Source organism: Pinus tabuliformis, chromosome 7, assembly GCF_031772625.1.
Source record: "Pinus tabuliformis cultivar Carrire ecotype Pingquan chromosome 7, CPIR1, whole genome shotgun sequence".
NCBI lineage: Eukaryota > Viridiplantae > Streptophyta > Pinopsida > Pinales > Pinaceae > Pinus > Pinus tabuliformis.
This window is the reverse complement of record NC_142293.1, coordinates 1,889,052,475-1,889,196,653: the sequence shown is the minus strand read 5'-3', so window position 1 is coordinate 1,889,196,653 and position 144,179 is coordinate 1,889,052,475. Positions and strand designations below refer to the sequence as shown.

The 144,179-nt window shown below is 36.2% G+C and overlaps 1 protein-coding gene across 1 annotated transcript; it reads right to left on the bottom strand.

Moving 5' to 3' along the window:
• Nucleotides 1-49,949: 49,949 nt before the first annotated feature.
• LOC149256015 (endoglucanase 16-like) lies at nucleotides 49,950-53,393 on the bottom strand. The gene is made up of 8 exons (XM_089455186.1): nucleotides 52,974-53,393; nucleotides 52,662-52,874; nucleotides 52,338-52,538; nucleotides 51,935-52,012; nucleotides 51,695-51,844; nucleotides 51,455-51,563; nucleotides 50,445-50,608; nucleotides 49,950-50,297 (listed from the first exon to the last, which is right to left on the bottom strand). Exons 1-8 carry the CDS (start codon nucleotides 53,391-53,393, stop codon nucleotides 49,950-49,952), a joined length of 1,683 nt encoding a protein of 560 aa, XP_089311312.1.
• Between the last annotated feature and the right edge of the window lie 90,786 nt (nucleotides 53,394-144,179).

Genomic DNA, 144,179 nt, shown 5'->3' with positions numbered 1-144,179 from the left:
TAGTTCTGGATTCTTCTGTATAAAGTTGTCATCCATCCATGTGGAATATTCAACTGGTAAGTTCTTCCACTTGATAAGATACTCTGAAATTGATCGATTTTGTAGCTATTGCTTTCTCAGTTCTGTGACAGCTTCATGTTCCAATATGATTTTTCCTTCCTTGTCAAGTTCTAGAAATATGTTTTGAACTAGGATCTTCTGCAACTTTTAAATGAGTTACCACCCTACTTCGTCATTCTTCCACTCATCCCTTTCTTCATTTATCGAATTTGGTTGGATAGTTATACCAACCTATAGCATTTCTACAACCATACATTTAATTTCACTCCTTTGGGCATATGGATATCTGTAAGGCCTGATTTTTGGAGGAGCACTTCCTGGAATCAAATGAATAGCGTGATCATTATCATGAATAGGTGGGAGGCCTTTGGGAGTCTCAAATACCTTGGAATGATTTTGCAAGACTTTTTGGAGATCTCGAGAAATAGATGATTTCGATGTGGGAACCTCTAGCGAACATAATTGTGCAATTAAGCCTCTTTGTTCTTTATTTAGAAGATTTTGTTGAAAAGTGTGCAACAAGAAATGCTTGTTGAGAATACAACAAGATGATGGAGCTTAGTGAAAAGAGTCGCCTTCACTAAGTGGGCCCGCAGGCTATTTTTGGCGCAAGTCTATTTTTAGACATATGGATCATGTCTATGTTTATGGATGATTGATCAAGTTGGGAAAAATAGATGGACTTCTATTTTTGATGAAAGTGTGAGTGATCACAGTGTGAGTGATCAAAGTCTATTTTTAGACTGGCTGTCAAAAATAGAAAAGTCAAATATTATTGTCTCATAATAATATTTGGACTATAAACTTGATCTTATTCTCTTGGAGCACTTCAGAATGAGCTACGGATGTGGTACATGCAGATCCCACAAGGAAATACGTGGTTACCTATGGGATGACTAATATTTGCATGCAGGACTTCAGTTAGAACTCAAGTGAGTTGAGTTTAGTGGACTGGAGGTGAAGTTGATGGAGTTGTGTTCAGTTTAGCTTTGTTAAACTGGTTGTATTTAGTCTAACTGATCAATAGACTAGAGATGAGTTGGGTGAATTAGTTATTAATTGATTCAAAAGTTATTAACTCATAATACAACTAAAGAATACATCAGTTAACTCAGTTGCATGTCAGTGCATATTCAGTTCAACAGGGACAAGTGGTAGAGAATCAGATTGCTATCAGTTGTGACTATAGTTGTGCATCAGATCTTGCACAATCAAGGGATTGAGTATGTCAATGAGTTTGTTCACATATTTGGCCCAAATTTTAGCCTTTTCTCACGTCCACAAAGAGTGAGTGACTATTTTGCAGGTGAAAAACGAGTTTGGGAAGCTATTCTCATCAGTTCTTGAGCAGGTATTGAGCAGTGGAGGCAGGCAAGCAGCGGGGGAGATTTGGAGATCAAATCTAAGCTGTATTGTGTGTAACAGGTGGAGATACTTGTGAGAAGTATTATGCTTTGTATTGTTACATGATTCAGTCAATATAATATATAGATAGTGTGGGGTTTTTAGCGAGATGCTTTCCCCGGGATACATACTGTGTTTATGAGTTTGATTGATGCTTCTATGTGCGCCTGTGAATGTTTCTGCTTCTGTAAATTGATGATCAACGTAGAGGAGATTATGTATTATACATGTTCCGCTTATAATTGTATGATCAAGATAATCTCTGTTGAATATGTGTTAAATTATTCAAAATTTCTACATGGTATCGAAGCTGCTTGATTTGTAGAAGATATTTTTACAGGATATCAAGCGAGGATTGATCATCAGATCTACTATTCAGGAAGTGTTTACATTCTATTTCTTCAGGCAGAGTCTATAATCGGGCCAAGTAGCCTCTAGATTCATCCTTCTTTTGGAAGGTGAGATATCCTGTGAATGCCAAGATAGTCAATCTCTGTACGAGAAATATTTTGTTCTCACGAATTCTAGATCGGAAGCAGTTGAGTTTTGTGCTGGTGGAATTCGAATTTAATTCCAAAGCAAGAGATAAAAATCAGAAACATTTAGTTCGAGAATGGTGACAGTATGCCCCAGTATCTCACAAAGTTCACCCAATGCCGGGATGAGCTGGGAAGTGTGGGGGTGACTGTCGGATGAGGATGGTGATTGTAGCACTCCTTGACCTTCCGAAGAGTTGGCATAGCTACCAGGACTCAGTGAATGGAAGGGAGAAACTGCCAAACTGGGAACGACCATGGTCGGATTTGATGCAGGAGGAGATCAGACGGAGCACCAGAGACAGTTCTTCATCTATGCAGGATGAGGAGAACTGTGCCTTGGCGAGTAAGGCAAAGAAGGGGAAGGAGAAGGTTTCTCTTTTCGAATCTTGTTCTTCCAGTGATGGGAAGAATGTTAACAAAGCGAAGGTGAGATGCTTTCGTTGTCATGAGTTGGGTCATTATGCTACTAATTTCCCAAAGAAGAAGTCCAAGAAGGGATCCGGGGAAGGATCTGAAGGTGAGGCAGCCTCACTTGCTTCACAGTCTGAGTTGGACTTCACACTCTTCGCATGCATGGTTTCATCCATGGTGGGAAGTGGTTGGTTTCTTGACACTGGAGCTTCTTTCCACATGACCGGTGACAAAAGTTTGTTCAATACTTTGGAGGAGAAAGATCTCCAGATACTCATAGGGATGGGTAATGATGAGAAGTATAGTGTCTCAGGTGTAGACACGGTTATTTTTCAGAGGGAGCATGGAGCTCGCCTTACCTTGACCGATGTCAAGTATGTACCAGGACTGAAGAGAAACTTCGTGTCGATCGCGATGTTGGAAGACAGAGGCTATGATGTGGTCTTTAGTAAGGGAAAGGTTTTCCTTAGACACATAATCACTAGACAGGTGAAGCAGATTGGTTCACGGGTCAAGAACCTGTATTCTCTTGAGGTTCAAGATGCATGCAAAGCCTTGAGCAGCAAGGCAACTGATGGAGACTTGGTGGTTGAGAGGGAGCATATATTACCTCTCAACATGCAGAGCCAGAAGAAGTCTCAGACGATTGTGGAGGAGCCACGATTGGTGCAGCAGCTTCAGGAGATTGTGGAGGAGCCACAACAGGGGAAGCTGAGAGGAGATCGAGTAGAGACATCTACTCATCTAGAGACCTCCAGTAGGGGGAAACTTCAAGCCAGGTGGGCTGAGGGATCGCATGCATCCATACCTCCAGGTAGGAGGTGGGGTGATGTGGATTGATCATCCAAAGGAGGAGGGGCAAGATCCTTGAGGTACCCAACCTCTTGGATGAGACCTTGCTACGGGAGCCCCGATGTGTAGTAGCAGGAACTGACTGATTGGGTAGAGACAGATGCGGATGGAGCGGCAGAGAGAGCGACAGTGCAGGGAATCCCAGGATAGCGCATAGCTAGCAGGCTGTAGCAATGCGAGAGGCACAAGTGTTTTTCACAGTGCTAGGTGGCACAGAGAGGTGTGCAATGGTGCGAGATGCATGGAGATGTTGCAGTAGCGCAGATGTCAGAGAGGGAGCACTTGTCAGCAGCAGGTAGAGCTTCAGCATCAGAGGGTGTTTCTTTCCCAACAGGGAGGTCAGTTGGGAGGTGCAGTGCGGATGCAATGCTGGGAGATAGAACCAGCAGCACCACGGATGCAGTCAGAGATCAAAGTGACAGAGGCTAGAGCAGTCAGATACTGAAGAGCACAGAGATGTAGAGTTTCAGTCGACAGAGGCAATAGCAGTCAGAGACTTTGATGACAGAGCAAGTGGACCAGCCAGATGTGTTGCATGGAGAACATTCCAGAGTTACGGGATTGGGTTTGAGAGGAAGCCTTTCTTGTTGAGAGGGAGTGTTGAAAGTGTGCAACAAGAAATGCTTGTTGAGAATACAACAAGATGATGGAGCTTAGTGAAAAGAGTCGCCTTCACTAAGTGGGCCCGCAGGCTATTTTTGGCGCAAGTCTATTTTTAGACTATGTCTATTTTTAGACATATGGATCATGTCTATGTTTATGGATGATTGATCAAGTTGGGAAAAATATATGGACTTCTATTTTTGATGAAAGTGTGAATGATCACAGTGTGAGTGATCAAAGTCTATTTTTAGACTGGCTGTCAAAAATAGAAAAGTCAAATATTATTGTCCCATAATAATATTTGGACTATAAACTTGATCTTATTCTCTTGGAGCACTTCAGAATGAGCTACGGATGTGGTACATGCAGATCCCACAAGGAAATACGTGGTTACCTATGGGATGACTAATATTTGCATGCAGGACTTCAGTTAGAACTCAAGTGAGTTGAGTTTAGTGGACTGGAGGTGCAGTTGATGGAGTTGTGTTCAGTTTAGCTTTGTTAAACTGGTTGTATTTAGTCTAACTGATCAATAGACTAGAGATGAGTTGGGTGAATTAGTTATTAATTAATTCACAAGTTATTAACTCATAATACAACTAAAGAATACATCAGTTAACTCAGTTTCATGTCAGTGCATGTTCAGTTCAACAGGGACAAGTGGTAGAGAATCAGATTGCTATCAGCTGTGACTATAGTTGTGCATCAGATCTTGCACAATCAAGGGATTGAGTATGCCAATGAGTTTTCTCACGTATTTGGCCCACATTTTATCCTTTTCTCACGTCCACAAAGAGTGAGTGACTATTTTGCAGGTGAAAAACGAGTTTGGGAAGCTATTCTCATCAGTTCTTGAGCAGGTATTGAGCAGTGGAGGCAGGCAAGCAGCGGGGGAGATTTGGAGATCAAATTTGAGCTGTATTGTGTGTAACAGGTGGAGATACTTGTGAGAAGTATTATGCTTTGTATTGTTACATGATTCAATCAATATAATATACAGATAGTGTGGGGTTTTTAGGGAGATGCTTTCCCCGGGATACATACTGTGTTTATGAGTTTGATTGATGCTTCTATGTGCGCCTGTGAATGTTTCTGCTTCTGTAAATTGATGATCAACGTAGAGGAGATTATGTATTATACATGTTCCGCTTATAATTGTATGATCAGGATAATCTCTGTTGAATATGTGTTAAATTATTCAAAATTTCTACATATTTTTCATTCCATTAGAACTGATTACTTTTCATGTCTTCCCTGCGATAACCCTTAATTCAACTTCCTTTCCTTCCGAAGAAAATTTCATGAAAAGTTCTTGAAAATTAAAAGATATTGTACCCAATGATTGTATCCATTGGACTCCTAGTACAACTTCAACACCACCCATTAGAATAGAAAGCATTGGGCTATTCAATACATATTCTCCCATGGATAGCTTGATATTATGGCACTTTATAGATAAATTTATGGTTCCTCCACTTGCAACCATCACTTGACACTCTAGTGTTGGATATAGGAAGAAATTCAACTCCTTGGCTATCTTACAATGAATAAAATTTTGTGTACCACCCAAATCAATCAACACTATTTCCTTTTTCTTCTATGTCCTTCTATCTTGATGGTTTGAGGAGTGGTAATTTTGGCCAATAAATTACAAGATATGGTCAGATTCATTTCTTCTTTCTCTAGGATTTGTTCCTAGTGTATATCCTCTTCTTTTAGCGTTTCTTGTTCCTTTTCTTCCTCCTCTTCAAAATCTATGTAAATTAATTTCTTCTCAGCACACTTATGATCTTTAGTGTATTTTCTATCACAACTGTAACAAATACCTTTTTCTCTTTTTTCTTCCAATTGTTGCAGTGAAACCTGTTGTGCTCTACAACAACCCCCCACTGCTTTAAAATTTTTTTACAAAAACTTTAATTAGAAATGGGTCCCCTTTTAATAAACTTAGTAAAATTAGTGATTTAATAAAACCTCTTACATGGCATTAATCATATCACACATAAAAACCCTTATCAAAACGCCCGATGCAATAGAGTTATTAACCAAAACCTTTTTGATAAAATATGAAATATCCTTTCAGAAAGCCATCATAAGAAAATGTCCAATGCTTTAATGCAATCAGAGATTGCATATTGCTAAGTTAAGCCACAATGCATCCTGAACACTATTTTCTAAACCTCTAATCCGATAACGTAATCGTAATCGACAATCGGAGATATCACACTACACATAGTGGAAGCCCTTTCGAACTTCCTGATTGTGATATCATAAAGTAAGGCACATGTTTCAAGAACCTCCAAAAGGTTTTATTGGCAGGCGAAAAACATAAAAGCAGTAATAGACGAAAAGGTAATAAATCAAACAATGCGCTGATTACACCCCTGCCTTATTATATTCTTTTATCGCTATCAGAGCTATTAGTCTGAAACATTAAGCCTGACCCATTGGATCTCCCAATTACGATTCTTGATTTATCGCTGATCGCTAATCGGGAAAATCCAAATACACGTTTTAAAGGATTACCAAGCATATGTCTGATTCGATGGGTAATTATTACTTTTATTTTACTACGATTGGCGATTACGATGGTCATTAATTTTGCAGTTAAGAGTGAATCCTTCGAGGATTTCACCCATGGTGATACTTAATTACATTTGGTTTATCATATGCAAATTACCTTAACTGTTTTCATTCCATATTAACTTTCAGCATAAATATTTCTCTGTTACGTTTTCCATTGTCTGTGAGAACTACACTAAGCTTATGAATCCGGAAAAGATGGGAAAGAAGACGAAGAAAGCCAAGGCCCCTGTCTTAGCTAAAGAGCTAGAGCCAAATAAGAAAGGATTGATATCAGATATGACTTGCCTCGGTTTAGGAAAAGCAAGCTCGCAGAGTATCTATAATTTACTAGAAGCTGAAGAGCCTGAAGAACTCGAAGAAGAAGCTACAACAAATTATACAAGCAAATCAGAGAATACATTGAAATAATTGGCTTGCTAATACCTACACAGAATAGTTGTGCATGCCAAGGTTTTTCCATATAATGACGTGGTTAGATGGATTGTTGAGAGCATTGCAACCACATACAGGACATTTACTACAGTGGAAGGAAAAGTGTTTGGGTCGGTTAGAGCAGAGGATCACAGAAAAATGTATCATTTACCCAAGCCAAAGAAGCAGTATAATAAACCATTCTTAGAAGCTTTTTCCAAAGAAAACGACATTGAATCAGACCCTATCAGGCAATGGAGACACTTCCTGACCAAAGACAAGCACAAGATATCGGGTATGTACTTTGTAGATTCATTAGCCTCTCTTTATTGTTATGCTGGTGCATTGATGTGCAGACTCTTCGGAGTCCATAATTCTGTTAAGTGCCCTATAGATATGGTTCCTTTAATGGAAGCTATAGTTCACGGCTATATCATGGACTGGGCAAACATTCTGTCTGATAAAATGGCCACTGTGATACTTGAATATAGAAGAAAGAGGTCTGTGACTTCTCGGGTGATACCTCCTTTTTACTTTAGTGCCTATTGATCCAGATTTAAACAGGAACGCAATACAGTACAAAGATAACCATAAAGATAGATATGGAGTGGAAATAACACTTCATTTCATTACTGTAAAATATTGAAATATGCTTACAAACAGAAATGGAAATAAACCAGCTAGGGCGATGGTAGCTTATCTCTAAGAAGAGATGTGGTGGCTACATGCCTCTGAACTGTCTTACAATGAGGCTAAGGGGCCTTTTTATTATTGAACAATAAGAGAAATCCCTGAACAACCAAAACCCTAACCCGAGGAGATGTAACACCAAGAGTTTGTGGGCCCCATTGGGGTGAGTTGGACAACCAACTTCCCGGGGTCGCGAATTGGTGATATTATCTCCGTTTGACGTGCATGATAGCCCATTGGAAAGATCTATCCAAGGAATACGACGAAAAAGACGATTTTAGACAAAAAAATCACTAGCGGTAGATTTCCCAAAAAATGTCGTTTAGGGCCTCAAAACAGCTCCGGAAGTTTAGGACCCGAAAAACTACTAAAAATAGTAAAATGTGCTATAATTAAGGAAATTGAAAAACTGAAAGAACCACTGGTGGGGATCCAAGTGGGATTATCAGGTGACCACAAATATCCACCTAGATCACCTATATTATGGACACCATCTATTTTAATTCTAAATACCCCATTCTCAGATGGAAATGGACTCCCCAGGATCCCAATCCCATTGACATCTATCACAAGGAAATATGGAAATCCCATTATAAGAACCACTTGTATAGAATCTATCATGGTTTTATTCTTCCTGCACATTATGTCATGTTCAATAAGCCTGCTCCTAGGTTATCCGAGGAGGAAATGGTCAACTTAATGGCAGTTGGCAGTTGGTTTAGAGAAGAGAAATTCACCTATATAAGGCTTTTCGACAGTCTTACTAATCCTCATGTTCTTCCTCTGTACATCCCCAATAAATTACTGGCCCAGAAATTAGCATATCAGATAATAGTTACAGGGATTTCAAAGACCCTTAGGGATTCCAAGAAACACATGTGGCCTACATTTCCCCTTCGGTGCGGCACATTTACCCTGCATGATTTTAAACATGCAGAGAAAGAGGCCGAGAAAATCAAGTTGTTAAATCTTGCAACTATTCCGAAAAGGTAGTATGACCCTAATAATGTTTCCTATAATGTTAACTCTTAGGCTAAAATTTCCAGATTTGATCATGAAGAGGATAGCTTTGACAACTTGTTTTCTTAAGCATAAATATTTTTCCAGGTCAAAGAAATGGCTAAGACTAAATTGGGAATAGAAGGATTAGAGGAATTCAATAGGCTCATGGCCCAAAGATGGGAAACCCTGCCCCTAGATTTATTAAAAACGACATCTATGGTACAACCTAAAGGCTAAGTTGAGGAGAAAATTACTATGAATTCTCTCAAAATTGAAAAGGTTCCTAAAAAGAAAAAAACACCAGAACAGGAGCAGAAGTAGGTAACGGTTAGTCATCCCCTTGATACACACATTAATGTTGATCCTAAGTTAATCAAGGAATGGGAACAATTTGATTCTATCATCAGTAATCCAAAGAACACCCAATGATTCACTACACTAGAGGTGTCTATAGCACAAAAATCAGTAGTCAACACAGTTCCAATTGTAGGAACAAGTGGCCCACCCAAGCTTCATAAAGACAAAGAGATCATCCCTAAATTCCCACCGATGAGATTGTTTTTCATATAAAGGAAATACCACCATTGGATTTCTTCTACAACCCTAACCATAGGGTTGTAGTCAAAAGACAGAGGAAGAAGAGGAAAATTGATCACTCTCCTCTTTTGACTTAGATGGAAATGATGAATGTGGTATGGAGGGAGGAAATAAATCCCTTTGAATATTTAACCAAACTTTCTCAGTATGACGAAGCATATACAGTCGCAACAATAGATAAGGTTTCAGAGGTTAATCATTTATTGAAGGAAAAAGAACATGCGATTATTCAAATAGATGCACAATCGGTAGAACGACAACAAAAAATAGAGAAGCTTGAACAGGAATTGGAAGAATAGAGATAGCTTAATGAACAATTGAATGAGCAATTAATTAATGAAAAGCAAAGAATTGATGATCATGCCATCCTTAAGTAGCAAGAGTTGTCTCAAGCATTGAGAAAACTACAACTATTAAACAAGCAGGTGAAGAAATCAAAACAAGAGCAGATCGCCCACATGAAAGATCAAATAGAGCGATTTAAAGGATATCCCTAGGTGGATCAATTCAGACCTGAAGCCCTGGAGATGACCAAGGCTTTATCCCAGCAATTGGACCTCCTGTGTCATAATATATCATTGGCCATTCCTTTATGTGATATCTCAACAGCTATGATCGAAAAATCAGTGGATGCAAGGCTTGAGTTAGAGAAGGAAAATGAAAGCTTAACTAATTTTCTATCTTGGCAAGATTCAAATGAAGGAAAAGTTGCCAATTTGCCAAAGATACATGAGTCACATAAAGAAATTCTATTTTCCGAATGGGATTCTCAGTTAATGAAAGCTGAGAGAGCTACATCTAGATGCAGATCAGCAACAAATAATTTGATTTAATTAATCAACAATACTCTGTATTTATCTAGGTTAATAATAGAATGCTCTGAAGGAAAACTCCCAAAGGTAAAATCATTAGAACAACATTGGAAACAAGAGCTAATGCAAAGAGAAAAACTAATCGGAGGAATTCATAGCTTAACATGGGAAACGTTCTGGTTTTTCCTTGTAAAACCACATAGTCAGCAAATGGCTATGAAGTGTCTCATAGATGTGATAAACCACCTGATCCCCAAACTTTCCGATGCCACATTTACAGCTCAGTTACACTCTCGTATGAGTCAGCCACCAGAGGTCCAGCGAATTCTTGCCATTTTTCAACTGTGATCACAAGAAGATAAGCTGATACAGTGAATCCTTTCTACTAACTGCAACACTGCTATTTCAAGATAAATCCCATATTTTTGTGTTTTTGGTTATACCGGCTCATAGTGACTTTCTTTATTAGTTTGTTATTTTTTGTAGTATTTATAGACCCTTTCACGCTTTTAGAAAGGTCCTCAATTTTGTATTAAGACTTAAATCGGAGGTTGCACTATTGTACTTCTGGTATATATTTTTTTATAAAAGACTGGACCAGAATTCTGAGTTTTGATAAAGAAGGCTTTTATGAGATATGAACTGTTGCTTCCTATGAAAATATTCCCAAATTAGAAGGCATAATTTGAATGTGATTCACATTGGAGGAGATTCAAATACATACAGTACTACTATCTATGTTTTCACTTTATTTTTCTATGTGAGTTAGCATTTATCAACTTTGCTATTATTGATGTGTATATGTTTCTACAAAAATTCTTTAACCTGTCACTATTGAATGTTTCCAAATTGTCATCTTTCATATATATATGTCAGTGATATATTACGATTAGTGTGATAATGTTTTAATTATTACTTTGCTCAATTAATTGAACAAAGTAATTATCATATGAATGCATCTTTTTATTTATGAGTAAGTCATCTTCATGTTTACTTGTGAATAGAAATAATCAAGAATCGCATTGAGAAAAGAATACCCGGGATAGTTTAGTTGTCTTTGTATATTTTTGCACTTTAGAATAGAGCACTTATCACTCCCGTTATACATTACAAACCAGTCATCCATCAACTCATATATCACTGGGAAACAGGTCCCATTACATCCAGTCGGAGCCACCAGACCAAACGGAAAGGAGTTGCTTTAAGGTCCGGACTGGGTGGTTTTCCCCGATGTTGATGCAGTGATTTTAGAGGCATCAAAATTTTTGGTGCTAGAAGGAGGGAATGAACTGTGAGTGGCGAGCAAATCCAAATCCATAGCCCATTCTAAAATTAAATATCCCCCCGACTTCTCCCTCGCATTCTCAATCTCCAATTCCTAAGCGAGAAGTTTAGAAAAAAACAACCACGGTTGAACCCCAAAACATCTCAAATAAATCCACTTTTGAACCTCATGAAGTTAAGTCTTTAATTCATAAACTTCAAGGAATTTCAATATCACCATAGAAATCCAAGTTATCTCAAGGCAGCGTGACTTCGCAATACATTTCTTCCCATCCTCTTACCAGATTATAGAGTGAAAATCTTGGTATTGAACCTACAAAATTCCCTCTTCCTAAAAGAAAAAGAGTAAGGAATACACCTGAAGAGTCTAATAGTGAGACTCTTTCATCATCATATTCCATTTCATTTAGTCCATTGAAAAGTCAACCGTCCACTCCTCCACTCCATATTGTTGTTCAACAAGGTACTGGAACTTCAACATCTTCTTCCCAACCACTAGGAACTTCATATGTGCTTTCCTTTGTTAGTAGCTCAAAAATGGCTCAAAGACCATGGAACAATCCAGGGGCAGTCACAATGCCTTCACCCTTGAGTCAATTTCTGGCTCATCCCGAAAAATGGCTTCCAAAGTTTAACCCAGATACGGGCACATTAGTAGAAGAACACATAAACAACTTTATGTTGTCAATAAACTTAAATGGAGTAACTGAAAAAGATGTTGTTGTTAGGCTTCTCTCATATACCTTACAAGGAGCTGCTGGTTCTTGGTATTTTTCATTACCGTCAGGATCCATTACTAGTTGGCATATTTTCCAAGAGCAATCCTTAACTAAATTTGGTGATGATATGTCTACAGCAACATTGATCAATGACCTTTCTAATCTTAAAACTGAACCAAGAGAACCAGTCAAAGATTTCAACTCACGATTTCATAAGCTCTTAAATAAGATTCCTACTGCATCTTAACCTAGTGAAGAGGTTTGAATTTTTGGAACATATCGGCCTTGCCTTCAAACATAGAAATCTTTATTGATAGAGCTGCAAAGCCCACTTTAGCAGAGAATATGAAGGAACAAATCACTGTAGAAAAATGTATCATTGCCTTAGAAAAGAAAACTGATCTTGAAGAATGAAAGTCCAAAAATGTTACTTTTAAATATGATTCAAAGAAGAAAGTGGCTAAAGATCCATATGATATGGAAGGTCTGCAAAAGGTTTTAAAGACTATGTAAAATGAGATGGTAGGAATTAAAAAACAAGTAGCCAAGACCTCCACTAAGAAGCCATTTAGAAACTTCAAAAGACCTGAATCAAAACCACCTAATGCTATATCTAATGCAAAATCAGATACAGAGAACGATGAAGAGGAAGATACAATCTTATTATCTGAGGAAACTAAGGAAGAAGAGGTTGTAGAATGTCATGGTATGTGGGACTTCATCTTGCCCAATTCAGATACTAAAAATGAACAGGAAGCTTTCCCAATAAGTACCAAGAGTAAATGAGCCGCAGAGCCTGTTCAACAAACTCAAAAGAAGAAAAATATGGGTCCTCCTACCAAAGATAAAGTTCCAACAAAGCAATCTGTAGCAGTGCCTACTCAAAATCATCCATCATATTCCAATCCACCTTCATCATCCAAGACATTAGTAGTTGTTGACTCTATGGATTACAACATCATCGAAGACATGAAGAAGACTAGAGAAAATATCTCTATATTTGAGCTTTGAAATCTCAAACATCAACATAAATTGCTACTCAAAGAATTAAATGCAGTACCTTCTTCTCCTCTTCCAAATGTTGTACTATCCAAGGTAGCTAATGGAATGAGTAAGCCACCATCTGATAGAGTAGAAGCTACTGATGTTGTGTTTATCAAAGATAGATCTAATTCGCATATCGCTCCTGACCTATGAAATCTACAATAGAAACTTGCATAATTGCTTGACAGGTTCAAGGGCTTCATCAAATATAATGTCAGCTTCAGTTTGTTCAAAATTCAATATTGAGCCTCAAAAATCTGCAGTGCATATTTTTCAGTCAGACAGAACTAAGTTCCAAGTATTGGGAGAAATCAATTCAATTACCATTAGGTTATCAGCTAATCCAAGAGTAGTTCAGAGAATTGATATATTGATTGCTGACATTCCTGAGTTTTATGGCTTAATTCTAAGTAGGGATTGGTTTGAGAAACTCCATGGTTACATTTCTACTGATTGGTCTCATATGTGGCTTCCCTATAAATGAAAGCCAAATCAGATTAAGATCGATCGGGAGAAGCATATGACTCATACTGTAACAGAATTTGAGCAAGAAAACCAGCCCATAACATTCAATAATAACATTCTTGGCAACTACTCATCTGAATCATTCTTTGGTAATTTTAATGCTCAATCATCACCTTTCCTAGTTAATAGTTTCACATCTCAAGTAAAAATAAATTCTCATATAGATACATCAAGGTATTTTAATATTGCTGAGGAAATTGTAAATAAAACTGTAGATAAGCTTGTATTTTGGTCTTTATATTTTTATGGGTCAAAAACCAATGACGGTGCAGGAGCAGGATGTATTTTAGTTAGTCCTAAGGGAGAAAAAACTATGTTATCATGTAGACTAGAATTTTAGTGTACAAATAATACTATTGAATATGAGGTGTTGATCCAAGGACTTTACAAAGCAATATCTTAAAGTATTCAGTGACTCTGGAATTGCTATTAAGAAAGTAAGAAATATTATAAATTTCCTTTCTGGTCATTTTAAACATTATCAATCCTTGGTTCAAGACCTTATATCTAATTTTCTAGCATTTAACATCTCTCCCATTCCTAGATCTCAGAATGCAGTAGCTGATTTACCAGCCAATGTTGCTTCTAAGCTCCTCCCTTCTGAGGATTACAACCCTGATATATTTTCAGTTGAATTAATTTTTAGACCATCAATGATAGGCAATGTGACTAACTCGAGGGTATTCAATCATGATGACGACATTTTGAACTTCTTAACTTCTGATAAATCCTATGATGACTAGATTATTGATGAGAGTGAGCATGATCTTTAAATGAAGCAAATATCTGAGGAAAATTCCATACCTAAATCAGTACTCAAGCTTGAGGATCAATATGACATCAAGGATAGGTTTAATCAAGTTACTAATTCAAAACTTCAAAGTTTTACTTTGAGATTCAAATTAATAAATCTTGGCATTGAGGCCAAACCGCAAAATATCAATCTAGGATTAGGACTTACTTCAGAAGAAAGACTTGCCTTTATAAGACTTTTGAGTAGATATAAAAATGTTTTCTCTTGGAATTATGATGACTTAAAAACATATGATACTTCTATCATATAGCATACAATTCCAATGATATCTAAAGAGAAACCAGTACAACAAAAATTGAGGAAAATTCATCCGAACCTATAAAGTCAGATTAAAGCAGAGTTAAAAAAATTCTTAAAGGCTAAGATAATTTTTCCTGTTAGACATTGAAAGTGGGTTTCTAACTTAGTGCCTCTCAAGAAGAAGAATGGTGACATTAGAATTTGCATTGATTTCAGAACTCTTAATAAAGCTAGTCAAAAGAATAACTTCCCACTACCAACAATGGACAAAACTCTTCATTCAGTAGCTGGTTCTGAATTAATGTCTTTCTTAGATGGTTTTTCTAGATATAACCAAATATTGGTGCATCCAAATGACAGACTCAAGACTTCTTTCAGAACTAAGTGGGGAACATATGCCTACCAAAAAATGGCTTTCGGTTTGATTAATGCTGGGGCTAAATTCCAGAGAGAAATGGATATAGCATTCAAAGATTTAATTAATAAGTCAATTGTTTTTTATTTGGATGACATTACTATCTTCTCCAAAAAAGAGCAAATCATTTACATGATTTGAAACAATTCTTTGAACGTTGTAAAAGGTATGGGATTTCATTGAATCCCAAGAAATCATTTTTTGCTTTTGACCAAGGTAAACTCTTGGGGTTTATTGTCTCAAAGTATGGTATTTATATCGATCCAGAAAGGATCAAGGAGATTTATGATATTCCACTTCCACATAATAAAAAATCGATGCAATCATTTTTAGGTCAAATAAATTTTGTAAAAAGGTTTGTTCCAGATTTTTCAAAGATTGTTTTACCATTACAGACCATGATCAAGAAAAACTTAGTGTTCAAATGGGGGCATGAAGAAAAGGAAGATTTTGATTCAATCAAACAGGCAATCATAAATTCTCCTACATTAAACACTCCCAATTTTTCCAATCATTTCATTTTATACACTTTGGCATCCAATACTTCCTATGTAGCTGTGTTGACACAAATCAATGATCAAAATATGGAAGCACCCATATCATTTTTTAGTTCAAATCGCCAAGGTGTTGAGCTTAATTATTCTGAAGTAGAAAAACAATCTTTTGTTGTGTTCAAATCTATTAAACACTTTAGGCCTTTCCTCTTAAAAACTCATACAAAAGTAATAGTCCCATTTTCAGCAATGAGACAATTACTAGTCCAAAGGGAGTTAGGAGAAAAGAGGGAAAACTAGGTTATCGAATTACAAGAATATGATTTGGACATTTAACCAGCGAAAATTGTCAAAGGTCAAGGTTTTTGCAGGTTGTTAGCAGGAGCTTCTAACATCCAGGAACATAAAGGTTCAAATAATATTGAGGAAATCAATGAGATAAGCACCATCAATCCCGAATCTCAATATGCAGATTTGATATTTTATTAGAAAAATGGATATGCTCCTTCTAATCTTTCATATAAAAATAAACATGCCATACAACAGAAAGCTAAAAAATTCGAGATTAATGATGATGTGTTGTTTAGAAGGAATTATGATTTGGTTTTGTTAAGATGCCTTGAAAAAACTGAGGCACAAAAGGTCTTGCAGGAACTACGTGATGGTCCACCAGGAGGACATTTTGGAGGTGATACAATAGCTCACAAAATTATACATGCTGGTTCTTTTTGGCCCACATTGTTTAAGGATTCCCATGAATATATGAGAAAATGCAGAATCTGTCAGAATTCCAATCGAAGACAAAGGAAGCAAGCCTTTCCTTTGCAACCAGTCAATATCAAACAACCTTCGGAACAATGGGGACTAGATATCATCGGAGAAATTATTCCACATTCATCCAAATAACACAGATATATCCTTATAGCCATGGATAAATTTACAAAGTGGGTAGAAGCAATTCCTTTGAAGGTACCCAACTCTGAGGCAATTATCAACTTCATAGAGCAGTTCATCATTACCAGGTTTAGCGTACCTAATGCTCTCATTTTTGATAATGTATCTTATTTCTATGGAAATACCGTACTTGAATTTGTGATTAAAAGAAGTTTTAAATTGAAATACTATGGAAAACTACTACCCTCAGAGTAATGGTTTAGCATAATCGACCAATAAAAATCTCATCAAAATCATTAAGAGAACTTTTGATCTGAATCAAAAGAATTGGCACAAGTCTTTATTTTTTGCACTATGGGTAGATCACATACAGCAGAAGGCCTCAATAGGCACTTATCCATTCAATTTATTGTATGGAAAGGAAGCTTTCATACCAACAAACTTAGCACTCCCATCTCTAGCCTTAGTGCAGTTTATTGAAGAAAATCCCTCTTCTTCTATTCAAATGAGATATAATCAAATCCTTAAATTAGAAGAAGAAAGGGAAAAAGCCAGAATTACACATGCAAAGCATCAACAGGTTCTTAAGTGCTCTTTTGATACAACTTCCATTAGCCCAATTTTTTTACAAATTGGTGATCTTGTTTTGAAATGGGACAAAGTTCACGAAGATAAAGGTAGACACACTAAATTTCAGAAAATGTGGTTAGGACCATTTCAAACCATCAAGAAGATAGGCCCATCAATATTCATATTGAAAGATATATCAGGAAAGAGAGATTCTCTTCCTATCAATGGGCTTATCTTGAAGAAATTCTTTACATAAGGAGGTAACCCCTTCAATTTGTGTGAATTTGTTGTTTTGTTTGTTTTGCTAGAAAATAAAGTTGGAAATAGCCTTCTATTGGCCTTTACGGTTTTGAAGGTTGCTTAAAGAAAATAGTGTTAATATTTACTTTTGATAAATGGAAGCCTTAAAGGAAAATAAGGAAGTTATAGGGAATTAGATACAATTAAACTCTGAAAAAACTCTATTATTTTTGTAATATCTTTTCAAGCCTTGAAAATATTGTAAATCACTCCAAGTTGTTAAAGCCCAAATGAGGTTATCTATTAAAAGCAATGGCATATCCAAACTTAGCATCTACAACTCTTACATTGTCATCCATATTCTCTTAAGGAGTAAATCATTCACCCCATCCACAAAAATTGTGATTTTTCAGAGTGTATTTCTAAAATATGTTTGATATAAAAGATAAAAGGTCTCTTTACGAGCCTGCTTACCATGATCATAGGGAACTAATTAAAATTACATTACCAATACTGCATATCAAAACAGGGTAATGGCTTATAATTATAAGACAAGGGATCTCATCACGAGCGAGCTTGTTTAGTTCAATTACAACCAGTGAATGGCATTGTCAATAACTAGCCACCAAACCTGGACAATGGCTTTTTATCTTTTAAAATAAGAAATAAAGAAGATAGAAAATACAATAAATAAAATATATGGAAACATATCTTTTTGGATTTACTCTTAGGAATTATACTCTGAAATGGATGGGACAATGAATGATTGAATGGTTAAAAGGTAACCCTATCGAGACTATAAATGTTTGCTGGTAGCATATGGTCTACCTATGAAAATGAAGTCATTATATAAGCTAAGTTGGAAAAGCCCTCTTGTTTTAACTTTATCAACCAATCAAGGCTTAAATAAGCTTAGAATGTTTTTATTTTTAAGATAGCAAAGGATTGCAAAAACATTTTTCATGATGTTTAGAGTTAGTGATTATCTAATTATACTTAACTTATTTTTCTTCATTCAAAGGTTTCCAAATTAAGAAAGTTAGAATATTGCATTATATTCTCAGAGATAACTGTTTCTTCCAGTGAATCGCCAATTTTTGTGCTGTACAACAACCCCCCACTGCTTTAAAAAATATTTACAAAAACTTTAATTAGAAATGGGTCCCTTTTTAATAAACTTAGTAAAATTAGTGATTTAAATAAAACCACTTGCCTGGCATTAATCATATCACACATAAAAACCCTTATCAAAAGGCCCGATGCAATAGAGTTATTACCCAAAACCTTTTTGATAAAATATGAAATATCCTTTTAGAAAGCCATCCTAAGAAAATCTCCGATGCAATAATGCGATCGGAGATTGCATATCACTAAGTTAAGCCACAATGCATCTTGAACACTCTTTTCTAAACATCTGATCCGATAACGTAATCGCAATCGGTAACCGACGGTATCACATGACACATAGCGGAAGCCCTTTTGAACTTCCTGATTGCGATATCATAAAGTAAGGCACATGTTTCAAGAACCTTCGAAAGGTTTTATTGGCAGGCGAAAAACATCAAAGCAGTAATAGATGAAAAGGTAATAAATCAAACAATGCGCTGATTACACCCCTGCCTTATTATATTCTTTTATCGCGATGAGCTATCAGTCCAAAACATTAAGCCGAACCCATTGAATCTCCCGATTGCGATTCTCGATTTATCACTGATCGCTGATTGGGAAAATCCAAATACACGTTTGAAAGGATTACCAAGCATATGTCTGATGCGATGAGTAATTATTACTTTTATTTTACTACGATTGGTCGTTATGATGTCATTAATTTTGTGGTTAAGGGTGAATCGTTCGAGGATTTCACCCGTGGTGATACTTAATTACATTTGGTTTATCATATGCAAATTACCTTAACTGTTTTCATTCTGTATTAGATTTCAACAGAAATATTTCTTTATTACGTTTTCCATTGTTTGTGCAGAGTTACTCTAATCTTATGAATCCGAAAAAGATGGGAAAGAAAGTGAAGAAAGCCAAGGTCCCTATCTTAGTTAAAGAACAGAGCTGAGTAAGAAAGGATTGATATCAACTACGACTTGCCTCGGTTTAGGAAAAGAAAGTTGGGAGAGTATCTATAATTTACTAGAAGCCAAAGAGCCTGAAGAACTCGAAGAAGAAGGTACAACAGATTCTACAAGCAAATCAGAGAATACATTGAAAGAATTGACTTGCTCATACCTACACAGAACAGTTGCGCGTGCCAAGTTTTTGCCATATAATGACGTGGTCAGATGGATTGTTGAGAGCATTGCAACCACAGAAAAGACCTTTACTACAGTGGAAGGAAAAGTGTTCAGGTCATGTAGAGCAGAGGATCTCAAACAAATGTATCATTTACCCAAGCCATAGAAGTAGTATAATAAAGCATTCTTAGAAGCTTTTTACAAGGAAAACGATAATGAATCAGACCCTATCAGGCAATGGAGACACTTCTCGACCAAACACAAGCACGAGACATCGGGTATGTACTCTGTAGATTCCTTAGCCTCTCCTAATTGTTATGCTAGTGCATTGATGTGCAGACTCTTTGGAGTCCATAATTCTGCTAAGTTCTCTATAGATATGGTTCCTTGAATGAAAGCTACAGTTCACGGCTATATCATGGACTAGACAAACATTCTGTCTGATAAAATGGCCACTAAGATACTTGAATATAGAAGAACGAGTTATGTGACTTCCCGGGTGATACCTCCATTTTACTTCAGTGCCTATATTATGGAAACCATCTATTTTAATTCATAATAACCCATTCTCGAATGGAAATGGACTTCCTAGCATCCCAATTCGATTCACATCTATCACAAGGAACTACGGAAAGCCCATTATAAGAACCACTTGTATAGAATTTGTCATGGTTTTATTCTTCCTACACATGATGCCATGTTCAATAAGCCTGCTCCTAGGTTAATCGAGGAGGCATTGGTCGACTTAACGACAGTTGGTAGTTGGTTTGGAGAAGAGAAATTCACCTATATAAGGCTTTTCAGCTGTCTTACTGATCCTCGTGTTCTTCCTCTGTACATCCCCGATAAATTACTGGCCCAGGAATTAGCATATCAGATAACAGTTGCAGGGATGTCAAAGACACTTAGGGATTCCAAGAAACACATGTGGTCTACATTTCCCCTTCAGAGTGGCGCCTTTACCTTGAATGATTTTAAACATGCAGAGAAAGAGGCTGAGAAAATCAAGTTGTTAAATCTTGCAACTATTCCAAAAAGGCAGTATGACCCTAAAAAGGTTGCCTATAATGTTACCTCTTAGGCTAAAATCGCCAAATTTGATCACGAAGAGGATAACTTTGATGACTTGTTTCCTTCAGCATAAATATTTTTTCAGGTCAAAGAAATGGCTAAGACTAAATTGGGAACACAAGGATTAGAGAAATTCAATAGGCTCAGGGCCCAAAGATTGGAAACCCTACCCCTAAATTTATTAAAAATGACATCTATGGTATGACCTCAAGGCTACGTTGAGGAGAACATTACTATGAATGCTCCTGAAATTGAAAAGGTTCTTGAGAGAAAGAAAACACTAGAACAGGAGCAGAAGTAGGTAACAGTTAGTGAACCCCTTGATATAGACATTAATGTTGACCCTAAGTTAATCAAGGAATGGGAACAATTTGATTCTATCATCAGTAATCCATAGAACACCCAAGGATTCACTACACCAGAGGTTTCTACAGCACAGAAATCAGTAGTCGACACAGTTCCGATTGTAGGAAAAAGCGACCCACCCAAGATTCATAAAGATATAGAGATCATCCCTGAAAATCCCACCGATGAGATTGTTTTCCATATCGAGGAAATTCCACCATTGGATGTCTTCTACATCCCTAAGCATAGGGTTGTAGTCACTCTCCTCTTTTGACTCCTCAGATGGAAATGATGAATGTGGTAAGGAGGGAGGAAATAAATCCCTCTTAAGATTTAACCAAACTTTCTCAGTATGCCAAAGCATATATAGTGGTAGCAAAAGATAAGGTTTCAGAGGTTAATCATTTATTGAAGGAAAAAGAACAGGAAATTATTCATATAGAGGCACAATCGGTAGAACGACAAAAAAAAATAGAGCAACTTGAATAGTAGTTGGCAGAACAGAGACATCTTAATGAACAATTGAATGAGCAATTAATTAATGAAACGCAGAGAATTGATGAACATACCATCCTTAAGCAGCAAGAGTTGTCTCAAGCATTGAGAAAACTACAGCTATTAAACGAGCAAGTGAAGAAATCAAAAGAAGAGCATATCTCACAAATGAAATATCAAATAGAGTGATTTAAAGGATATCCCCAGGTGGATGAATTCAGAACTGAAGCCCTGGAGATGACCAAGGCTTTATTCCAATAGTTGGACCTTCTGTGTCATAATATATCATTAGTTGTTCCTTTCTGTGATATCTCAGCAACTATGATCGAAAAATCAGTGGATGCAAGGCTTGAGTTAGAGAAGGAAGATGAAAGCTTAACTAATTTTCTATCTTGGCAATATTCAAATGAAGGAAAAGTTGTTGATCTGCCAAAGATACAGGAGTCACATAAAGAAATTCTATTTTCCGAATGGGAATCTCAGTTAATGAAAGCTGAGAGAGCTACATCTAGATGCAAATCAACAACAAATAATTTGACTGGATTAATCAACAATAGTCTGTATTTATCTACTCTAATAAAACAATTCTCTCCAGGCAAACTCCCAAAGGTAAAATCATTGGAACAACAGTGGAAACAGGAGCTAATGCAAAGAGAAAAACTGATCGGAGGCATTCACAGCTTAACATGGCAGACGTTTTGGTTTTTCCTTTTAAAACCACATAGTCAACAAATGGTGATGAAGTGTCTCACAGATGCGATCAACCACATGATCCCCGAACTTGTCGATGCCACATTTACAGCTCAGTTACACTCTTGTATGAGTTAGCCACTAGAGGTCCAGCCAATGCTTTCCATTTGTCAACTGTGATCATAAGAATATAAGCCGATATAGTGAATCCTTTCTACAGACTGCAGCACTGCTATTTCAAGATAAATCCCATTTTTTTGTGTTTTTGGTTATACCAACTCATAGTGACTTTCTTTCTTAGTTTGTTATTTTTTGTAGTATTTATAGACCCTTTCATTTTTTTAGAAAGATCCTCAATTTTTTATTAAGACTTAAATCGGAGGTTGCACTATTGTACTTCCAGTATATATTTTTTATAAAAGACTGGACCAAAGTTGTGTGTTTTGATAAAGAAGGCTTTTATGAGATATGCACTTTTTCTTCCTATGAAAGTATTCCCAAATTAGAAGGCATAATTTGAATTTGATTCATATCGGAGGAGATACAAATGCATACGATACTACTATCTATGTTTTCACTTTATTTTTCTATGTGAATTAGCATTTACAACTTTGCTATTATTGATGTGTATATGTTTCTACAACAATTCTTTAACGTGTTACTATTGAATGTTTCTGAATTGTCATGTTATATATATATATGTCAGTGATATATTACGGTCAGTGTGATAATGTTTTAATTATTACTTTGTTCAATTAATTGAACAAAGTGATTATCATATGAATGCATATTTTTATTTATTTGTAAGTCATCTTCATGTTTACTTGTTAATAGAAATAATCAAGAATTGCATTGAGAAAAGAATACCCGGGATAGATTAGTTATCTCTGTATATTTTTTCACTTTAGAATAGAGCACTTATCACTCTCGTTATACATTACAAACCAATCTTCCATCAACTCATATATCACCAGGAAACTGGTCCCATTACATCTAGTCGAAGTCACCACACCAAACGGAAAAAGAGATGCTTTAATGTTCGGACCGAGTGGTTTTCCCTGATGTTGATGTAGTTATTTTAGAGGCATTAGCACAACCTTATAGGTTGTGGAAGGCTAGGGGCAACAACACTTCCATAGTTGTGAGTGGTAGGCTTCCTTGTTGCCATAATTTTTCTTTCCAACCTGAATGCCTTCTCCAATGAATTAGTTTCCCAAAGGTGAACCTCATGTTGGATGTTATCCTTTAAATTCCCTATGAACACATCAATCCTATGTTGCTCTGGAATATATTTTACCCTTATGTTCAATTTTCGGAAGTCCTCAATGTGCTCCATCATTGAACCCTTTTGTTTTAGATTTATCAATTGGACAAAAAAGGTGTTGCCTTTCGTATCCATACAAACTGACTTGGTTCCAAATATAAAGTTGCAATGCATACCTTTTGTGTGTTTTGCACATTATGGAGATTGAAAAATTGCTCCATTTATAGTATCCATGTTCTGGGATCCTTGCCATCAAACTTCCTCATATCGATCTTTGGAACATGGTGGGTCTTCAATCCAACGTTAGAGTCTATGAACTCATGACTAACATTTATTTTGTTCTTATCATGAGTTTCCTTTACTACCTTTTCTGTGTTTGTAAACATTTCTTGTAGCGACTTTGTCAAATCTGTCTTCAACTCGTCTATATTTCCTTCCATCTTAGCTTCCACGGAATTCATCTTAGCTTCCATGTATTTCTCTAAACCATCCATTTTATCTTCCACGTCTTTCTTTAAACCATCCATCTTAGCTTTTGTTACTTTTTGTGAGAGTGAATTTTATTGCACTTGGTCTCGTAATTTTGATATATCATGGTGCATTTCTTCCTCTTTCTTCATTTTGTAAGAGCTTGATAGTGAATATGTTATATTTCTGTAATCGCAGCTCTCTAGGACCTGAAATTAGTTCCTACCATAGTCCTCTGATTCCTCTTCCCAATGCCACCAGTCTGATCAAAATTGGATTCTCCAAGGAAGAGTTATTCCCAATATCCTATGATGATCTGATTATATAATGTTTCAGTAGAGAAAACTTGTACGACGTACCATGTGTCACTACTTTGACCTTAATATATAAACAATATACACAGAAAAATACAGTCCGTCCTCTTTCTGTAACTTCTAACGAAATTTCAATTTTATTCTTAGAGAGAAAGTTATGACGATTTTTCGAGGGTCACCTATTTAGAATGTAATTCAAGATTCTACAAAAACCCTAACTTCCTCACATTATATCTCCGAAAATTTAGCGATAAAAGACCTGAAATTTGGACCCGGGTTTCACCAAGATCTCAGATCAAATGTTTTTTAATTTCAGAGTCTGATCCTTCATAGAAAAAAAATTATAGCAAAAAATTCACAATGACTTGTTTGAGATGATATTATGGAGCTTGCAAAAACCCTTACTTCCTCAGATCATATCTCCAAAAGTATAGCGAGACAAGCTTTGAAATTCGGAGCTGATGTTCATATTGAATTCTTCTCAAATGTGTTTTTTTTAGATTCTGACACTTCTTAGCGGAAAAGTTATAGCGAAAATGCCACGATGACCTGTTTGGAGCTGCGAAACCCTAGAATCCAAAGCTCTAATACCAAATGCTATGAAACCAGCTCCAAAAAAGATAGAAAAGAAATATAAACACCTTAGAATTTAGCATCTTTGAGGGGTCAAACTCCTCTACATTACGCAAATGAACAACTCTTGGATGATACAAATGACAAGACCTCCTTTCTATATATAGGAGTCCAAGGGGTCATAATATAGTCAAAGCCGACATAACAATAATAATATAAGGGCACAACAATAACAATAGTGGGCTTCTATGAGGCACAATAATAACAATATGGGGACTACATGGGTACAACAATATAATAAAGGGGTTTCACTAATAACAATAGGGGTTACACTAGTAGTATAGGGACCTAACCTGTGATAATCTTCATGTTTAATCTTTATGTAATTATTATAACTTAGTTATTACTTAATAAAGAAGATAGATTTTTGTATTTTCTAGTCATTTACTATAATTTATTCATTAATTAATAAATAGGATCACTATTACTAGTTGTTATCTATGAATGTGGATTGACTCGGGTGATTGGCTAGTTTTCCATTTGACTAATGATCTATAAGGGGTTAGGCTTCCATAATAGAAAAGGCTTATGCTCCTACTAGACACAAATAATCACTCATTGCTTTACATTTAGCCACTCATAAGAAATGTTATTACATTGAGAGGCATTCTATCCATAGGCGTTGTACGTGACAAGTTATATGTGAGAGGTTAAATGTAAAGGTTTTCTTAATTCAATTTTTTATGTTGTAATTTTATTTTTATTAATAAAGTTATGAACTATATTTTAGATAAAAGAAAACCATAATATACATATCACATTAAAATATATATAATATATCAAAAATAGTGTTGATGGTGCTGGAAATCTACTAACCAAGGGGTGTCCCCAATGTGAAGTCCCAATTATACCTTACATCATTTGGAATAGGAACCCCATCCAGAGTATCGGTCTAGTTGCAATGTATTCTTATAGATTTTCTTAGGCTCTGGCAGTCAGCAAGAGAGAGGAGTCTAATGGTACTTTCAAAAGGCAATAATATGTCTCGTGATTGTTTGTTCGTATGTGTGTCAAAGTTCTTTCACTGCAGAGAGGAGGACAAGTGAGCCGCTAAGAGAAAGGTAGTAGTGTTATCCTATTAGAGACACACATGAACAAGAAAGATCAGTACAACATCAAGAGGAATAGTCCAAAAAGATGCGATGATGATAATTTAAATTACAATACATTCTCAATATGATAAGTACCAAAATATCTAAAATAGTTTAACTAGTTTAGCACAGATGAAAGAAAACATGAATTACAAACATTCACAGAATAGTTTTATAAATATCAATAATCCATGCATGAAGAATGGGATGGCTCATAACGATTTTTCTATTAAGTAAAAGTTCCAATACACATGTATATAATGAACATCACTAGCTTCAATAGTGGAGTGTTTGATTCAGTGCTTGCTCCTCAAAAGAACTAATCTGTCTCTATAATGCCTTGTGAGAGGAGCCAACACAAAAATTTCCTTGCTCATACAATGAGGGTGTATATATAACCTAGATGTGATGCTTCACCTTCCTTGTGACTCTTTGACTACCCTCATGATTGTTTGACTTCCTATGACTTTTTGACTTTACATGACTCTTCATATTTTGAATGTGTTCTTTGGACTTCCACTTTACAATACAGTTTGAATAGGTAATTATATAATCCACACTAATGATGTGGCATATGACGACTTGTGACTTGACATGACATGGCACTTATGGCATGGACAACATGATGATGTGACAGTGCCAAGTTGTCCTTCTTGCTACTTCTTTAAAAGATGGTACATGTTCTTCTTCTTCCTCCTCCTTGTGACTTGAAGATGAGGAGTCTTCCATTTGATATTGATCTTGATCTTCTGTTATAGTCAAGTTTCCTTCATCTTCTCACCTAATGATCATCTTATTTCTTCAGCTCCATATGTGTATTTTAGCATGTCCTCCTTCTTCATCTCCCGCTTCATCATATTTCCACAACATGATAGAGTACCTGCATCTACAATCCACTCATGATAACATGACATCAGTTTTATAAACCCCTAGTCTAAGATGGTGCATATTGATCCACTAATTGAGCCAAAATTGGGTGATAGGACGGGAAATAGGCTCAGTAACTACATAATTGTGTAACTCAGGAAGTCAGGGATGTAGCTTGAGCCTTTGAGACTACGAAATGTGCAGTTCAGGCTTGACTAAGGAAGAAATTTGTGCAATATGGGAGCTCAGTGTGACAGGTTGAGGGGATGGGTACAAGATCATCCTATTATACAGTTCGTCCAAGTTATTATGAAATTATGCATTTAAAGAGCTCAGGGTTGACGCTTGAGCCTTGAGATGACGTAGTGCGTAGTTCAGGCTGGATTGGGGAGAGAATCTACACAATTTCTGGACTCAGTGAGCTTAGCTATGAGTTTTTCCATAACTTAGGAGAGTTGTGTAGTTCTGTAAGGTATAGGAGCCTGGGCAAATTGCATAATTTCACAACTCAGGAGTTGAAGGGATGAGATTGAGGCTAGAGATAATACAATGCATAGTTAAGGCAAGAGTGGGAAGATGAATCACACAATTTTGGGAGGCAAGGTGGGGCTTGAGAATTAGATTTGTGCAGTCCAACAGTCCTAGGAAGAAGTAATGGAACATTGCCTAGTTTCAAGGGACAAATATTTATCTTGAGGGTTGGAAATGTGCAGTGCAGAGTTGAGGAAGATTGTATGAGGCTAGGTTGCTAGGGAATTTCCGAAAATTGGCTAAGTGCGCGACCAGAATGAATGATGTGAATAGTGATATGACTTGACTGTGATCACACACTTGAAACCCTTGGAGAAAAAACAACATATATCATCCAAAAAACTTTAACAATGTATTTCCCTCAATGAGACAACTTTGTGATGACTTTATGACAAGTGCGACACTAAAGATATACTTTGCGATAACCATGATGACACTTCTGCAAGAGTACTTAAAACTTTGGGAATGATTGCGACTAATATTTACATCATTATATCAAATAATTCACACAAATATTACCCCTTGAGACCACCAGAACAAGTATACATACATTGTGTGATAGCTAACATGAGAAGAAACGACAATTGCTAAAGTGTGAGTGAATCTTACAATATGTGAACGGAAATGAATATAACACATGCCATAGAAAGGATAAGATGAAAAGGACAATAATTAAAGTGAAAGAAACTGAAATCGAAAACCAAAAATAAGAAAATGACAATTGCAAGAATAAATGTGTGTGGAAGTGAGATACAAAAATAATCGAAATGGAAGTACAAACACATCTAGAATGTGAAAAATTATCATTGTCAGTACGCATTGACTGTCGTCATGGATTGGACATTGAACAAACACAGTCTTAGTGGAACTTATTATGCTTTCCCAAGCTTTTGTAAACGAATGTGCTCATGTACTTGTTACAGACTGAGCATGTGTGAGCAAGTGACTTCGACACTTCCAATACAAGAAGGGAGCTCAAAAAGAATCATATGACCAAGAAGTGACTATAGAATGACCAATTGGAAGATCCATAGTAGGATCCAAAATTCGAGCGCACGAAAAATTTTGGAGGGTGTTTTCCGTAGCGACAACACTTGGAAATGAATGGGTAGGACTCCAACTTCTTTTCCTTGGTAAATTCTTTCATGCAGGGTCTAGTTCTTCAAGAAGTATGGATTCATTGTTTAGATTACCATGGCTTCGCACTTACCCGTGCATAAACATAGTCCCCTACATTCATTTAATCGGTTAAACACAAACATAAGACCAATGATCATATAATGTTTCTAATTGGGATAGGGTAATTCGATACATAAGCCTTAGAGTATATTTTCTCATCTTTGGCATTGCTCTGCTACCAACAGGGTTGGACAATACCCTGACGCAGTCACTTCAGGAACACAAACATTGATTGGCTACCAGCACGTTTTAGCCCTCTATTTTTTCTTGCCTTATATAACCTTTTACTCGAAATTCCTCATGCTTTTTTTTAGCTTGAATAGTTATCGTCTCAAGTTTTTACTATTTCCCTTGTTTTAACAGAATTTAAACATGATTAATAATAATTTGTGTGTTTGCAGGTTTAAAACTGAGTTGATCATGTTTTTATACATATGCCAACTGACCTTGCTCATGCATTCACCTTCCTGCACTATCCAATAGATTCCTGTACCAATTGGAATTCCTGCACCATTTTACGATGGCTTCCTACGCTTTGAATAATTCTTGCACCACACATTGTACATCAAAAACTGATACTGTACCAAAATATTTTCCAAAAAATAGATTGTAACTGCAAGTTCTTGGAGTTGCAGAGAATAATGGATTACAATAGTTTTCTCGATCTTCACTTCTGTTGAAGCCCCGAAAATCGGGTCGACAACAAGGGGGATACCCACCCGGTCCAGACCTTGGTTGGCAACTCCTTATCCGTTTGGTATAGCGGGTCCGACTGGGGATAATGGGACCAGTTTCCCAATCTAAGGGTGTGTGTGTGTGTGCAGAGTTGGATGTTGCTGATCTAAGAATACTTATAGCTAATCTAATTCAAAATTTTAAACTAAATCTATGCTATTGTAATCTAATGAAAAAAAAATATCTAATCTATGCTAACTCGGCGTGTATTTCTTCTATTATGCGATCTAAAGAGATTTCAAACAATAACTGGTAATAAATATCATTCAACTATCATAAGAATAGAAATCAATTAAGATGAACTACTTTGCATAAAAAGTTAGGCAAAACAGTTGTGAACAACATATCGCATAATAAGTTATTCATATATCAGAAATAAATAAATGGCTCCACCGTACAAAAGTGCCAAATGGTAACTCACACATTCTTGCAATAACATATAAACAACTAAAACTATATATCACTTTAAGAATATAAGCAGAAATGGTCAAGAGATAAAGGTACCATTTATGACTGATCCTACCCATAAGCTTCAAGCAACAATGATTTATCTCTCCTTGCTCTAACATCTACTAAGAGTATAGAAGTGCAACATAAGTAGCAGATATCAAATGAAAACATTAATAAACCTAGATCCATCCATTCATCAAAGACCCCCTCCGAGGGTGCAAAAGTGCATGTTCTGAGGACACGTTTTTTGACAAATTTTTGGACCCTTCTCCAAATGCATGAGAAGGGTTTAAATACTGCTAACTAATAAACTTAATTACATAAATTTAGGATACGGTTTAAATGACCGCCCTTCTTCTAAAGAGAAACTATTTCTAAAAAGTGAATCTAATTCCTAACTATTTCTGCATTTGCTCCTTAAATGTTGCTAGCATTCAACATTCTCTTGGGAAGAGTCGGTTGGTTGCCTTCTAATTTTGTTTGAGTTATGCAAACAGAATGGCAAGCGCTGGCACCAATTTTTAGTACGCTAGAAGATATTTTTGAGAATTATCTTCTCGTTGGGAAAATTTACTGCGTATATACTTGGCAACAACCCAAATTTCCCTCAAACTGCTTCTGCTTTTGCTATTTCAGTTTCCAGAATTGCGAATGACTAAGCAAGTTAGGGACTTTGATTTCTGAACAATTTTCATACCGATGCGCGATTAGCGCTAGGCGCTAGGTGCTAATCGCATATCGAAAACTGCCTCTGTTCTTTGATCCGGGCTTTTCTGGTGCGTTTTCCTTCTTTAGCGCCTTTTTCCTTTACCGGGTAGAAGTTCCAGGATTTTTTGTAAACATGCTGCTTTTGTGAGCTTTCTGACCCTGAATGTTGAATCACCTATCGACCTCAGCATCTGTTGAGTGATACTCTGGAATCTGTGGTTTTGTTGCATGCGACATCCGTTCATGAAGGCATCTCTTCTCTATTCTCTGAGCATTGATGCTTTCCCCTTTTCCTTAGATGTTTCCTGCTCATTGCTTCATATTGTTTCATGTTTTTCATTCCTGCAGTTCACGCAAAGGAAAAGAGTAATGATAATAAATACTGATACGAAAGCTCTAACCTCTATGAATGTATAAAATCATGACACCCATCGTGAACTGACTCTTTGAAAAACACGAAACTTTCCTTCACTGACACTTTGGCATATGTTCATTAATTTCCTTTAAGGCGTGCGCCTAATTTTGGTTTATAGACAGATTTTTTTGAATGTTGAGCCGAGGAAATTTGCGATGGGTGATAGCAGCATCGCGTCATCGCATTACCTAGATGTGTCATCGCAAATTTATTCAGATTGGATTATCGCAGATCGCGTTTATCGCAGATCGCAGATATCGCAAGATTGTGTTTATCGCAGATCGAGTGAGTCATTAAATCATTGTGTGCTGCTTATGCGATATTGTGATATGCGACGTCGCACATCGGTCGTCGGATATTTCTTAAGATTTTCATTTAAGAACGCTTCTTAATGTGTGTGATGCGATGAATTTCGCGTCGCTTCTTCGCAGTTTTTATTATGCTCATAAGGGGGTGTTTTATCTTCTCCACGCGATGCGACATAATTTCAAGGAGTAGAATACAAAAAGTTTTATAAAATGTTTTTTGAATTTTTTATTAAGGGTCCCCATTTGCTTAGTGTTATTGCTAATACTAAACAAAGAGGGGGGTTGTTGGTGGCCACAACAATGGCGATTCACTTGGAAGAACCAGTTATCTCTGCTTTTCTATTGAATTTTTCTAAACTTTCAAACCAGAAAAATTTTCATAAATCTAAGCTTTGTTATGGACAGATAGAGTAGATTATGCCTTATCCTATCAATGATATTTTATTTCAACCTCTTTCTATTCTAATTGTTTGCTTCCTCAAGCTTGTTCTTGTACTTATATCAGCCACTACTTTTTTTTTTTAAAGATAAAATAAAGTCTTCTTTGTGTGCTGGCTTTAAAATATCCTCATTTGTCGTAGGTAGAGCCTCTGCTGCCAGCAGGTGTCCATTGCCTCGACATGGTTACCTGTTACCCAACAATGATCCTTTATCCTGCTTAAGGCTATCTACAACCTTCGAAGAAAAATCCACAATGACACTTTTTCCTTTTTTATTCTCAAAGAACAATGTCTTGGTTTGGTAGCCAAAATTATGACACATTCATTCACTTGATTTATACTTTTGTTGAACAAGCTGGCTCGTGATGAGACCCCTTGTCTTTTGATTGCAACAATCTTGAGTCGTTGCCCTGTTTTGGTGGACAGTATTGGCAAAGTCAGCAAGTTATAATATCTGTGATCATGATAAGCCGGCTCATGATGAGACCTCTTATTCTTTGAGATATAGTGTTTCTCGGATTGTTCCTCTGAATGCTGCGATTTTCTTTAGCGGGGAGGAAGTCATTGTTTTTCCTTAAGAAAGCTCTGAACGACAATAATAGAGTTTGAAAACAGCAGTCTTACAGAGAAGCCTTATTTTGCTATTGATACCTTTCATTGTGCTGATATAAAACAATTCCTTCGCTAAAGGTTGCTTTCATCAAATTTTGAAGTTGAAACTAGTATCATCTCTAGGCTAAAGTTTTTAACTGTATCTGTCAATAATAAAAATCAGATTTTCAAAAATTTTTGCTACTTATACAAGCGAAAGCTCAAAATCTGAAAGAGAATTGGTGTCTTTTCCGCGAATACCTGTAGTAATCACTCACAACTGGTTTTATTATGAAAAAGAAAAGAAAAACTATTCTACAAAAATAGAAGAATAATCTTCTATGGAAAATATATTTTAAGGATTTTTCCATTAACAGGCAAAGAATCCCTTCTACCTGCTAAATCCTGCAACACAAACGTTGATGGACCTATGACTTCAACAATCTGAAAAGGACCAAGCCACATCTTTTGAAATTTCGTATGTTTGCCCTTTTCTTCATGAGCCTTATCCCATTTCAAAACTAAATCTCCCATCTAAAAACTTTTTCTAGTCATTATGCTTGAATCGAAAGAGGATTTTATTAGTGCTTGGTGATGAGCATGGGTTTTCTTAGCTTGTTCTCGTTGTTCTTCTAATTTAATTATTTCCATTTGTCTTAGTTGTATGGAGCAAGTAGATACTTCATCGATGTATTGTACTAAAAACAAAGAGGGGATGACTAAGTGAGTTGGAAGAACCACTTCTTTCCCATAAACTAAATTAAAGGGAGGAGTGTCGATTGAAGCTTTTTTCGTTATTCTATCTGCCCATAAAGCATTTACCAAAGCTTTGTGCCAATTCTTTTGGTTCTGGTCAACTCTTCTTTTAATAATCCTGATTAGGTTTTTATTTGTTGACTCAGCTAACCCATTACCTTGCGGATAGTAGTTGGCCGAATATTTCAGTTTGAACCCTCTTTTAAGTGAAAACTTAGTCATTGCATTTCCAGAAAAGTATGATGCATTATCAAACATTAAAGCCGTTGGAAATCCAAACCTAGTGATTATAAATTGATCTATGAATTCAATAATATTTTCAGAATTAGCTGTCTTGAGAGGAATTGCTTCTACCCATTTAGTAAAATAATCTGTTGCCGTGAGGATGTATCTATGCTGCTTAGAAGAGTGAGGAACGATCTCACCTATTATGTCCAAGCCCCATTGACTGAATGGTTGCTCGATGTTTACAGGCTATAGTGGTAGGGACGGCTACTTTTGTCTTCCAGCAGTTGTTTGGCAGACTTGACATTTCCTTACATAACAATGTGAGTCTTTGAACAGTGTAGGCCGGTAATATCCTGTACGCAAAATCTTATGTGCAGTAGCATCTCCAGCATAGTGCCCGCCTGCTGGTCCGTCGTGGAGTTCCTGCAAAACTTTTTCAGCTTCAGTTTTCTCAAGACATCTAGGAAGAACAGAATCATAATTCTTTCTAAAAAGATCATTTATGAGCTGATATTGTTTAGCTTTCAATCTCAGAGCTCTTTTCTTAGTGTGATATAGGTGTGATGGAGCATATCCGTTCTTAAGGTAATAAATGATGTCAGCATATAATGATTCTGCATCGTTTAGGCTTACCTCATACAGTTGTACCTGTTCAGATGAATTTTCAGAAATCTGCGATGCTCCGGCCAACATTTTGCAGAAGGCTTGACCTCTTACAATGTTTGCTGGCTTGATCTCAAGGTTGTATTCCTCTAAAGCAGTGATCCAATTTGCTCTTTTCTCACCCACATCCTTCTGTACTAGAAGATTTCTTACCGCTGGAAATGGTACTATGACCTTAGTATGGGTTTTAAGTAAGAAAGGTCTGAAATATTTGACCGCTTTGAAAACATCATATGCCTGTTTCTCCACGTCTGAATAGTTGAGTTCAGCACCTTGTAAGATCGAGCTAAAAAATGCGATTGGAGCTTCCGCTTTTTCTTGATTTTCTTGAGTTAGAATCACAGCGTATGATTTCTCTGAGGAAAATGTGTATAAGATAAAATATTTTGAAAAATTCAAGGTTGCTAAAGATGGAGCATTAATGATAGCTTGTTTGATCAGGTTGAATGCTTCATGTTCATCTTGATCCCATTTGAAATTTGAATTCTTTTTAATCATGGTTTGTAAAGGAGACACAATTCGTGAAAAATCTGGGACAAATCTCTTTACAAAATTGATTTGACCAAGGAAAGATTGCATGGATTTTATATTATGAGGTAGGGATATTTCAGAAATTTCTTTGATTCTGTTAGGCTCAATGTGAATACTAGATTTTGACACTATGAATCCTATAAGTTTCCCTTCAATTAGTGCGAAAAAAGATTTCTTTGGGTTAAGTGAAATCCCATACCTTAAACATCGTTGAAAGATCTGTTTGAAGTCTCTGAGATGGTCGCTTCGTTTCTTGGAGTACACTGTTATGTCATCCAAATAAATTACTGCGGATTTATTGACTAAACCCTTGAATGCGATGTCCATGGCTCTCTGAAATGTAGCACCGGCATTGATCGAACCAAATGGCATCTTTTGATATACATATGTGCCCCATTTAGTTCTGAATGTGGTTTTCAACTGATCATCGGGATGTACCAGGACTTGATTATATCCTGAAAATCCATCCAAGAAAGACATGAGTTCTGAACCTTCTACTGCCTGTAATATCTGCTCCATAGGTGGGAGAGGAAAATTGTCTTTTAGACAGGCTTTGTTGAGATTCCGAAAATCGATGCAGATTCTAATATCTCTGTTTTTCTTTCTAACGGGTACCATATTCGAGACCCACTTGGAATGTCTGACGGGGAAAATTATTCCGGCTTTTAGCAACTTATTTAGCTGGGTTTTTATCTAATTTTCTAAATTGGGGTGGATCTTTCTCAGTTTCTGTTGGACAGGTTTTTCGTTGTCAATCATAGGAATAGTGTGCTGAATGATAGAAGTGTCGTACGTCTTCAACTCATCGTAATTCCGTGCAAAGACATTTTTATATTGTCTCAAAAGATGAATATACGTTATTTTTTCTTCAGGGGCTAAGCCAATGCTTAGATTAATGTTTTGTGGTTTATCGTTGGTTCCTAGGTATACTAATTCGTAGTTCAGAGTTGAATTGTAGAGCTTTGAATTGGTAGACCTTTTAAACCGATTTTTTAAATTGTGTAGGTCTTCTAACTTAACCACCGATTTAGGTATAACATTATCAATGCCATTTTGTTGTATTAGTCAATCGTGATGGTCTTCGTCAATTATCTGGTTGGAGTAGGATCCTTCGGAAGTGAGGAAATTTACAATATCAGGATCGTCGTTGAATACTCTCCAATTTGTAATGTTGTCGGGGATGGATGGTCTAAAGATTAATTCTATTGAGAATCTATCTGGACAAAATTCTTCGGAGGGAATAAGCCTAGAGGCTACGTTAGCCAAAAGGCCTGCGCTTGCGTTTTGGAGTCTCGGGATTGAAGAAATATTGAATGCTATGAAATGCTCAGTCAGATCCTGCACCAAAGATTGATAGTGTTTTAAATGACTTGATAGGCAATGAATAGTGTTACGTACCTGTTTGACAACAATCTCAGAGTCTCTGAAGACTTGAAGATACTTGACGTTCAACCCGATTGCTTTGTATAAGCCTTGGACCAAGGCCTCATATTGTGCTGTATTGTTTGTGTAATCGAATTCGAGTCTGCATGTAAGCATGGTATTATTTTCTTCTGGACTAATAAGAACGCATCCTGCTCGTGCTCCTTCGTTAGATTTAGAGGCATCAAAATATAATTTCCAAAACAAAGATGTATTTACAGGTTTATCTACAAAATTAACACACTTTGAATTATCAGTTTGGGAAAAAATTTCGACTTGGGACAAAACTGAATTTTCTAAGTAAGGTGACGTATGAGCATTGAAATTACCGAGAAAAGAATCTACCGAGTAATTGCCTATGATACTATTGTTATATGCTACTGCTTCATTTTCTCCCTCCAATTTCGTTGCTATGTACTTCTGGTGTAACTCTCATTCAACCTTCATTTGATTCGGTTTACCATTATAGGGTAACCACATGTGTGACCAGTCGGTTGAAAAGTATCCATGGAGTTTTTCGGACCAATCCCTGCTAAGAATCAAGCCATAGAATTCTGGGATATCAGCCACTAGAATGTCAATAACCTGACATACCTTTGGGTTGGATGACAATCTTATGGTTACTTGATTAAGTTCACCAATCACTTCGACTTGAGATCGATCAAGCTGAACTATGCGCACTGCGGATTTTTGTGGTTGAACATTTAACTTGGCACATATTGATCTGGGTAAAATATTCGTTGAAGCACCAGAATCTACCAAACAATTGTGCACATTTTTATTGAAAATTTCATAAGTGAGAAGGAAAGGGGGAGTGTGAGACCTTGATCTTCATCCAATCAAGGCGATGTCATTAGGATCAATCTTATTAATCGTGTTGGTTGGAGGTTTTCCCATGTTGTGGGAAGCTACAGCTGTAGGCAAAGATGTAATAGGCACGACATGTAATTCTTTCATCATTATCTTCTAGTGATGTTTCAATTTGCTCCATTCGTAAAGGGTAATATTAGCCCTAGTCTTTTTCATGTCGTTAATAATGGTGTATTCCATTTCATCCGACACTATTAGTGTTTTTGATGGAGTTTTTTGATCTGATTGGACCGGGCTAGGTTGAGTCGCTTTAGTGGTCATTTTTTTGTTGCGACTTTATCTTTTGTTGTAGAGCTTGTGCTCTTTTTCTTAGGGGTATTTCGGGGAGGATCAAGTTGATTTTTGCTTCGTGTGCTAACCAAAAATGCTTCTTGATCCTCTTCTTGTGGGAGGATGAAATCCCACATTCTTTGTAATTCCACAACTTCTTCGTCATCAGTCTGCCCTTCAGTGGTATTCTCTTCTTCTTCCTCTTCTTCGGATTCAACATTTGAAATAGCGTTGGGTGGTTTCACATCCATCAAAGGACCTCTTTTAAAAGCTCTGTAGGGCTTTTTCGAAGAAGTTTCTGCTACTTGTTTTTTTATGTCAATCATCTCATTGGACATGGTTTTTAATACTTTTTGCAATCCTTCCAAATCGAAAGGGTCTTTCATTTGTTTCTTCTTGGAGTCTTCCTTGAAGGTGACTTTTTTAGACTTACGTTCCTCTATCACAGATCTCTTTTCCAGGGCTATTACGTGTTTCTCTACTGCTATCGCCTATGTCAAGTTTTCAACTAAGGTTGCTTTATTTGCCCTATCCATGAAGATTGCTAAGTTTCATGGTAAGGCCGTAATATACCATTCACATCGTACTTCTTCATTGGTTTGGGAAGCAGTGGGAATTTTGTTGAGGATATTATTGAACCATAAATTGAAATCTTTGATGGGTTCTCTAGCCTCGACTTTAAGATTGGATAGGTCATTGATTAACGTTGCCATTGATCTGTCATCACCAAACTTGGTAAGGAATTGACTTTGGAAAATGTCCCAACTTGTGATAGACCCGAAGGGTAATGAAAAGTAGCATGACTTGGCTATTACTTGCATTGTATAGGAAAAAAGCCGAACAACAGCATCTTCGTTAGTAACTCCGTTGAGATTGACAGAAAGCATGAAATTGTTTATGTGTTCTTCAGCTAGCATGCCTGCTTCTTGGGTAGCCATTTCTCAGGATGGGCCGGTATTTGACTCAAGGGTGAAGGCATTAAAACTGCCCCAGGATTATTCCATGGAGACTGGGCCATCGTTGAGTTGGTAGTGAATGAAAGTGCAGAAGATGATCCATGTGGCTGGGAGGATGAGTACACTATGATCGTAGGTGATTGTAGAGGGGTTGTGGGAGTTCCAGTAAGTGGATAGATGATGGTTTGGGATGAAGATATGGGTGGCTGACTTCGTGGTGAGGGAGTTCAAATGGACGACGTAGATGAAAGAGTCTCACTGTCAGACTCTTGTGGTGTTTTCCTCACTCTTTTCTTGGTGGGGAGAGGCAATTCAGTTGGCTAGATGCCAAATTTTTCACTCCTTAATCTGGTCAGGGGATGATCAGGATTGTACTGGGAAGTAACGCTGCTTTGAGATTTATCATACCTCTGAGTAGTAATGGAAAATCCCTGGAGTTTGTGAATCAGAGTTTGAACTTCAGGGGGTTCAATGGTAGATTGGTGTGAAATATTAGGGTGCGTAGCAGCGGTTAATACTTGAGCGACTTCTGACTCTGGATTTAAACATACTAGGGAAGTCGGGGGAGTTGATGAGGGTGATTTACTCTTAGAATGGTATTTAGATTTTGATTTAGGTGCCATTCATAGTTCGGGCCCTCCTTCTAGCGCCAGATATGTTGAAGCCCCGAAAATCGGGTCGACAACAAGGGGGAGACCCACCCGGTCCGGACCTTGGTTGGCAGCTCCTTATCCGTTTGGTATAGCGGGTCCGACTGGGGATAATGGGACCAGTTTCCCAATCTAAGGGTGTGTGTGTGCGCAGAGTTGGATGTTGCTGATCTAAGAATACTTAAAGCTAATCTGATTCAAACTTTTAAACTAAATCTATGCTATTGTAATCTAATGAAAAACAACACATATAATCTATGCTAACCCGGGGTGTATTTCATCTATTATGCGATCTAAAGGGATTTCAAACAATAACTGGTAATAAAGATCATTCAACTATCATAAGAATAGAAATCAATTAAGATGAACTACTTTGCATAAAAATTTAGGCAAAACAGTTGTGAACAGCATATCGCATAATAAGTTATTCATATATCAGACATAAATAAATGGCTCCACCCTACAAAAGTGCCAAATGGTAACTCACACATTCATGCAATAACATATAAACACTAAAACTGTATATCACTTTAAGAATATAAGCAGAAATGGTCAAGAGATAAAAGTACCATTTATGACTGATCCTACTCATAAGCTTCAAGCAACAATGATTTATCTCTCCTTGCTCTAACATCTACTAAGAGTAAAGAAGTGCAACATCAGTAGCAGATATCAAATCCAAACATTAAGAAACATTGATCCATCGATTCATCAAAGACACCCTCCGAGGGTGCAAAAGTGCATGTTCTGAGGACAAGTTTTTTGAAAAATTTCTGGACCCTTCTCCAAATGCATGAGAAGGGTTTAAATATTGCTAACTAATTAACTTAATTACATAAATTTAGGATACTGTTTAAACGACCACCCTTCTTCTAAAGAAAAACTATTTCTAAAAACTGAGTCTAATTCCTAACCATCAGTTGACCAAGAAGTGACTACGAAACAACCGATCACGAGATCCATAGTAGGCTCTAATATTCGAGTGTACACAAAATTTTGTAGGGTGTTTGTCGCAACGACAACAATTATTTATGAATTAAGAACCATTTTACCCTATAAATTAAAATAATGATTCTATAACTATATTTAATTTTAATTAATAATCACATAACAATTTAATAATTACAATATAGAAAAATTCTTAACCATGAATAGTGAGCCCATTTACCATGGATATTATTAGCTTCTAGATAGGCTTAATTAGAATACCATGACTTGTCAATACCGCATGCCCAGAACCCATAACTCATTTCAAAAGAAAAATATTTTTAAAATCTTTTATTTTAATTTAATTTTATAACATATTTTAAGTTAAAACTTAATATTAACTCTAAACTTATAATATAACAAGATTGTTAACCATTGATATTCACCCTCATTTTACCATGGATATGTTACCATGGCTTATTAATGCCGCTTTCCCGAAAGCCATAATTGTTTTGAGAATTGAAGTATTTAATAAATAATTTATATTATAACAGTTTTTTTAGATTAAATCTAAAAGAAAACAGGTATGGAGGAGATGTTGTTGTGGTGTAAATGTTTGTAAGCATTTACATGCGGGCTCAATTGAAAAATAATAAAAAAATTAAAAGTAATTTTGTTGGACAAATGTCCTATAAAATTAAATTGAAAAATTAAATAAAATAAAATTATTAGTTATGATAATTATGAATAAATGTTTTGACTTGTCAAATTATATAAAACTAAAATATAGAATTCATAATTAATAATTATATTTATAATTATAATTATAATTAATAATAAAACCATCAACTTTGGATCAACCATTAACTTTGTATCTACCAAACATTGAGTGGGATAAAATCCCTCTAGATATAGACCTCTTTTAGAGTAAAAATAGATTTGACCTCTCTCGGCACTAGGTAGATCCGCAGTTAACATGGATCTTGTCTTAATCCAATGTTATATCTTACTCCAAATACCATATATAAAAAGAGATATTGTCATCTTAACCCTTTCATTTTTTCATTTTTCCAAGTAATTAAGTGAATAAAATTTTGGTTAAATGGATTATTTGTTTCTTTCTAATATTAGAGGAATTAGTAATTGGGATTAGGTGGTACTAGAATAACATGAATAGATTTAGACAATTATCATTCTGATTTTTTGGCCTGATCGCCCCCTTACAATGTTTGTTGGGAGATTTGAACCTAACTTAACATGGACTTGCCAAAGAAACTACTTTTAGAGAATTAACTTACATTACTATGCCAAGGGTACTTTTAAGACATTTTTTAATTTCCCTTAAAAAGTCACTTTTTATTTTAGTTATTTTACATTAAAATTTAATATCAATTGAATTGTCTTAAATATAGAATTTAAGAGAAAAACAGTTTGAGACAAAAATATTTGAAGACAAAACTTCATATTTAAGACAAAAATAGTTTAACACATTTATATTTAAGACAAAAAGAAAAATATTTTAAGACAAAACTTTAAATTTAAGACAAAAAGACAAAAATAATTTAAGACGAAACATTATATTTAAGACAAAAACAATTTGAGACAAAAATATTTTAAGACAAAAGTTTATATTTAAGACAAAAACTTTTGAAGACAAAACTTTATATTTAAGACAATGACCACTTAAAATGAAACTCATTTAAGACAATTAACAATTAAGACAAAAACATATCAATTTAAAAAAATACAACTGCAAAATTGACTCTGACAATGCACCCTAAGTCTAGCTTGGCTACTACTCTCTTATATACTAAAATTGTTTTTCACTTACCACTCATGTTACATAACCTTTATTAACTATTAATTCATATTAATAAACTTCATAGTTTTTTATCCTGCCATATAATAGGTTGTATATAATAATAATAATAATAAAGAATTGCAATCACCGAAACATGTGCGAAAAGGGAAAGATTCAAAAGTTTTATCATGCCAAACAAAAACATTGATTTAATTAATTGTAATCACCAAAACATTTGCCAAAAGGGAAAAGATTCAAAAGTTTTATCATGCGAAACAAAAACATTCAAAATGAAGTTGATTTTACACCAAAGAACCATGCCAAAACTTAAAAAAAAAAAAAAACAAAACACTTTTAAATGTCAAATCATTTCAAATGTTCTGTTTGAAAGGTTTAAGCATCGTTTCTCAGCATAGGTTTAACGATGACCAACACTCGATCAACGTTTTGAAATTCGTTTAATTTTTATTATGTAATATGACATATGAATTTCATTATTTGTAATGCAACGAAACAAGATTTTTTTTTTGCTCTCGTTTTGTGCTTATTTTTAGAAATATTTTAATGCATGTTTCATTACTTCAAGTTTGTTTTGTTTATAGTTGCAGGTCTTCAATAGAGGAAGGCGTTCAGGGCCTATACGATCTATTTGATCAACGACCAGAACGACATCAACAACGACATATTTGTGCAGCAACAACATCAAAATCATCCGATGAGTTAGGGAAGCAGCGTTCACGCTATTAAATATGCAAACCAAAATACACATCATACCGGCGGAATATGATCAAAGGAATCAAGGATGCGAGAAAATATGAATGCAGCAACCGTCCCATTCGATCAGAAATAGTTCGGTGCTGAGAGGATTCAGGAAATAAACCAGAGGGCTGTCTTAGGCAGAGAAGGTGTGTAGCAGGCTAAGCATGCTGCATTGGGAAACGTTTGGCACTGAGCCTGGAGAAAGGAAGAACGCAAGTGGCCAGAATGCTGTCAGCGTTGTTGAGAAAGCTGCAATGGCCAGGACGCTGTACAGAGGTCGAATTTTCCTGGAGAACATAGCGCTCAGGGGGGTAGCAGAGCGTTTGGATGCAACACTCAGATGTTGTTGGAACAGACGTTGAGTGGGCAACACTAAGGAGAAGTGTGCGCAGTTTGGGTATGATAATATTATATCATATATTATATTATAGATTTTGTACTGATGTCATTCTATATAATATCTTTGGTATTGCATAGAAATGAAATTGCTCTTTGTTCATAATATTTTTCTTACTGAGATAATGGTAGATTTAAGTCTACAAGTGTCTTATGGTCTTACTCTTTTTCTCCTTTATACACAATATATTTTGTTCTTGAAACACATGTATAAGGTCCTTGTAAATTTGTTAAATTGAGTTAATTGGTTAACATATTTTCATTAATTTGCAAGGTTGGTTGGATTTGAGTTAAAAATGAATTAAATAGGATTGATTTGTTAAGATTGATAATTATTTATTTGTCTTTACAAATTATTCTTAGTGTTGCTTTTGTATCGAGTGGATAAGATTTTTCTCTCTGCTTGTATAAAGTTTATAATTAACTCATTATACAATTGATCAGAGGTATGCAAGTAAGGCCATCTTGATAGTTTGCTATGAGGGTTATTTCTTTACGTTTGTGCCAAAGACTTTCATGGATCTACAATTTTCTTTGGGATTTGTGAATGAACCCCCCATTCTAAAGATCAAATTTAGTCCTTTCTCCTCCAATTAAAACTTTTTTATCTCTTGATTAAGGATGATGTTATCTTGTGCTTAGTCAAGATAGGTTTCCTTTAATGTTCGTTTGCATAGTTGCATTTTTTGAAGACTCCTTGCGAAGGATCAAACCCCATAGCTACATGACTGAGCCCTAGTTTCAGTCACGTTTAAGAGGTCATATTTTATAAAGTTATATCATACGGATGATTCTCTAATATTCAATTCGTTAATCATAAACATCATCACTCTTAGAAACAAACTAAAGATCATTCGTGTGCATATTGTGCATATTTGTTTAGGTAGATTAGACTCGGTTAGCATAGGCTAGTTCTAAGACACAGGTAACTAGAAACCCATTCAAACCAATCAGGATTTCCATTACAATAGAAAAGAGTCTAATTAGGAATCTGACTATGAAATTTTCTCACGTATTGAGCCAAGACATTTCTAGACATCAACAGGACTAAAAATATATCAAAATTTTTGCAAGCATTTAACTCATTATACTTGAGTGTGTGACACACCATATGAATAAGAAACATCCACTATAGCATCAGTGGCAAAAGTTGGAACTAATGTACCTATCATATATGTATAATCTCCTCCATAAAATTATTTGCCTATTGGATTTGGCTAGGACATAACAAGTTTTTCTGCAACCAATACACCTCCATGTGCCCTCTCCTGGTTGAACCATTTTAAAAATCTAATGGTCCAACCCCTCATGCAACATCACCTATAGGTGGCTCCCAACATGATGATGCTACCAAGGTGCCATGGTACACTAGGTTGTGAATCAATGTGGCTATTATTGTTTGGGTTTCAATAATGTTATCCACTATTGGATGATACTCGGTAGGGGTGTTAAGCCTTCTTCTAGGTGCGTGACCACCTAGTGCCAAGTTGCGCCTACCTTTTTGTCTAACTTTGTAGGAAAATAATGCACCCTTTGGAATTATCCCATGTCAAAGTAGTTGACATGGAGTCGTAGCCTGAACTCCATCCATAATTTCCTCAAGAAATTTAGAGGTACCATCCTATTATCACAATGAGGTTTATCAAATACCATGAACCACCTATGCATCGAATGGTGTTGAAATGGTTCATAGGTGCATTAGTCCTTACAAATGTATTTTTTTGTTAACTAGTAAAGGTTGGTAGTTTCTTGGGTTAATAACCACTAAAGAAAAATCTTTTTTAATAATGTTGAAGTCTCTAATTTGGTGTTTAATTAGACCAATTGTATAGTATCCATACATTATATCCCTCTAATGAGAAATATTATATAACAACCCTTGGTCAGTGGAAATGGATGATACAATTGAATTTAATGAACTTTCAAGTGACAATTGTGAAGGCTCTATAGTGTTTATAAATATTGTATAAGCACCCTTAAAGTATCCAAAGATGCACTAATTTCATTATTAGGATTTCTTTGTTCTTGGTTGGGGTCTAGATTTTCTAAGTTTTGGTTTGGTGATAGCGGGATTGGGTTCTCACTAGGTTCAATGATAACTAGATTTCCTGCAATTTAATAGGGTGCTTGTGTTTGATTAAAGTATCATCTAGATTTTTTTCTCAATTTTAAACCAAATTTTAAAACAAATAGAAATACAAAAATTCCATTAGAATTCTTACATTGATTCCAAAGGATATATTATTCGTTGAATTTCTTTCACTCAATATCAGCTAAAAACGCATTGTGTGGTCCTAAAATAGTAAAAATTGGGCCCGCAAGTGCATAAAAATCCATCGGATAAAGAGCACATGTGTGTTCCTAAGAATGCATACATGCTTTTGAGCTATGTCGACTAGGTGACCTAGTTATTGTCCTAGTTCGAAATTCAAGGCTCACCGAGGTTGGATTTCTAGGAACACGTGCACACTCATAGGAACACACACATTCATGCAAGCGGGTTTTCTGGTCGTCTTATTTCCACTTTTGGGGCCATAATTAGCATGTGATTTCATAGAAGTGTGTGAGTGTAGGAAGTAATTAATTTTACGTGTTGATGTACAGTTAGACATGAGTGGCATGCTAATCAAAGGGAATTATTTGAGCTATGCTCAATATGTTGTCTTGAATTTGTGTAGGGATACTTTGATACCTTTTTCAAACAACAAGGGGCATGATTCTATACTTGTTGGGTGAGCATGGGAAAAAAGTGAAGAGGAAATTCATTGAGGGCCTATGAAGTAGTGAATGGATTTCCTCGTATACTATACAATCCAATTGAGAGGCATTTGGATACCACTAAGGAGTTCTCTATCTCTCGTATGTTGACGAGAGAGTTTCTTTCACCTAAGAAATTTTGAGAGTGATTAAGAGTTCCCTGGATGATATCATGGTTTGGCTACAGAGTGGCCAATTGTAGATATAGTTATGTGCAACTGATCTTATGTTTGGGTAGAAAAAGACTAATTCCCAAGTTCGTTCATAGTTTATAATTTAAATAAGTATCTCTTTTTCTTTCATCTAATGTATGTACTTGGTTTTTAATGGTTGTAATGGGTTAAGGTGGAAAATATCTCTCTTGAATAGAATATCATAACTCTATCTCTCATTATCATCAATTATAGTTCATATTGAAGTTGTATCTCATGGATTGGGAAGTTTACACTATTGAAATAACTAACCAGTTTGGTCATCTATTAGCATTAACTTATTAGCTAACTGACCTTGCACTTAATCCATTCATAATCAAATTATAAATAATTCATACTATGACAAATTGTTGTGTATGTTTTCTCCTTAGCATTGAGCTTTTGCAACTTTGGTGCATTTTGAGTTGATAGCTCTATTGAAGAGTAAGTCTATGGTTATAGCACGAAAGGACAGTTAGACTGGCTTAGTTGATCAGTCTTCACAAAAAACTACGTTAATCTTAACATGTTTACTTATGGATTCAATTATGCTTAATTTCTAAATCTTTCTTTTTAAGTATTGGACTCTATTCTAGTTCCCTGGAGTAATTCTAGTCTAATTGAATTTGTCGGCATACAACTTCAATGACTTGTTACTTTACTTGACCTGATGGTTGATTGGCTCTACTACCTAGTCGAATTGTTCGAGAGTTGAATGAGATTGATATTCATGAAGGTGACATGGTCTTTCATTAGATTTATGTTGCAAGAAATTGTGGGAAATCTTGTGAGTCTTGCATGATGAAGCCCTAATGTCTATTGGTTTGTAGGTGCACTAATAACATTTCTTTGGTAATTGGTAATGATTCTTGACAAGTGTGACATAGTCGAGTGTATTTCCATAGTTGACCCATCTCAAGGGTTGATTAACTTGACCACCTCATCAATTTGATTTAGTATTCAATTAACTTCTCTTTTATTTAGTCAACTTGACTTAAAGATGACCAACTCAACTAAATTGATTTTTGATTGACCAATTCAATTTCTTGTTTAATTTTTATTCATAAAAATTTGACATATTTAATAATTAACCCACCTCTAGGGTCTTTCAGCTGGTTTATTCAACCTATTTTGATAGTTTTATGACACACTATATTAGTCTATCTTGATAGTTTTATGACACACTATATTGGTGGACTGATTGGCTTCTTGATAGTTTTATGACACACTATATTAGTCTATCTTTATAATTTCGCGCCACACTATATTGGTTGACTAATTGGCTTAGTCACTCACTGGCTAGCTCTATAAAAAACATGGAACTTTTTTTGTCTTCTATTGTATTTCTTTCTTATTCTATTGTATTTCTTTCTTATTGACTATTAAAGATGTTCGGATGATTAATACAATATATACCAAACATTCTTTAATAATTTATCCATATATATATTGGATGAGCTCACCTATCACAATGCATATACTCTTTATTTTGTATTAGGACAGAGCAAACTGATTACAAGTTGGTGTAGTCGACTACTCAAATGACCTTTCTAATTGGGTTAATGAACATATTGAAATGGGGGCATTTACTTGTTTAGATTGATTTTTTTAAGACAGAGAGGTATGAAAGCGACTAAAACCAAAATGTTATTAATGTACTAGTGCTTTTAATGGTGGATAAAAAAGATAATTTTGTTACATACCAAACCACTATAACTTATTTGTTCATATAATTTTGTTTTTAAATTAATTTTAATAGATTTAATTAAAAATATATATATTTTTTATTTATTTAGAATAAAATGAAAATGTTACAATATTCTATAAAAATTAAATCTCAATTATACAAAAGATTTTTGGACGCAAACCAACCAGTGTGGTTCATTGTCAAGTTGAAGAAACAGATCTAGCTTAGCAAGTTAAATAGAGAGAGCAAAGCCTCCAATGGCTAAAAATACTAACATCTACTTTTGACTAGGTACCGGGATCAAAAACCCTATTTAATAAAAATGTTATCCTAGGGGGACCAGTCCTTTAAATAAAAATAATATTTTGATAAAAAAATATTAATAAATAATTAAAATATTAAAAAATAATTAAACATTTAAGTTCAATTAGTACCTACAAATAATTCATGATAATAGTTAGTTAAAGATAAATAATTAGAAATTATATCTAAGACGGGGACCATTCCTCTAAATAAAAATAATCTTATGATAATAGTTAGATAAAAGTATTAACAAATAATTAAAATTTTTATTTAAAATATTAAAAAATAATTAAACAATTATGTTCAATAACTAAAAATAATTCATGATAATAGTTAGTTAGAGATAAGTAATTAAAAATTATATCGAAGGGAAATTTTTATTTTTTTCCATAGAAGGACCAATCCCTTAGAATAAAATAAATAAAATAATTATGTGATAATAATAAAAAAAAAAATTATTTAATAAAAATTATATAATAATAGTTAGTAATAATACATGATAATAGTTAGTTAAACATAAATAATGAAAATTATATTTAATTATTAAATGTAATTAAAATTATATTTAAATTTATATTATATTAAAATATAATTAAAATTAAATTATATTAAAATTATATTTTAAAATTATATTATATTAAAATTATATTATATTAAAATTATATTTTAAAATTATATTATATTAAAATTATATTACTCTAGGGGGACCAACCCCTTAAAATAAAATGATTTAATGATAATATTTAATTAAAAATTAAAATTTTTATAAGTTAAATTAGTAATTAAAAATACATCATGATAATAGTTAGTTACAAATAAATAATTAAAAATAAGAAGGAATTAAAAACAGGACCATTCTTATATGAATAAATGAATATAAAAGATAGAGATGAAAAAATTAAAATGAGTTATCCTACAAAATAAATAAATAAATAAAAAATAAAAAATATACAGAAATAAAAAAATAAAAATAAAAAATAAAAAATAAAAATAAGAATAAATAAATCAAAATAATAATTGAAATAATAATAATAATAATAATAAATACTTCAGTAAAAAAGGAAAAGACTATTTATTTTTTATTTTTTTTATATATTTTTTATTTTTTATTTTTTTATATATTTTTTATATCTGGTAATTGGTAATGATTCTTGACAAGTGTGACATAGTCGAAATGATTCTTGACAAGTGTGACATAGTCGAGTGTATTTCCATAGTCGAGTGTATTTCCATAGTTGACCAGATTGATTAACTTGATCATCTCATCAATTTGATTTAGTATTCGATTAACTTCTTTTTTATTTAGTCAACTTGACTTAAAGATGACCAACTCAACTAAATTGATTTGTGATTGACCAATTCAATTTCTTGTTTAATTTTTATTCATAAAAATTTGACATATTTAATAATTAACCCACCTCTAGGATCTTTCAGCTGGTTTATTCAACCTATCTGGATAGTTTAATGAGACACTATATTAGGCTATCTTGATAGTTTTATGACACACTATATTGGTCGACTGATTGGCTTAGTCATTCTTGATAGTTTTATGACACACTATATTAGTGTATCTTTATAGTTTCACGCCACACTATATTAGTTGACTAATTGGCTTAGTCACTCACTGGCTAGCTCTATAGGAAACATGGAATTTTTTTTTGTCTTTTATTGTATTTCTTCTTTCTTATTGTATTGTATTTCTTTGTTATTGACTATCAAAAATGTTCGGATGATTAATACAATATATACCAAACATTCTTTAATAATTTCTCCATATATATATTGCATGAGCTCACCTATCACATTGCATATACTTTTTATTTTGTATTAGGACAAAGCAAACTGATTCCAAGTTGGTGTAGTCGACTACTCAAATGACCTTTCTAATTGGGTTACTGAACATATTGATATTGGGGCATTTACTTGTTTAGATTGAATTTTTTTTAAGACAGAGAGGTATGAAAGTGACTAAAACCAGGAAAAAATGTTATTACATGTACTAGTGCTTTTAATGGTGGAGAGAAAGGATAATTTTATTACATATGGAACAACTATAACTTATTTGTTCATATAATTTTGTTTTTAAATTAATTTTAATATATTTAATTAAAAATATATATATTTTTAATTTATTTAAAATAAAATGAAAATTTTATAATATTCTATAAAAATTAAATTTCAATTATTATTTTTTAATTAATAATAATTAAATTAAAATTTTAAAAATCTTACTTCAAACTAAACACACTTTTCAACATCTACGTTAAATAAATCTGTTTTTCAATTCTGTTACAAATGAACAGTATCCACCAATGTCCCGAATAAATCTGTACATATTCTTGATCAATCAAAATGATAACCAGTACCATTTATAACCTTCAACACTCTGTGTGTCCAACGTGACCCTTTATGCGGTGGAAGTATGTCAGCAAGCTTTTCTCCTAAATATTAGAAAACTGCTGCTTCTTTTAGCATAATAGTATCAAAAGTAAAGTTGGCAACGTTTCAGGTGGGGTTCTGGTAAGTTGGCACAATTGTTTTTGTGTCTATGTACATGTGAATATGAAGAGCGAGGAGAGGGGGAGATTGTCCCCTCACAATAAAAAACATCGATTGTCCCTATTCTTGTGTTCGGCTTGCAACAACAGTGGATTATATGATCTGGAGAGCAAATGGAGCAGAAAACAAAGGCGACGCCGAACTAAACGAGATATCATCCAAGCGAATGCATCGAGAAATCAGGATGTAATGGCCCGCAGTTTGGCTAGAACTCCTACGAGAGGAGTGTTAATATATGTTGCAGGTTCAAGTTTGGTGGAATCGGACCTGTAATCTTCAAAACGGTCATGTCGATCTGGTCCGCCAACAACTGCCCCTACTAACAGATTTGGATTGGGTGCATTTCTGCTGTACCACTGCATGAAACCCGCCACGCACATCGATGGTGAGCCAGTACTCGTGCTTTTTGTTGAGAAGTACTGCATATCAATGGACGCGCCTCTGTGATGAGCCTGGTTTGGATATTTGTTGCCAAATCCTACCATGTATGATATACCCAGCGGATTCTTACCCAGCAAATAATCCACCTGCAAAGCCGATTAATAGTCAATATATAATATTGGTGTTAGAATTTCTTTCAATATAACCACAGTACCATGGCGATTAACTGCAGTAGAAAAAATTAGGAACCTCAGCACTTGTGACAATATAAGCGTACATGCATTGAGACATACTTGCTGTTTAGCGAATGACATAAGATCGCTTGCTTTAAAGTGATAACCTCCACATGCCAGAGATTGCCCGTTAGCTGACAGTAAATCGCTATATATCGCAAGCAAGAACGCGGCGCTGGTAACATATTGGGTATTTGCGCCATCTCTAAGGTACAGCAAACCACCTGCACATTGGACAATTTCAATGTCAACCAACACATATAATAAAGTATAAATTTTCGGGCACATTGGGTTTTTGTAAGAATATATAAATTAAGGGTTAAATCTAGATTTTTGTGGTTTAATATGAGTTTTCACAACAGATATGGATTCAATATTATATTGTATTGAGTTCACAATTTAAATTTATCAGTCCAAAAACTTATAAAGATAAACTATTAATTTTCAAGCTTATTTTAATTTTTATTAAATACGCAATCATTAATTTATGAGAATTATTTGGGAAAGATCCGGTTTTAAATTTGGCCATTGTTATTGTAAGCCCTACCCAACAAGTTATCTCTTAACAGAGAGTGGAGACTCTTGGTAAATGGGATGTGTGGTTGAGCCTATTCATGGAACAACATGTTTCTTATAGAAATTAAAACCTAGTGAAAGAAAATTGATATTGATACTACTAATATAACATATAATAATATTATACTTAATCATGTTAAACTGTATGTTTTTAGAACATGAATTTGGTTAAATCTTTATTCAAATGTTTGCACTCATTCCTGAATGTAATTCTATTGCAAATGTTCGAATCTTTTGAAAAATGAAGAACATAAATACAATCAAATATTTGACTTTGGACTTGGCTCATATCTTTCAGATTATACCACACTATTCGAAAATGACCATCTTACATTAGGTTTTTAGACTTCGAATGTGATTTTACAAATAATTCGAAAAGTGCGATAAAATTAATGTAGAGCAGGTTTATTTATTTCGATTTCATAGGTGGATCCCTTTTAAAATTCAATACACACAAAGAAAACAAGCTGCACGATGATGGGTATAGAACTCACCTGGAGTCCTAAAAACGGAAGAGTATGGAGTGCCTGGAAGTACTGAACAGACAAAGCTTTCTGCCTGACTTTTGTAGCCCGAAAATTGATAATCGCCCTCGAAATATAACTGCACCCAAAATGCAATCATCATTTGCGATGAGAGTCCAAATTAGGATTTGTATGAACTTTTACACTAAATATTCGATGAGTTTAAATGATCAATATATACAATGCCTAAGATATGTAATATTGGCTTACATTGGAGAGCAGTACTTGAATTCCAGCATATTTGAGATCCCAACTGAACTCATTCACATATACATTCTCTGTGTTACTGTGTATGTAATTCGAATATATTGGTGATTTTGTAGCCAGGTAAAGCCAGGATGCCGCCCAAAGAAGCTCGTCCTGTTAAAGAAAAATAAACTAAGCTCGTCATGAAACATTATATCAAAATTCCAACCCATATAAAAAACACACACTGTTTTGGATGCTTGCCTTATAGCCCGAGTAGGAGCAATAGAAAGGACACTCGCCCTTGTAGGTACCTTTGTTGGCATCAGCAAATGCAAAAAGCTACAACACAAGACGAATAATTCAAACTCCTGAATACATATATGAATCGACAAAGACTTCAATGATACTGTTACCCAGGGATGGAATTTGATGACGGCCATGGGTTGATTTGCTTGTCAAATATAGGGGTGATTTGCTAGTCAAATATAAGTAAGGAATTTATAAAACTTTTAAGTTCGTTTGCTGAAACTGTAAATACTGATGTTAAATTTAAGGGGTGTGTTTGTTTTCAAATTCCATTCCTGCTGTTACTATCACTCCACTGCAAAAAGCTATTACCATCACTCCACTGCAAAAGGCTATTTACCAAGGCTTCAGTACATACCAATTGAGCTCTCGCAAGGAGTCGGCGTGAATAACGATTATCAACTCCTCTAAAGACAATGGAGGAGGCAGCCAGGGCTGCAGCAGTCTCTGCTGCAATTTCTGTTCCTGGATTCTGCCCATCAATCTTGAAAACAGTTCTAGGAGTGTCCATCACTTCTGGTCTCTCCCAGCAATGATGATCTGCCACTGGATCTCCCACCTGATAACAATACAAACATGCTCATTTTCTAATATCAACCATAATTGAATTGAATCTGCTCCTGTTTTCACAATTGCTAGTTCCATGTTCATTTTTGGTCACTTCTGGTTAGATAATAAATACCTGAACCCATAATTGATTTGGAGTAGCGCTGGCCTTGAGGAAATAGTTTGTACCCCATTTAATGGCGCCCCGCACATGTACAATCTCCCCTGCCGCTTTCAGTTCTTTTTCGTAGTGCAGCGCTCCCCAAGCGAGAACAGTTATAGTGAAGGCCATGGGAAATCCATACTTCACATTGTCCCCAGCATCGTAGTAACCACCAACTAAATCAACCTATAAAACAATATTGGTATTAATACATTATGTATTCAATCGTAAGGACATTAACATGCCTAGTCTAATTGGAAACTATGAATGAATATACTTAATTACATTCTGTAACCGTCCATCGGCGAGACCAGAATTTCCCCTCCATGTTATACGTTGATTTCTTGGGAGTATTCCAGAGCGCTGAGCTTCTAGAAACATAAGAGACTTGGATAGAGCATCGCTGTAATTAAAATCACCACGCACGTAGCTCCAATCAATAAGTGCAACCAGCCACAAAATCAATACCATCGATGGCTTCATCATACTTTGATTTACAAAATACACTACAGTTGACTGCAACAATGAATTTTTCGATCCAACCTCGGCCAGAAATGTGGTGTTTTGAGAATGGAATGTATAGTAAACATAAATACTTGTATGCCTGCGTAAGATGAACGGTGAGCGTGGCTGCGGATCGTTGCTTCGGAATTGTGGAGGTCGACGGGACTTGTTTTGTGGGAGAAGAAAGCCGCCCGGTTGCATTGATACGCAACTCCATTCTTTATTGTGATTCTGGTAACTTTCGGAGACTCTTTTGGACTAGATAGGGCGGATCCTTCCGCCGAACACATCTTCAAGACCTAATAATACGTCGCCAAGGGAATCCCGTAAATAAATTAAAGTTCAACATAATCTTTGGAAGTCAAAAAGCTTGCTTACATTACAAAATAGTTCACAATATTCCCTAGTACGGTATTTCGAAGGCTGGGGTCAAGGTTTTTTATAATAACCAGTAACGTCTATCATTTCGCCACATCGTGCCATACGGCAATAAAATACCGGCTTTTTAGGGCCAATACCTAACCTCAAGCACCAGCGCCGATGGCATGCTGTGTAAAATTCACTTAATAAATGTTGCTATATACGTGCTACATAAGTTTATTAAAATATTGATTTTTTTCTTATTAAATTGAATATTTTAAATGGTTTTAGTTTTATATCGTTTTAAATTGAATTATAAAATATAAAAATATTAAATATTATAATAATAATAATTGTTATTATAATTTTTTTATTCGAGGTAAATAAAAGTCAAGCATAATTTATTTAAATAATGGCATAATATTTCATCAAAAATAAATGTAATTTAAAATTTATTAAATTCTGGTTATATTAAATAAAATAGTAAATTTAGTAAACTTTGGTCAATATAGTAAATCTAGGTCAACCCTGTAAGCCTAAATCAATCTAGTAAGTCTAGTAAACCTAGGTCAATCTAGAGAACTTAGGTAACTTAGTAAATCTAGGTCAACCTAGTAAATGTTTTTTTTTTTTTTCAAATTGAGCTTTTGTTTGTTGTTCATCACATTTTGATGTCATTTGATATTTGTCACTTTGTAATTTTCTTTGTTGATTGTCACATTTTGATGTCATCACATTGTAACACGGTTTGTTGTTCATCACATTATGATGTTGTTTGTTCTTCATCACATAATCATCTCATTTCTTGTTCATCAAATTGTGACATTGTTTCTTGTTCGTCACATTGCAACATTATTTGTTGTTTGTCCCATTAGGAAAATATTAAAGTTAATGCTCATGGAAACTATGATTCACCATGCCACCCATGTTGACCATGTTAACCATAGTCAACCATTGTTAAGTGTAGGTGTGTAGTTAATATGTTATCAATGTATTAATGTGAAAATTAATATATTTTTAATGTCTTATCAATGTGTTAACGTGTTATTCATGTGTGGATAAACATCTTAATGTATTATTGATGTGTTAATGTGTATGCTAATCAATGATTAAAGTTTATGATTATTGATTTTCTCATATATGGTTTTGCATTTATAATTTAGTTTTTTCTTTTTTTCTAGATTGAAAATTGTTTTCCTTCTTTAATAATATTTATCCATAACCTTTTGAAAATATATATTTACATAAAAAATGATTTATTATCTTCAACATCTTCCTAATATTTAGATAACTCTAATAATCCTAAAATGTTTTTGTTAATAAAACTCTCATTACTTTAATAAAATTTTCAAATAAATTAATAAATTTAAACATTATTAATTTGTATTCATTATAATATTCATTAAAGTTAAAAAGATTTTTAATTCTTCATCACCTTCTAACATTGTACCCTTTAAAATTAAGTTTAATGCAATATTAAGTTATAAAATTGTTAATCATTATTAAAGTATGTTATACCATTAGAGTAGGTTATTAAAGTTATTAAATTAGTGTTTCCATATAAAATTAAATGAGTGGTAAACTATGATCGGTTTCAATACACTTGCTTCATGATAGGTATTTGTTTTTATAGTGGAAATCCCTATATCATAACTTAGTTGTCAAGCCTATAGTGGGGAAAACCATCACTAATTGTTATCCACAAAGGTAGGTTGACTCATAACCTATTTTAATTCCTTTTTTATTTGACAACAACAACACTTGTTTTAGTGCCACAATTTTTCATAACTATTTGACCCCTCCCAAACCCATCCCTAAACTGAATAGAATAATTACCTTCAAATAATGGTATCCCTCCCTCTCCATATATGGTAAGATTGCCTTGCGATGCGTGATAAAAATGACAATGTTTGTATTAAAATAAAACCCACTGGTCAGCTCTACGAAAGGGAGTCTGAACCAGGAGAGTTTGGCTCTACAGAACGCTCTACATTGTTCGTCAACATTACACATTAAATCGAATACATGTTTTTAGGGAAGTTAGAACAACATCCTAAGAAATAGAAACTAATTCCTATCCTGAGGCTACGTGAACCAACTCTACCTATTCTAGGATATTCTCCATTATCTTCAACGCTCCCCCTTAATGGAGAATGGGTTCACATATATGCGTAACATCTCCCTAAACATTTGAAATTTTACTTTTCCAAGGGGTCTGCAACATTATCACATGTATTACAATATTCCAGATGAATTTCTTTAGATTTCACTTTCTCCCCAACAAAATGGAATTGAGTATCAATATGTTTAGTGTTTTTGTGAAACACCATATTGTTGTCCAGCTTGATTGAACTTTGATTGTCGCATCTGGTTGTTGTTGCAACTGTCTGTTCTTCCCCAACATCTTGGAGAAGTCTCTGCAACCAAACCGCCTTGCACGTTGCTGCATGCATGGCTTGATACTCTGCTTCTGCTGAGGACAAGGAGACTATGTTCTGCTTCTTGCTGCTCCAAGTGATCACCCCGGATCCAACACTGAATGCATAACCTGTTATAGATCTGTGATCATCTACATTTCATGCCCAATTTGAATCTGCAAATCTTACCAATCTAACATCAGAAGAGTCATTATAAATAAGTCCATAATCTACAGTACCTTGTAGATACCTAAAAACATTCTTCGCTGCATTCCAATGGCTTTCAAGTGTCTTAGACATAAATTGGCTCAAGACGCTAACTTCATAAGCTAAATAAGTTCTAGTGGTGGTTAGGTAGATCAGACTCCCAACTGGCAGTCTGTAAAATGGTGCATCTGCCACTTTTGAGCCATCCTCACACTGCAATTTGATGTTCTGCTGCAATGGTAACAGTGTCTGCTTACACTGATCCATTCTAAACTTTTCTAAGAGGCCTTTGACATACTTTTCTTGAGACAAAAACGTTTGACCTAAATCTCTCCAGATCTCGGGTCCTAAACAGTATCTGAGTTCACCGAGATGCTTCGTCTCAAACATCTGTGACATCTGTTGCCTGATTTCATCAATTAGATATATAGCATTACCTGTAATTATCAAATCATCTACATATAATGAAATCAGCACTACGCACCATTGTTCATCCTTCATGGTGTAAATATTAGGGTCATTGTTACTTCCATTGTATCCAGCTTGTAGAAAAAATGAATCAATTTTCTCATACCACGACCTGGGAGCTTGTTTTAGTCCATAGAGTGCTTTCTTCAACCTACAGACTAAATGTTCTTTTCCCTTCTGGGAAAACCCTTCCGGTTGCTCTAAATAAACCTCTTCTTTTAGTTCTCCATTCAGAAATGTAGACTTTACATCTAATTGGTGCATCATCCAATGTTTCTTGGTAGCTAAACCAATTAACATTCTGATGGTATTCAATTTAGCTACAGGGGCGAAGGTTTCTTCATAATCTATCCCTTATTTTTGTGTGTACCCCTTTGCAACCAACCTAGCTTTCAATTTTTCTATAGTTCCATCAGCATTAATTTTGAGTTTATATAACCATTTTCAACCTACGACCTGTTTTCCTCTAGGTAGTTCTACCAATTCCCAAGTGTTGTTTCTGATTATTGAATCATATTCCTATTCCATGGCTATTTTCCATTCATTATTTTCATTTTCTTCTTTATAACTAGACGGTTCAACCACATTCATCATACTAGTTATAAAATCATTTTCCCTATATCTTGCAGGCATTTGAGCTTTCCTAACTAATCTCCTGAGTGGTGGGGTGGTGGTTTCAAACCTTATTTCTTCCTGCTGCTACTACTATTGTTGTTGTTTTTGTTCATCCTCTGCCTTTGTTTGTTGTTGACCCTAATTGTTCTCTGCTTCTTCTTCTTCAAAGTACGGAATCTCCCATCTGTAATAAAGCTCATCAGTTTCTTCATTATCATGCTCATGGAATTTAACATCTCTACTAACAAAGATCTTGTGAGTAGAGGGATTAAATAATCTATATGCTTTATATGACGAACAATACCCTATAAAAGTACATCTTATGGCTTTTAAGTCTAATTTATTTCTATCTTCCTTTGGTATGTGGGCAAATGCTTTACATCCAAATATTCTTAAGTGTTTTACTACAGGCTTATATCCATATAAAGCTTCAAAATGAGTTTTAAACTCAAGACTTCTTGTAGGACTTCTATTTTTTAAATAAACCACAATATTCACTGCTTCAACCCAAAAACCATTTGAAAGATTCTTACCTTTAAGCATACTTCTAGCACATTCCACCAGAGTTTTGTTCTTCCTTTCTGTTACTCCATTCTGCTGTGGAGTATGGGGTATTGTAAACTACTGCAAAATTCCATGATCTTCACAATATCTGATGAGTTCATCTTTCCTGTATTCTCCCCCTTGATCAGAGCGGAAAACTTTTATCTGTTTCCCTATTTGTCTTTGAATCATATTTTTAAACTAATTAAAGTATTCGAATGTATTACTCTTCTTACTTAAAAAATACACCCAAGAAAACTTTGTACAATCATCAATAAATAGTAGGAAATACAATGCACCTCCTAATGATTTTGTCTGAATGGGACCACAAAGGTCTGTGTGCACTAACTCCAGTATATCCCTCTGTTTCTTTTCTACTCTAACATGGAATTCTTCTCTATGCATTTTTCCTAAAGTACAAGCATCGCAATCATTATGTACTTGCTTTAGCATAGGAAGATCTCTTACCATTTCTTTCCTCTGTAGTAACAAGAAATCATTGTAATTGATGTGGCCGAATCTCTGGTACCAAAGCTCTTCTATAGTCAGGCTCATTGTTGTCAATGCTCGAACTGGTGCAGGTCTCACATCCAACTTGTACAGTCCTCCTGTTCGGATTCCTGTAGCAATTGTCTTCATTCCATCTAGCAGATCCTTAATGTAACAGTTAGATTTTAAAAATTCAACTTTAAAATCTTGATCTGTAATCATTGATACAGAAATCAAGTTCTTTGTTATGCTAGGCACATACATTACATTATAAATTTCTTTAATATTACCGTCAGGTAGAATGACAGAAACTTTCCCACATCCTTTGATTTGATGACTTCTGTCATCACATAGGTAAATCTATGCACCTTCGTTGATCTCTTTAAAATCCTCCAGCCAGTGCTTGTTCTCTTTCATGTGTGTTGACACTCTTGAATCTACATACCAGATGTCTGCATCAACATTTTCATCATGATCTTCCATGAACAACCTCAAATTCTGCACCTGATCACCATTCACGAGATGACCTGCATGTCTCTTTAGCTTTTGTTGTTCTTCATGATACTTCTTTTTCCTACACTCCCTCGCAATATGACCCAATTTTCCGCAATAAAAACATTTAGTTTCAAAGTAGTTTTTATTCAGATGGATACCTCAGGTCAGATTTGGCCGTTTATGTGAACTTGCTCCATTTTGCTATTGTGGACCTCCTTTCCCTTTGTAGAAGTTTTTCCTCACCACCAATGCAACATCGACACTCTAGGGCTTTAGAGTTGATCTGCTCTCTTCTTCTTGCATTAGTATACCTGTCAGCTCTTCAAAATGCAGGATCTTTTTTCTGGCATTGATCCCAATCATGAACATCTGATAATCATTAGTGACACCATTCATTGTAATGGTCACAAGATCTGTATTGTCCATTGTATGACCAATATCTGATAATTTGGTTTTCAGATCCTTGATCCTTGCTACGAATGAAGCAATCATTTCATTCTCCTCCATTTTCATGGACATCATCTTACTATTGAGGAACAAAAGACGATTTGAATTTATGATCTCGTACAATTCCTTCAGAATTCCCCAGATCTCGTTAGCTGACTTACCTTCTCTGATGTGCGGTATAATGCAGTCTTTCACTGACATCTTTAACATTGTCCTTGCTCTGCTTTCTCATTTCTCCCAATCTGGGACCGATGTTGATCCAGCCGCGGGCCTCGGCTCATCCCCATTCACAATCGTCCAAGCACTCTGCGCTTCTAGTAGAGTCTGCATCTTAAACTTCCAATTTTCATAATTGGAACCATCGATCTTGTTATGCTCGTTCATGCATGCTTCAAATATGTTATTATTCATCTTTGGCGATTTAGAAAAAAAAAACCGACAGGTAAAAGATGTTAAATTTACCCTAGATCCGTGAGAGAGACAGATCGTTGTTGTTTGATCTCGCAACACACGTGCAGGTCACTGTGGCTTTCTTCTCAGCCTCTAGACAACCTTCTGTTGTCAGCTACAACCTTGTTCTTAGCTTCCCCACTCAGCTTCTCTGACAGCTACAGCCTTGTTCTTGGCTCCCTCATGCAGTTTCTTTGATTTACACGATCGTCGCAGATATACGCCCAATTTCAGAGATTGTTGCAAATATCCATCAGTTTTCTAAGACGTCATCGCAGATATACACCCAATATCTGAGATTGTCATAGTTTTACATCAATTTTCTGAGACCATCAGAGTTGTACACTGAAAAACTGCAACGATCGAAAAATAAAAATTTCGAGAAGTGTAATAGTGCTATCGTCGCAACTATCCACTCAAAACCTGTGACGATTTCGGTTCAAAGAACCACCCACCAGCCAGCATACAAGTTCCTTCGCCCTGACGCTCTGATACCATGATAAAAATTACAATGTTTGTATTAAAATAAAACCCACTGGTCAGCTCTACGAAAGAGAGTCCGAACCAGGAGAGTCTGGCTCTGCAGAACACTCTAAATTGTTCATTAACATTACACATTAAATAGAATACATGGTTTTACGGAAGTTAGAACAACATCCTAAGAAAGAGAAACTAATTCCTATCCTGAGGCTACGTGAACCAACTCTACCTATTCTAGGATATTCTCCATTATCTTCAACAATGCCCAATAAAAAAAAGTCCCTAAGAAAATATCTTATCAATTCATTATATATTTACTACCCTCATAGAGTTTTATTCTTTATCATGTGGATAATGACTCAATATGTTGAGCCCATTAATTGTACACTTTGTGAGAGAAATACATTTTTCTTCCAAAATGGAAAGGTTCATAGCCAACCCTCTTCCACATGTCATTATCAATGGAAGAACCAAGTAAAGGCCTTTATATATGGATTCCCTACCCAATTCCTCAAACCTACTTCAACAAAATTCCCTAACTAAACATGTTTTCGTCTTATTCAAACCTCCATTTAAAACCACCAATATTTTAAATAACCATAATCTAATGATTATTTATCTTCTCATTAAATTTGCAAATATCACATCTGCTACACCTTCCTAATTCCTCTTTTGTAATGTCTTATATTGATATTTTATTTATCAATAAACACAAATTAAACAACTTTATTATAAAAATACATTTTAACTTTTTAAAGATAATATCACCTCCCTGTCAAAAAAAATCTTCTTTTCTCTGTATTGAAAATAAGGTAGAAAAAAAACTAACTAATTCTAAAACAATTTGAAATCTAAATTTATTCAATTTTATAAATATAACCATAAATATTCTTAAATAAAATAAAATTAATACTAATTTAATTTAATGGCCCTAGAAACAAATTTTGCGGTGTTTCTTGAAAAGAACACAATGGAATTCGAGAAAATGGGAACGAAGCTCTGGAGAATGGCGGGTGAACAACGCAGCTAGGGTTTCGGCGTTCTGGCGTCGGTTACAGCTCTGGAGCACTACAAAATCAAACTTGCAGCACTGTATCGAAAAGGCCACAGGTTGTCAAAGCAGATGGGGGCAGAGGGGTCCAGTGGGACCCCTTCGTTTAAACAGGTCCTACTGCAAAACCAACAGCAGAATACGACAGAGGGCGTCAGAATAGAAGGGCTGCACAGCGCAAGCCAGAACAGTAGGAAAAAGGAGATAAAGAAACCCATGTCCTCGGATAGGACAGTTATCAGAACAGAAGACAAAGATTCTGAGAGGCAGAATCATGAAGGCACTCACGACAAAACCAATGTTATCTCTCAGCCCTCAGAAAACGAGGATGAGGGTAGGAAAAACGACAAAATCCCGTCGGAGAAGGGAGAGGCTTCCAGCGCGATCCCCAATAGAAACCCGGGGAAGGGAAATGCCTGTAAGCCAAAGAAAAAGGATAGCCTACGAGTGACTATCACTGACCCCGATATCCAGGCCTATAGGGAGCATATGGCTGAACACGCCATCATTTGCAAATTTATGGGAATATGGCCCTTCGAGAGAACCCTATGTCAATGGATCAAACAGCAGTGGAAGCCAAAAGGAGATGTGCAGTTACATCTGGGAGCCAAAGGGTTTTTCACAGTAGTCTTTACCAGCCTAGAAGATAAAGACAGGGTGTTCGAAGGTGGCCCATATTTCTTAGCCGCAGCTGGGTTATATATGAGACCATGGAAGCCGAACTTTGTACCAGAAAGGGAATCCTTCACTCAAGTCCCAGTATGGATCAAACTCTTCTCTCTCCCCATTGATTACTAGGGTTTATCCGCCCTAAAGAAAATAGGAGATAAGTTGGGAAATTTCGTCAAAGCTTCAGAAGCTACCATGCAGAAAAGGTACACTACCTATGCCAGAATTTGTGTAGAGATGGATGTATCCGGTGCACTTCATGAAGGGTTGTGGCTGGAATACAGAGATGAGGAATATTTCCAAGCTTTAGACTATGAACAAATTCCTTTTAAATGCCGGAAATGCCATGTGCATGGTCATCTGGTAAGGGATTGTCCATTGAACAGAAAAGAGGCAGAAGAGGACAAGACTCAGAGCAACAAAGACAGGAATAACTTCACAAAACCAAGGAATAGACAGAGAGCCAATAGACGAAGGAACACCAAAGGAAATACAGGCAGAAATTACCTCAGTAACCCCTTTGAGATCTTAGATCCAGATACTGACTCGGAGGCGAAAAAGAATATACCTAATGGGGAGGCAGAGCAAACAGAACCGGAAAAATTCACAGGAGAAGGCAGGGGGGATGAGGCTTTTGATGGCGAAATCCATATGCAGGACAGAACTGTGGAAACGGACGAAGAAACAGAAATGCTAACTAGCGAGGCAGGAAGTGAAGATCTAGATTTCGAAGACACCTTAGCGAAGGAAGGTTTAGACCTCACGCAGCTCGTAGAAAGATGGAGAGCCAAAGGGATTGAAGCAGCTCCGGAGGAAGAAATAAGAAAGGTCAGGGACCTCTTCATAGCGCAGCAGAAGGCAGTTTATGAGAAACAGAAGAACAAGTTAGGTATTATCAAAGGAAATATTCCACACCACAAAATAGTACTTGGGGGAACCTCTGGTTCTAGGCACAAACGCCGAAGAGGCCGCAAGACTGCCCAGGAACACTTGCAGGAGGTAGGAGAGATGCTAATCAACGCAGGTCAGATAAGGCAGCTAAGTGAGTACCCTTCCTTTCCTAAAATTGTTTAATAATGAAGATAGTATCTTGGAATACAAGAGGTATTAACAGCGTAGCCAAACAGAGGCTGCTGAAAAGGCAAATGGAGAAGAACCATCCGAATTTATTATTCCTACAAGAAACTAAGTGCAACAAAACCCTCATAGAAAAGCTTCGAGTCAAGTTAGGAAGGCATTTTGAAGCGCTGGAAACAGAAAGCAAAGGACGGGAAGGAGGTATAGCTACCTTCTGGGATTCGAGAAGATATCAGATCCTTTCGGCTGAAGCAAGCAAAAACTACCTCGCGTTGGAACTGCAACCCACAGGTATTTCTACTTCCTTCCTCTGTATAAATGTCTACAGTCCTCAACGGCTAGATGACAAGATAAACTTCCTAGCTTCCTTAAATAATTTATTAGAAAGGAACGCTGGGGCCAACTTCATTTTAGGGGGTGATTTCAACATGATTACCTCCCTCATGGAGAAAAAAGGAGGACTAAGGAGACTCAACAGGGATGGGGAAGTTTTCATAAGTTTTATTGACAATACCAGATTAATCGATGTTCATCCAAAGCAGGGTCAGTTCACCTGGAACAATCGAAGGGGGGGAGGCTAATCTCTTCCATATTGGACCGCTTTCTAATCTCGGAGAGCTTCATTCTAGAAGGCAAAACAGTTGAATCGAATATCCTCCCTAGTGGAGGATCGGACCACTGGCCGATATCTTTAGCTGTTGAACTTCAGGGCACTCTAAGAAATAAACCTTTTAGGTTTGAGAAGTTTTGGATTGAGCACCCCAATTTCCTCACAATGGTAGAAAAATGGTGGTCAGAACCTTTAGAGGAAACTGGCTCCAAAATGTTCCGTCTGCAAACAAAATTAAAACACATCAAATTGAAATTAAAGGATTGGAACAGAACAGTCTTTGGCAATATATTTCAGGAAAAAGCGATCATTGAACAAAAGCTGGAGCAAATTCACAAGGACGGGGCGGTAGGCACTAGAACTGAGGAAACCTGTGAAATTGAAAAAGAGCTGACCCAACAGTGGCACAATAGATGTAAGCAAGAAGAATCACTATGGAAGCAGAAATCAAGAATTCAATGGTTGAAGGAAGGGGAGCAAAATACCAAATTTTTCCACAGACCAGCCATGGACTATAGCAATGCTAACAAAATCCTGGAATTGAAAAACAACGAGGGGGAACTCATCAAGAATCACAGCGAGATTTCTGCCTCCTTGGTAGATCACTTCAGCCTCATAGCGCAGGAACCAAGAATCGACAGAGAAGCTGCAATCGAAGAATTAACTACGGTCATACCTAAGTTAATCACGGATGAACAAAACTGGACCCTCAGAAGAAGAATCACAATGGAAGAGGTTGAGGAAGCTGTCAGAAGCATGCCTAATGACAAAGCCCCCGGACCGGATGGGTTCACTATCAATTTCTATAAGGCCTGCTGGAACATAGTCAAACAAGATATTTGGGAGATTGTGGAAGATTCAAGACGTTCCAAAACGATTCTCAAATCTCTAAACTCAACCTTCATCGCTTTGGTTCCCAAGGTAGAGGAAGCCAACACTCCCGACAAGTTTAGACCCATTGCCCTCTGTAATGTCATTTATAAGATCATATCAAAAGTCATAGCTAACAGGCTGAAGGCTATCCTCCCTGGCATTATCTCCCAAGAACAGTCTGGCTATGTGGAAGGAAGACAAATTCTTGACAACATCTTGCTGGCCCAGGAGATGATCCATTCGCTCCATTTGCAAAAACAGCAGGAATGCTCATGCAATTAGATCTATCCAAAGCCTATGACAAGGTCAGTTGGTCCTACCTGGAAGCGGTGTTAAAAGCTTTTGGTTTTAGTCAGCAGTGGATCAAATGGGTGGTGGCCCTTATCAAATCTCCTAGATACTCCATCCTCGTTAATGGCGCCCCCTCAGCGCCCTTCAGCCCTTCTCGCGGCATCCGACAGGGGGACCCATTATCCCCTTTCCTGTTTGTTATTCTTATGGAGGGCCTAGGTAGACTAATTGCAAAGAAAAAAGAAGAGGGACTACTAAAAGGACTGCAACCGATCTGCTCTAGCCGCGGCACTACGCATCAACAGTTCGTAGATGACACCATGTTGCACGGTATCCCCACAGTAAAAGAGGCAATGGTTTTTAAAGACATTCTTAATCTTTTTAGCAAGGCTTCAGGGATGGAAATAAATTTCTCCAAATCTACTATTTTCTTCTTCAATACGCATCGTGCAGTCCAATCTCATCTTTCTAGGCTGTTGGGGTTTAAAATTGGTTCTCTTCCTTCCAGGTATTTGGGAGCCCCCCTGACTCTCAAACCGTGGAAAAAGAACCTTTGGGAGAAAGTCCTTGACAATATGGAAAGAAAATGCAAACATTGGACTAATAGGGCTCTGAATTTTGCAGGTAGGTTAATTCTTACCAAAGCGGTCCTGCAGGCTATCCCTCAGTATATGCTCTCAATCTTACCAGCTCCCAAAGGAATTCTAGATCGCATGAGAAGCATCCAGCGCTCATTCCTATGGAGTGGAAACAGTGAGAAGCAAAAGTGGTCGCTGGTGGCATGGCAGAAATTATGCAGGCCTAAGAATAGGGGAGGTCTGAACTTGGTCGATCCCTCTGTGGTCAATAGGATTTGCGGGGCTAAAATCTGGTGGCGGTGGATTTCAGATACCAACTTACCATGGGCTACGTTGTGGAAGGAAAAATACAGACCGAATAGTTCCAATCTAGATTTAATAAGGATGCAGGACATGCCCACTGGCTCTCCTATATGGAATCATGCCCAAGCAAACAGATCCATTGTTCAGGACCACAGCTTCTGGGAGATAAGGAATGGATCCCAGGCGTTTTTCTGGGAGGACGCTTGGCAACAGTCTCCGAAATTGGACACCCCTCAATTCCGAACTGTGAAACTTAATTCCCAAATCCAGGGCAATTTCAGAGTTAATCAATATTGGAACTCCACCGGCGAGGACCCGGATTGGCGGGAATGGACAACCTTCAACTCGAACCATAGCGAAGATATCCAGGACACCTATCAAACTTTAAATCAAACTCTCCTCAAACGGAAGATCCGAATAACTGCTGAAAATGATAAGCTCAGATGGGGACCAAAAGGCAATGGGGAATTTTCACTGAAAGAAGCAAGAGACATCATTGAGCGGGAAGGGCAGCCTGACATCATACCCTGGACTGCTAAAGTTTGGGACAACCTTCTATGGCCGAAAATTAGAACTTTTCTTTGGCTTCTAATGCAGAGGAAAACCCTAACTTGGGAAAACCTGTTGAAAAAAGGATTTACAGGACCCTCTAGATGCCCTATGTGTCTGAAGGAAGAGGAAACCATAAATCATCTATTCAACTCCTGTGAATGGGCTTCCCAGCTCTGGCAATGGATGGAAGATATTCTGGAAACGTCTGATAGGAAAAGGGACTCGATTCTGGAAACCATTAGCAATTGGCGAAGGAACTTCTCTAGGATTCATAGGGTGGAAAGCATCTGGAAATGCTTCTCGGGCTTCATAACTTGGACAACTTGGAAAGAGAGAAATCGAAGGATCTTCATGGAGGAAGCCAGAAGCATTGACTGTGCGAAAGAATCCATAATAAGTAACATCAAACAGCTAATACAGGTTAAGGGCAAAATAGAAACAAATGAAAAACCAACTGCTCAGGACCTGCGCATTCTAAAAAGGTTTCAACTGGAAGCCTCCAGCAATCCACCTTTGGGGGTAAACAGAGCTCAACCTTCTACACAGATTCAACGATGGCTTCGTCCACCAGAAGGCAGCCTAAAATTAAACTTCGACGGAGCTTCTAGGGGCAACCCAGGCACTGCCGGCATCGGAGGAGCCATTCGGAACCAAGAAGGAGACATCATCCACATCTACTGCAGGGCGTTAGGTGTTTGCACGAACAATGAAGCAGAGTTCGCCGCACTCGAGCAAGGACTGAAGATTCATAAGTAACATGAGACGAGGAAATATCATTGTGGAGGGTGACTCTGCTTTAGCCATCTCGGTGGCTAGACGACTGCAAGCAGGTACTAAAGCCAACAAGGCCACCAAGCATTGGAGGCTTGCTAAGGCAACGGAAAGTATAGAGGAAATGATAGCCGATTTGAGAGGCATTGTTTTTCAATCGGTGAGAAGAAAGGCTAATGGGCTGGCGGATTTCCTGGCAAACCACGGGGCTGACAATCCGAATACAATCACAAACAGCTGTTGGCCAGAAATTACATGCCCAATTCTCAAGGTTACATGTGCTCGGCTAGCAGCAAACGATTCAAATCAATCTTAGCCGATAATGGCTTAGAAATCCAGCACCGGAAGGAGGATAACAGCGGGGAAGAGTACACCTGCGATAGAGTTAAAGTTATGATTGATCGCACAGGGAGAGCGGTTAATTGGCGGCGGCAGACCTGCCAACCCAGCGATCACTACAGATCATGCCACAAGTTTCAAAGCACCGAGAGAATTAATACCAGATCACCTGGAAGAAAACCGTATCAAAAGGAATCAGTAACATTTATGCTCGCGGTGATTCAATCAGGGAGGCTCAAGGTACACAACATGGGGAATCGAAAGGAGGGCAAACAGGGTCTGTCCGACTCCATCAGTTTCCATAACGATCGATCAGAGGTACATTACACTTGGAAAATTGATCAATGGTTCACACGCCACCACATTCATTTTAATTCAACTGGCATCAGCCTCGCGTGTGTGAACCTTAATCGATTAGATGGTATCAATACTCTCATCTTCAGCAAAATCCAGACCGATTTCAGAAGGATCAACACCCGCAAAGGCTATAAAGCTAAGCGTCTTCACTCTGTTCTCATTACTGTGTCTCTTCATAGTGCAGACTTACCTTCAGGGAGCGAGAGGACTTCTGGTTGGAGGAATTACAGCGAGGTTAGGATGGAAGCCAGCGGTTGCCGGAGTGATGCAGCAAATCAGGATCTGTTGGAGGCGAGGCAAGGATATGAAACCCGGGCTGCCGCGACGAACAAGCGCAAGGTTGAGGAGCTGGAAGCGAAGGTGAAGCAAGCGCAGGATGGGCGCACAGTTGAGGAGATTGCCGCAGAGGTTGATTGGTTAAGGGACCCTGGCACACCGTCGAAAAGGGCCACGCAATTCGTGAGGACGAAGGCCGAAAGTTGGCATACCAAAATGCTAATTGCCAAAGCCCTGGAAACTATGGAAAAGGAGAAGCAGAACATAGTTACTGAAGTGATTCTTACAGATGAGCAGATGGGAAGATAATAAACTATAACAATACTCTGGAGGAGCGGATTAACAGAGTTCATGAGGCAGTTCAAGTTGTCAACAGGAAGCTCACCCTCCTCATCCAGATTCTGAGAGACACGGTCAATGCAGCTCCCGGAACCTCGCAACCTGCCAAAACAGGGGCAGAGGAAAATGAAACTATTGAAGCAATGAAAGCCAGGATGGACACCCACATGCGGCAGATGGGACTGGATACCATCAGCCAGATGGGAAAATATATCTAGCTTCATTCCCGGTGTGGCTCTCTTCGGCTTTATATATGTCTCTGTTACAGTTTGTCTATGTCTCTGTTTCAGTTTGTCTATGTGTTTGTCATACTTTGTTCTGTCTTAGTTGTGTCGGCTGATAGGAAGAAGTTAAGGTCAAGCTGCCCTGCGAGGTATGTTGTTTACAGTCATGTTTTGATGAAAACTCTGAACAGAGGTCTAGGCATGGTTCACTGTAATTTCCTGCTCTCGATCCGCCATCGCGGATTTTTTGTACTATATTCTGTTATATAATATAATCTCCTGACTTACAAAAAAAAAATTAATAGCCCTACATAGAAAGAATATAATCCCAAAAATTAATAAGACAACACAACAATATAAACTTCCACGTTCAAAAAGACTCATGACTCGACAAATTTAGACATGAACTCTTTAGTATCTGCCCATGTGACCTTTACAAAATATATCCAAAATAAAATAACATTTCGGCATTACCATATTGCTCCAAACTTAACCCACCTTTCCATGTCACCCCACGGACAACATTTGTTCTTTTCCAGTGACGGATTATATCCATTCATGCACTCCAAGGCCACGTTTAAATAAAATTGAAAACAAATACCTTTACTCCACGCAAATACCTTATGCTCATATCCTTGGAATCACATTTCATTTCTGTGGTATCTTTTTTATCGATATCTTCTGGTCTCCCCCTAAGCGATAACAGCCATTGTAACATCATCGTAGATCCATTAATCACCTATAAATTCCCAAAGTTAAGATTATCTATAATACATTAACAACACAATAATATAATACATTAACACCACAATAAAATTAGATACCAAGAATTAATTTATTCGTACTCTGTAAACGTCCATCAGTGATACCAGAATTTGCCCTCCATGCATCCGTTGATTTTTTTGGAGTATCCCAGAGCTTCTAGAAACAGAAGAGACTTAGACTTGGGTAGAGCATTGCTGTAATCAAATTCACCATGAACACGTAGCTCCAATCCGTAAGTACAACCTCCATAAAAACAACACCATTAATGACCTCAACATACTTGATTTTCGAAAATTATTGCAAATGAATGATATGTATGGATTGCAGATTTCGGATTACCATAAGGAAACTTGCGACCAAACTTTTGGCCAAAAATTTAGTGGTTCGCGAGGGATGAAAGGTATAATACTTGTATGCCTGCGTAAGATGAACGGTGAGCACGGCTGCCCATAAATAATAGAGGTTGACTGCAGTTGTTTTGTGGATAAGAAAAGCGCTCTAAGCAACCGCATTCTTTATTCGGATTTTGATAATCTGTGGAGGAGACTCTTTGGACTACACAGGGCGGACACTTCGATCTGAGTATAAGTAATCAGTATGCAATATAGTTTTTTAGTTGTATTATAAAATATATTAATAATATAAGTTAAGTGATTTTAATGGTTAAAAGTATGTGTTTTTTTTGAGAAGTTACAAATTTAAATCAAGAAGGATAAAGAATGTATGTTTTTATAGATTTAATAGTCAAATAGCTACCCTGAGGTGGGTCCTTTGTCTCACAAACAAAAAAGCCTTATACACTAATTTGGTGTCCCCTTATCCCATAAACAAAAAGTTTTCATACACCAATTTGGTGCCTAACTTGGCAGTGACTTTAAAATTAGATATCTCTTGTCCCAAAAACAAAAATATCTCATACACCAATTTAGTGTCTAACTTAAAAATAACTTTACTTTATTTAATTGTATCTTTACTCTATTTCATTGTGTATAAAAATTAAAGTGTGCCTTTACTCTTTTTCATTGTGTATAAAAATTAAGTTGTGTCTTTACTCTTTTTCATTGTGTATTTACTCTATTTCATTGAGTATAAAGATTTTGCGGTGTTTTACAGGCTTTAGGTTATTTCTTTGAATTTTAAAAGGGTTTGCCAACACAGTTTATTTCTGACAACATTATGACGAACTTTGAAAATCTTCGGTTTCAAATTTTTAATTATTTTTTTTATAAAATTTAGAAATTTTGACAACAGTCTCATAATCCATAACGGTTTGGTAATATTTTATGATTAACCCAAATCCAGATTAAATATTGTTCAACCAGAGCGAGAACTTTTGTGATGTAATTTATTTATATAAAATACGCGTAACTCCACGGGATTCCATTGGTAACGATAGCTATCGTGATCGACTAAGGCCAATGTGGTCAATGGTATAATTTGTACTGTTTAGTCTAATTAGTCTAAAGGTGGAAGAGTTGTCTGGAAAGTTATGAAAATTTTGGTTATATTTAATGAAAATTCGCCGAATTTTTTTGTAAACCCAAGTTATAGTTGTTAAACTTCAAAATTTTACGTGTCTATGACGTTTAAACGTTGAGGCAATTTCTCCACCTCATTAAAGTCCTAATTTTTGCTCCACGGGATTCCACTGGTAACCATAGCTATCCTTGTCCAATAAGGCCAGGGGGGCTAATGGTATATTTTGTGATAACCGAGGGTATAAATTTGTGGTTACTCTTGTATTAGTATTATTGTACGACAAGTTGGTTAAAAAATTTTGCTCATCATTTTAATAGTTTGTATTATATGTATTATTTTTATAAACATAATAGTGAATTAGTAAGTAGGTAATATTTAACATAATATCAATAATTGAAAAAGTTCATATTTTATATATACCAATTTGAAATGTGTGAGATATTAATTATAAATTTTATAATATTATATAAATTGATTTTGGATTTATACTTCTTGATATTAGATTTATAGTTTTTGATTTTATATGTGATGTAATGAGCAGAGCAAGTACAAAGGATAAGTTGATGATGGCTATGCCAGAGCTAGTGTGGCTGTAAACAGTTTTAAGAGGCAATTGTGTGTGGGCAACGGGGCGGTGTTGTAGTCTTCGTCGTGGATGCCGTCACAAGGTTAGTTAGGGAAGGGTGGTAGGGAAGCTAGGAGCGCTGGACGACTGATGTGAGGTATCAATACTTGGAGGCAGGCAACGACGAGAGAATGTTGACCGTTGGAGAGGTGTGGGATGCACGACGACAGTCGAGACCGAGAGTGAGAGTTGTCAGGAATGACTGTTAGGAAGCTAACTGAATGAGTGCAATCATAGAAGACTAGGACATTCTTGATACAACAAATGAGAAGGAGAGGTTGCACTATATGTTATAACTAAACTAACTACTATATGCAACATTTATTTACTTATTTAATATCTTATTCTACTTGAGAAAAAAAAATTCCTTTCCTCAAGTATATGAGTATTTTTAATGTAACCATGTGTATAACAAGTATACAAATGTATTCATACTTATGTTTAGAATTAAATCTTCAATGCATACCTAAGTATGAATAACCAATTGTTTTAATGATGATGCAAGATGTAAGAAAGAATGAAGGAGTGGTGTGGCCTTATAGTTTCTTGAAACCAACTTTCAATAAAATCAAAATGCTCTTAGTTTATCTCTTTATTTCTCTCATTTGGCATATCTTCCTTTAGCATGCCATGCAATTCTTCTAGCATTAGGTGATTATCCTCTTTCATGCTTAGAGGATCTCTCGATAGGCATGTAAAAAATTATTGAATCTGAGGTTCTAATGCTTGCTCTCCATCAGATGCAGTCCATGATTCTTTAGTTTCTTCAAGAAGTTTGCAAGTGTAAAGATCTTCATGTGGATGTGATTCATGGAATTGTTGTTCTTCTACTGTTTATGGGAAGGCAAATAATTTTTGGGCAACTCTCAAGATTTGTTGTTCTTCAGAAGAAGAGATCCTGAATGCTTCTAGGATTTGAGAGAGTTCTTCTAAACTCTTGATCATCCTTGAATATTGCTTTGTTAGTCACTAATCCATGTCATGCACAAGGATTAGTGTATGGAATTCTTATTAAAAATCCTAAAGAAATAAGAAGGAAACAAACATAAAACAAAGGAAAGCAAACAAATAATGTACTCAAAGTGCCACCGTGCTACTAGAATCATGTTGTCACCAAGTTATCTGTTCACACGAGTTAGGCTTCTCTTCTTTTCAGGCATCAATCTAAAGTAAAACACACTTGAAAAGAAATAAAATGAAACTTTGGATCCTAAACATATGAAAAAGAAACTAGAAAATCAATTAGAGACAACCAAACTTTGAAGCGACCCTCAACCAAAGAGGATATGTGGCTCTTCACTCACGTCTTACAATGTTCTCCACCCTCTAGTTTCCCTCCAACCAAGTTCACACAAAAAACTAGTGAAAACAATTATCATCTAATCCCTTTAGCATCTGGTTGGCAATGACGCGAAAAATGTTGGTGGAATTATACGTATTTTAATTCCAACATTTAATTATCAATTCGGGCCCGTAAAACTGAGATATCTAAGCACAAGAAATGCATGAATAGAGTATATTCTAGCATATGCTAACAATTAACACTAGAAAAAACTAATCACTCAAGATTATCACTTGTCACTAGATTATGGGACTCTAATGCTTATCCGATTTTGATACCACAATCTGTCATTAACAATATTCATGTGGTTGTATATATGTAGCTTATTATATCTTGAGCCTTTAGTGGTTTTAATCCTACAGTGATGAAAACCCATTTAACACACTGCAAAAAAGTACATTGCATAAAAGTAAATACCAACAACTATAAGCAAACACAAACAAATCTAATACTAATACTATGAGAAATACAAATGTAATGAAAATTGAAAGAAATATCAAATAAAATATGAAATCAAATGGAATTCACTTTTTAAACCTAAAGGGAAATACTAAATACTAAATTGAGAGCATGAAAGTAAATACATCTAAGTTTTATCTAACATAAATTCATTACAAAATAAAAATAATTTGTTAGATGTAAAGCTAATCTACAAAACACATGAAGCATAGAAAAACATATCCACACTAAGGGGCCCTTCCCAGGAAGTTAGTGCCGAAGAAAATCTCAGATCAAGCTAAGAATATGTACCAAAATTCAACAACGATCAATTCTTTATTCACATCGAAAATATATGTTAGAAATCATCTCTCTAAATCTCTTCAAATATTAATCATTGACCTCCACTTTTACAATACTGAACAAAATTTTCTATTGATCTATGCTATTTGGAACAATATTTATACATAAAATTCATTGGGGAAAGATAATATCCAATCCCCTTAACTCAAAAAACAAATGCAATTTTATACAAATTGGTGTTAAGGAACTAACCATATCTTCTCAACCATGATGTATTTTGTAAATATGTTTCTATGTGGTCTAATTTGTTATCTTATTGACAAAAATGTCTCTTGGAATTTACTAATTCACTTCCATGGCCTCGGAAATCGTGCCCAAAGATGACTGTTTGAATCTTTTTCCAATTTGGGTTTTACATAATTTTATACAAAACTACTTCGAAGAACCAACTATAACTTTTAAAACGTAATGAATTTTTAGAAATGGTTTCATATCAAAGTAAATTGCTATGTTCTATAAAACCCCTTTTTTTAGATTCTTGTGATTCTCCACCATTTTCAAGGAAAGCAAGAAAAACTTTGTGGTTCCAAAACTGTCACCTATTTTTGGTTGTAACTTAAATCATGTGCTAGGATCCCATGTGTGAGCTAAATATATTACAAGGTTTGTACCAGTATATTATCTCTAGGGGGCACTTAATTTACCATGTTATAGAACACAAAAACATATTTTATAATTTTGAATTATTTTCGTTCCATTTGTACAAGTGCAAAATTAAGTACTAGACTCTTGCACTGATACAACGATATAAATTTTCATAGTTAAACATGCTCCTTAGCCACATAACCACATTAGTAAACCTTTGTTCATTATATCATTATTATACAACCTTTTAACTATTAAATCTATAAAAATATAGATATTCTATCACTACATACTCTGAGCCTTTAATACCCCTACTCCAATGCATGATTTTTTTAATAGTTTCCAGTGGTGTTTCTGGTAACTTTCAGAGACTCATTTGGGCTACATAGGGCAGATACTTCCATCGAACACATCTTCATAGCCAAGGGAAACCCGTAAATAAATTAAATTTCAACATAATCTTTGGAACTCAAAAGCTTTGCTTACATTACAAAATAGTTCACAATATTCCCTAGTACGGTATTTCGAAGGATGAAATCAAGGCTTTATATAAATTTTAATCAATTATATATATAGTTATAATCTTGAGGCTGCAACGCACACCAATAACCAATAACATCATGTCATACGGCCAGGCTTTAAAATTGACACCCGTATATCCATTTTTGGCGAATCCTATTTCCAACCTCATTGAAACATAAATGCAGTCTGACATGCAGGGAGTATAGCAGTTTCTTTGCATTTATATTTCCTTCAAAATTGACTTTGACGTTTTAGCAGCAAAAAAACTGTTATTTCCCTTGCATGTTAGAAGCATTTATGTTTCAATGGGGTTGGAAATAGGATTTGCCCCCATTTTTCCTTATTTTAGCCGTAAAATACAGTTCGTTTTAAAATAAACACGTCACAATGAACTTGAAGATAATTTTGAAAAATGTCAAAATGACGGGCGTATAAAAAAATCAGAAGTTTCAAATCTTTATACATATTTTATATATTTATTTATACCAAGCTGGCACTAGGATATGTCGAGTCCAATGTGGTATTTTTTAAAATAAATTTTATCCAAATGCTTTCATGGGCACCACGGTCCATGTGAATGGTTGGTTCACAGTTATTGACTTTGTACGTCGTCTACACATTCACTCCCACGCTAGAGTACTTTTCTCTGTTCTTCCTTGGGTTTGACATCCCATTGAGTTTTATGCGACTTCTTTTTACCATTGTACCACAAAAACAATGTTATCTTCGAGGTTTTACAAGTTTATAATGTCTTTAGAATCATAGTTACCAAATTCAAATTCGAATACGAATTCGAATACGAATTCGAATTCGATTTGATATGGAAAAAATTAGATTACCAAAAATACAATACTAAAAAAATTCGGAAGTAAAGATCTTTCAAGATTAAATTATTTTTAAATTAAAAAAAAAAAATCTATATTCTAATATATATTTCATAAAAAAACATATTCTCAAATCTTAAATTTTAATATAACCTTTAAAAATAAATAAAAAAACAACATTATTAATTAATAACTAAAACAACATAATTCACTCCTTGTAGATTTAGCGTTTCCAATAAAACACACTTTCAAAGAGTTGTTTACAGTGTAGATTTTGTTAGTCCAGATATGCATTCTACTCAATTCAAAACAGACAGGAAGGGAGAAACACACCTCAACAGATAGGAAGGGAGAAACACACCCCAACTTTAATTCATTGTTTCGATTTTGTTACTCCTGGGGAATAGGGGAAGTATAAAATTCAAATAGAAAAAATTAGAGACTATATTTTATAAATATTTATAAATAAGAATTTATTTGTCTTTCTTATAAGAATTTATTATTTTTAACACTTATAAATTTACTATTTTTTACTTTACTATACTTTTTAATATAGAAATTTCATATATATATCTATATATATATATATATTTTATTAGCAAAAATCTTTACCGAGAAAATGTAATTTTTTTTAATATAAAAATCTATGTTTTAAATAAAATAGAAATTTCTATTTTTAAATCTTAAATTTTATATTAACAATTTTTTACTAATTAAATAATATAGAAATTTCTATTTTTAAATATTAAATTTTATACTACTAATTTTTTTATTAAATTCTATCATAATTGTAATATTAGTAACATATGGTTTTACTTAATTTCCTGATTATAATATTCTTAATATACCATTTACCATTTATCATAATTGTAGTATTCTTAACATACTATTTTACTAAATTCCATAATATTCCTAACATACCATTTACCATTTATTATAATTTTTTTAATATAAAATTTTTTATTTACCAAATTCCATTCATCATCGTGGTAATAAATTAATCAGTTTAACCAAACATTTAAGGTTAACAAAACAGTACCAAATTCCAATTTCAAAATTTGCTATCGAATCGAATCGTACTGCCGTATTTCCGAATTTTTTTGACCAGTACGGCCGAACTTGGTAGCTATGCTTAGAATAAGGAGATCTAGTGCCATAGATCTGGTTTTCTTTCATCAATCCACATAGAGATCTGGGTTCATCCAGATAGATTGAAGATGAGGGCTCACAATGAAGTGCTTCAGAGGAATTTCAGAGGAATAGAGCTCTTACGCCTCTGCTAGTTTCAGTTTTTTTGTGGGTTTTTTGTTTGTTTACTATGGATCTTTCTTCGGGCCCAGATTGCAGAGGGCTTCAGGGGGCATGAAAATGGAATTGGTGATGCAGCAATGGGGAGATATTCGAGGAAGCTTCGATCCAATGGAGAAAATGAGGATGAGGAACAATTACAAACTATAACAAAACAGACACACCAGCAAAAGTGAGACAAAGCTCACACCAATTTCATCACTTCATTTGCTCAATTACATCACATTTATACATGAACCTCTCAACTAATTCTGGCAACCAATTCCTAACTAATTCATAACTAATTATGTTCAACCAATTCATAACTAATTCTATTTCTACATTATTCTCACATCCTCCCTTAATGGAGAAATGGATTCTCTACAATACCTAACTGACTTCTAAAAACTTCAAATTTGATTTTACCAAGGGGCTTAGTAAATATATCAGCCACATTATCCTTGGTGTTACAAAATATCAACCCAATTTCTTTGGACTCAATTTTCTCACGTACAAAGTGGTACTGTAACTCAACGTGTTTTGTTCTAGCATGGCAAACTCGATTATGTGCTAATTTGATAGCACTCTGATTATCACAATTGATACATGATGCACCACTTTGCGCTTCTTCAAGATCAGCAAGAACTCTCCGCAACCAAATAGCTTCATAGGTGGCATTGGTTAAAACTTTGTACTCTGATTCTGTTGATGATAAAGAAACAGTTGGCTGTTTCTTACTGCTCCAAGATACGACCCCTGATCCAATATGGAATGCATAGCCAGAGGTAGATCGTTTGTCATCTGGATTTCCTGCCCAATCTGAATCAGAAAAACCTGTCAGTACAACATCAGATACATCAGTATACATAATACCAAGATTCACTGTTCCCTTTAAGTATCGGAGAACTTTCTTTGCAGCATTCCAGTGATTTCCTGAAGGCTTAGCCATGAATTGACTAAGGATACTGACTGAGTATGCAATGTCTGGCCTGGTAGTAGTGAGATAGTTCAAACTTCCCACTAACTGACGATATAATGTTTCATCTGCCTCTTTCGAACCATCTTCTTTGTACAACTTTGCATTCTGTTCTAAGGGAGTTGACATAGCTTTACAATCTATCATATTGAACCTTTTAAGAATCTCCTTTGTATATTTGCTTTGAGTGATCAATGTTTTACCAGTTTCTCTCCATACCTTAATGCCTAAACAGTAATGCATTTCACCCAAATCTTTCATTTCAAAAACCTGTGACAACTGAACTTTAATTTCTTCAATTAACTTGTGAGCATTGCCTGTTATAATGAGATCATCCACATATAAAGATATTAAAGCAACATGTCCTTTTTCATCTTTCTTAACATACAAGTTAGGATCATTTTTTCTTTTCACAAACCCATTCTGAAGAAAGAAAGTATCAATCTTTACATACAATGATCTTGGTGCCTGTTTCAAACCATACAATGCCTTTCTTAACCTGCAAACTAGATGCTCCTGTCCCTGTTTGAGAAACCCTTCAGGTTGAACCAAATAAACTTCTTCCTGTAAATCACCATTTAGAAAAGCAGATTTGACATCCATTTGATGTATATTCCAATTATGTTTTGTGGCTAAGGCAATCAGTAATCTAATTGTATTCAACTTAGCTACTGGTGCAAAAGTGTCTTCATAATCAATGCCCTCCTGTTGAGCATATCCTTTTGCTACTAATATTGCCTTAAATTTATCAATTGTACCATCTGCTTTAAATTTTGTTTTATACAACCATTTGCTTTCAATTGGAACTTTATTTTCAGGAAGTTCCACTAATTCCCATGTTTGATTTTTCATAATAGAAGCATACTCATCATTCATAGCATTAATCCATGGTTCATGTTGTTTAGCCTGCTCATAATCAATTGGTTCTTCAACATTCATTATATTAGACATTAAGGCATAGTCTTTATACCTTTCAGGAAGCCGAGTCTGTCGGGACGACCTTCTTGGTGTGGGTGTTCCATCCATGATTCGTTGGCTTTGAGGTGTATCACCTCCTTGTGATGACTCACTGCTGCTAGATGTGCTCGTACTGCTGCTATCATCCTGATCCTGTACCTGTTCCTGTTCCTGTTCCTGCTTAACCAAAGTATCAAGCTTAATATGTGCATCATTAGAAATATGCCATGTATCATTCTTTGTATTACTTTTATCAGTTTGCTCATGAAACAATACATCACGACTTGCAAATAGTTTATGGGAACTTGGATCAAACAATTTATAGGCTTTCTGATCCGTACAATATCCAATGAAAATACACTTGATGGACTTGGCATCAAGTTTTCTTCTGTTAGCTTCAGGAATATGAGCAAAAGCAGTACATCCAAAGACTTTGAAATGACTCACATCAGGTTTATATCCATAAAGAACCTCAAAAGGAGTTTGAAAAACTAATTTCTTAGTGGGACATCGATTCTTCAGATAAACAGCAGTGTTAATGGCTTCTGCCCAGAAACCATTAGAGATGTTCTTACCTTGCAGCATACTACGAGCAGATTCCACCAAGGTTCTATTCCATCGCTCAGAAACTCCATTTTGCTGAGGGGTATGTGGCACTGTGAAATGTTGTTGAATTCCATTAGATTTACAATAGGTGTTAAATGCCTTTGATTTATATTCACCCCCTTGATCAGATCTGAGTATTTTAATGCACTTTCCTGTTTGTTTTTCAACCATATTTCGAAACTCTTTAAAATACTCAAATATATCACTTTTCCTTCTAACGAAATAAACCCAGGTATATCTAGATCTATCATCAATAAAAATAACAAAGTATGAAGCACCACCAAGAGACCTAGTTTGCATAGGTCCTCATACATCAGTGTGAATTAATTCAAGTATATCATACTTTCGTTTCTCAGTATGAACAGGAAACTCTTCTCTATGCTGCTTACCAAGTGCACAAGCTTCACATGGTAAATGTTCACACTTCATAACAGGAAGACCTTCAACCATTGATTTCCTTTGTAACAACGATAAATCATTGTAATTTAGGTGCCCATACCCGTGATGCCATAATTCTGCTGTCGATGTCTCTTGGGATGTCAACGCAACATGGCGCTTGACTGTCACATCAAATCTGTATAATCCTCCAACCCTGGTACCTGTAGAAACAACCTTGTAGTGGTCCTGAACATCTTTCACTATACACCCCAATTTACCAAATTCTACTTTTAAATGATTATCAGTAATAGCGGAAACAGATAGCAAATTATTTTTAAGAGCAGGTACATACATCACATTATGAATCTGTCGCATTTGTCCATTAGGTAAGTACACATTTATTATGCCATAGCCTTGAACTTTAAGTGACCTATCATCTCCTAGGTAAATGTGTGTACCATCAGATTTCTCATAATATTTATCATACCATTCTTTATTACAAGTCATGTGTGCCGATGCACCAGAATCTATAAACCAAGTATTCTCATCATCAGTTTCAGCAGACAATGCAGCATCAGAAAGAAATAACTTAAGATTTTTAAATCCTTCATTCACTGAGGTGTCTTTGTTTATGTAGTTTCCATTATGCCTGTTATGTCTTTGATTTGATTCATTATTCTTTCTCCTATAGCAATCTTTTGCCAAATGTCCAGGTTTTCCACAATAATGACATACAATGTTCCTTTTAACATAAGAATCAGGAGGTGCCTTACCTTTCTGCTTTGCTTGAAAATGGCCTCTGTTTCTGTCCCATGGTCTCCCTCGGAATGGTTTTTGGCCTCTGGCAGTCAAAGCCAAATCAAAACCATTTGACTCCAGTTCAAATGTTTTCATGCGCTCTTCTTCTTGAAGAAGAATTCCAGCCAATGCTTCAAATGTAGGAGGTGTCGGTCTAGCGGAGAGAGCTGAAATAAAGATTTTATAGTCTGGGACTAACCCCTTTAAAGTAACAGTTACCAAGTCTGTACTAGAAACCTTTTCACCAATATCACCAAGTTTATCACTAAAGTCTTTAATTCGGGAAAGAAAGTTACTAATGCTTTCATTGGCATCCATTTTGATAGATAGCAACTTTGTTTTTAAAAATAAAATACGATTTGCATTAGTAGTCTCATACAAACTTTTGAGAGTGTCCCATGTCGCCTTCGAAGTTTCACAGTCCCGAATGTGAGGAATAATATTGTCCTTCACTGACATGCGTAGCAGCACCCTTGCTTTCATTTCACGCTTCTCCCAATCTTGAGTATTTGTAGGAGGTTGAGGCTTGGTCTCGTCACCTTTGACAATCAGCCAGAGATTGTATGCCTCCAATACCGTTGTGATCTTAAATTTCCAATTGACATAATTTTCGCCATCAAGTCTTGAAGACTCATTTAAATATGAATCTGCAAGGGGATTAGCCATCTCTGAACTCTGCTATCTTTTTTTTAAAAACACTGAACAACCTCTGCTATCAATCAATTACAAGATTCGGCAACAAACTAAACCAAAACAACACAAGTATATGATCAATACTCGACTTAATCTTAAATCATAACTTTGGGAATTATACGTCAATTTAATAAAATCCTTCAAATCTTTATCGAATACAATGACTTGAATTTCAAAAAAAATAGATGACGTCTAACGGTGGCTCTCGGCGAAGAACATAGCCCAGGTGGAAAGACCCCTTCAGTGCATATTGGCAATTCTATGACCGTTGGTTGTGGGTCGATTGCTTCCTTCTCTCGATCCCGACAAACAGTGGTGCCTCTTTTTGCAGAAAAGTCTATGGCTCGCCTCAAAATGGTAGAGATTATTTCAAACAGTCACCACACCCTCAATTAATAGCAGTTGTGTAAACAGGCCAGCAAGGGCATTTGAATTGCAGTTATGTAAACAGTAAGGAGGAGAGTAGGGACGATACCCGGATTTTCTTGCTCAGAATAAAAAAACGATACCCGTCCTGCTGCACCGGATTCAGGGCAACGCTATCCACAGGTCAGCGTATTCTTCAATCTTCTTGCTGCAACGCCGCTGGAAACTTCGAGCCGGATTTGCTGCACCGTATGCTGTCCACAGCGTATCCTTCAAGCAGACTTCGACCACATCGTCCACAGGTCAACGTCCAGCAGCCTCACACGCTGGGTTTACTGCGCACACTCTAATGGCAGAGTCTTACTGCCCACGAAGAGGAGAGAGGCACAGACAAAAGAGCACAGAGCTCTTATACCAAATTACAAACTATAACAAAATAGACACACCAGCAAAAGTGAGACAAAGCTCACACCAATTTCATCACTTCATTTGCTCAATTACATCACATTTATACATGAACCTCTCAACTAATTCTGGCAACCAATTCCTAACTAATTCATAACTAATTCTGTTCAACCAATTCATAACTAATTCTATTTCTACATTATTCTCACAGGAACAGAACAAGGGATTTTCAATAACAAATGATGATGTGAATGATGGCAATGCGTAGGATGAGATCAGACTCGTCATTGCAGATTCTTTTGTAGGAGAAATCAATGAATTGATACCCAAATCATTTCCGGTAAGAATTTCAAGTGCATAGGATAATACCCAAAACCTATACTCTGATAATTTCCAATGTATGGCATATATTGCATTTCATATGAATAATTTGATATATGTGGTATTATAGATTGTTCTAAGGATTTGACCTGTCTTGGTCCTCTGTTTCTTTATTTTGATCTGCATAGATTGATAGATTTCTATTACATCACTGTTTGCAAGGCTCTTTCTACATAGCCCTTACTTCATGTTTTGCTGGACGATTACATTTTTGTTATGGCTTTTTGAAGTGCTCACACAGCAATGGCTTTTTTTCTTCAATTTTTTCATTAGCACCAAAAGTTTATGCCCAGGTTTCCTGTGGACTGGTTGTTTAATATAATCAAGCTCGTGAATTTTGGTGATATAAGGTAATATATGTACATTCTCTTTTGGTGATATAAGGTAATATATGTACATTCTCTTCCATTATCAATAGAACGTGTTTTTCTGTTTAAAAAAAAACTGGGGTTTTACAGTAAACAACCTATTTTAGATAGTTTTATGGAAATTTATTTATCGGTGGTCACTAGTAGGTGTAGGGGCTATTACAACAATATCGAGTATTCAGTATGAGATCCAAATGCATAATAAGTATTCAATGCATTTCTTAGCATGAGATCCAAATGATTTCCAGACCACAATAGTATCTAATAGGCACTGGGTGGGATTATAGTAGTATCCACTAGGTGGATGGGATCACAATAGTATCCAGTATGCATCACCAGAGTGTGTAGTTTTACTTCACAAGCTCTGGGTTTTCTCTGTAGTTTTCTTGCTCATCAGTTTAGTGGTTCTCTCCTTGATATCTGGCATTGGGATGTTTTTTTTATATCTTATTGCAATTTTTTTTGTATGTTTTTGGTGGTATTATGAGCAAAAAAGACTTTGGCTAATGTAATCTTGTTTGTTTTGATTGACTATCAAAATAAGTGGTTTTTTCTTATTGAAAAATAAATCGAAAAACTAAACATTGGAAACTTAATTTTGGCAATAACAGGTTTCTTTTTGCCTTAATCTTTTCAAAAATCAATTGCATTCACTTCACTATTTGCAGGCCACTTTTGCTTCATATAAGACCAATTATGAATCTAATTTGCAAAAAATAGATGAAACTGGTAAAATTAAATTTTAAAAGTCATATGAAAGGCAATTAAAAAATGAAACCGTGATTAAAAAATAATTGTGATGGGTAGGGGTACCAGTCAAATTTAACCCCTGCATACGGCAATAAAACACTGGCATTTTAGGGTTGATACCTAACCTCAAGCACCAGGGTCGATGGCATGTTGTGTAAAAATCATTTAATAAATGTTGCTAAATATTTGCTGCAGGTTATTTTGTTTTTCATTTTGGTAAAAAGTTTCGGTTATTTTTTATTTTGCTAAATTTTTTAGTTTTAATTAGTTTTGAAATTGATTTTACGAAGTTTATTTAAGTTTTGATTTTTTTACTATTAAATTGAATATTTTAAATTTTAAAATTGTTTTAATTTTATATAATTTTAAATTAGATTATCAGACATAAAAGTATCAAATATAATAATAATAATTGTTATTACTTAAATCATTATATAATAATGGTTATTATTTAAATAATTACACTAAAAAATAATAAAAATAAATGTAATAGGAAATTGATTAAATTTTTGTTATATTAAATAAAATAAGTTTCAGTTATATTATATTATAATTATTTAATTATTATTATATAATGTTTTGATTATTAAATTTGTGAATGTACATGTTCTAACTTTTTTGTTTTGAATCTGTGAGCGTTTATAAGGAAACAATGTGCTCTTAACTATTACGCCCACTAAAGCTGTATAATATATATATATATATATATATATATATATATATATATATAAATTAATAATTCAATTTAGTTTATAGCTTAATTTTATGTTTAAATCTAATATCACAAATATATATTTAGAATTTTACATAAATTTTTCATGTTATATTAGTTTAAATTTATATTAAAATATGTTATATATATTAATATTTGAAATGATTTTTTTTTTTGGGCATCTAAAGGAGGTATTAAGCACCAGTGCTACATATTAGACTTGTTAAAAACTAGCATCTTAATGATTTTATTTGACATGTTATTATAAATATAATTAAGTGTTTATCATGGGTCTAAATATATACAATAGTTTATTTGTCTTGAACTTTTGGATTTTAAGAATAGATTTCCAGTTAACTTTGCTTAAAATTTGGTGGGGAATGGTATAGTTTTTATATAAAAGAAATTAATGTGAATTTATTTATATATATATTAAAAAGTACAATTTAAATTGTGAAAAATTGTACTATTCAAAAGAACAAAACAACAATTAAATTATGTATAGATATATGTAACATTTATTCAAAGAACAATAATACTTAATCAATAATATAAACTAGCACAACCACTTTAATAAAGTGGTTTAAATAGACCAATATGCATTATATTCTATTTCTTAGTATTGCCAATTCCCTCATGAAAGGTGGAAAATGATGCTTATTTACATATTTCAACTACTTAATAATGCGGTTGTGTTGGTTGACTACACACATGCAAGAGGAGGATTTGTAGGCTATGGTTGACTATCATTGACTATGGATAAATATGTTCAAGTTATGGTTGAGGCAGGTTTGTTGTGGTCAAAACATAGTTGACTATGGATGACCATGGTTGTCCACATTAAACTATAGTTAGACTATGATATAATATGATTGCCTATGGTTTACAATGGTTGTTTATCTTTGATCATGGTTGTTCATGGTTAACCATAATTAACTATGTTGATTATGATGGTTGATTATGTTTGACCTAGTAAATATAGTAAACTTAATAAACTTAGGTCAACATAGTAAGTCTATGTCAACCTAGTAAAACCTAGGTTAACCTAGTTTCTATGGTTGTCCATGGTTGACTAGTTGACTACCTAGTAAATCTAGGCCAACCTAATAAACCTAGGTCATCCTCGTAAATAGAGGTAAACCTACCTCAAGCTAGTAAAACTAGGTCAACTTAGTAAACCTATGTTAACATAGTAAAGTTAGGTCAACCTAGTAAATCTAGAAAACTTAGGTCAATCTAAATAAGGTTCCATTTTTTACTTTGCAAGCCTAGTAAACTTAGGTAAAAGTAATAAACCTAAAAAACCTAAGATAACCTAACAAACCTATGTCAACCTAGTCAACATAGTAAACTTAATAAACCTAGGTTAGCCTAATAAACCTAAACTAACCTAGTAGACTTAGTAAACATAGATCAAACTAGTAGACCTAGTAAACCTAGCTCAACCTAATAAACTTAAGTCAGTCTAATAAATCTAGTAAACCTAGGTTAACTTAGTAAACCTTGGTCAAGCTAGTAAATCGATGTCAACCTTGTAAGCCTAAGTCAATCTAGTAAGTCCAGTAAAACTACGTTAACCTAGTAAAAGTTTATTGTTTTTGAAATTAAGGCTTTGTTTGTCGTTCATCACATTGTGATTCCATTTGATATTTGTCACTTTGCAATTTTCTTTGTTGTTTGTCACATTTTGATGTCACCACATTGTAACATAGTTTGTTGTTCATCACATTATGATGTTATTTGTTCTTCATCACATAATCATCTCATTTCTTGTTCATCACATTGCAACATTATTTGTTGTTTGTGACGTTAGGAAAATATTAAAGTTAATGTTCATGGAAACTATGATTCACCATGGCACCCATGTTCATGTTGACCATATCCAACCATAGTCTAGTGTAGGTGACATATGTTAAAGTATAGTTAATATATTATCAATGTGAAAGTTAATATATTTTTAGTGTCTTATCAATGTGTTAACATGTTATTCATGTGTGGATAAATGTATTAATGTGTAGATTAATCTATTATTAATGTTTATGATTATTAATTTTCCCACATTTTAAGATTTTTTAATAAAACCATATATGGTTATGCATTTAGATTTTAGATTTTGCTTTTCTTCTAAATTGAAAATTATTTTCCTTCTTTAATAATATTTATCCATGACCTTTTCAGGATCATTATATATTTATTATCTTTAACATGTTCCTAATATTTAGATAACTTCAACTACCCTAAAGTGTTTTTGTTTCACAAAATATTAAGCAACACAAAATTTAACATTGCCCTAATAAAAGTCTCATTACTTTAATAAATTTTTCAAATAAATTAATGAATTTAACTATTATTAATTTATATTCATTATAATATTGGTTAAAGTTAAAAATAGTTTTAATCCTTCATCACCTTGTAACATTGTTCTTTAAAATTAAGTTTAATGTAATATTAAATTATATAATTGTTAATAATTATTAAAGTAAGTTATATTATGGAAGTCCCCGGATGCGGGTGGCAGGACAGCAGCAAGGGGCATGCCACATGCCATGCATGGGCTGCCCCGTGTAAACGATACGGCCCCCATATGAAGCCGTCAGCCGTGTAAACGATCCCTCTGCTGCGTTTAATGAAGTTAATGGTGATGGTGAGGGCGGTAGGTTTATGGGGTTGCACAGGGCACTTAATGCACGCCTGTATCGAGAGCCTGAGGCAGAGCATAACCACAGCAATGAAGGGTGCAGAGAATGTCTGTCGAGTGATTGTGAGGAAAGCAAGAATTGCAGAGAGCCGAGGCGATGGCAGCTCCATTCCCTTCAGCGTCGGGTGTCTGGTGATTGCTATCGCAGCCATAGCCTCTCTGGTGGCTGGTCTTGTAGCCGGAAGCACTTGGCTCAGCTGCAGGGTGAGAACCGGAATCGGTCCACCGAGCCACCAAGGAGCGGGTTTCAGAGGGGAAATTGGGCATCAGAGAACGAGTTGGGAGGTTACTGGTTCAGTCTTCGATTCCGCGCCCACCTGCACTCAAACAAGAGCAGAGTCAGGTTCTCCATGGCCAGACTCCGTCAGAGACAGCCGAGCAGAAGAGGTCCAGCTAGAGGCTCTTCCTCGCGAGCTCCAGCAGTGGATGAGCATCACCACTGCTGTTGCTGCTACTGCCATCGAAGAGCCAAAGCCACTCCACTTCCAATTAGCCAGTTTTTGGAGGTTGGATGTGCTGAGGAGAACAAATCAGAACTTCCTTCCTTTGGCTCAACGATTTTCACACTGCCAAGGACGGAGAGCTACCCAGGGCTTAGTGCCCATATCTCAATTATGTTCTCCAGAACTCTGGAAGGAAATGGGGAATCTGCCCCTCAAGACCTGCAGCAGAAGCAAGCAGAAGGCAAAGGTAAAGAACTCGCCCAAGGATCACCGGAGGCAGGGGAACACAGCTCCGCTTTGGAGCCACCAGCGTCTGAGGCTGGTCAGCATGGGTCGTTTCCTCCGGTGGGACCAGCCCCTCAGGGGATTTCAGACGAGACATGGCGCAAAATGTGGGATACACCAGAGGGAGAAGGCTGGGCGTACATCGTGGAGGATCCCAGCCTTGCTGAAGAAGCTGACGCCTTCTTCGCGTCCCTTCCCTCTTCCTCAACTCAGCGAAAAAATCAAAAATGACACGGGTAATTCTCTCTTGCGCTTTCGTTTTGATGGCTGGACGTGGTGGCTTACCTATTCGCCTGTTGGTTTTTGCTTTGGACACGGGTCGGGTCTCAAGTTCAATTCCCAATTTTAATTTTGTCGGGTTGCTCAGTCATATACCTCTGGCAATTCGCCCCTGCGTGGGCAGTTATGTTTTGGGATCGATGAAGGGTAAAACTGGTTTGGCTTATGAAGTCTGGTGCTGCCCCTGCGTGGGAGCGTTATATCAGGCCTTGGTCAGTTTAATTTTGTGAAGGCTTTCCCGGTTTGGGAATCATCAGTTTTTTGTTTTTTGGTTCCCAGAGAGCTATCATAAGCCCTGGAAGACTTGCCTCACAGTTTGTAATTTTGGTTTGTACAGTTAATATATGAATTAGATAGTCTTTACGTAGAAAAAAAAAAAAGTTATATTATGGAAGTTATTAAATTTGTGTTTCCATATAAGTTAAATGAGTGGTAAATTATGATAGGTTTTGAAAACACTTCTATAATAGTTTTTTTATTTTGTTTTTTAGGAGAAAAACCTATATCATAATTCAATTGTCAAATTTATAGTGGGGACAATTATCATTGGATGTTATCCACAAATGTAGGTTGACTTATCATTGTTATTGAATAAAAACCATGCCACTTGTAATGAGCCACTAGTGGTTCGCAATGGGGTAAGCTTTCACTCCTACCAAATGCTTTAGCAACTTCCGTCATTAACTTTTTTACTTAGGTTTGAGGAAAATAAACTTTTATCCACCTAGAAGTAATTTTAGGACATACTCCAACAATGACCTCATGATATGTATTACATTATCAAAATTTTAAAAATCATAAAAATTATCTAAATTTATCTCTATTTAAGAAAAATGTTACTATTATTAATTATAAAAGAATAATATATGAGTTAAAGATATATACATTTAAAAAAACATGTAACAATATTTCTAAGGATGGAGATTCACTCCCATTTTACTATGGAGATTTTTAACTTATAAATAGCATTTGTTATAGTATGGCTTACTAATACCACTTGTCCAAAAAAACTATAAATCATGTACATATGAAACATGTTCATATCACAATTTTTTAATTAATTAATTTAATTAAAAAACATAAAGTAAATAACTATTTTTGAGATAAATTTAATCCTTAATTCATCATTACTACTAAAAATGTTTTAAAATATCTAGTAAAAGTTAAATGTATACCATCTAATTAAATTAAAATTTTGAAAATCTCATTTTTTTTGTAAGGTGATATTTTATTCATATGGTAAAAAAGATGTACATCCAATAGAGAAAAAATCATGTGGTCTCACCCCGATCATGTTTGTTGACCAATGTTTGTAGCAAGTGACAAAAATACAAGAAAGAGGCTAAGGAATATGTCCATAAATGAAAGGGTCAAAGACACCAAAAGAGAGACAATACATTAAAAAACAACAAATATCATACTAGTCATCCAACGCAATGGAAGTTGGATTATCAATGGCAATTCTTGGAGGTGGCAGAGAAAGGATGATGCATTGCATGTGCCCTTCGATGTGCACCAGCCAAGTCTCTAGCTTTTCCACTTTTTTTGCAAGGTGGTTTTGGCCTCGCCAGACCACCACCACTCGCTCTTTGACCTAGCACTGAATGCAGTGCATCCTGCCCAAGGTGGGCTCCAAATAAACATGCTCCTCCCTTTGAACTCGTTTAGCTGACTCCACCCGATATGTAGAGATTGACTTAGTTCCCAACAATTCTAGAAACAAGAATGTTGAATTACCTACGAGATGGGAGCTACATGCTGAACCCTGACTAGCCGTTCCACCTCGCCACACACCACCACTTCGATGAGGTTGCTGAGACCTCTGGCCTCCGTAGGAAGCCTTCTTTTTTCCACCACGATTGTCACTTATTTCAATCCTTGATAGCTGGGAGCGACCAATAGTTTTGCCACCTCTGCGCGTCCTGGCTCCCACAATTTCCAACTATTCTGAAGTAGCCAACCTCGCGTGGTCCCCATGACCCGCAGATCCCGGTTTGGTAGGGGAGGAGGAGCGCCCATGACGCGAAGAAGGTCACATTTTGAACAGTCTTGGAGAGCTAGATCCCCCAAAAATATTTAGAATTTGACCCACTCAAACTTGCCCAGACCTCCGTACCCAAAGACCAGATCTCCCTTTACCCACAATTCTCCACAGATGACCACACGCTACAAACTGGATATCACCTCGTCATCAATTGAGCACCTTGACAAGAACACATGCTACTTGAGAAGGATAATGCAGGAGAAACTCACCCCAATTCGATGCTCCCCAAGAAGCCTTGCGTAGCCCACACCAAAATCCAAACGCCGAACACTATAGAAAGGTGGCTCCTCTATCTCCACTGCACAGAGAGAAACACCCACGAAACCACCAGGCGCGCCAATTTTCAGACCAAGCATTAGAAATGAAGAATCCCTTGATATCCACGACCACCCCCAATAACACCACCTCCAGAGATCATATGATGTATATTTTCTACTCCAACAGACGAGCTACTCTCACCTTCAAAAATCTATCGAAGAAAGAAATACCGTGTTCCCCCAATTACTAGTAGTCGCACTATGGAATTTCAATAAAACTCGGGGTTCCTTGATTGAATAAGCCTCCTTGAGGGAGAACATGATTTGTAGGTGATGTCCCTATCACAATTTGTCTGTTCTCCCATTTTTTAGAATAGGGTGTTGACGAAGAATCGTAAGAAGCACATCACAGCCCAAAGGGGGATTTTGATATGGCCAATTCTTGAAGGATTCCCATTCCCTCCATTTTTTCCTTTGGGGTGTTTCAAGCCAAAAATCTTGAACACGGTCCATGCCCAGCTAGGAGGTGAATGTCTAGAGCTCTACAAAATTCGAACCTTGATCTAATCTGGGATGTTGCATCGATAGTTTGTTCCAAAATTTTGTTTGGCGACCATTCCTAATTTCCCATAATCTATTTTCCTGAATGAGGACATGTTAAGCCTTGGCTCAATTCCATATCGAGGAATCGTTTGGTAAATTCTGATGGAACTGGAGAGGTTTTTGTCAACCCTCAACCCTATATTTGGTAGCCCAAATTTGTTTCCATAACTCTTGCCAACCTCGAAGCTAGTGCCACCACACCATTGCAATGAGGGCTTGGAATAATAGCTATGTGTCTTTCATGCCTATATCACGTTGGAATTTTGGTTTACAGAACTTATTCTAGGCCACTAGGGTCTATTTGCATCCAATTTGCGACCTAATCGAAAGGAATTTTTGGAATTTTTTCTTCATCTCTTTATAAATTCTTCTGGGGTTCATAAGTGATGAGAATTGATATATGGGGATAGCCTGAAGAGTCGCTTTTAAGAGAACTAGTCATCCTGTTGAGTTTAGTGCCATGAAGGTACAACTTGAGAGTTGCCTGTCAATACAGGTAACACCTCCTTCCAATAGGAGATCTTAAGCGAGTTGGGCACCAGGGGAACCCCAAGATAGGTGCTAAGAAGTGACCTAATTCTAAAACCAAGGGTTCTAGCCATATGACTTTTCACTCTTGGGTGAGTATTGGAAAATAAAATGTTTTATTTATCACCATTGATCTCGGTACCAGAAGCCTCTTGAAAAATCTCCAAAATAAATCTGAATTTCTTTGCCTCCTTTAAAGTGGCTTTACCAAATAGCATGTTATCATCAAAAAATTGTTGGTGGGTTACAGGAGGAGCTTCTTGAAGGATTTTGATGCCCATAAGGTCTTAAGAGCCAACTACCACCTTGATAAGTTTACCCAGTCCTTTAGCAATGATAATAAATAGGAAAGAGAAAATGGGGTATCCCTGTCTAAGCCCTCTGGATCCACAAAAGGATTGAGAGGGCACCCCGTTCATAGGAATTGAGAAGAATGGAGTCAAAATCAAATATTTTACCCACCTGATCCATGCAGGGGAGAAGCTAAAAGAAACAAGTATTGACAATAAAAAATCCCAATTCAACCGTTCATAATCTTTAAAAAGGTCTAATTTGATCAGCATACCTTGGGTTCAAGATGATGATAAGGAGTGCACCACTTCATGAGCATCCAGTATCCTATCCATTATCTATCGTAATTCTATGAAACCCGTTTGTTCTAGTTCAATGATTACCTAAAGCACATGTTTGAGTCATCGAACTAAGATTCCTTAGATAATCTTGTAGACTATATTGCAGAGAGCTATTGGATGGAACCCGATAGGGTCCAGAGCCATGCCATTCTTAGCGATGAGCACTAGAAATGTTGCATTCAAGCTCGACCACAACCATTGGGATTGGTGGGAGTACCCAACGAGATCAAGAATCTCAGCTCCTAGAAATTTCAAGCCCACCTTGAAAATTTTTGAAGTGAAACAATCCAGGCTTGGCGATTTTCTGGCGGTAGAGCCCTCACCACCTCCTCCACTTCTACTATGAATATTTCACTCATAAGGGCCTCATTTTGATCCTCCATTATTAATGTATGGATATGTTGCTATATTTTTGAGATTGCTTCACTTCTATTCACGTCTGGTTCGGTGAACAAAGACAGGAAATGAAAAATCAACACCTTTGAAATTTTCTCATGTTAACCCAGCTAATGGCCATAAAAATCATTGATAAAGAAGATACAATTAAATTAGCAATGCTTCAACATGCTACTATGGAATAATTTTGTGTTCCGCTCAACCTCCACCAGCCATTGGACCTGCAATTTCTATTTCCATAAAATTTCTTCCTATTTCCTCCTCTACTCTAGGTCTATTAAGATCTTTCCCTACCGGGCAATGAGAGCTTTGGTTGGTTCATCCAAGATAATCTACTACCGAAGAGATCTCATGGCTTCCTCAAGACGTTGCTTCTCCCAGTGAATATTACCAAAATCAGATCTGTTCCATTCTTTGATTTTTCCTTTTAATTCCTTGAGATTAAGTTGGAAGGTTTCCATTGGGTTGCACCCCCTCACCTTGAGTGATTGCCACCATTCTTCCATTTTGTCAAGGAGATCCATTTTTTCAAGCTAGAAGGATTCAATATGGAATGACCAGTTTCAAGGAGCCATTCGTAGGTCAATCTCAAGGAAGATCGAACAATGATCCCATCCCATGCACGGGACAATCTCTACCTCGAAATACAAATCATGTTAGAAGATATTATTGAAGAGGAGAAAGTGGTCCACTTTTGAGGCAATTTAATACTTACCTCCCTGCTTATTGTTCCAGGTGAAAGCCTCATTCTTGAAGTCAAGATCTTCAGTTCCCAGATCCTGAATAGTTTCCTAAAAATCTAAAGATATGAGATCCAATTGTCAGATGCCTCCTTTTTTCTCGCTTTGATCCATAATGAGGTTGAAGTCCCCAGCCACAATCTGATTGGTTTCCCAAAAAATATCCTTAATGTACTGCAAAGTGAGGAGAAAACTTGCTTTCATCTCAGGCAAAGTGGGGCTGTAAACTCCTATGAGGTAGACCTTCTCCAAAGATCTGATACACTCAAATTTGCCTAAGAGAGAGTGAGGTTTGGCCCTCCATTGACTGAAGGTGATCGATCTACGGTCCCAGAGGATTCCCGATCACCCCACACTACCTCTTTCGTCCAAAGCCATACATTTCGTCAATGGCCAATTCCTGCTAGTAATGTGTTTAAGTCTTTCATGTGTCACTTTATTTTCCTGCACGACAACTATGTCCGACTTCTCTATCTGAAGTCTTTTCTTCAGGTAACTTTCCCTTGGATTTGAGGCGTGACATATTTCATGATAGCAGCTTCATTGAGGGGGGGGAGGGAGAGATCGTTGGTAATACTCTGTTAGGACATTGGTTTTCTCTAAGTAGAGAAAAATTTCACATGCTTCTCAAATCACTTCATGGGTTGGTCTTCTTCCCCTCTTCGTGGAGCCCAAGCTAAGATCTTTCTGTTAGTTGGGGGTGTCCTCTTCGCAAGGAACTAAACCAGTTAATGATGGGATTCCGCATAGGCTTGTCGTTTCTCACTATCTTCAAAAATTTGGTGGAACTGGTCTAGCTGATCTTGAGGAATATCTGTTGATCCATGCTTTGCCCAGCTTCGGAGATAGCCTACCATGACCCTCTCGTGAGAGCCGCGTTAATCTGACTTCACATCTTGTTCTAACACTTGGCATACTTGGGAGAGAAATTAAAGGACTTATTTACTCTTCCAGGGTCTTATGTTTGCTTGATTGTTTACTCTTCACATTCTCCAGCCCTTGCTCTACTTCCATCATTTCTTGAGCTTGAGGGTCAAACTATGATGATGTTGGAATTTCCGGCTCAAACACTTAAGCTAAGATGGCGAAACGATTCCCTTGAGGAATATTTGGGTCCATTTGAGAACTACGAGGGGGTTGCTGTGAGGCCTCTTTGTTGGAATTTAATTCCAACTGCGACAATGAACAACTGGATTTGCAGTAAATACTCCAGCCTGTTCGATGCCTTAAAGTCAAACCTGATATTTTTGCACATTAATATGCATTAAAGTTTCAATTGAATTCCCCCGCAAACAGCAGACTTTTTTTTGATAGAAGCATCACAGCCTTGCTGCATTAAATACAAAGATAGGCATTAGAAGATATTTTGTAATATTTTATTGTTTTAATCAGATATGTTTTAGCATATAAATATCACACAGCAGTTCTGTTTTAAGGTTAGCAACAACAGCTGAAGAATCACACAGAGCAGAGAAGAGCACGCAGCAACGTGAGGAAGAAGAATAATTTCAGAACAGTGAAATGCACAGCAGCGCACAACAGGAGTAGATGCAATAGCACAACACACAGCAGAAAGGGAAAATGCACAGCAATGCAGAAATTTGAATGTAATTCGTTTTTGATGTTTATCTGTGTGGAATAGAAGTGTTCCTTAATGAATTTCTGAAGTAGATGTTCAACAATAGAAGTTGTGAAATTCCCTCAGTATGAGGAAGACAAATCTGTAATAGTTAGTTTTATTTTAATAAACGCAAGTTAATTTTTCCTCTTGTTGTTACACTGTAACTCAAAAAATACTTGACGTAAAAAATTTACGTTGCTGCAACACCACGAATAGCGTTGCTGCAACACAAGTTATAGCAACTGAAAAAAACAATGTGTTGCTGAAACACCGTTTCCAACAAGCGATTTTCTGTTTTTCTGTGCAAAATAGAGTGCAAAAATAGAGCAATTTTTGTCTGTCTGTTATGGAATTTATCAAAAAATTCCAACATGGTATCATAGCTGGTCTAGGCACTCAGTGAGTCAAAAACAGAGATTGTTTTTCACTGTAGGAGCTGTAAGAAGCTTGTTGAGTAGATTTTTCCAGCAGAGAAAAGTTTTTTCTTGTTTTCATTTTACAGTCAGTATCTCTTCTTTACCAAGACAGGTTAATATCGCAGATGCTGGAACAGGTTTGACAAATCCCCAACTGCCACAGTTTAATGGGAAAAATTATAGCTATTGGTCCATAACAATGAAAGCATTGTTTGCTTCTCAAGGAATATGGGAGCTGGTTGAAACTGGCTATGCTGAACCTGTAGATGCAACAGCATTGGCTGCTTTGACAGTAGCAGAAAGAGACCAGTTGAAGGGCGACAGAAGGAAGGATGCCAAAGCCCTCTTTTTCCTCTTCTAATCAGTACATGAAAGTGTTTTTCCGCAGATTGCTGCAGCAACAAAATCTAAGGAGGCATGGGATATTCTCCAAACTGCCTATCAAGGCATGGAGAAGGTGAAGACTGCAAAGTTGCAGATGTTGAGAAGAGAATATGAAAATATCAGCATGAAGGATTCTGATACAATAGATTCATTCTTCACTCAGGTTATTGGCTTGATAACCCAGATAAGATCTCATGGTGAGATTCTTGAAGGTAGAAGGATTGTAGAGAAAATCTTGAGATGTTTACCCTCAAGGTTTGAATCTATTGTGGTAGCAATAGAAGAAACAAAAGATCTCTCACAGTTCATGGTAGATGAGTTGAGTGCTTCTCTGTTGTCTCATGAACACACATTGAGTAGAGGAATAGATTCCTCATTTGAGCAAGCATTCAAGACTCAGATGTCTTTTGGCCAAAGAAGAGGTCGAGGCAGAGCAAATAACAGAGGTCGTGGAAGAAGCCAAAACAGAGGCAAAAATTACCCTGCTAGCACAAGCGGAAGGAGCTGCAATCAGAACCAAGCTGAAGGTTCAAGCAAACAGCAAGCTCATGGACAAAGGTATGACAAATCCCAAGTCCAATGTCATTATTGTAAAAAATTTGGGCACTACGCCAATGAATGCAAGAAAAAACAAAATGACATGAATAATAGGTAGAATGCTAATTTTTCAAATGAAGAAGATAAGAACCCAAAGAACGTGTTGTTAACATGTAACATAGCACAAGACAAACAAGAAGATTTTTGGTTCTTAGACTCAGGTTGTAGTAATCACATGACTGGAAATATTGCAATGTTTTCCAATTTGGATGAAAATGTGAAATCTGAGGTAACAACAGGGACTGATGATAAGATAACTGTCAAGGGTAAGGGCAGAGTCAGTATTCGAGCAAAAAATGGAGAACAGATGATTGTGCCAGAGGTATACTATGTACCTGGTCTGAAATGTAATATTTTGAGCATTGGACAACTCATAAACAAAGTTTACAACGTGTTCTTCAAAGGTGATTTGTGTACTATCAGAGACATACCTCCAAGTAAGAAGATCATTGCACAGGTGCAGATGACCAGCAATAGAATGTTTCCTCTCAAACTCAGGGCAGATTTGAAGGAAGGCAGAACTATTGCGGCTGTAACACAAGAAGTCTTTCTGGAACAAGTGAAATATGTGAATTGGTTGTGGCATTTGAGATTTGGACATCTCAATTTCGGAGGCCTGAATTTGTTGCACATAAAGGGCATGATAAAGGGATTTCCCTTGATTGAGAAACCAAACAGCCTTTGTGAAGGCTGCATCTTGGGCAAGCAACACAAAGAAAGCTTTCGAGTAGGAAAGAGTATAAGGGCAAAAGCACCCTTGGAAATTGTTCACTCTGATGTATGTGGACCGATGAAAATACCATCATTTGCTGGAAATAAATATGTTTTAACCTTCATTGATGATTACACCAGAAAGACATGGGTGTATATGCTGAAACAGAAGAGTGAAGTGTTTGAGAAATTCCGCCACTTCAAAACTCTTGTTGAAAAGCAGTGTGGGCATTATATCAAAGTGCTCAGAACAGATAGAGGAGGAGAGTACATCTCCCAAGACTTTCTGCGTTTTTGCAGAGAGAATGGTATACAAAAGTAGTTTACTGCAAGGTATACACCTCAGCAAAACGGTGTTGCTGAAAGAAAGAATAGGACCATTCTTGACATGGTCAGAAGTATGCTGAAGGCAAAACACTTGCCGCATGAGTATTGGGTAGAAGTTGTTACTTGCATAGTTTACATCTTGAATAGATGCCCAACTAAAGTTGTCATGAACATAATACCAGAAGAGGCATGGAGTGGTCAAAAGCAAATTGTCACTCACATGAGAGTATTCGGTTGTGTGGCATATGCACATGCATCGGATCAGCTAAGGAAAAAGCTTGATAGTAAGGGGGATAAGTGTGTCATTGTTGGCTATTGTGATGAGTCAAAAGCATACAAACTCTATAATCCATCCACCAAGAAGTTAATAGTAAGTAGAGATGTGCAGTTCATTGAAGATGAAGCTTGGGATGGAAGCTTGGAAAAAACAGTGAATGTAAAGACAATAGTGTCTCATGAAGAAGAAGAGGAAGGGACAGCAGTAAATAATCCTTCCTTGGTGGCTCCTCCTACACCACAGCAAGTACAAAAAACCACACCACAAGCTGGAATCCGAACAGCCTTGAGAAGTCAAGGAAGAACAGTTGATGTTACACCACAAACAGCTATTGCTGAAACACCACAGGGATCAGATATACCCTCAAGTTCGGATGGAACTCTAAGCACACCAAGAAGACCAAGATTCAGAAATCTGAATGAGATTTATGAACAAGGAGAGGTAAGTAACAATACCGGTCTGAATTCATTATTCGCTTTGTATTGTCATATTGATGACCCAATCCATTTTGAAGATGCTGTAAATGAAGATAAATGGATTGAAGCAATGAATGAAGAAATTGGTTCAATTGAGAAGAGTAAAACATGGGAGTTAGTGGACCTCCCTGAAGGCAAGGATGCCATTGGAGTTAAGTGGGTTTATAAGACCAAAAGCAATGTTGAAGGCAAGATTGACAGGCACAAAGCAAGACTTGTTGTGAAAGGCTACAAGCAGCAGCAATGCAAAGATTATGATGAAACCTTTGCACCAGTAGCAAGGATGGAAACAGTGAGAACAGTGTTGTCTATTGCAGCACAACACAAATGGAAGATTTATTAGATGGATGTTAAACCTGCATTCCTGAATGGAGTGTTAAAAGAAGATGTTTATGTTGATCAACCTCCGCGCTATGAAGTTGAAGCCCAAGAGCATAAAGTTTGTAAACTAAAGAAGGCTCTTTATGGGCTAAAGCAAGCTCCAAGAGCATGGTACATCAGAATTGATGCTTATCTGATTGAGAATGGGTTTGATAAGTGTGGTGGTGAACCCACACTCTACATAAAATAGAATGACGGTAAGATTATTATTGTTGTTTTATATGTAGATGATCTGATTTTTACTAGCAATGATGATTCTCTCATTGCTGATTTTAAAGCAGTCATGAAGAGTGAACTTGAAATGACTGACTTGGGCTTCTTAAGATATTTTCTTGGAATTGAAGTAGACCAAAGTGAAAATGGTGTTTTCATTTCTAAAGATAAATATGTAGAAGCTGTGTTGAAGAGATTTAACATGCAGAACAGCAAGGCTGTTGTGACTCCAATAATAGTGAGGCTGAAATTGACCAAAGAAGACATCAGCAAATATTTTGATCCAAAACTATAGAAGAGCATAGTTGGCAGCCTTATGTACTTGACTGCAACTAGGCCGGACATTATGCACACTGTGAGTTTAATTTCCAGATTTATGGAAAGACCGAAAGAGACTCATTGGCAGGCAACCAAGAGGATTCTAAGGTATGTGAATGGAACGAAGGGGTTTGGTATTTTATACTCTTCTTCTGAAAGTTTCATGTTGATAGGTTACACTGACAGTGATTGGGCTGGAAGTGTTGATGATAGGAAAAGCACATCGGGATATGTGTTTCATATGGGATCGGGAGCCATCTCATGGGCTTCCAAGAAGCAACCAGTTGTGGCTTTGTCAACAATAGAGGTAGAGTATGTGGCAGCAGCAGCAGCAACATGCCAAGCAATGTGGCTGAGAAGAGTTCTCAGAGATTTGTGTCATGAACAAGAAAATGGCACAACCATTTACTGTGACAATAGCTCAGCAATAGCATTGTCTAAAGACTCTATTTTTCATAAAAGAACAAAGTACATAGACACCAAATTTCACTTCATACGTGAATTGGTTAACAATTGTGAGATTGTTTTGTAGCACTGCAAAACAGAGGATCAGCTTGCTGACATCTTGACAAAACCATTAGCAAAGAAAGGTTTTGATCATTTCAGGAAATGTCTAGGTATGCAGTAGTTGAAATTAAGGGGGAGTGTTGGAATTTAATTCCAACTGCAACAATGAACAGCTGGATTTGCAGTAAATACTCCAGCGTGTTCGATGCCTTAAAGTCAAGCCCGATATTTTTGCACATTAATATGCATTAATGTTTCAATTGAATTCCCCTGCAGACAGCCGACTTTTTTTTGATAGAAGCATCACCGCCTTGCTGCATTAAATACAGAAATAGGCATTAGAAGATATTTTGTAATATTTTATTGTTTTAATGAGATATGTTTTAGCATATAAATATCACACAATAGTTCTATTTTAAGGTTAGCAACAACAGCTGAAGAATCACACAGAGCAGAGAAGAGCACGCAACAACGTGAGGAAGAAGAATAATTTCAGAACAGTGAAATGCACAACAGCGCATAGCAGGAGTAGATGCAACAGCGCAACAGACAGCAGAAAGGGAAAATGCATAGCAGTGCAGAAATTTGAATGTAATTCGTTTTTGATGTTTATCTGTGTGGAATAGAAGCGTTCCTTAATGAATTTCTGAAGTAGATGTTCAGCAATAGAAGTTGTGAAATTCCCTTAGTATGAGGAAGACAAATGTGTAACAATTAGTTTTATTTTAATAAACGCAAGTTAATTTTTCATGTTTCTATTACACCATAACTCAAAAAATACTTGACGTCAAAAATTTACGTTGTTGCAACACCACGAACAGTGTTGCTGCAACACAAGTTATAGCGACTGAAAAAAAAAACTGTGTTGCTGAAACACCGTTTCGAGCAAGCGATTTTCTGTTTTTCTGTGCAAAACAGAGTGCAAAAATAGAGCATTTTTTGTCTATTTGTTATGGAATTTATCAGAAAATTCCAACACTCTTGGGAGGGATTTTCTAATCAGCTTGAAGTTGCATGCATGGCACTTGCTTGGGCTTGAGGAGGGGGATTTTTACTTGAAGGAGGACGTTGTCACTAAACTTCTTGGAAGCCATCCGCAGCAGGATTTGTTGAAGGGGTCAGGGCCTATTGAGGGCAACAAAAGAGATGGCCATATTCATGGCATAGTATGTACTTAAATGACACATGCTCATAGCCCAGCTGTTCAAATCAGGTCTTGTCGTGGTATTCTATTTCCACCAAATCTGGAAGAGTTTGGGAAATGTTAATATACACACAGATTCGAGGATATGAAGAAAATATGTGCATCGTGTCATCTCTGAAACCTGGACAAAGTTTCCTCCAATGAGTTCTAGTATGTCCAGCTCCCAAAAATCCTCGAGGAGGGAGAACAGACAGAGCCAAATCGGGGAAGCTAGGAATTGCTCCTTGTCACGGTTATTCCAAGGTTCCCTCTGCCTCATAAATAAGCCAGAACTGTTGACGAAATAAGGGCCATTATCCAGGATCCTCTTCTGATCTTCCAGATATTCAAAATTTATTGTGAAGAAACCCTTGGCCCATAGGCGAAGATCAAAGGGAGCTTTTGGTTGCTACTTGAGTTGGATCCATCGCAAGATATCGACTTCCCTAGGCTAGATACCCATGAATTTGCAAATAATTGCATGATCTTGCATAAACTAGAGGGATTTTTCAAGACGATTGTTCGGGATCACCACCTTGGAGTTCTTGGTTGCCTTTTGGAAGCATCGACCCTTCATGCACGCCTTCCATTGAGCACCAGGTGCTGACGACTCAGATTGTTTTCTTCTCAGTGGACCAGAACTGGTCGAGGGAGCACCACGTGGATGAGATGCGCTGGTGAGAACTGAATTGAAGGAGGGGCCAATCCTCCTCCCTCAGGAGGCTCCATCTAGAGCCTGCTCTTCCTGGAACTCACGTAAGGGGACGACGACAGAAGTGGGAGCAAGAAAAAGGTTGACGTTGTAGGGATTAGGGTTCCACAACAAACCCTAGTTGTCTTAGAAGCAAACTTCTAGAATGAACTGCAAAGCTCTAAAATTCAACCCAAAACTTTCAAAATCTCATTTTAAGATAAATACACTTATCAATTATTATTATTATTATTATAAATACACCACAATTAAAAAAAAATCAATAAATAGTTTTCTACTCTCCGGCCAAAAAACTAAATTAGATGATGTCTTGCTTCTTCCCCTACTTGACTTTCACATTTAAGTAATTATTGGTTAATTTTCCTTTCCTTTATCTCTAGCGTATCTTTTGATTTCCACCCATCATTATAATTATAAGTGCACAATAGTACTAGAGAAAGTGCGTTAAACAAATCAGGGTTTTCTGGTTTTTCGGTGGGGTCAGATAGGAGCGAGGACCAAATCAACTGGCAGTGCTTGTCGCAAAGGAAACCATGTTTAACATTTGGATTTCTGTGACTAATATACCCAATTTCCTCTCCTCTCAAAGTTATTTTGAAAATGAGTTGCAATATTACCGTGGGAAAAGCCGTAGTTGCGATATTACCGTGGCAAAAGCCGTAGTATAACAGACTGCTGAATATTTTAGTAGTATTTTGATAAATTTTAGTAAAATTTTTGTAAATTTTAATTAAAATTGTTAAATTTTAAAATATTAGATATTTCAAAAAAAATTGATAATATTAATCTATTTCTATCCTGAAACATAATTTCATGATTTAAATACTATTTTGAAAGGTTTTTACACCATTTTGAAAGCTTTTTACACCGATTCCAACCACCTTCCACCTTTTGACCATCCTCAACTTGGGTGAACTTGTCCAGTGGAAAAGCGAAAAGGCGTAAAACTGAAGAGCTTTATCTTCCAATGCAAGCTACATTCTGGATATTTGACATATACTGTTCCAATATACTTTACAACTCTGCCTTAGTTTAGAACTATACTATACAACTCTGCCTTAGTTGATTGAACCATGCGTAAGCGTAAGATTCACACATGGCTAGAAAAGGGCTAAAGAAAGGTTCGGCGGAGGCCCTTGTCCCGCACATCGAATTTCATTGCATTTTTTAACAGGTTTGAGAATTTCAATTTTATTATTTCAAGATGGATTTAATTATAAGTTTGGGAATTTTATGTTTTTGTGATGGTTTGTATTTTTTAATTAAATTGATTAATTAAAAAATATCATATAAATAAATGTTATATGAAATAAATTATTTTTTTTGGATATGTAGTATTGATAAGGTATTATAATATACTTTATTTATAAATTTATTTTAAAAGTAGTTATTTCATTTATGTTATTTTAATTAAATTAGTTAATTAGAAAATGACATATGAACATGTGTTGTGGTTTTTTTGAGTGTGGTATTATTAAACTATATTATTGGCGCATGGTATTATAACAAATTCCATTTATAGGGTAAAAATCTCCAAAGTAAAATAGAAATGAAATTATATCATAATCACTTTTTAGAGTTTTTTCTAATATTTAGAATGTGAATGACAATATAAAATTACCTATTTAATAAATTGACCACTCCATGAATGAAAGCATGCATATGACTATATAAATTATGCACGGTTACCCATGGTATTACTCCAAATCAAGTTAAAAAGAAAAAATGTTAGAAATTCATAAAATAATTTTGATAGGATAGATATGATAATTAATGAGTTTATTGTCGGCCAAGTCAAGTTAAAAGAATGAAATGTTAGAAGGTCATATAATAATTTTGATAGGATAGATATGATAATGAATGAGTTTACTGTTGGCACTGTTTGGGTGCAAGGTTTTAGTAGTAATCTATGTTTTAGTTCACAACATTTGATGTATATATTTTAGCCAATACTAATGAATTTACTTGGAATTGGTTTTTCTAGTTTAAAAGAAGAAGGATTAAAATGGGAAAAAAAAATCATTTTTCATTAATTTTTTCATTTTGAAATTTAAGAAAAAAAATTCACTTACATCATTTCTCTTTGGTCTAGGGCGGTATATGAGGAGTTGGAAACAATGTTGTAGTGTCCATTGCATCTAATCACGCTGAATTATTGTAGTGTTAGAGTATGAGTGACTCTCAAATTGGTAGTGGAAAATATTTTATAAATTTTACATTATAATAGGGTTAGAGCCTCATTGATTTTGGTGTTAAATTGTTATTATTTAATAAAACAATTTTTTACTTTTTATTATTTCAATTTTAAAAATAGATTATTTAGTGCAAGGAAATAAAATAATATACCATAAATATTTATAGGGCTTTGAATAGTTGGTGACTGGGTTATTATCAATGTTAAGGTTATTATTTCAAAATTTGTGATATAATCCCAGCAACCAAATCAACAAAAAAAAAAAAATCACACCAACTTCATTACATCTAGTATACTAACAAAAAAAAATCCATGACTCAAAGAATGATATCCTTTTCATGCTAGAGATATGACTTTAATATCTAAAAATAGAATATCACAAAAATCCATGACTCAAAGAATGATATCCTTTTCATGCTAGAGATATGACTTTAATATCTAGAAATAGAATATCACAATTGCTTTGTAGTAAGTGTTAGTAAGTAAGAAACAACCTCAAATAGAAGCATTTGTTTTCCACACCATAAATTCATGAAAAGGGGAGTGATAATATTTAGAAATGTCCCCATTCTTATATTCTGTTATAATATGAGTACCACACTACATTAGAACTCTAGCTTTCGATAAATCATTAGCATCCATATTCCTCTCCTTATACATAAAATGACAAAGCTAGATATTTCAAAGATAGTCTTGAATTAATGACCTTGTCTAAGAGGAAATTTAGAATCACAATGTGGCATCTTTGTTCATCTTTCACTCATGTGGGGGTAATGCAAAAATCACTAAATAAATTGATAACCTATTTTAATTGTTTTTTTTTATTTTACAACAACAACACGTGTTTTAGTGTCACAAATTTTCATATTTATTTGACTCTTCCCCAACCCATTCTTAAAGTGAATAAAATGATTAGCTTCGAATAAAATATACTTCCCTCTCCATATAAAACAAGATTCCATTGTAATGCCCCATCAAAAAAATCTCTAAGAAAAAATCTTATCAGTTCGTTTTATATTCACTACCTCATTGAATTTTATTCAGTACCCTTTCATAAGTGGTTCTCTTCATTATCACCTCCTAGTTAATTAATTAGCCGTAGTCTTTAACGCGACTTTTTGAAAACCTTTCCGGCGATTTTTTCCGGTGAAAATCCGGCAGTAATTTATTGAAATCCAAGTTTGATAACTAGTTTCTGCACAATGAAAGCGTCCCAGGGGTTTTTCAGGGTGCTGAATCCGAATATGCAGTTAAAAAACCATTTTAACTGCAACAAATCATGATTTCATCTCAATTTCTTCTGCCGGATTCCGTCACCGGAATCTCAAAAAGTCGCATTATAGACAACTCCAAATTATTACCTACTAGTTGATTACTTATTATTTATATTATTGTTTAATTTTTATTATAATAAATTATATTCATAACAGAAATTTTCGAATTTTATCAAACCGTTGTCATAATTTCTTTGGAATAAATTGTGTCAACATGTTTAAAAGATTTAAAACGTTCAAACTTTATCCGACTGATTAGAGTGGCCTCCATATTAAGACAAATACTCTCCTCCAAAGTTCAATGTGAGCAAAAGAGAAGATTTTTCGCGTGCTTACAGAAACCCTCCTAAACTTCAAAGAAATAGCCCAGGGCCTGTAAAACCGCGACCCTTATACAAAGAAATAGAGTAAAGCCTGTGAAATACCCCAATCCTCGGTAATATTGTTGATATGTTTTGTAATGCAAGCCACGCTTTTTCACTTGAAAGATTGTATTGCACACTAATTTAAATATGGATTCCCGGGCAGCTGTATAGTGGGATCGAAGCGTCCGCCCGATGTAGTCCAAAGAGTCTTCTCCTAACATCATCACAATCAGAATAAAGAATGCGGCTGCCTACCAATGCAATCCCAGTGGCTTTCTTGGCCACAAAACAACTGCAGTCAACCTCAATTATTTATCAACAGCCATGCTCACCGTTCATCTTACGCAGACATACAAGTCTTTATTCTCACTATACACATTCATATCATTCATTTGCAATAGTTTTACAAAATCAAGTATGGAGAAGCCATTAATGATGTTGTTTTTGGGGAGGTTGAATTTATGGATTGGATCTTTTGTCAATGAAGAAAATCAAAAAAGCGTCGAGGGAAAGAATATGAATTTTTTTATTTTTTAAAAATAGAAATAAAAAAATATTATATTTTACAAAAAAAAATTATATACATTCTGATCGCTAACTTTTGAGATAATCTATTTAACAGAAAATTTAGTCTAAAAAGTTTATTATAAGCTTCACAGAAGAAAGAAAAAAAAAAAAAATTTCTGAAAAAGACAACCTATCTCATAAAAATTTATCCCATAAAAATTTTAAACCTTCTAAATGATCTTAATAACTTCAGATTTATAGGTGATTAATGGATCTACGATCATATTACTACGAGTGTTATCGTTTAGGGGGAGACGAGAACACATGGATAAAAAGATAAGTACCGAGAGTTGTAGTCATAGGAGGACAACGTGTCAACCCACAGAAATGTGATTGCAAGGATATGAGGATAAGTTATTTGCATGGCGTAAAGGTATTTATTTTCAGTTTTATTTAAACGTGGCCTTGGAGTGCATGAATGGATATAATCCGTCATTGAAAATAACAATGTTGTCGTTGGGGTGACAGGAAAGGTCGCTTGTGTTTGGAGCAATATGGTAATGCCAAAATGTTATTTTATTTGTAAAGTTCACATGGGCAAATACTAAAGAGGTCGGCTCAAAAGATGTCGAGCTTCATGAGGATGAAGCAGTTGTAATGGTATTGGTGTGTTTTTAAACGTGGAAGTATATCTTGCTATGCTGTCTTATTAGTTCTTGGATTATATTTTTTTCCATGTAAAATTTAAATTAGTATTTATTTTATTTTATGTAAAAATATTTATTGTTATATTTATATAATGGTATACATCTACATTTCAAATTGATTTAGAATGAGTTTAGTTTTTTTATTTCTCTTTAAGATTTATAAATCTACACTTACATATATTTTTAAGAGTGGAAAGGAAGAATAAAATATTTAAATTTACACTTACATATATTTTTAAGAGTGGAAAGGAGGAATAAAATATTGAAGGTGGTTCTAAGTGGAGGTTCTAATAGGATCAAATAATGTCTAGTAAGGGAATTTTGTTGAAGTAGATATGAGGAGTTGGGTAGGGAATCCATAAACTAATAGGATCAAATAATGTCTAGTAAGGGAATTTTGTTGAAGTAGATATGAGGAGTTGGGTAGGGAATCCATAAACGAAGGGCTTTAGTTGGTTCTTCCATTAATAATGACATGCGTGAGATGGTTGGCTAGGAATTTTTTAATTTTGGAAGAAAAATGCATTCATCTCACAAAATGTGCAATTAATGGGTTTAACATATTGAATCATTGTCTACATGAAAAAGAATAAAACTCAATGAGGGTGGTGAATGTCGGACAAATAGATAAGATATTTTATTAGGTATTTTTTTGATTGGGCATCATAAAGGAATTACGTTGTATATGGAGAGGGAGGGATGTTATTATTTGAAGGTGTTCTATTTACTTTAGGGATGGGTTTGGTATGGGTCAAATAATTATGAAAATTTTGGCACTAAAAAATCATTGTTGATAAAAAGAGAATTAAAATTTTTTATAGACTTATTTGGTGATTCCTAGGTTGTCCTCAAAAGAGTGAAAAATGTGCAAATATGTCACATTGTGATTCTAAATTCCGTCTTGGAAAAGGTCAATAGTTCGAGACTATCTTTCAACCATCTTGCTCTGTAATCTTTTGTACCAGGAGACGAATATGGATGCTAATTATTTATCCAATGCTAGAGTTCTAATGCAGTGTGGTACTTATATTATAAAAAAATATAATAATGGGGACATTTCTAGAAAATCACTCTCCTTTTCATGAAGTAATGGTGGGGAAAATAAATGCTCTTATCTGAGGACATATATTATTTCTAATCAACACTTACTACATAGAATTTTTAGTATTCTATTTATAGATATTAAATTCATATCTCTAGGATGGAAATGATATCAATCTTTCAATGGGTAAGTGGATTCTTTTCTTAGTGTACTAGATCTAGTGAAGTTGATGTGATTTTTTTTTTATTGGTTACGTAGCTGGGACTATCTTAATTTTAACTAATGACCTAACATTAATAGTACACCCAATCACCATCTATTCAAATCCCCATAAACATCTATGTTATATTATTTTATTTCCTTGGACTAAGTGATTTCATTTTAAAATTGGAATTTTAAAAAACAATTTTTTCGTGATCATTTTGTTAGGTAATGAGACTTTGATACTAAAATAAATCATAATCTAACAATGTTGTAATCGAAGCTTTATAAAATTCTTACCATCTACCAATTTTATAGGTACTCAAACTCTAACCGTCGACCCGTGCAAGGTCATGTGACTTAATTCCCTAACATATGTGATGTTTTTCTTTTTGGAATTTTCCAAATGAAGAAATTAATTGAAAGAGAAAAGAGTTTCCATTTTAGTATAATTTTATACTATAGCCAATTCAGTCCTAAACTAGACAAACCAACTCGAAATAGATTCATTAGTATTGGCTAAAACATATACATCAAATACTATGTATAAAAACATGGGTTACTATTAAAATCTTGTGTCGATAAATTGCCAACAATAAAGCCATTAATTATCATATCAAAATGGTTCTATGGATTTCTCAAGATTAACCTTCTAACATTTCCTCCCTTTAACTTACTTGGAATAATACCATGGGTAGCCATGCATAACCAATATAGTCGAATGTACTCTTACATGCAATTAAAATTTTCAATTCCATTATAATTTTTTATTTATTTAGTGCTACTCTTATCCTCTCCTAATATTATGTTTTTAAAGTGCCTTTGCAAAATTGTGCAATAGATCAATTTGTAATAGATCTATTAGTCCGGTCCAAATTACAATTTACAATGGAATCATCAATCCATTAAATAGGTTATCTTTTATCTTACATTAAATACATATCACATTTCACTTTATTAATCACATTGCCAATATTAAAAAAGAAAAAAAATTATAAAACTGAACTAAATTATAACTTCTTTATTATTATCATTATTATTATAAAAGGAATTAATATATGTGTTAGACATATATACATTTAAAACAACATGCAACAAAATTATTAACCTAGGAAATTCTCTCCCACTTTACCATGTAGATGCTTAAAATGTAAATGGAGTTTGTTACAATACCATTGATACAAAATGGATCCAATTTTTCCTCAAGATGAAAATCTTCAAATTCAATTAAAAGTGGGATCAAATCGAAGTGCTCGACCAGATGATTCCAATGGTGTGAATGGCGCAAAAATTCAAGTTCAGATGACGAAGTTAAGGCCAATCAAAGTTTCAAGGCAAACTAGGGAAAAAAGAGAAAAAGTCAAAGTCAAACAGACAAGTCAACGGTCAGGAGTCAACCCAGGATGATGTCAACATGACACATGTCATCCTATGAATGCACCATATGTCCAGGATAATGTCAGTGGAGGTTGATGACATGTCATAATTTGATTGGTTGAAACATGTTAGGATATTCCGACACATAGGAAATAGTTAAGTACAACTTGGTCTAGTGTAGAGTTAGGTATAGAGTTAGGTAAAGTTTCTTTCTTTACCGCTGTACATTTTGTAACTTACAATCTGACGATCACGATATGTAGTGATCCGACGGTTCATTCTCTCCTCGGTATTACCGACACTTGACCGTGGCTTGACACCCGATTGGTCCATGAATTCTATTTAAAGTGCATGGAGGGTCATTTGTAGGTTAATTCGTGCATGAGAGAAGCTTATGTAAATTTTCATTCTTTGATTAATAAATTTCCTGAAGTGGCCGCGTTGGCTCAGGCCGTGGACTGTTTCCCTCTTTGAGGGTTTTAACCACGTCAAAAATACTGGTGTATTGATCTGTGATCTCGTTGTGAGCGGTGTCATTTTGGTGTTCTTTCTGAGGAACTTACCCTGTAAATTCCTACATGGTATCAGAGCTATTTGAGGGCCGCGTCCGTTGGTGATCCAAATCTGAAGCCCGTAGAACTGCATCCGACTGTCGTTTCCTAGATCTGCTATTTTTTATTGCTTTCGGGCCCAGAGGACTGCTCTGTTGTGTTCGGAGCATCTGTTCCAGTGAGGAACCCATTTCATTTCATGCGAAAAGGTTTCCGGTAGCCCTAGCAGCATCATTTTTAAGATCTGGAGGTATACAGTGTTTATTTGCAGTTTACTGTTATTTTCCCTCTCTTTATTTTGGTTTCGGTTTATTTAGCCTTTTTATTACCAGATATGTACCTTTCATTTCTGCGTATGCTCTTTGCCCTGCGACCCTATGCGATCTAAGCAAATCAGAAACAGAAAGGAAGGATTTTTCTCATGTGTATGCTCTTTTCCCTGCGCCTTAGGGTGATCTCGGAAAATCAGAAACATTGAGGAAAATATTTAGTTTCCGTCCAAAGCTAACTTTGAGCCGAAAGGTTCATTTTTGAAAATATTTAGTTTTTCGGCTAATGCTAACTTCTAGCCATAAGGTTCGTTTTCTTTGCATGTCCGTGTTGGGTTTTATGTTTTTGTTTTGTAGGGAAAAAGAGCTTTCTCAAAGAAAGCACGCAACCCAAAGCCCCCCCCCCTCTCTCTCTCTCTCTCAAATTTTTTGTATAGTTCAATTGGTTCAAAGCTATTTTAAGAGAGTAGAGGTCTTGGGTTCAAGTCTCCATTTTGTGGGGGCGGACTTTTTCATTTCCGCACATTCCCGTAGTTCGTCGATAACTTCAACAACGTTTTTTCAAAAAGCCATAACTTCTTCATCCGGAAGCCTTTTTCAGAGCTGTTTTTTTTAAAACAGCCTAATTTTTCGAGATCTATCCATTGGAACACTTACTTTCAGCATCTTCAGCTTCAGTTTCTGTTGAAATGGAAATTCAATACCAAGTTACCCTTCACAGCACCAACTACTTCCAATGGTTGTCCTACATTGAGGATTTACTTAGAAGTAAAGGTCTCTACAGAATAGCCAAAGGCAAAGAGAAGAAACCGAAGGATGAAGATAAGGTTGCTAAATGGGAAAATAGACAAGATCAAGCACGTGGTTTGATAGGGTTGTCTATTTCTCCTGATCTTAGATTCCATATTGCAGAACTTGATACTCCTAATGAAGCATTGGAACAAATCACTAAAGTTTTTGGGATTAAAAATGAAATTAGAGCCCATCAACTTGAAAATGAGTTTCTTACATTGGACCCTAATAATTTTTCTTGCATTGAAGATTTCTTGTCCAAGTTCAAGACCCTTAGATATCTCTTGGAAAGTGTTAAGGTTAAGAAAGAAGATAGTAACCTTATTTATTCCATCCTTACTAAGTTGGGACCAACCTACTCTGTATTTGTTTCCACCTTCCATTCTACAAGAGAAGCCTTCATTTCTCAAGGAAAAGACTACAAGCCCCCTTCCTTTGACTCTTTTTGTGATTCTTTAATAAGAGAACAAGAAAAACTCTTACACCTTGGTCTTCTTAATCTTGGAAACTCTTCCAAGAAAGCGTTAGCCGCCCAGCAGCAACCAAATTCAAAGAATCCTAAGAATTCATATCCTAAAAAGAATGGTCCTAAACCAAACAAGGGTCCTAAGCAATTTCATCCCCAAAATGAAAAATCATTTCAACAAAATGATAAGACAAATAAAAACAAAGGGAAGAAGACTGATAGACATTGCAATTTTTTTAATCGAGATGGCCACTTAGAATCAAAATGCTTTAAAAAGATGGAAGCATTGGAAGCAGCAATGAAGAAGCATAACATCCATTTGGGGCAATCTTCAACTTCAACTTCATCTTCAGGAATGGCACTTTCTGCATGTGGTTGTCAAGCATCTCGGTCTGGCTATGCATTAAATGTATCTTCTTCTTCTCATTCTCATGAGTGGCTCATTGATTCTGGAGCTTCTTATCACATGGCCAAAAACAAAGCCATGTTTTCTTCTTTAAATGATTGTAACACCAAAAATAGATATGTTGGTGATGATAGATCTATTAATGTTGTAGGGACTGGAACTGTTCATCTAGACAATGGTCAGTTTAATGATGTATTATGTGTTCCAACCTTATCCTGCAACCTTCTATCTGTATATCAGATAACTCATTCAGCTGAAGATAAAATCGTTGAATTTTCACCTCATGATGTTGTAATCAAGGACTTAAAAGATCCTAAAGAGATTTTGGCTACTGGAATTGTTGATGATTCTACAAGGTTGTATAAGTTTCACAACTTTGGGTCATCAAATCTTCCCTCAGTATTTGTTGCTCATAACGATGAAGTGAGCAAACTTTGGCATGAGTGATTTGGTCACTTAAACTATCGCTCCCTTCAGCATCTATGTAAAGAAAATATGGTGACAGGTCTTCCTATGGTATCTTGCAGAGATGGTGTTTGTTCCGGATGTGTACTCGGAAAAAATCATCGGGACAGTTTTGAAAAATGTGCCTCTTGGCACGCCTCAGCCCCTTTACAGCTTGTGCATAGTGATTTATGTTGTCCACTTCCAGTTGTGTCATTCTCTGGTTGCAAGTATTTCTTAACTTTCATTGATGATTTCTCCAGACGCACTTGGGTATACTTCTTAAAACTCAAGAGTGAAGTATTTAACACTATTTTGGCCTCAAGGCCTTTGTTGAAAAATAATCTAGACATCAAATTCTTATGTTAAGATCTGATAATGGCAAAGAATATGTTAAAAATACATTCATCAACTATTGCACTCAGAATGGAATTCAAATGCAACACACTGTTCCATATACTCCACAACAAAATGGTGTAGCTGAAAGGAAGAATCGCACCTTAAAGAAAATGGCTAATTTTATGCTACAATCTAAAGGACTTGGTCTTAGTTTTTGGGCAGAAGCAATTAACTGTGCAAATTACATAATAAATCACACTCCTACTAAGGCTTTAAAGAATATAACTCCAGAAGAAGCATGGAGCTCAATCAAGCCAGATGTAAGTCACTTTCGTGTTTTTGGAAGTGAAGCGTGGGCCCATATTCCAGATGAAAAGCATAAAGCTTTGGAACCTATGAGTGAAAAATGTACTTTTTTTGGATATTGAAGATGTCAAAGGCTATAGGCTTATTCCATTTAAGTCCAAAAATGTTATCATTAGAAGATATGTACAATTTGATGAAAATATATTGGCCTGCGAGCCTAGTCCGGCGGATGTGTCAACTCTCCCTATCTCTTCTACCTTTGAAAAAATTTCTTCTTCAGATGATGAAAGTGAGGATGAAAATCCTCCCCCACCATCTCAGGATCCTCCTTCAGCTCCTGAGCTTCCAAAATGGGTTCGTGCTACTCGAGATGCAGCAGGTGATCTTGCCGGTGATCCTACAGATCAGCAACGCACACGTTCTCATTTCGAGAGAGCCTCTTCTTACTGGCTCAAGCTCCAGTAAATTATGATCCTGAAACCTTTGCAGAAGCTTCAGGACATCCAGATTGGGAGGCAGCTATGAATGAAGAATATCATTCATTATTGGCAAATGATATATGGGATCTTGTTCCTCTACCAAAGGGACGAAAACTTGTTAGATGCAAATGGGTTTACAGAACCAAGTATGGACCAGATGGGAAAGTTGATAAACATAAAGCTCGTCTTGTTGCTAAAGGTTTTTCACAGGTTGAAGGCATTGACTACACTGAAACCTTCTCCCCTGTTGCCAAAATGAACTCTATCTGCCTTGTTCTTTCCCTTGCTGCCTCTTTCAAATGGGAAGTCCATGAGATGGATGTTAAATCTGCCTTCTTGCATGGAGACTTGCATGAAGAAGTCTATATGGAACAACCCATTGGATTCATACAAACAGAATCCAGCCTTGTATGTCGACTTAAGAAATCCCTTTATGGTCTCAAGCAAGCTCCTCGGGCTTGGTATGCCAAAATGGATAGCTTTCTTTTAGAATCTGGCTTTTCTAGGTGTCATTCTGACAATACTGTCTACACCAAGAGAGTGGGCAACTCTCTTATCATCCTTGTTCTTTATGTTGATGATCTTATCCTTACTGGTAGTGATCCCAACCTTATAAACCATGTGAATTCTAGCCTTAAAAGGAAATTTGAAATGACAGACTTAGGACACTTGCACTATTTTCTCGGTTTTCAAGTCTTGCAATCCAAGGAGGGTATTTCCCTTTCCCAGTCCAAGTATGCTTGTGATATTCTACGTCATTTTCACATGGAAGACTGTAAGCCAATCCCTTCTCCCTTTCAGTCTAGAGTCAAACTTTCAGTCACTTGTAATTCTCCTGAAGTTGATGCTACCTTATACCATCAACTTGTAGGAAAACTTTTGTATCTAACCCATACTCGTCCCGACCTTTCCTTTGATGTTGGCCTTGTTGCTCGGTTCATGCAAAAACCCCGTGAAATTCATTGGAAAGCAGCTAGAAGAATACTTCGTTATGTTCGAGCTACAGTTCAGTTTGGGATTCATTACAGTGCCAAAGCATCTCCTCTATTGGTTGGTTTCAGTGATTCCAATTGGGCTAGTGACCCTGATGATCAGAAGTCTACTACCGGTTATGTGTTCACTCTTGGTTCAGGACCTATTACATGGGCTTGCAAGAAACAGGGTGCCATTTCTATTTCATCAAAGAAGCAGAGTATCGTGGTGCCGTAGAAGCTAGTAAGGAAGCCTTGTGGCTTCATCAGATCCTGTCAGAGTTTGGCTTTCAGCAGCAGCATCCGACTACACTTTGGTGTGATAATCAAAGTGCCATTCAGCTATGCAAAGATCCAGTCCAACATCAGTGCAACAAACACATTGAACTGCACATGCACTTCATAAGAAAGCTCATTCACGACCATGTTCTTGAAGTGCAATATTGTTCAACAGATGATCAAGTTGCAGACATCTTCACAAAGGCTCTCACAGAGGCGAAGTTCACTAAACTTCGATTTATGGTTGGAGTTCAGGAAGTTGTCACTAAGGGGGGATAGGCTCTAGTGCCTCCTTCCTTCTCCTATTGTGTCATATTTGTAAATCCTTCAATCCTATCCCAAGTTGTTCTTAAGGGGGGATGATAGGATATTCTGACACATAGGAAATAGTTAAGTACAACTTGGTCTAGTGTAGAGTTAGGTATAGAGTTACGTAAAGTGTGTTTCTTTACCATTGTACATTTTGTAACTTACAATCCGACGGTCACGATATGTAGTGATCTGACGGTTCATTCTCTCCTCGGTATTACCGACAATTGATCCGTGGCTTGACACCCGATTGGTCCATGAATTCTATTTAAAGCGCATGGAGGGTCATTTGTAGGGTAATCCGTGCATGAGAGAAGCTTATGTAAATTTTCATTCTTTGATTAATAAATTGCCTGAAGTGGCCGCGTTGGCTCAAGCCGTGGACTGTTTCCCTCTTTTAGGGTTTTAACCACGTCAAAAATATTGGTGTATTGATATGTGATCTGGTTGTGAGTGGTGTCCTTTTCGTGTTCTTTCTGAGGAACTTACCCTGTAAATTCCTACAAAACAGGCCAATCCGGTGCTGACACGTGGAAACCCGGATTTGAACAATATTGGCATGTAAATGCCAAGATTTTGGGGGCTAGGGAGGATCAAACCCCTGACGTCTTGGAAGCCTAATATTTCACCGAACTCCACTCACCAGATGAGCTACTATGTCACTTGTTAACGGAAAGGTTGGAGTTATATTTATGCTTTTCGATATGAAGCCATCGGAAAAGGGTTGGATGGTCGGGGTCAACCCCACGACCACTGGTCCCTTAACACTTAACTCCATATCAAACCGCCAGAATTAGAAACAAAGTCATGCACATGGTTACATATAAACCATACACGATATACGTAATATATCCATACGATATATCAACCATATCCAACATTTAAACTTACGATATATACCATATCACATGCGATATAACAATAAATCCAAACCATGTAAAATTCCAGAAGAGTCGGGCGGGGGTTTCGACCCGCCGACTTTCCACTTACATATACCACTCCTTAACACCATTATGCTAGCCAACATACCAAGCGATGGAACTTGGTATTCCATCCGCCCATTATTTCTATATTGTTTTGCAAGTGTCAAACTAGACCAAAACCACGAGCACACATTCCAAGGTAGGTTTTGGTTGGAGAGGTGGTTTTTCTTTCACAGAGGAGGTTTTGTGCAGCAGAAAGGCAGTTTTGCTACAGGCGGAGGTGATTTTCAACTTTCCAGGGGGTCTAGAAGTCACAATGGCCAAATATGGTCGCATTTATACTTGTTTGACTCGAAATTTCAAGCTGGACATGGTGGTGATGTCCATATTCTGATTTGAAACTCTATTTTCGAGCTCATACCTATAACAACATTTTGAAGGAAAAATAAAGAGGTCAACACTGGAAGCGAAAGGACCAAGAGATGTAGCGAGAAAGTCTTGTGAACTCCTTTATTAAATTTAGTTGTGTTGATGTGTTTAAATTTGTTTTCAAATTGTTCATGTGTTTATTTTATTTACAATATTTTCGATCCGTTTCACTAAGTAACATAATCAAATTCACACATAGTCTATAATACGTTTTTCATTAACGGATCAAGTAGTATCATAACAACAAGGTTTTTAAGGTTTGACAAGTTTGTGTGAAGATTTGGATGCTTACTAGGTTGGGGCTGAAATGAGGCGAAGGAGAGATTGTTGAGGCAAATCCAAAAATTGGAAGGGCCTTTTCACAAAGAAGAATGGTGGAAAAAAACCCACTTGGGTCAAAATCGCAATTCTTGGATAGTTTCATGATGATACGTGCCATGGTGGAAGAGAAGTATAATGAGTTTAAAAAGGGTAAAGGTGAAGGCACTTCATCACCTAACCCAAACAAAGGAGCAGAGGAACCTTTTCCTTTTACTCCTCCGGATAAAGAAGATAAGGAAAGAGAGAAAATCCTCCTCCATCTCCTCCCTCATCACCATCATTGTCATCATCATCATCTTCTTCTCATAAAACTAGCTTTTCTAAGAAGAAGAAAAATAAGTCCTCTTTGATCAAATTAGATGTAAAATTTGATTTGCCAATTTATGATGGAGAACATCATGTTGAAAAGCTTGATAATTTGATAAGTCAAATTGATGTATGTTGCAAGTTGTAGACATTTGATTCAGTAAGGAATGAGATCTAGCTTGCTAGCCTTCGACGTGGAAGAACCACACTTGTATGGTGGGAAGGAAAGACACAAGTAGATCTCCAAAATCATGGTAAAATAATTTCAACTTGGAATGAATTTTTTAATGCTATTAAAAAGAAATTTTATCCATTGGCTTATATGCAACAAAAAATGATGAGTTGGCAAACACTACGTCAATTAAAAGGTCAAAGTGTTCAAATTTATGCTCAGGAATTCTGTAAGAGAGGTTTAACACTAGGCATTTCATTGGACTCACCAGAGATTGTTGAAATACATAGGTGGTCTTCATAGTTATTTCAGGCATACATACTTATGTTTAATCCAACTAGCTTAGATGATGTATATGTTCAAGCAACTCATCTAGAAGCTAGAGGTAAAAATGTAACCCCAGATGTTGGGAAGTCATCCAAACCTATTGAAAGCAAGAATAAATGCAAGAAGAAACTCGTGTGCAAAGAAAAGGAAACAAACATTGTGAAGAAAGATAAACCTTCATGTACTCATTGTAAGAAGGAAGGACACGATGCCACACACTACTGGTCATTGCATCTAGAATTGAAGCCTAAGAAATTTGGAGGTAAAGTGCAAAAGAATGTTACTGCTATTCAAAAGGACTTGGGACAGGATTCAAGTGACGAGACAACGGTTACAGCTACAGGTATGAAAGGCTACCATCTCTCGAGAATGAAAAAATAAGGAAGAAGGTACAAGAGTTTCTCGATCAAGGGTTTGCTCAACCAAGCAATTCACCATGTGGATCACCTATTGTGTTAATGTGAAAGATAGTTCACAGAGAATGTGCATTGATTTTAGAGCATTATATAAAATCACAATAAAGAATCATTATCCTCTTCCTCATATTGATGATTTGTTATAGCAGTTAAAAGATGTAGTTTACTTCTCTAAATTGGACTTGCGAAGCGACTACCATCCATCAGAGTTACATAACAGGATGTGTCGAAGACTGCTTTCAAAACAAAGTAAGGATTATGTGAATGGATGGTTATGCCTTTTGGCTTAATTAACCCTCTTGCTAAATTCATGCGAGTCATGAATGATTTATTTAGACCATTCATTGATGATTTTTTTATAGTCTATTTAGATGATATTCTTGTTTTCAATAGAACATGGGATGAACATGTTAAGCATGTAAAACAGATTTTATATGCTTTGAAAAAAGAAAATCTCTATGTGAAACTGTCAAAATGTGAATTTCGTAGAACATCTTTGAATTATTTGGGTTATATTGTAGGGGGTGGTGAATTTAAGATAGATCCCTCTAAGGTCGAAGTCATTGTAAATTGGCCTAAGCCCAATACTGTTACAGAAATTACAAGTTGCTTAGGGGCAGTGCAATAATGGAGAAGGTTTATTGCTAACTTTTCGTTGATTGTAGCTCCTTTACATGCTTTGACATGTGTGAAACAGGTGTTTTAGTGGGGAGGCAATCAGTAGAAATCCTTCGACACATCGAAAGAAAGGATCATTATAGTGCCAGTACTAGCACTGGCAGATCTTCAACATCCATTTGAGATTGAGACATATGCAAGTGAATATTCCATGGGGGTAGTGTTGAAGCAACATGGAAAGCCTGTATGATTTCATTTTGAGACATTCACATCAGTAGTAGTTAACTCTCCTACATATTACAAGGAATTATATGCATTAGTTCAGAGTGTTAAAAAGTGGAAACATTACATAATCGATAAAGAAATGATCATACACAGACATCATCGACCACTTCAATATTTACACTCACAAAATAAATTTCAACAATCATGACATTGTAGGTGGATGGGTTTTCTACAAAAATTTCATCTTGTTATCATATATAAGAAGGGAATACATAATAAGGTTGTAGACATGTTATTAAGACCAATTATAAATGCATCCACAATACTTAAGCATAATTTAGTAACTCATGAAAGGTACATTAAATAATATGCTCAAGACATATATTTTAAGGATGTATATGCAACTTCAAGTCATGGAAAGAAAGTAGAAGAATTAGATTATTACATAAAGGAAAAAATCTTATATCATTTGGAAAAGTTATGCATTCCACAAACTGATAGAGTTTATATAATTCGAGAAGCACATACTTCTCTCATATCAGGTCATTTTGGTGTAAGTAAATAGTTGCACACTTACAAATATTCTGCTACTGGCCACGAATGAATGAGACAATTTCTAGATATATTAAAGGATGTAATATGTGTGCTACAAGCAAGCCAAGTAATACAAAATTAGGCTCGTATACTCCATTGCCAATTCCTTCTCGTCCTTGGGAAGGTGTCTCCATGGATTTTGTTGGGGGATTGCCAAAGTCTAGAAAGGGTCATGATTATCTATATGTAGTTGTGGATAGGTTTGCTAAAATGTGTATTTTGACACCATGTAATAAACAGGTCACAACTAAACAAACTAAAAATTTGTTCTTTCAAAATGTATGGGTTCATTTTTTGTTACCCACTTCTATTGTATCCGATCGCGATTCTCGATTTGTCAGGAAATTTTGGTCAAGTCAATGGGAGTTAATGGACACAAAGTTGAAGAAGAGCATGACATTTCATCCACAAATAGATGGTCAAACAAAAATGGTCAATAGGACAACGATATAGTTTCTTCGACGATATTGCAGCAAGCATCCCAAACTTTTGGATGAACATTTTTGTTATGTGCAACATGCTTACAAAAATGCAAAACATTCTTCTACTCAGAGATCTCCTTTTGAGACTTGTTTTGGTTTTACACCAAAGTCTCCCTTGGATTTTTTCTTTTGTAAAGACATAGTAGTTGATGGAAACTTGATGTGGACAAAGTGACCAAGTTCATTGAACGAATCCAGGAAATTCACCAGGTAGTACAAGAACAGCTCGAAAGAAGCCAAGTAAAGTATAAGGTGTGACATGACAAGCATCGAGTCGAGCATAGTTTTCAAGTTGGTGATCAAGTCTGGTTGTACATCATGAAAGAAAGACAAAAAGGGTAAGGTAAAAAGTTAAAAGCAATTAGATATGGTCCTTTTAAAATACTTGATAAAATTGGTGAAAATTCTTTCTGCCTAGATCTACCAGCTTACATGCAAATCTATTTCGGCGTAAATGTTGAAAAATTGAGATTGTATGAACCTTCATTGATTTAATATCTTGAAGAGAAAGGTGAGCTACCTTCCATCAAAGATATTTTTCCCAAGTGTCTCAATGAGCTACAGGAGGACACAACTCTTCAAAGGAGGATAAGGACTTTGCGACGGGGAAATGTTGAGTATCTTCGAGTTGCACCCAAAGGTACAAATCCAATTAAAGCATGATGGATAGAGATTGGAAAAGTGAGGGAACTTTATCCTCACTTACTTGATAGCTAAAACCAGCTTTTGGTGGTCCAAAAGTTTCTAGTGGGGAGGAGTGATCGAAAATGGATCCAGTTTTGCCTCCGGATTCCAACGATGAGAAGATTCCAACGATGTGAATGACATCAAAATCCAAGTTTGGATGAAGAAGTTAAGGCCAGTCAAAGTTTAAAGGCAAACTAGCGAAAAAAGAGGAAAAGTCAAAGTTAAACAATTAAAGTCAATGGTCAACGGTCAACCCAAGGTGATGTTAGCGAGACACATGTCATCCTAGGAATGTGCCATATGTTTATGATGATGTTAACAGACGTTGATGATATCTCATAATATGATTGGTTGAAACGGGCTAATCTGGTGTTCACACGTGGTAGCCTGGATTTGCCCGATATTGGCATGCAAATCCAAAAATTTTGGGGGTCAGGGAGGATCGAACCCTTGACCTCCCAGAAGGATAATATTTCATTGTGTTTAAGGTGGTCGTTAGGATTAATATTCCCGACACTGCCCCTTAATCATAACTGTTGTGATTGAAAATTCACAAATAATCACCAAGACAAACAAAACTTCCACGTGCCAATGGCTTTGTGAAAATATCAAGAAATTGTTCCTGTGACCTGCAGTGCTACAACACAATTTAATCATTGTTAATAAAATGTCTAATAAAATGATATTTAACATCAATGTCCTTGGTCCTCTTGTGAATGACATAATTCTTTGACAATGCAATTATGGAAGTGTTGTCACAGAAAATAGTTGTCGTTCCCTCTTGGCCATGGTGAATATCCCTCAACATCCTTATCATCCAAACTACCTGATGCCCTGCTCTTGTTACGATGACATATTCAGCTTTTGCTATTGACAATGATACTATTAGCTTCTTCTTGGAGGCCCATGAAATAGCTCCAAAACCCAAATGAAAAACATATCCCGACATGCTCTTTCTGTCATCGAGCCATCCTACCCAATCATTATAAGTGTAACCAACCAGCCTAAAATCATCTGTTGTAGTGTGCAAAATTCCATATTGTTTTGTCCCATTGACATACCTTAGAATCCTTTTTGTTGCTTTCCAATGTGTTTCCTTGGATGTCTCCATGAAGCTCAACACCAGACTCACTACATACATCATATCCGGCCTAGTGGCTGTCAAATACATCAAGCTGCCTATCATACTTTCGTATAATGTCGGATTGACATTGCTGCTGCAATCTTCTTTGCTCAACTTCAACCCCATAATAGTTGGAGTTGGTGTAGGCTTGTTGTTATGCATCTTAAACCTCTCCAAAATGTCTGCCACATACTTTGCTTAAGAAATAAAAATTCCATTTTCTGTTTGCTTCACTTATATGCTGAAAAAAGACCTTAACAATTCTAAGTCAGTCATTCCAAATTCACTCTCCATGACCTCTTTGAAATCGACGATGAGGAAATCATAACTGCCCGTAAGAATCAAATCATCTACATATAAGACGACAATAAGAATCTTACCATCGCTCTCTTTGATGTAGAGGGTAGGTTCTCCGTCACATTTGTTGAAACCATTGTCCAACAAATAGACATCTATCCTATTGTACCATGCACGCGGTGCTTGCTTCAGCCCATAAAGAGCTTTCCTCAAACAATACACTTTGTCTTCTTAGCCTTCTACCTCATAACCAGGTGGTTACGCAACATACACTTCCTCTTTCATCACTCCATTCAAGAATGATTATTTACACTTTCCATTTCTGTTGCGCAACAAGCACCAAAAGTGTACGCACTCTCTCCATCCTCTTGACTAGCGAAAACATCTCTGCATAATCTCTTCCATGCTGCTACTTGTATCCTTTGACAACTAGCTTCACTTTATTCCTTTCAATCTTGTCGTCGACATTTCTCTAGGTCTTATAGACCCACTTCAATCCAATGACATGTTTTCCTTTCAGAAGGTTCACTAACTCCCAACCCATTTTTCTTCTTTGATTGCATCTTCAAAATGGATTGGGTCATCTACATGACAAAATAATGCAAACAAGGAATTGAGACCAGCGCTACTATCAACTTCATTCTGCTCATAAAAATTCATTTAAATTTCTGAATTTGGTCTTCTTGTGCTTGTTGAAGATAGGCTTGACATGTCACTTGACGTTGCTCATTGCGACGTTCTTGGAGAAGCACTCGCTTGACTGGGCAATGTTGTCCTATTATTTGATGATGGTGTTGCTTGTTGTGTGATTTGTTGTGCTTAAATAGGAGTAAAGGGAGTCACTGTTGAGGAATTACTTGTTGTTGTCAATTCCTCTTTGTCCTCATGTGGTATACATTCTTTCACATTAACTATATTCCCCAAACTTCATCCCATGCTTCCTCTTCTATGAATTGCACATCTTTGTTGATTATGACCTTCTTGGTTAATGGATTGTAGAGTTTGTATGCCTTGGATTCATCATTGTATCCAAAAAATATACATTTCTCCCCCTTGTTGTTTGACTTCTTTCTCAACTCATCTAGGATATGTTCATACGCCACACATCCAAAGACTCTCATGTGAGTGACATTATTCTTTCCTCCACTCCATGCCTCTTCAAGAACTATGTTCTAGACGCTTTTGGTTGGACATCTATTCAAGATATGTGTTGCACAAGAAATAACTTTAGCCCAATAATCATTTGGAAAATGCTTTTCCTTCAACATACTCCTTGCCACTTCCATACTTGTCCTATTATCCCTTTCTATGAAACCATTTTGATAACTTTTATATCTTGTTGTAAATTGCTTGGGAATTTCATGCTCCCTGCAAAATCGAAGGAAGTCATTTGAGATGTATTCACCAGCTCTGTCAATCCTGATGACTTTGATCTAGTGTATGCTTTTATTTTCAACAAGAGCCTTGTATTGGCAAAAGTGCTCAAACACTTCACTTTTATGTTTTAGGAGATAGACCCATGTCTTCCTTGTGTAGTCATCTATGAAAGTCAATAGATAGTGGCTTCCACCAATTGATGGTGTTTGCATTGGTCCAAGTAAATCTGAATGGACAATCTCCAAAGGTGTCTTTGCCCCTACTAACTTTCCTACTGCAAATGTCTCTCTATGTTGCTTGCCCAAGATACATCCTTCAAATAGGATGTTTCGTTTTTCTATGAGTGGAAATCCATCCACCATTCCTTTTCTATGCAACAAATTTAAATGTCCAAATTTGAGATGTCCAAATCTCAAATTCCATAACCAATTTTCATCTCTGAACTCTCCTTGAAATTTCACTTGTGTGACAACTACATCTTTTCTTCCATCGTCTTGTGAGTTCATTTATAGTTGTTCTTGTGCACCTTCTTCTTTCAAATCTGATCTTATCTTTAGGGGAAACATTCTATTGTTTGTCATCTGAAACTTTGCAATCAATTGTGTGCTTGGAGGCCTATCCAAATTGTGCACACATCTTTTTTGAAGAAGACAATGTAGCCCTTTTGCATGAGTTGTCCAATGCTTATGAGGTTATGATTTAGACCAGGGACAAAGTAAACATCTAAGATGTACTTCTTCTCCCCCTTCTTTGTTCGGATATTAACTCTTCCTTTTCCCATAAAAAAGACTTTTATATCAATCCCTAATGTCACTTCATATTTCACACTTTCATCTAGATTGGAAAACACTTCTATGTCCCCTCACATCTAGTTGCTACACCCTCAATCTAGATACAATATATCACTTTGTTTTTCTTGTGCTACATTACAAGCTAAAATATGTTATGATGGTTTTGATTTTCTTTTGTGAAATTTACACTTGGTTTGTTACCAATGTCATATTTCTTCTTTCTACATTCATTTGCATATTGACCATACTTCTTACAGTAATGAAATTAGACTTGAGACTAATCATACCTCTGACCTTGTGCTTGATTTTGGCTTGGACCTTGACTTTGATTTTGATTGTTGCCCCTTCCACGTGAGCTTGAAGGGCTGATTCTTCCAACTCTATGTGGGCTTCTTCCTCTTCCTCTAGTATATGATCTTGCTTTCCCTCGACCTAGACCAACAGAAACTTATGTCTTGAAGGCATGCTCCAATGAGGAGCTTGTTGCTCTATTCAGTCTATGTTCATGAGAAATCAGTGATGCATGAAGCTCATCCACTAAGAACTGTGATAGATCCTTTGTCTCTTCAATGACCACAACAATGGCATCAAACCTTGCTAGTAGGCTTCTCAAAACTTTCTCAACTATTCTTCTTTCTTCAAGTGTCTCACCATGCGACATGATTTGAGTAACAAACCCAATTATATGTGTAAAAAATGAGTCCACATTCTCAGACTCTTTCATAAAAAGTGTTTCAAAATCTCTTCTCAACATTTGTAGCTTTGTTGTCTTGACTTTTGCCATGCCTTGGTAGGTTGTCTATGAGCATATCCTATGCTTTCATGGACTTCATTGTTGTTGCAACCCTTGGGAAAATACTTTCATGAATTTCTTGAAAAATGCAAAAGAGGGATTTTTCATCCTTCTTCTTATTGTCCGTTAACAAATCTCTTTTTTCTTTAGACAAGGCATTGTATGCTGTTGCATCTGTTGGTACTTGAAAACCATTCTCCACCAATTCCAAATGTCCTGAGACGAAAATCGAGCCTTCATTGTAATAGCCCAATAGTGATAATTTTAGCCATTAAATTGAGGTATCTTAGTATTAGTCAAGCTTGTGCTTGATGTTTCCATTTCTAAGTGAAAGGAAAAATTTTCAACTTGCTGGTAAATATACTAAAATACAATCTTCCCTAAAAACAATTTCTTTAACTGTTAGTAAAAACACTTGTTTTTATGCTAACAAAGTTTAACCCACTCTGGTACCATGTTAGAAAAATTTCATGGGGGAAGAGGAGAGGAGTCTCACTCAGAATTCGGTTGCGGAAAGGTAAGTCTTATGACAATTCAGTTGCGTCGAGGTAAGTCCTATGTTCCAGAATGGAAATCACAATGCGATTTACATATCACTAGTGTTGTAGAGTAAATGTCTATAAAACTCCGTAAAACTAGTTTTCACGTGCCCACCAATATTTCCTCCACGATTTTCTCCTCACTACCTCATAGACTCTCACCTTATAACTTGCCCAACATGAAAAAGAGTTTTTATATCCATATTTTTCTCAACATACAAATTTTACATTGATACATGACAAAACAAATAATTAATACATAGCATTGGAAATTTTAGATAGTAATTGGTTTTCTGAACTTGCAGGTGTTGCGGAGTGTGGGCAACACTTATGGAGTGAATGCTTGCCCATATTTATTTACCAACTTCACTAAGTGCCTTAACTTCTCTATTGTGTTGTGGAATGGTTAGCGTTGTACTTTCTGATTTGACTTTAGTCCTTGCACCTGCAAACAAAATCACAACTGTGGAGTGGTTGACTGTGAAAGCATGGCGTTTTTTAGTGTGTTTAATGAGGTGGTTGTGATTAATATTTCCAAAAATATTTTCACAAATGTTGAGGTTCCTATTTTCTTCTACTACAGTTAATCACCATGGTACTCTAGTTATATTGAAAGGAATTGTAACACCAATATTATATATTGATTATTAAGCAGCTTTGCTAGTGGATTATTTGTTGGATAGGAATTCGCTGGGTATATCATACATGGTAGGATTTGGCAACAAATATCCAAATAAGGCTCATCATAAAGGTAGATCCATTGATATTCATTACATCTAAAAAAAAAAGAACAAGTACTGGATCACCATTGATGTGTGTGGCAGGTTTCATGCAGTGGTACAATAGAAATACACTCAATCCAAATATGTTAGTAGGGGCACTTGTTGGCAGACTAGATCGATATGACCGTTTTGAAGATTGTAGGTCTGATTCCACCAAACTCAAACCTGCAACATATATTAACACTCCTCTTGCAAGAGTTCTAGCCAAACTGTGGGCCATTACATGTTGATTTCTATGCATTCGCTTGGATGATATCTCGTTTAATTCGGTGTGTCCTTTGTTTATGCTCCATTTTCTCTCGAGATCATCTAATCCACTATTGTTTGCAAGGTGAACATAAGAACAGGGACAATGGATGGTTTTGATTTTGAGGGGACAATCTCCCCGTCTCCTCGCTCTTCATATTCACATGTACATAGAGACAAAAACAATTGTGCCAACTTACCACAACCCCACCTTAAACATTGCCAACTTCACTTTTTGATACTATTATGCTAAAATAAGCTACGGTATTCTAATATATATGAGAAAAAACTTGCTGACATACTTCCACCACATAAAGGATCATATTGGACATATAGAGTGTTCAAGGGATGAAATTAACTAGCTTACTAGTGGGCCAGTTATCCAAATGTGGGCATATACAACCCCTACTCATTTAATGCACATTGGCAAGCAACATATTTGTTGCTGTATTGTAATGGACATAGTAGTTGCAGACATCCCTCCCAAATATGGAATGCTGTTATCTTGCTCATGGGGAGAAAAATTGAAGGGATCCTTGCAGTTAGATATGTCTTATGCCACCATATTTATTTTTGGCCAACAAAGGAAACTATATAGAGAGACCTTGATGAAATACATGGTGAGTAGTGCTAAAAAACCAGAAAACCTTCCGATATACTCCATGCATTCTAATATGGACTCTTTTATCTTGTACAATTCAGAACATGACAATAATAAAATCATAACTATGGAGGAACACAACAAACCTCGTGATAGTGAGAACATTTTTCATGATTCCCTATGACATCTAGATTTTGATAGATCTGTGAATAGGTTAGCAGCTGGTGAAGGAGTGGGGATCCACAATATGGAGAATAATCAGTCTGAGGGACATGCATTCATGTTAAACTTCAAGTGCACAAATAGCATGGCTGAATATGAAGCCCTAATCTTAGTGTTACAAATGGCTAGAAAACTTGGAACCAAAAGAGCTTCCATAATGGGAGACTCAGAACTAATTAGTAAACAAATTAATGGTGAGTACTTTGTAAACAATCCCAGACTTAGTTAATATAGGGTTGTCTATCCTAGATTTGCTTAAATACCTCTTGGAAACAAACTTTGCTGCCATTCCTAGAAAACAAAATATGCAGGCTCACAGTCTCGCCACTTTTGCTAGTACTTGCAAATTTCCCTTCCAACCCAACCATTAGTACACTGCAGAAGTGAGACATAGGCCTGTTATACTAGACAATTTGAAGTATTGCATATTTTCTCCGAGGATTCTGAGATTTATGATTACATCAATGTTGAAGGTGAGTTTCAAAATTGTAAAATAGATACAGACTGTACAGTAGAAAATAACATAGATATTGACATAGATGTAAATATTTTAGATATAGGTAAACCTACTAAATTCACTAAAGTAGAAATAGAAAACTTAGAAAACGTAGAGATAGAAGAGATAATGAATGATGATCCTGAAATTCTTAACCTTAAGAATAAATTTATTCCTAAGGGATTAGTCCCCTTAGAAGATTTGTTTGACTCAAATGATGTATCTAGGAAACTAAAAATGGAACCTTTAAGAGAATACATAGAAGAATGTAACATAGGAACTGAGGAAAAACCAAAACTCATTAAAATATCAAAAGCCTTACCTCTAGAGGAAAAGGTCAAATACATAAATCTATTTAAAGAGTTTCAAGATGTTTTTTCCTGGAGTTATGAAAACTTGAAGTCTTATGACACCAACATAATTCAACAAAAAATACCTCAAAGAAGATCATAAGCCTTTTAAACAAAAACTTATGAGAATTAATCTACTTCTTATGCTATCTATTGAGAAAGAAGTTAAAATAATTTATGTTTCCCAAATCAGAGCCCCCATTAGATATTCATACTGGATTTCAAACTTAGTCACTACTAGGAAAAAGAATGGAGAAATCAGACTTTGTGTTTATTTCAGAAATTTAAACAAGGTCTCATTAAAATACAACTATCCTATAGAAAAAATTGATGATATCCTTCAGAGGGTAGTAGGCTCATCCATAATTTCATTGCTTGATGGATTCATCGAATACAACCATATCCTAGTTCAACCAGAAGAGAAAGCCAAAATTTCATTTTCTACTCCCTCAGGTACATTCATGTATTTAAATATGCCTTTTGGATTATGAACACGGGAGCAACATTTCAAAGAGCTATGGATATATCTTTTGCAAAGGAGATCCATGAACTCCTAGTGGTATACCAAGATGACATCACAATCTTTTATAAATCTAACAATGAACACCTAGATCACTTGAGAAGAGTTTTCATCAAATGCAAGAAAATTGGGATTTCTTTAAATCTGAAAAAGACACTCTTTGGTCTAGAAGAGGGTAAATTGTTGTGACATATAATATCCAAATATGGAATTAGAATACATCCTCCCAGAATAGAGGCCATTCTAACCATTACCCATCCTAGAAACATTAAAGAATTACAGTCATTTCTAGGCAAGATCAATTTTCTTAGGAGATTAATTTCAAATTTCGCGGAATTTATTAGAGAAATAAATAACATATTAAGAAAGGACTTGGCACTTAAGTGGATAGTGGTGGAAAAAAATCCTTTGAAGCCATCAAGGAATACCTAACCAAAACTTCAGTCCTTATAAGTCCTCATTTTCATAATTATTTTATAATTTTTTATTTTGCTTCAGAACACACCATTGCAACAATCTTGTTGCAAAATAACGACCAAGGATATGAAAAACCAATTGCATTTTTTAGTAGATACTTAACATATTCCACACTTAGATACAACATTATGGAAAAACAAGAATTAGCTTTAGTAAATTCTATCAAATATTTCAAAGTCTATATTCTATATTCTCACATCATTGCTTATGTTCCAAATTCAGTAGTAAAGGACATTTTGACACAAAATGGGCCTGAAGGAAATAGAGGCAAATGGATTGCCACTATATTTCAATATGACATAGAAATAAATCCAAATAAACCTATCGAAGGCCAAGGTTTAGCGAAAATAATGGATGAATCGAACTGTCAGGCCCTAAATATAAACTTCATTAGTGCCCTTGATGATCAAGAAGAGATGTCGACTCCACAAATTAGTGAACCTTTCACAAATTCACCTTGGTATGCAGCTATCATATTTGTATTACTAAACTTACAAGCTCCTCCTAGATTAACAAGAACTAAAGCTAGATTTTTTAAAATGAGGTCATTAAAATATTGTATCATAGATAATGCTTTGTTTTGGAAAGACAATGATGGTATTCTTCTTAATTGTTTACTGAAATATGAGGCTAACAAATTATGCAAGAATTTCATGTAGGGGATAGTGGAGGACACTTTTATTGGAAAACTACTATTGACAAAATCCTTAGGGCTAGCTTCTACAACCCACTCTTTTTGCAGATGTTAAGAAACATGTGACCTCCTATCATAAATTACAGATATTTGAGGGAAAGAGAAAACTTTTACTGTTGCCTCTTAAACCAATCTCCATAGAAATTACATTTCAACAATGGGTGTTAGACTTCATTGGAGAAATACACCTAGCCTCCTCAACTCAGCATAAATGGATTTTGACAGCCACTGATTACTTCACCAAATGGGTAGAAGCCATCCTTTATAGACAAGCCACACACTCTATCATTATCTCCTTCGTAGAAAACAATATCCTGTCAAGATTTGGATGCCCTAAAAAGATCATTACTGATAATGCAAATGATTTTAAATCCAAGAAAATCATAGACTTCTGTAACAAATATCACATCACCCTTAGCCATTCCACTTCTTATTACCCTCAAGGTAATGGACTTGCAGAATCCTCTAACAAAAGCCTGGTCAATATCATTAAGAAATTGCTAGAAGACAACAAAAAGACATGGAACAAAAGGTTGGTCAATGCCATGTGGGAAGATAGAATAACTGCTAAGACATCAATTGGTACATCCCATTATCAGCTAGTGTATGGAATGGATGTTGTTTTTCCATGATCTTTAGGAGTACCAGTGATGAAGATGCAACAAACCAGAGAGGAAGTCTATGTAAAATCACAAGTAATCTAGAAAAAAATCAGAAAGTTTTTTATAAAAAGGCCAAAGTTGATGATTTTTACATAGGTGATAAAGTTCTTAGGTGGGATTCAAGAAGAGAGGACAAGGGAAAGTATGGAAAATTTGACTTCTTATGGCAAGGCCCTTATGTCATTTATGGTTATAGGGGTAACAATGTATTTTTCCTTAGAGAGATAGATGGATCAGATCTACCAGGAGGACCTGTCAATGGTAGAATGTTGAAGAATTACTTTTCCACTGATTAATAATAGTTAATTTTACTTTGCATCATTGTACATAACATTTCAGAGTGTAGACTCGATCGAAAGGTAATATTTTGAAGTCGAAGCTCGAAGAGAATTCCCTGAGCTTTGAAGGTTGCACCATTATAAGTATCAATAAAGTAGAATCCCAGAAGGACAGTTTACAAGGTAACTTCAGTCACAATTCAAAGGATACTAATCTTAAAGTTCTTGACATTTCACCAAGAAATTCCATCCCCATGTGGCACCACTCTTAGGGTCCTATAATAATATGATTCATAGTTTTGAATTGTCTATGGTTAGTCCTGTAATATTGTACATACTTTTTCTTTCTGCAAAATGTTTTCCATATTGAAAATAAATTTTTTTAAAGAGAGCATATCCTAGAAATATCAAAGGACAAAAAGAATAAGAAAAGATAGAAAAAGGTCAAAAAATATGAACCCCAAACAAAAACAGATCATGAAAGGGTGCAAGTTCAAGTGCCACTACTTTTTACTTTACTGTGAAAAATAATGGTTGTGTGCAGCTTGTCATAAATTCCACAACCCATGATAGTCAAACTGTTTAATCTTGACTATTTCATGCTTTAAATTTCATGTTTATAGTTAGAGAATAAAGATATGGCCAAACTATTTAACCTTCAAAGATCAATAGTTAGTTTGAGGAATAAAATGTGCTCAACAGCTTAATCTCAGCCATTGGAAGATATAAGGTTAGAATTAGATAGTTTGTTTCACAAAAGAAAAAGGAAAGAAAGGATATTCTAGCTTAAATGCACCCAATAAAATAAAGAAAAAATATTAGGGTAAGTAAATGGCATGTAGAAGAAAGGTTGCAGAAGTACAAGGTTGTTAAAAGCATAAGCACATTTATCAAGCTTAATCCTATGTTTCAATGTGCAAGAGAAGTTATGAAAGTGAAAAGATGTTCACAAGCTCATTCAATTAACTTCCCCTCATTTCATTTCACCCCCCACTACATACTTACTAATTTCCCATTATCCCATCATTTCTTAAGAAAAAACCCCTTTCCCTTCATTTTGACCATTACCCCTTGGTTTCACACATTTTCCTAGCAAATTACCCTCCAAAGGTCATTTCCCAACCCAAACCCCTTTTCCCTAGTGTGAAACCCATTGCCCTTTGAAAAAATCGCTTTCCCCTTTTTAATTTCCCTATTTTATCTAAAAAAACCCATAAAACCCCTTTATTCTAAGTTTTGTTCCCCCACCCACATTATTTAATTAACTCTACCATACCATATCTCACCTAAAAACCCAATAAAGCCCCTTTATTCAAAGTTTTGATTCCCCCTACATTATTTAATTAACTCTGCCATACCATATTTCCTTGACATAAAACCTTTTAACCCACCACCCTTGGTGTTGATAAAAAACCTTGCCGCATTTAACCCCTGGTCCCACTCCATAAACCCATTCATTATATTTTAATTCCCATTTGTTCATTAATTAATTACAAATCAGGTGTTATTAACCCCTAGGTCCCACAAATCTCCACCCGATTTCCCTCCGTGCAGCTTCACCATGTGACAATCGTTAGATATTTCACCCCCAAATTTGACGTCATGCATCCATATCGCATTGATTTCTTTTTCGATCTTTACCAGCCTGAGAGCACATGAGATTTGTGATTTTTCTTAGGTCCTTTTCGGCTACATGGCAACTCCAGGTGAACTCGCGTGCTCTCAAGGAAATACCGCCCGACTTCCAAAAGCAGAGCGATGGCCCCAGAAACAGCCTCCCGCCAAAAGCTAAATCATCCACTGTACATTATGAATTTTTGCGCCAAAATTTGACTGTTACCCATGAAAAAGATGAAGATGCCCATTTTGACTCTTTTCGCTCATTTTCACTGTGATTTCTGCCTAAGCTTTCTTGTGCCACCATGAGCCTCTACAACCAAATTTGATCACCGATTACATTCCGAACACACTCTAGACTCTGTCCACAAACATCTCAGTTCAATAAAGCCATTCATTGCCTTCCCCGCAGAACTATGCTTTATTAATGATTGTTTTATTTTGCAGGTGATTGTAAGGCCATGATATTGGACAAACAAGTTTTGATACTAGTCACAAAACCTGCTTGCTCCGAATTCCCAGGAAATTTATTCAAAGGCTTCATTCAGCAGGAGTTTTTTGTACAAAGGGAAAATCAGGTTTAAACCAGAGAAAAAGTAGGAAGAAATCATTTACATAGAGGCAGTAATTGTTAAAACAGAGATAAATCAACAACAACATATTAACATTTTTACATGAAGTCGAACAGGTATTTAGTAAAAGTTACTTTTACTAAAGACATAAAAGCAGGATAAGAATAAAATATACCAGATATGTGATTTACTATTAAAGATAAAAGTAAAAGTAGGTGAAAGAGCATACAGTTAAAATACTAAACAAAGGAGGTAGATAAAGTGTATCAGATGAAAGGTCATAAGTAAACCAAACAACCAAGCAACTTAAAGGGAAAAATATAAAAGACTAAAAGACAACAGAAACTAAATAATAGGGACAACAAATAGTAGTTCAATAGCTGTCTCTATCTTCTTACATGAAGATATATCCTTTTCCTAGATTAGTTCCCAATGCAGTTTGAGATATTTTGTAAATTCTATTTGTATAAATACTTCACAATTCGAAGTATTAAGGGTGGATTACTATACATTTGCAGAGTTATTTTTATCTTAAACCTAAGGGTGATTGTACCAATTTTCAAGCCAACATACTTGATCAAGCAATAAAAACATTGCATTATAGGATTCATGAGATGAGCTATTTGCAGTGAAGTATCTTCTTTGTTTGATTTTGTTACTTTCTTATGTTTTTCATAAACTGAAATGTTATCCAAATTTGAATGAGTTAACTAGAAATATCACTCAGAATTTGTTTAAGTACACTATGTTTTGCACAGTTAGTCATTTATATGTTTTCCTCTGATATCCAGGTTTGAGAACCCTTAATTTCTCTCCCATCCCGGTTGACCTCTTTCATTCTCTTCATAATTTGGCCTAAGGAATCCTTAATTTCTCCTTGTATCCAATTAGAGACCACTTCACCATTCAGCCATCGAGATTTGTAATAACTCATCTATCTTTCCCTGTAGACACTATTTTTAAAGCTTAATCTAGCCCATTTTGTCTAACATTCTACCCCATAGCCCAATGGCAAAAGCAAACCTCTTTTCATCTAAGTAGGTGATCCCATCACACAAATTCAAATAAAAAACCCCACCACAATCATAACTAGCCCAAAACCAATTAACTAAAACAAAGTTAAATCATAAAGAGAGAGCCCTCTCTCAGAATTAGGAATGCTAGATCCTAATCTCAAAAGTTGGTTTGTGGGTACGTTTATCATTTCTTTTTTTAACAACTGCAAAAGAAATTTTGGAGTGATAACAACTATAAAAGATATTGGCTTCTCAAAAGATTTGATCCCTCTCAGTGCTTGGTAAGTCCAAAGTTAAGATGGATTTAGGCTAGTTATTTTTTAATTAAGCCCAAAAATATTTGCTTAGAAGGATTTACACCACTACAACGTGGAGTTGTCTATAAGTGATACCATTTAGAGTTTCCAACAGATTTCTCGCTAGAATCTGACGAAAAAAATTGTGGTCAAATCTTGATTTGTGTTATTTAAATTGATTTTTTTCTTGGATATAGGGATTTAGCACCATTATAAACCACCAGAGAACTTCGATTTTGAATATTTCACCCCTAAAACTTGTTATTTTAACGAATCCCTAGAATATTCTAGAGACATTATACCAGAAAATAAACTAAAAAACTTTTCAAAAAATCACACATACAAACAACTTGCAACAACATCACCCCATACATTTTTTATTTTAGATTTAATTTTAAAAATGTTGTAAAATAAAATGTTTATAAAATGTTTTGAAATGAGTTTTGGGTTTTGGGCAAGTGGTGTTGATAAGCCATGGTAGAAGTCCATGGTATTTTAACAAAACCTTGGTACCACTTAATAATATCCATGGTAAAATGGAGGTCAATATGCATGGTTAAAAATCTCGTTATAATGTAATTTTATTTTATTTTGTTGATCAAGGAGCTTCTATTATATTATCAAGAAACTACATATTAAAAAATGTGTCTCAACAACTCCCTCAACTTCACTTTTACCAGATTTTTTAGCCAAGAGAGCCAGAGTATGCAAAAGGTGTTCCCATTGTGCCTTTATTTACAAGGGAATGAATAATCATATGAGCCAAAGAGGAGACAAAAATAAGAAACAATATGTGAGTATCATATCATGGAGGTGGTTGAGGAGGGGGAAAAGGAGACATTGTAAGTTAGGTTGCATCTCTCATGAATATGAAAATCAATTTTCTCAACTCTAGCCTCTAATGCATGCAGATGATCATTAGTCCAATGATAGCTCCTACGAATGTTAGCTAGCTACTAAAGAATCACATTCTTACTGAATTTGATGTGATTCATATATTCCATCAGCTCATTCCTATGATCATATCTATGCTCCATGAGGATATCCAAGTTGGCCTGGATTCCTCACAACTGCTCGGCTAGAGATTTCAAGGTGGACGACACATCTAGATCTCCCAAGGATCGACTCTAGCCTTGGGCTACCTTCCCCTCACACTCAAAACTTGCAGAGTTTATAGAAGATGAATTGTTATTGATTGCTTGATGTATTTCCTTCCCCTGCTAAACACAAAAATATAGCAAACCTAGAACCCAGAAATGACAGCAATCCCCATAGAGACTCCACCCACAAAAAACAAAACAGGAGATCCATAGACCATATGAAGAGGAGGAGATGCAAACTCTAATACATGATAGAGCCCACAATAATCAAGGATGGAAGAGAGCTTCCCTGACCCTAGGCTTCTCTCATAGCTAGCGAAGAGGATTATGTAGTGTTAATTACTTTCCCATTCAACCCAAAAATACTTGACATAGAAAATGTTGCAATAAAAAAGGGACCGATGTGAATTTTCCTTAGCCTTTAGATAATATACACAAAGAGAGAAATTGAAGGGACTAAAGAACTCATAAGCCATCGACCAGTAGAAAGGAAACATACCCTCAATACATATTGGTGTCCCCACCCGAGAGCTGCTCAGCACACCACCTCCACCACAATCTTAAAAGATGACAGAATGAATCTACAACATGCACAACCCACAAGGTTGGCCACAACCAAAGAACCCAATTGCCTTATCCCAGAAAACCCATAAAAAACCACCAAGACCTCAACACCACCAAAACAAATTCGCATAACAAGACCACAAAAAGAAAGAAAGGATTACCTAAAAGCCATAGAATGCCAATATGAATAAGGGTCTGTATGATTGGTAGCAATGAATTCTTCCCCTCATAGACCCAATCTTAAGAAGGATGTCTATTGAGAAATCCAGGTGCACTCCAAGGTCACAGATGAATGCCTGAGAGCCATCCTGAATAAGAACCATTGCATAAATGTCTCTCAATGCACTTCTCCAACCATATAGCTTCCAGGGAAATCTCACATGTAGTCCCCGTTCGAAAGAAACATGATAACTACAATCACTGCCTCTAGAGTGTTTGGAGGCCGACTGTCCCATCCAATTATTCGCATTATTTCAAAGAGCATGTGCCTCATGTGCGAGGAGGGGAAAACCCCTAGGCCAATTGGCCCAATGTTCGTTCAGCCCCATTGGGGGTTGTTATATTGTAGTTTTAATGTAAGTATTAAGTTTTAATTTAAAAATTATTATAAAATAATTATTTCTAAAATATTTTGATTTTGAAATGAGTTATGGTTTTTGGCAATGTTGTATTAATAAGCCATGATATTGGCCCATAGTATTATAACAAATTTTTATGTACTTATTAATTAAATTTAAATATGGTTACAAAATTATTATTTTAATTTATATGGAAAAATGGACTTTAATTTATAATTACCATTTATATGTTATATATTTTAATGTGATATGTATATTGTGATTTTCTCTTATCTAAAAAATTGTGCATAATTTTATTAATGAAAACAAAATTATAATATAAAAAATAAATAAATTTAAAAAATGTTTAGGTGCAAAATCCTATGCATCTCTTCTATACTAGATTGTATAGTGTGTATTGTCCCAATAATATTGTTGATACCTAATCATAGGGATTGGGTGAACAAATTGTAAATAATGTAAATAATTAATAACATAAAGTGAAGAGTCATTGGGAGTTGAAACCCAACAGTCACTCCCTCATGTATATAACTATGAATAGCCCAAGTGAATAGATATAATCTCAGGAGTTACCTCGTGGCCTCACATGGTATCAGAGCCAACTCCCAAAATTAACTTTTGTGTTGTAACTCCTTGTTGGCTTATATGGGCGTGACCCAGGTTCGGAAGAAGTATTTAGTCAAGAAAATCCTACAGCTACGAGCCCTTTCGGCAACAACCAATGGAGCAGAGACTGAGGTCTCACCCGAGGTAGTAGGGGAGGGTGCTGGAACCAGGTTTCCGCACCCTTGGGATGTCTTGATGTGGTCTGGAGGGTTCGCGCACCATTCTATAGTCTCGTGCTGCGTCTACTTCTATGCAGATTCGAGCCAAGGTTATTCCTCAATACTTATCAATTCACGAGTCATTACAGATCAAATTTACTTATTACGATCTTTAATTAAACAAGATAACTAGTGTGTGCATTCAATAGAGATATCGATTTGCATAAACCCATAACATACACATAAACAAATAGAAATATCAATCATTCATAAACCAGATCCACAACTGTTCATATTTTACATAGTATTTAAGAACCAACTTAACTTTATTTTGTTCCTTTGTTAATACAACTAGATCTTCCTTGCGCACTCAGCTGCAGGGGTCCGCGCACATAGTTGTGGAATCTACTAGGCCTCTGTGCACATAACTGCAGAGCCTCTATCTAACCACCAATACCCTCGACTTAGACTTACAGATGCACTTCTAATCTTCACAGATCCATAGCACTATGATCATTAAAAACCCAACAAAAAACTGCCTTCTACCCTTAGAGCCTTGCTCTATTTATACATTCCCATGGTCCATCGACCATGGGTAGGCCAACTTACTCCCTATTATTCTATATTATTTCTTTGGTAGACAACCCTTTGACTTGGCCTTTTACATTTCGCGCTCTGCATCTTTCAAAGTTTTACAATATTTTCAACCTAACTTATAGGCTCTCAGCCCCAAAACGGTTTTGTGGGACCTCCGCTACTCAATAGTCCCCCAACACAATCATTGTGACTCATTCTAAGTCACTCATTGGTGCGGCGAGAGGCACTTCTCGGGCTTCGTAGTTCACCTCCCTTTGAGTGATGCTCTTCGTTCTTCTGCTCCTTCTTTGGCTCCTGTAACGCTTCTTCCAGCTCCATCTTCGACGTTTCTACCAATTCTCACAACTGATAATGCTCACTCTGCTCTGCTCAGTTAATGCAGAACACCCACTCACAAGATTTTAGCTTTAGCAAGGAGGCCGCATATGGGACCACCTCATGCCAACGCAACCACTTTTGAACTTCGTAACGTTTCTTTGCATTGTCTGTTGTACCTTGTGCTGCAATTTTGCAAGACCCGTGCTACTATAAAGGAGATCCCAATCCTCAATGTATAATAGAGATGACTTATTAACTATAATTCCATCATTATTGTCCATCTTTACACTCTTTCCCGTATCTGTTATGGTTCACCAACCAGCCCATGGGCAAGGCTGCGGCATCTAGACCAATTCTGCTTCGTCTCTACCAATTTCTTGTACATCCCCTATCATCGATGTTGAATTCTGCATGGTGCTCGTAGCTTTCAACAACATATTCTTCAAGAAGCCCTACATTTCCATTGGCCATATCACAACCCTCAAACCAACTCCTTGAGAAAAGATAATGAAGAGTTCCATAGTGGTAGGAATGCTTGACATCTTGCAACTCTCAAAAGTAGAGTTCACTTGGTGGATGCCCTCCTGTGATTTATAAGTGTTTCGAATTTCAAATGTGCTTGCTCCCGCCTCTTTTGGTGCCCCCATGTGAAACCTGTGGCAAATTTCCAAATCTAGCTCGTACCCCGACTCTTAATTGCTCGTCGCCCACTCTCGTTGACCATAACTCAGACATCTTGTCAACACAACAACGCAACCCTTGCCACACAAGTGTGATCCTTGTGCTAAGCTGAATCTATGTGCACCTTGGTGGTCGCGCATCTTCCCCCCGAGAGTGCTTTATTTTCCCGCGCTCTCTTTCAATTGGCTGGAGCGATGAGACTGTCCCTCGGGCAGTTAGTCAAGTGGTCAGCCCAACCATGTAGAGCTTTAGGAGACTACCATTCACTCTTCCCAGGAAGGGGTCTCCATTGAGCTTGGCAAGCTGGACCGCACCCCCATCTGTAACTTCTTTGACTAAATAGGGTCCCAACCAATGCATTTGGAATTTCCCAGGGAATTTCTTGAACTTGCTATCATATAGTAAGACTAGGTCATTCTTTTGAAAGTTCATACATTGATATGGCGATCATGCCATGCTTTTTCTCACTACTTCTATACTTGTTGATGGAAGCCTGCCAAAAAGCATTCGTCCTCAAGTTCCTCCAGTTGCGTTAGTTGTTCCTCCAAAGCCCCACGGTCTTCCATGCCTATTATTGTTGTGATCCGCAAACTGGGTACAATGTGTTCCATGGGAATAACGGTTTCCTTACCATAGACTAATTGGAAAGGTGTCTCGACTGTCAAATTTTTGCACGTGGTTCAGTAGGCCCACAACACAGCTGGGATGCGCAAGTCCCAATCATTTCACTTTATGTTACAGACTTTGGTCAACGCAATCTCCAAAATTTTGTTGAATGCTTCAACAATCCCATTCGCTTGCAGATGGTATGGCATACTCTGTTAATGATATATCTGGAATTCTTCAGTAAGCATGTTGATTGTTTCATTGAGAAAGTGCAATCCCCGGTTGTGCATTAGAACTTTGGGACATCCAAATTGTTTCAATATGCTATCGAACAAAGTCTCGCAGCAATAGCAGCCATGGAATCCTTAACTATCTGAGCCTCCGCCCATTGGGTCAAATATTTTGTCGCGGTAATAATATAGCATGCGCCTGTATTCCCTTGAGGTGTAATATGTCCCACAAAGTTGATTTCCCACTTCTTAAATGGTTGCAGCATCATATGTGGCTTGAGCAACATTTCATCCCGTCACGATGGTTTCCCAGTTTGTTGACATACGTCACAAGCCCAACAGTACTCTTTCGAGTCTTGGTGTAGAGTTGGCCACCATAGTCCTGCATGAAGAATTTTCTGTGTTGTAGTGAGACCTACAAAATTTCCTCCAGCTACCCCCCATGTGCTTCGGCCAAGATCTCTTCGCACTTAAATTCAAGCACGTATCTACATATGATCTCATTGTTACCCATTTTGTAGAGGTGCCCAACAATAACAGTGAAGTCTGTTGTGCGTATCACCAATTATTTCTTCTACTAAATGGAAATATCCCTGCGGTGCAGTTCTCGTGGTCAAGAAGTCGAGCATATCCTCAAAATGGCCATCCACGGCGCACATGGCATATGACTATGCATCCAGTAGTCCTTCTTCTAACTTGTTGGGCTCTTCACCCTTCTCAATTCGGGATAGGTGATTTGGACCTGCGTTTAGACGTCCCAACTTTATGATGACTTCGAAGTCATATTCTTGAAATAATAGAAACCACCTACTAATGCGCTCCCCAACACAAGCTTATTCACTACGTATTTTAGTGCAGAGTGGTCAGTATACATTTTGAAATCTCCTCCGAGCAGATAGTGGTGATATTTGTAGAGTGCGTATACCATCACCAAGCCTTCTCACTCAGTAGTGGAGTAATTATTTTCATCTTTTGATAATTGTCGACTAGCGAATGCAATCGGGTGATCAATTCCCTCCAGTCCTTCTTGAGTGAGTACCGCACCTAGCGCGATACATGTCGCGTCGACATGCACATGAAATCGACATCCCATTGTGGGAAGACCAATATCGGGGTAGATGCCATATTTTCCTTGAGTGTTTCTAGATTTTTACCGCATTCCTCATTCCAGCAATAAGTAGCATCCTTCTTGAGCAAATGTTCCCTTGGTGCCATGATTTGTGCATAGCTTTTTATGAATTTCCGATAATAACCAATGTGTCTTAGCGTGGTGCGTAGTTGTTTGACACTTCAAAGTGCTTGCAGATTGAGTATGACAGTGATCTTTGCTAGATCCACCATCAGACCTTGCTTACAAACCACATGGCCGAGGAGGTTCCCGAAGGGGACGAGGAAAGTACACTTCTTTAGGTTTAGTACAATTTGGTGCCATTAGCAAGTATCCAACATCAAACGTAAGCTCGTGATATGTTTCTTAACCAGCCCAAATATGGTCCAATCATCAAGATATACTTCTAAGAACTTGTGTATAAATTCCTTTACTGCAGCTACCACAATGCGTGAAAATATCTCTGATGCGTTCTTGAGTCCAAATGGCATCACCATATACTGAAAACAACCCCATTCGGTAGCGAAAGTTATTTTACTTCTGTCCTCTGTTGTGATCTTGATCTGGTGGTACCTCGAGAAAGAGTTCATGAAAGAGTAGGCTTCCTGTTAATTGACATTTTCTAGTACTTCGTCTGTAACGGTGTCAGAAAGGGGTCATGAACACGTGCATCATTAAGCTTTCCTAGATCCACGTAGATGTGAATTTCGCCCTTCTACTTTTGTTCTTGGACCACCATAGGACTTACCTAATCAGACTCCTATACAGGTTCAATGACCCTTACTACCAGCATCTTGTCCAGTTCTTTGTGGACCTTTGCTTTGTATTTTGGATTCAGCCAGTATGGTCGCTGCTTAACAGGCTTTGCGTCTGGTTTCAGGGTTATCTTCATCATTCCCAAGTCACCAAGGATCCCCTTTAACTCTGTGATTTTTGTGGGGAATAAATATTGCTATTCTCGAAGCAATTCAACAACCTTTTCCACTGTGGCATTGTCCCAATAGTGCCCAAGTATTGCATACTTCAGTTGTTCCTCCATTCCAATGTTTACATGTTTTGTTCTAAATAGTGCAGTGATGTCTAGACCCTTGATTTATGGTCCACGCACCTCATGACTCCACTATGTCTTCGGAATATTGAAATTTCTAGGGTTGTCCTCATCATCTTCTATTTGCACATTATAACATTCCAGAGCCAAGCTCAACTGTTGTGACCAATCTGGATGTATGATTTCTTCTGGTTCTAGTGGTATTTTGAAAATAGCGGCCTTCACAATCTGCAACATGTCATCCACCATATCCATCCATTGATCTTCAAAAAGGAATGTTGACAAGAACCCTTCGCATAAGATATTCCATTCGCCTGTGCTATGTCGAAGATCTATTTTAGTATACCAGTTTCTTGGAATGATATCTAGGGTATGATAAAATAAGTGTACCCACTTTGGTTGAGAATCCTCTCCATATGCGTGGACCCATTGTTATAGACATTTTTGTGCCTTACAGCATTGAGCATGAAATGTCCATAATCTAAGGGATCCAAAGTCCCTAAACATGTTGTTCCTACCCCTAGAGGAACAAGGCTAACAAACCACAGCAATTCACAGAAGTTCTCCACCAGAAACTGCTCAAAAACAAGTCAATTCAGGATCATGTCAATGGCTCCACTGATAATCTGCGCTGAATGTCAATGGCAACACTGGCTACCTGCGCTGAATGTCAAAGCCAACACTGGCTACCTACTCTGAGCGAGAGTGGACATGTGGCAGGCTCATTTCTCAAGGTGTCAAAACGCAGGAAGCTTCCAAAATGACACTTGCCTCAGGGAATTCTACTGGTGATGAGTAAGAGGTTCCAAATCTCCAAGTGGAAGCAAGAACCTCCAAGTGGAATCAAGAACTGACAGAGGGAGAGGACACTAGTCAGATCTCAAGATGACTCATCCTCTCTCCAAAACATCTATATATGGATCTCTCCTCCATGAGATCCAGAGGCTAGAATTTTGTTATTGCAAAGAATTGTTGTTGGTTTGAGACTGGGATCATTGGGTGCTTAATGCTTTGAAGGGAGGTGAAGATAGGAATTCCATTTTTCTGGGAAGGAGATGCTGGATTGGAGCCCTCTGGGTTGTATCTCTTCCTGAACCTTGTTATTCATCAATAAATCTATCTTGGTTTTCTCCTATATACTGATGTATCTTTGATGTATGATTGCATTAGTGTATTTGGTTTATTTCTAATCCTGAATTAGTTATGAATGTGAATATTTGTCTTTGTGTAGTGTTCTTCTCTTGTCGCAAGTAGTTGTTCTCTTGTCGCAAGTAGCTGTTCTCTTGTGATCTTGCAGGAACCTGTTGAAGCTGGGCGAGCGAGAAGGAAAGTAGCTGTGAACACCCAAAGAGAAGAGGATCTGGATCGAGGGACAAACGGAAGACACCGGTTAGTCCATCCATCTCTCTTCATTCTTAATTCATAAAGGAAGAATACTAGAATAGCTGTCTCTGTTTGTTGCTAAGGCACTGTCACACCTTAGGTGGATAGGATCGTCCTGCATAGGAATTTTTCCCCAGAACACCCATCAAGTAAGGTGCATACACGGATCATCTCGGCCATCATATTTCTCAGATATGCGTAGTTTCTACTTCCCAAACCTTATATGCATCATCATCTTGTAGCCGCGCCAATTTTTGAAGGTTCCTTCATGTGTAACCCACCAACGTGCAGTTGTCGCGTGCAATGCCCATCTCAATGCATCAAACCATTGATGCTCTTGTACCGCGCTTTCAAACTTGGTCACAAATTCATCTACTGCTATCAGCCCATCATACATCGACAGTTCCTGATTCTAATACCTAACAAAACATAGTGATTTAGTCATCATATTGCAGTGTAACGTCGTTACTCCATTCAACCGGTTATGCCATTGCTCATCTTCTTCATATGAATGTTCAGTGCAGGACTTGCCATGGCCCCACGAGATTCGCCTTTCCTCCGTTGACTTTGCCTGTTCTGGATTTTGTGCAGAAATTTTGTAGAGACAATCTAATTCATCGTCATTCCCGTCGCTGCACATGGGTTCAGTGTAACATGGCCTTTCCGCTGGATCTAGCAGAATAATTATGTGGAGCGACTGCTTTCCAAATATCATTTTCCATTTCTTCAAATTAATAACCTCATTCATATCAGTGGCCCAATATATTCCCAACAACATAGGATAAGGGCTATTTTCACCCACAATTTCTATTACTTCGAAGTCTGTCTGGGTGCTCGCACCCTCTATTTCTACTATAATTCCTTGCAATCTTCCCATGTGCAAGATTTTCTGTTGGTTCACCATCCGTAACTGAATAGGAGACCATTGTAATGTGGGCTTGCTCATGCACTCCCAAGTTTGTTTAGGTAGTATTTTCGCATCTGAGCCTAAGTCCAGAATGACCTGATCCATCTCATAGTTGTCGATCTGTGATGTTAATCACATTTCTTGCCCATTTCGTGACGCATGTTTTCCCAATTTTGGGGCCACGCGAGGTTCACTCGACCCTGCGTATCTATTTATGAGTTCTAGCAAGCCTTTAACTGCCCTATTGTCAGACAGTAATTTCATGCATGTATCTAAAAAGGTAGTCAGCATCAAAGGATCCCTCTTCGGCTTAGGCTAATCCCTACTACCTCGGGTAGAGACTCCCACGAAGCTTCCCCTGGCTTTTAAACATATCTCCTTGTGAACCCTTGCATCTTTCTTGATTAGTTTCCCATTTTCGTCGCTTGAGACCATGCCACTTCTGAGTACCATGTTTACGTTGGGGTCTGGTTCGCGGGGTTCATACCTCATCATCTGCACGTTCTGTGTCATCATAGGTTGTGTTGCCCTTTTTGCATGAATCTATGTTATCAGTGTGGGGCAATCTATTAGCTTATGATCAAATTTCTCACAGTAAGTGTATGATATTATGGTCGGGTTGATAAAATCCCATGCACAGTGCCCGG

Coding starts and splice junctions, on each gene's coding strand:
- LOC149256015 (XM_089455186.1), bottom strand. CDS start 53,393: ATGCAACCGGGCGGCTTTCTTCTCCCACAAAACAAGTCCCGTCGACCT. Junction 52,875..52,973: donor CCGATGGACGGTTACAGAAT/GTAATTAAGTAT, acceptor ATTGTTTTATAG/GTTGATTTAGTTGGTGGTTA. Junction 50,609..51,454: donor TTCCGTTTTTAGGACTCCAG/GTGAGTTCTATA, acceptor TCCAATGTGCAG/GTGGTTTGCTGTACCTTAGA.